This window comes from Podarcis muralis, chromosome 3, assembly GCF_964188315.1.
Source record: "Podarcis muralis chromosome 3, rPodMur119.hap1.1, whole genome shotgun sequence".
Taxonomy (NCBI): Eukaryota; Metazoa; Chordata; class Lepidosauria; order Squamata; family Lacertidae; genus Podarcis; species Podarcis muralis.
Genome location: NC_135657.1, coordinates 74,571,579 through 74,715,757, shown reverse-complemented (window position 1 = coordinate 74,715,757; position 144,179 = coordinate 74,571,579). Strand labels below are relative to the sequence as shown.

Here is a 144,179-nt window from a genome sequence, read left to right as displayed (position 1 = left end):
ATTAGGGGCTGGGGTGGGGGGCCCGGCGTTCAGTGAACTTCAGGGAAGAGCTGCAGGTTGCACAACTGTGGCTTATGTTCTGACAAATCCTGCGCCTCCAGTATATGTTTCCATCCCCTAATACTGAGGTAGCATCAATGGGACAGAAGCAGTATGAGGTGCCTGTAGCCGTATCTTCACCAATTCTTAGTTGTGAGCAGGAACAAATAAGAGAATGGAACATCCTTCCTGTAAAGAGAACATTTTGAAGGATAAAGCTCTGCATGATTAGGTCCCTTTTAGATGAAATATAGCCTATGTTCTATTTCATTGACTTGGGTACCTCTGACCTCTTGATCTTTTATGTCTCTATTTTTTTGGGAGTCTGTCAGACCACATGCCAATGTACAGACCAGAATTCCTCACCATTGTGATTGATTGTTTACAGCTGTTCCAGCATTTCAGACATGGCAGCTGCTTTTCAGATGTCTTCAGATTAGAAAGTTTTCAAAAGTGTTCATTTCAATGTGAACCTGGGTGCCGGCAGAAAAGGGGGGTGGGTTGATGAAAAAATATCATCTGAATTCAGGTCTAAAAGCGTTCCATTGATTCCAGCCTTCAGGGCAAACGAAAATGTTTGGCTTATTTCATAAGCTAATTAGGTGTGAGAGAACCTATTTGGCATTTGCTATTGACTGAGCCTAAGCAAAAAAGGGGAAAAAAGTGATCACGGGCAACGTGCTCAATAACGGATCAATAGGAAGCGTGTGATTGGATTAGCCACTTGATCAATGCATTGTGCTAATATATTAACAAGCAAATTACCAAGCAGCCCAAAGACCAGCCTGCTGACTATAATTGTATTATAAACTGTTGTAATTTAACGACCCTTGAAGTGCAAAGGGTTATTTATACAGTCAAAAGGCGGGGGGGGGGGGGGTGAGGTAAAATATTGTGCTCTGGTTACTGTATTCCCTATTTCAAAAAGTGAGAGTTTTCCTTAACTGAGTTCCCTTATTTAGCTGTGTGGGTGTGTGCATATAACTGTGATTAACAAAACAGAGTAATTTTATTTATGTGGCAATAGAACAAAAAGCTCTGTCTTATTATTCACAGTTGCATACATACTAGTGTATGCAACCTTACTGCCAGATGGTAGGCACAGTGCATTCATGAGGGGGGACAGTTTGTGTGAGCAAAAATATACTTCTGGTCCTCAGAAAGGTGAATTATAGGAAAATATGAAAGAAGAATTATGAATTAAGTAAAGGAAAGGCATGCAAATATTCTGCTTTTCTTCCAGCTCCGCTTACAGCCAATTGCCTGAGCAAATGGTCACAAAGTTATGTGAGATCCCCAATCCAGCTGCTGTGATTTTGTTTTGATAGCCCTTTTTAAAAGAACACCCTAAATTGTCACTGAGGGACATGAGAGACTGAGGGTGGAATGTAGTGCCCCTGACTCCCTCATCTCTGTTAATCAGCTGCTCACTGATATTCCAGCTTTATTTCCTTTTTTAAAAGGGATATTTCTGCAATGTCTTAGATTCTGGGTAGTGGACATGTACTCTTTTGGAGCAGGGCCAAATTCTTCTAAGGAGATTTCTTCAGAAGCAATAAATAAAGGAGACAGAAAGGAACCCACTCCGTCTCTGAGCTGAATAACCGCTGCAGTTTAATGTTGCATTCTGCGTAGGATCATTATCTATTCCTTTATAACCTATATAGAACTAAAAATCACAGCTCCTTATTCAGCTTAATTCCCTGCTGAGGGGGGAAAGGCATTAGGAAGACTAGCAAATATGTATTCTTTGGGAACCTATCATCCCAAGAATGTCAAGGAGATTTGAGAAAAATTGTAATGCCAAATGCAGACCCTTTCTTTCACATGATGCTCTGAACAAAGTTGCGGGGGAGAGAGAAAGGAAATTTATAGGGAAAGGATAACCCATTGCCATTTTCTTTTAAAGTTGCACTCTTCAATACAGTCAATATTTCAAAATGCAATGTGCATGAAGAAGTTTCCACAAATAAATCAGAGCTCTAAGAGATTAACCAAGTCAACTATTTAAATGGGTATGAAAATATGTAAGCCTTAGCAACTGGATTTCAGAAGTCTACCATGAAAATATATCTTCCAATTAGCATTGCACATACAGAAAGGTGGATTTACTTACTGGGTAGTGCAATGGCGTAAGCCAATAAAACAGCAATATAATGCAATGGTGGGTGCAATTTTAATTACCCACCACAGTGCATATGGTTTGATCTTATGACCAGCAAGGGGGGGGGGAATCACATATGCAGAGCAACTGTGAAAGAATGAAACAGTTCGGCCATTTTTGTTTTGTTTTAGGATCATCTCAAGGATAATTCTGCTCTTGGAATCTGACAATTAATGGATTTGTCAGGATTTGAATGTGGGTCCTTATACATGCAGAACCTGTGCTCTACCAGTGAGTTCTGTTTCCTCCCATGCTATGACCTGTCCTGAATGTACGTATACACATATACTAACTTACACTTCCTCACTTGCTTCAGACAGGAATCACATATGCTCAAGAAGTTTTGTGTATCCTTGTAGCTCATCTCTAGAAGCTTGGTGTGTCTAGGCATTCTGAATGGTAATTAGTAGATAGCTGTAAGACATGTCAAAAACTATTCATTTATCTGCATCACCAGAAATCACAAAGCAAGTTCTGTGCTGGGGTCAACAGAAAGTATTTTGGACAAAACTGGAGCCAGGTCCCAAAATCAAATTATACAATTGTACTGGATATGGTGGCCCTTTCAATATATATTCCACTGATAGGGTTTTCTGAGTTGTATTCAAATCAGGTACTCTGTACTGCAGCCAGGTGCAATTACAACACATTCACAGTATTGCTGAATGAGCCATGTCAGGGCCAATGCTGGACATGTCTTGTTCGCCACATTTTTGCTCCAAATTCTACCAAGGAAAGGCCCATTTTATGACAATTCAGATACAAACTTGCTTAAGGAACAGCCACAACTTAGTAAATAACAGAGAACAAGTGAAGCACAGTGGTACCTCGGGTTACATACGCTTCAGGTTACATACGCTTCAGGTTACAGACTCCGCTAACCAAGAAATATTACCTCGGGTATGTACCTTGTGTTACATACACTTCAGGTTGCAGACTCCACTAACCCAGAAATATTACCTCGGGTTAAGAACTTTGCTTCAGGATGAGAACAGAAATCGTGCTCAGGTGGCGCGGCGGCAGCAGGAGGCCCCATTAGCTAAAGTGGTGCTTCAGGTTAAGAACAGTTTCAGGTTAAGAACAGACCTCTGGACCGAATTAAGTTCTTAACCTGAGGTACCACTGTACATCTGATTGTATTTGATACAGCACTGGATATTTTGCACAACCCCATCCTCCCACCCCATCCTGCAAAACCTTTCATGAAACTGTACGGCAAATCGAGTTTTGTACTTCTTTGCAAAATAAACTTTTGTCCAGGCTAAATGCCACTGCCTTGTGTTTTTCAAAAGAGCGCTTTTTGCCAAACTACTTCTTACAGTAAGTATAAAAAACTTTGACTGATCTTCAAAATGTAGCCCCAAAATGAGAAAGAGGAATATGGACAGGGAGAGGTGCACTTTCACAGAGGGGAAATAGTGAGACAAACCAATAACTCTCCATTGCTGCTTTCAACTGAAAAACCAAAGGAAATCATACATTAAACAGGTTTATAACAGGATAAGCCTGTTATAAGAGACTGGCAAACTCCCACAATAGGGAAACATAGAGGAGTCTGTAATAGCTGTCACAAAACCTTATTTTTTTTAACATAAGAATAATAAATTACAGTCCAAAAGTGTCTTTTACATAGAGACCATGAATGCAGTCAAGACTTGATTTGTGCTTTACTGATGTTGTTCCCACAGCTGACGAGGCAAAGTGCTTCCCTCTTTTTGTTCTTATTTTAAAAAGAGAAAATATCCAGTTGTGTTGCCCTTTATTTATTTTAATGGTCATATAGATCCTGCTAAAGTGGCCAGAGATTCACATTATAGCGGGGTGGATATTCTTGACCAATCACCTTGCTTGCTGTGACACATGGGAACTGTAGTCCCAACAACATCTGAAGGATTACAGGTTAGCCACCCATGCCTTATACCTGGTGAATTGGGATTGAGGCAATGGTCACTTTTCTCACCTATGTTTTCTCCTTGCCTTAGGCCTGCCAAGTCCAGGGGGTTGCATAACTACTGCATATATTAATATTGCACGGCTTGAAGTGACTGGAAGCATAAGAACTGACTCCTTTTGGAAATGAAGCATTGTCCAGACCCATAAAAATAATATTCAGTGTTTTACGGGCAAACCTCTATAAAACAAAACAGAAACACCAAATGATACTTCCAAACAATGTCTTGTGCTGTCCAACACAGGTTCAGCATTTGTAAATAAAGGATAACTCCAAAAATCAAAACAGTGTCTCTCTCTCACACACATTCCAGCCTGCCCAAGGCTATACAGTCACCACCCTTTCCAGATGGTGAACTTGCAACTCAATACCTTTGTCACCTGATCTAAGGTTACAACTCTTACATGTTAGCTAGCAGAAAACAACAATTAGTTAATTATCAATTCAGCAAGAGCTCCACTTAGAAAGCTACTGTGTAAAAAAACACCCCATGTTAGCAATACACATTTAGACATTTTCCATTTTAAACCTTCATTAATACACATACATTTTTCATTTCTGTGTGAATTAAATCAATTATACTTAACAGGGTGGAGAGAGCATATGTGATGAGCAAACAACGTTTGTGGGTTTACAGGAAGCTTTGTGAAGAAATAATATTAGAAACACTGTAAAAAAGGGAACAAGGGAGTAAGTTTATTTAAAACAAAAGGCAATGTTAAATTTAGAATTGCGGATAGAAGATTTGATAACGGAAGATTTGCGGATGAGTTGAAGGAAGTCAAAATTTGTATTTGTGATAATATTGAAAATGTATGTTTAAATTTTATATTGGAAATTGAATAAAAATAATTTTAAAAAAAATATCAGGGTGGAGAGTGGGGAAGCTGAAAAGGACCTTAGGGGAAAGGGTGGGGAAAGCCCTCACTGTCTTCTTTCCCAACTCACCAATGAATTTAAGGGTATCAGCTGCAACTTGCCAACTCAACATGACTACATCCCATCTTTCTGTGGGTCATCCTAGTTTATCATTACAGAACCTTTGATGCTAAAGGTTGGATGCTAAAGAACTTATCCAGGGTCCCTCAGTGTGTTTTAGGGTGGAGTGAGAATTAAGACCCAGGTATATCCCAGGCAAATATTCTCCACTACATCACACTGGTGCTCACAGATTCCCCTACCTTACACTGCCCTGAACATAAATGGCTCTTATGTCAGCAGCCATATTTTAAAATGCATATATAGCTTACATTTTTATATGTTGGAAAATGTTAAATAGAGGACCTAAATATAAAAGATGAATGAAAAATGACAATGACCGGACAGTTAATGTGGCATTGCCAGCAGCACAAAAAAGTACAAGTTTCAACACAAAGTTCTAGGTTCATTGAACAGCTCACTCAACCTTACTGAACAAGGTTTCCTGCCCAAAGCCTTGGCTAAATTTTACTTGGCATCAAGAAAACAAATCATTTATATGGATGATATATAAAAGCTACCACTAGCAACCATAAATTTTGCAGTCAAATATACAAACTGGACAACCTTCCATGAAAATACTCATTAAAAGTTCTAGATTCTTTAAACACCAAAAATCATTCATCAGGTTATATATATATAAATAGTATGAAACAAGAATAAATGATAGATGGTAGTGATTAAGGAAATAAAATAACAGAATACAAAGGTGCCCTCAAAGCTGTAGGAGAAAAAACCCCTCTTTCAAGCATTAATTAAAGTTGGTAACAATGTAATGCTTTATTTCATTTACAGCATGATGAATAATATCACCACTACTTCAAAATAAAACTTTCATCCATATTCTTTTTAAAAACATTCCCACAGCTGTAATATTTCAAATTGAAGCTATGTGTAGTGTACACGTTTACCAAGATAAAGGAGTGCATATAATATTATGGGATGAAGCCACTTCAAAATTCAAGGTGTGCTATGTGAGACAAATAGTCTTGGGGAAATTTACAACACTTTCCTAAACAGAGATTGGCTGGAGCTAATTAGCTAAAAGGTCTGTCAGTGGAACAACTGTCAGAAGTAGTGGCCAAAGGGGCACATTTATTTCCTTTTTAATTTTCAATGTAATTGCCAACACTGTCACATGCAGCTCTTGAAAATGAATGCAAGTTGCTCTAAAATTGCCCAGATTAAGAAGAGAGAAACTAAATTACAATGCGTTCCATTTTTACCCTACTTATTTATTCTGGACAATTGCTTATACAGTTTAGAATCTGCTAGTCATTTCTCAAAGACGACAAGTTACACAAACATAGAAGCATATTCAACGGGAGATTTTCATGACTTGACTTTTCTGAAGTAATAAAGCAGCGGTTTCAAGGTGAATACATATGACCATTTGCCAAGTCTGCCTATAGCTGGAGAGGATGTCTCCTGTATTGCCCTGTCAAGTGGTGAGAAGAATTTCCTCACCCTTCTCCTTCCTACAGATTTTTGAGCAGATCCTGACATACAGTAAAATACGTCAATACAAAGAGCTAGTTTACAAATACAATGTGGTAGGCTACCAGCTGGCAAATGGTTCTCTTATTCCACTCCAGTCAAAGCCTATGTGGTGCCCTTCAGCAGTTGTTGGACTACAACTCCCATCAGCCTCAGAGTTAATGGTCAGGGATGGCGGGAGTTGTAGTCCACCAACATCTGGAGGATACCATGCTGTCTTCTACTGTGATTACCAGGTGTGTGTGTTTTTTTTATTGAGGATGGTCAATTGTTTGTAATGGATCTATTGATTTAGCTTCTGGCACTAAGAAAAGACAAATGATTGCTTCATGCTTTAAGGCAGATATACACCATGCAGAGGTTTTGCGTTTAGGTATAAGAAAAGCCGGTGGCCTTGTTTCCATTAGTCTATTTATTTCAGAAGTAATTAGTTGATATCTTGTAAATCCTGATAAATGGGTCATTCTGGTAGGTAATGAAAAACACTGGACAAAGATAATAGAAGCTGGGTTTGTCAGCATGAGGGATTTCACCGCAGGAGATCTTGCTGTGGCTTTCATTATTTCGACAGCCAATGGCTGTTGCTATAGAAACTATATTGTTAGCAAAAGAGAGATGATAAATAAAGATAAACTGAATAGAAGGAAAGGGAGAGCAGACATGTATGGCTGTCATAACATTTAATTGCTGATCAATGCCTGATGGTCATCACATGCTTTTCCTATTAATACTGCATGGATAACGGATCAGGGAAGCTAGAAATAAGAGGACTATACATTCATATAGTGTTATTTAAAGAACTGGCGTTTATACCAGTGATACAGTTAAATTCAGAAATTTGGAGGACTTGTATCTATTCCAATTTGAAAGCTCAGACAATGGCCGCTCCTCAGTGCTACCACATGGGGGACACTTGAAACTGCCTTGGCAGAGCAGCTGCTCCATCTGCTGATCTGTTGCATGCTTGCCAGCTCCCCACATGGATTAGCTCCCCACGTGCCATTTCCACACATGCGCTTCTGCCCCCAGAATGCTTGGTTGATGTTGCAGGACATGGTGGGGCTGAAACAGCTGATGTGGAGCCAGTATCAGATGGTATCCATGAAGTGACCCTATCTGAAAAATGCTCCGTTTATTTTTTTATTGCTTCGGTTTATAAAAACACAGTGGCCAAATGGCATGTGCAAGTGCTTATGCAGGTTCATTGGAGGCCCCCAGCCCTCCAGTTACAAACATCACACTGCCTTGGAGGCCAGGCTTGAATTTTAGGACTGGTTTACTGAGTAGCCTGATGCAATCAGAGGGAGAAAAGCTCAATAGCCCATCTTCATAGGTAGACATCCCAATGCAGCTGTTTAGATCCCAGCGGGCAGTAGCTTACCTTCTTTAGTAACATCTTAGTGAGGAGGCCATAATTCAACTGTCCTGCTAGACCAGGAGTCGAGAACCTTTCTCAGTCCAATGGTTACATTCCCTCGTGGATAAATTTCTATGGGCTGTGGCCTGAGGGTAATAGATGTGACCCAGGAAGAGTCAGATAATGGGCCAGATAATGCGGCTTGCAGAACCACATCTGAGGTTCCTCACCCCTGTGGTAGACTTTACCACACAGTTAAGGTTTATGCTATTAGGTGCTTGGGCACTTTAGGGAGTCCTTGTGATAAGCATGTTCTTTCATTTCTAGTTTCTTCTCTATCAGAATAGATGGGGTTCTATCCCCACTGTAGAAATGTATAGCAGCTCTGTGAAACACACAGTGCTTCTGTGGCGTGGTCAGTGGAAATGAAGGAGTTTTTCCCTGAAGGCCTACAGCCACTACACAGTACAAACTCCATTCACTTAGATGCGTGACAGTGAAATCATTCATATTATTTTATGAAACATTGCCACCCGTATTACTGTCAGCCATGGAATACAGTGTACTAATCAAAATGAGCCTCAGTGCAGTTATAACCTTAACACTGCATTGTGGCTGTGCATATACTTCTAGTGCATGCAACTTAAACACCAAGGCTGCACTTGCTTATGCAATTTTAAGTCTCACTGAAATTAGTGGCATTTAAGCAAGCATGCCTGATTGCATGACTGAAGTTTAGTGCTGCAAGCTGTGTGTTGTTTCACTGCACACAAGTCCCAGTGGAAACTGTACACATAACTCTGCATGTTTTTTGAAAAATCAGCTGGTAAACAGACCTGATTGGAGAGCGCTTGGCCCAGTCACTTTCCCATTCAGTCATTTAAAGCCTATACAACTAATTTTTCCACTACAACAATTCACAAAGTGGCAAACTTCAAAGTTAAACCCATCAGTTACCAAATAAAAAAATAAAAAATAAAGCTCCAATGGCATTGCAATAAAAACAGAAAGTACAGCAGGAACATCCTTCACAAAGCAAAAGCAAGGGGAAACGATTAACCTTCCCACCACTAATATAGTGGGTTAGTTCCAGATTTCCCATGAGCAGAGTTCAACTCATAGGAAGGTCCACCAGTGGGCATTACTAGTAGCAGATGACATGGTGAGTGGGGGCAGTGCCACTGTCATGTCACTGCTGTGTACTGAGAGGGAGGGACAAGGCACTGACAAGGCCAGCATGGTGCAAATGCAATGGTAGAACCAACCCACCACTCCTGCCAAGTTTGCACCATGCTGATCCGGCTGTTGCCCAGCCCCTCCCTCCCTACTTCACAGTAAGCAGCGGCAACATGACCAACCAGAGGTCACGAGCAACAGCACCCCAGCACATCATCTGCTACTGGATATGACCACTGACTTGTTTTTTTTAACACTGAATGCAATTTAGTATAAACCACTTTGCAAATATGCAATTTGCAAACTGAAATGCTTCCCACTATAGAATCTCCATTTTGACTATTGAGATGCAATAGATTGCTTCCAGGCAACATTTTTCTTCTTTTCCAAATGCTCCAAGTATGGTGTTCTGTTATTTGGGAGAAATAAGTACGGTGAGTTGCAGCAACAGGGGGCGGCATCAGGAGTGTGTATTGTTCCCCACTCCCTGAAAACCTCCTACCAACTGTAAGATGAGATGTCCAGATATTATGTTGTTGTTACATTTTACAAAATTAATTTATTGAAATGAAATGAATTATATTGAAAGAACACTCAAAACCAGACCAAATATTTTCTTCCATGGGATCTACTTCCATCAATTCGAGAACATGTGAGCAATTCGCCACCCATATAAGACATCTCAAATGAGATGTTTTGAAGCATTTTTTGCTGTTTCGAAGCATTCCAACTCAAACCAAGCATTCATCTAAGCGAAATTATTCTCTTTTATTGTTATTTTTTAAATGCATATGTAAATTGTAGAGCTAACTGATTAATATCAGCAACTGCTTTTTCCCTCTGAAAGTGTCTTTATCAAGAAGATTTATGTCTAGAATGACAGGTGGCTGGTTCCCCTCGCATTATTTTGAAGGTGTGTTGTTATTTTTTAATCATGAAAAAGACCCCTCTCCACTGGTTCAGAGCATTGTGATTTCCTTGGTTCTTTTTCTTCTGAGCTGTTCAATTAGTTGGAAATCTTTCTCTGATGGACTGAAGCAGCTTGAGTGAACGCCTGAGCGCACAGCCAATTAGGCTCATTTGAAGTTGCAGAATTGCCTTCTTTGGTGTTAAAACCCCATGTCAAACACTGGGTCTAAGATCATTTGTACTGCAAAATGAGATTGACAGAGCAGCTGCAACAGGGGGCATGCCTGCTGGACGACTTAATTGTGGAGACTGAAGGACCATCATGAACTGGCGTGTGGAGATTGTAGCGCCACTGCTGCATTACAAATGCTCTTTATTAACAGTGATCTGTAATCAATGAGCTCAGGCTTTTTGCCAGAGCTTCCAAATCATACAGGCAGCCCTCCTCTCAAGGAGTAGGAGGAGCCACAAGACTTGACTGCTGTACTGAACGCTGAAGCAGTTTACATGTGTCTAGAGCAGCCATCCTTTTGTTGAGACAGTGAATCACTAAGAGGAAGAAATGTTCATTGGATGCCCTTCATTCCACTTGAATATGCATTAGGTCAGGTGCTCACGTGCCAATGTACCTGCAGCTGTATGAACACTGGATTGAGTAAAATGTGCAGTTCAAGAAAAGTGAAGGTCTCTTCCATATATTTTGTATGCACAGCACAGATGGTGCTGTTGCTGTTGAATCCCAGGCTACAATTCAATGGGCTGCTATAGGAAAAACCCAAAGCTTGTGCTACCCCAGTCAGTTGCTATTTTTCCTCTTTGATTTTTTTTTAATAGCAAATCTGTTTTTCAAACTCCCCCATGTTGGCAATCAGAATAAGATCCACTATTTGACTATTGATTCAAAATCCTAAACATAGTTCTTTGGTTATATCTCTGCACGGCCATGAGAATTTTCAGCTGCAGTCCCGGAGACCACAAGCTAGAGAACTTTATAATTTAGCTGTAGTAAAGACGTTCAGGAAACAAACCTTATCAAGACTTAAATCAATTTTTAAGTAAATGAATTCTTACTCCGTGTATTCATCTCATGCATCTGAGAATTCCACTCTTCATTCACTACAACTAGTTTTGTTTACTGAGGCATTAACCAATAAAAGTGAGGCCCGCATTGATGCAATTCTCTAAACCAATAAAATACCAAGTCAATGCATATGTGATTGAAGTTAAATGGATCTGTGTTTGCTCATACTAATGCATATCAAAGGGAACTAATACTTCACCTACACAATAACATTTTTGATAACTAATTTTTTAAAACTGATATATATATAATAATGCTTTCCTCACCTTTCCTTGTTACCAAAAAGTGCAGCTTTTTACTGAAATTGAGATTTACTAGGAATTTGGATAAACCTAAGCTTGAGTCCAGATTTTTCTTTTAAATCTAGTACTCTTTCCTTCCTCCTTTCCTTATCAGAAAAATCTAATGCCTCATGTTCTAGGCCTTTAGTAAGGTATAGAAAAACCAACCTGATCAAAATCGTAGTTTGATGCAACTTTATGGGGAGGATGAGAAGGTGCATGAAACATATTCAACACTGAATTCAGGGCTGAATTGTTTGCCCCTAACAAAGTAGTCATGTGAATGTTTGGCCTTGAGGACAACTCATAACTCAAGTCTATATTTGTGTTGACAAGTGGCATTGGTAGCAGGCAGCAGGAATGTGGGCCGGGGTACAGTGTGGACAGGAAGAACAACAAAGTCCTGAGAGTTGAGATAGGATGCAAGAGGTAGGGCACCTAAGATCCAACCCACCATGAAGTATTTATTTTTTAAGTCATGTTGACAGGGGGTAAATTCCATAAAGAAATGAATGAATGAATGAATGAGCAAGCAAGCAAGCAGGAGATTAGATGCATATCCTGGAAGAAAGAAGCATGAAAGTATCAGGAAAAAAGAGAACAAAGTTATATAAGGGAAGAGAGGTCAATGAATGTTTCAGGAGAAACCTCAAAGAGAAAGGTCTGTGTGGTGAGATGAGAGTGGATAGGAAAAGCTGGGGGAATCTGGAGGTTAAAGGATTCTGGTCAGTAGTGCACTCAGTCATTTTAGACCAGGCACCCCCAAACTCGGCCCTCCAGATGTTTTGAGACTACAATTCCCATCGTCCCTGACCACTGGTCCTGTTAGCTAGGGATGATGGGAGTTGTAGTCCCAAAACATCTGGAGGGCCGAGTTTTGGGATGCCTATTTTGGACTGTGAGCCAAATAAGCTAACAGGGGTCTCTCCCTCTGCCGCCACCCCTTCACTTTCTTCATAATGTGATAAGCCTTTGTGGTTGTATCCTGTATTTTATGCTGTGACCAGCCCTGAGATCTTTGAGTGAAGGGCAGTATACAAATGTAATAATAATAATAAATTCCCTCCTTAATGTTCCAACAGACCAAAACAATGGGGAAAGTAGCAGGGAAGAGGGCTTGTAATTTCACATACTATATTGCTGTGAAGCAGCCAGCCAAATCATTGGTTATGAATCTCTGGCAACTAATAGAATTGGGAAGCTGTACAAAAGGCAGGATGCACATGCATGCTGAGCTGTTAGTTGTCTAATATATAACACTGGCACAAGAGGGACTCCACATGACAAGCGGATTTTTATATGTGCTATTAAAGTGTCATAAACAATTAATTCATTAGAATACTTATCCTATAAAATGCTTGTGATGTTTATTTCTGTTATGAATACTGTTCTTCAAACCCTCCATGTAGGCATTTGATTTAATGAAAGAAGACATGTAGAACATGCCTTTTAAACAGCAGAGGCACAAACAAGTTAAAAGAAAAATAATAATCCAGTTTTAGAATGAATGCTTATTAAAACCAGCATAAGCCAGTTGCAACCAACAATCGTTCATCTAACAGCCAAATATGTGAAGATGCAGCTGTCATCTCAGATACTTTATCAGAAGACAAGGGGGAAAGAAAAATATGTAAATTATCCGAGTATTATCATTTTTTATTAAATTTCTATACTGCCCTCCATCTGAGGATCACAGGGTGGTTTACAATATAAAAACACAAAAATACATACCGCAGTATCAAACAAAAGCAGTAACTCCCATCCCAACACAGTTTAAAAAGTCATAGATTGTTTAACTAGCCAAAGGCCTGGGAAAGAAAGAATGTTTTTGCCTGGTACCTAAAGCTATGTAGTGAAGGCACCAGGCAAGCCTCCCAAGGGAGAGCATTCCACAAGCAGGGAGCCACCACAGAAAAGGCCTGTGCATGTGTCACACATACATTCCATTAGGTTTGGTGAGATTACATGGTCATTCACACTGTTCCACCAAACACCCATGGCAGCGTATATACCATATATAGTACTGATTCACAGAGTAATGTAGGGAGAGAAGAGAATCTATGGCAGAATAATGCCCACATCTACCACACTGATGGATCCCTACAGCTAGAGTACAAGAGTTGCCCACCCTTGGTCTTAATAATTATTTTAGCCCCAAACTACAGGCCTGTCTCTAACCAGTGGTGCAGCTGGCACGCTGAATCAGGGTGCTCCCCGCTGCCAAGGGTGCCGTGGGGAGTCTGGAGTTGAGCGGAGTCATCCAGGAAGAGCCGAGAGAGCCTAGCAGCAGGCAGACATAGCTCTTTTGCAGATGGCTCCCTCTCTGCTTATTCAGCGGAGCAGGTGCTGAGGCGGCTGCCTGGCTCTGCCCCCTACGCGCCATTGGTGTAGGGCCAGCCCAGCAGCGTGCTACTCACGAGACTCTGTTGGCCGGCGTCAACAGTTGCCTTGGCTTCCCTCGGCTCGTGCAGTGATGCTTGGTTTTTTGCATGCCCGGCCTTGCAGCCTCCACTGCCCGCTGCCGTCTCAGGACTTGGGCTCCAGCTGCTGCTTAGGAGTTGTTGAGGCATGGCCAGCCTGCACGCGCCTCTACCTGCCTAGAGGCTGGGCGCTTCCCACTAGGCACACAGCTTGCCCTTGCCTCTGCCACCCTCCGCCGCCTTGGGCTCCTGCCCAGAGTCCAAGGCTGAGCAAGGGAGGCGTTGAGGTGGCCGGCCTGCACGCGCCTCAACCTGCCCAGATCCCTCAGGCATGCAGTCACATACTCAAGCTCGCCTGGGCAGCCCTGTTGCCACTGCGGAGCACTCCTTCGGCTCACCGGGTCTCACCTGGTGAATGGGGATTGGGCTACAGGGCACATAACAAACTTTCTGTGGGATGGCCGCCCCTGCAGCCCTTTCCAGTGACTGCCATAGAGAAGCCAGTTTATTTATTTCTTGGAGTATTTCTTAATCATAGTATCACAGAACTGGATGGTTGGAAGGGATCCCCAAGGGTCCTCTAGACCAACCCCCTCCAGTGCACAAGCTCTCTCACAAAACAAATTTGCTCCATCTTCCTTGGGAACAGCCCTTCAGATACAACAGAATAACAGAACCATTCACAGAGTTGGAAGGGAACCACCAGGGTCATCTAGTCCAACCCCCTGCAATGCAGGAATCTTTTGCCCAACAAGTTCAGCATTTTTTTCTCATTTTTTTTTTATAATATTTTTTTTATTGCTTTGTTTTCCAGGGTCAAAGTACATCGTCAATACATCGTCTATAACACAACAAAAGCTGTTTTACAAAAAGAAAGAAGAAATTAAACAAAAGTAAATTCATTTTTCCAGATCTTTTTTTTTCATCATCAACTGGACTTCCCCACATCCTCCATCCCTGCATTCTTTACAATAAAAATAAACAGCAAATTAATACCTTGTTTCATGTGTTTTTGTATTTTCATCTAATTATTTACTCTAAAAATTAAACTTTTCTCGGTCGTAACTTAGTTTCAATCATTTCCGAATCTCAATACTGAAGCATGTTTTTCTCAAAACTTAGCAAATTCTCAACATTCATATAACTTATAATGTTTTTGTAAATAGTCCTTGAATTTTTTCCAGTCCTCTTCCACTGCCTCTTATCCCAGGTCTCGGATTCTGCCAGTCATTTCAGCCAGTTCCATGTAGTCCATCAGTTGCGTGTGCCACTCTTCCAGTGTGGGTAGCTCCTGTGCCTTCCAGTATTTGGCTATAAGGATTCTTGCTGCTGTAGTTGCATATAGAAAAAAAGTTCTATCTTTCTTTGGCACTCTCTGGCCTACAATGCCCAGGAGGAAGGCCTCTGGTTTCTTATGAAAGGTATACTTAAATACCTTTTTCAACTCGTTATAAATCATTTCCCAAAAAGCCTTCACCCTCGGGCATGTCCACCAAAGGTGAAAGAATGTTCCTTCAGCCTCCTTACATTTCCAGCATTTATTGTCAGACAAATGATATATCTTTGCAAGTTTGACTGGGGTCATGTACCACCTGTACATCATTTTCATAATGTTTTCTTTTAAGGCACTACATGCCGTAAATTTCATACCGGTGGTCCATAACCTTTCCCAGTCTTCAAACATAATGTTGTACCCAATATCTTGTGCCCATTTTATCATGGCTGATTTAACTGTCTCGTCTTGAGTATTCCATTTAAGCAACAAGTTGTACATTCTTGAAAGCACTTTCGTCTTAGGTTCAAGTAGTTCTGACTCTAATTTTGATTTTTCCACCTGGAAACCAATTTTTTTGTCCTTTTTAAAGATCTCTAAAATTTGGGCATAATGAAACCAGTCTCGCACCTTTCCTTTCAATTTTTCAAAACTCTGCAACCTCCAAGTGTCACCCACTTTTTCTATTATTTCACAGTATTTTGCCCAGCCACCCCCCATATTAAGTATTTTTGTGGCCTTAGCCTCCATCGGTGACAGCCACCTCGGAGTCTTGTTTTCAAGTAAGTCCTTGTATTTAATCCAGACAGTAAACAAAGATTTCCTGACAATATGGTTTTTGAATAACTTATGAGACTTTACCTTGTCGTACCACAAATATGCATGCCACCCAAAAGCATTGTTAAACCCTTCCAGATCTAGGACATCAGTGTTTTCTAACAAAAACCAATCTTTCATCCAGCAGAAGGATGCAGCTTCATAGTACAACCTTAAGTCCGGCAGGGCAAATCCCCCTCTTTCCTTCGCATCTGTTAGTATTTTAAATTTTATTCGGGGCTTTTTGCCCTGCCAGACAAACTTCATAATGTCCCTCTGCCACTTTCCAAAACACTCCACCCTGTCCACGATCTGCAGGGCCTGAAACAGAAACAGCATTCTTGGCAATACATTCATCTTGACATTTTTTTCTCATTTTGGTGCCAGGTTAAGCTATGCCATTTTGCTTGGACAATTTAAGACCAGGAGTGACTTGTCAGATTTTGGCTGGCCCACATGCATCTGAGACTATATAAGTGTGTATATAGGTGCACTGTTAATAAATGAGCAACTAAAAAAAGTTTATGTTTCCTGTTTTCTTTTCCCAAGTAGAGATAATGTGTAAGCGGTTGTCAGCTCCCTAAGAAACAGGTCAACAACTCTGGGGAACCTTTCCTTAAAAAGGTCAACAACTCTGGGAAATGAGGGGGGGCACCGAAGGTATCTTTGCACCACAGCACCGGATATGCTTAAAACGGCCCTGCCAAACTACCTTCTAAGGTGCGCCATATCCAAGATGGCACAATACAGTTCACCTATCCATGGCAGCTCCTGCTAAAGTAGGTCAGTTCTGAGCCTGAACTGAAGAGTGTGAAATCTCTTCCACGTTGTTTCCGTGACACTTGCTCAGTTAGTACCCTTTCAAGTTTCATCACTAAAGCTGTAGCTTTTAAAACTGCCATGCTTGTGCCTGTCTCTTTTCCCCCTTTGTTTCACTAATGGCATTAATGGCAGACATTACTTATATTAACAATAATTTCTGTTGTTAGCATCCCTAAACCACTCAGTCTTAACCTTGTTTACCATTGTAGCAGCCCGTGTACTAAACTCACAAAGGTCTATTTTTGTAGACTGTACATAAATGTAATCATATTGAACGTTAACACAGGAAACTTATACTGAGTCAGATCATTGGTCCAGCTTGCTCAGTATTGTTTTACATTGACTGGCAGAAGCTTTCCAGAGTTTTAGACAGAGGCATCTCTAGCCCTTCCTGGAAGTGCCTGGGATTGAACCTTGAATCTTTTGCACACAAAGCAAGTGAGCAGGCTTCAGTGATTTCATTAATACTATGTTTTCCAGATTGTTTATCAATTACAATAATGTTGGAGGCATAAAGCATATCAGTAGTATTTTTAGCACTCTAGGCATCCTGGGAACATGTTCAACTTCTGTCTCACGAGAAATACTAACAGAGCTAACAGAAACACCTAGATTATATATTTCTAGCTCATTTCTATTACACTCAAGGATATTCAGAGTTCTTGGTCAGCTTCCAGCTGAATATTTATTCTCATCTTTCTGCAAGCTGCAATAGGTGATATAAAGTGCCCTGATGTATTTGGAAACATAGAAGAGATGGAATAGCTGAAATCTGAAGTAGCATGCCCTTAGGAATACTCGCCACCAGAAAAGAATAATTGGCAATGCGGAGGCAGAAAAGCCCAAGAAAAATGAAATTGCTTTCATAGTGGATTCACTTTCCTTTACAGCTCACAGATGAAAACAATTACTGTAGCAGTGCAGAAATATTCTTATGTTAAACAAGGTAGAGGGGCACTCTGCTGCTAAATATATATTAAAATAACAGGTACACTATTATTATTATTATTATTATTATTATTATTATTATTATTATTATTTCTCTTTAAGTTTACTGTTCTGAGCCAGACCAGTTCACAGTATCATTGGCCAGCAATCGTGTACAGTGGTACCTCAGGTTACATACGCTTCAGGTTACATACACTTTAGGTTACAGACTCCACTAACCCTGAAATATTACCTCGGGTTAAGAACTTTGCTTCAGGATGAGAACAGAAATCGTGTTCCGGCGACGCAGTGGCAGCGGGAGGCCCCATTAGCTAAAGTGGTGCTTCAGGTTAAGAACAGTTTCAGGTTAAGTACGGACCTCCGGAATGAATTAAGTACTTAACCCGAGGTACCACTGTACACGCAATGGGGTCCAGATCATGTATTTAATTGACCCAATCAGTTGAATGAGTTGTGGGATGTGAAACCCCAATACACATACAAGCACACCAAACTGCAACAGGAGATTCCATAATGAAGATATAATTCACTGGATGTGATTCAGCTAATGAGTCCCACCAGTAAAAGCCCTGTGCAAGGATTTCTGCTTACTCAACAGGGCTTCCCTCCTTCCCCTGCATGCCCCTGAAATGGGAGAATCCCTAGAACAATTCAAGGGGGAAGGAAAGGGAGAGTCATTCTTTCTGGCAAGTTCAAATGCTTGCCTTGCCTTTGCACAGCATTGAATTCCTCCCCTTATTTCTTTATGACAATATTCAAGGATGGCTCAAATGCTCTAGGTTCTACAGAATGCAGCATAACTTGGTTGCTTATAAAAGCTCAGAACTGTGCAGTACTTAATACGAGGCTATTTAGATTCAATGGATCAGAGTTTGTTGCACTTAGATTCACCGAAATCAATATTAAAAGGTAATCGTGTACAATTTTTAAGTCCCACTAATTTCAATGGGGATGAAATTCCAAAGAACTTACAGTACAATCCTATACATTTATACTCGGAAATAAGTCCCATTGAGTTCAATGGCATTTCGTCCTGCACAAGTATGTATAGGATTACTGCCTAAATCTGGATCCAATCCAGTGAGTTACAACATTTTTCAGTCCAATCCAATGTGTTAAAACCCATGTTCTATTAACTAATACGCAAACTATAGGGCATTCCATTCTGCAGACCAGAAATTCCTAGAGTAGTGAGCACTGGGGGAAGGAGAGAACAGCTATTCACCATAGCCATAAATTATAAGCAATGACTGGCAAATATCAATGAAACAATTTCCACAATGTTGCTGTCTGCCAGTCAGGCTCCACACTTGGATAAAGCTGTGATCTCTTAGCAATTATAGTGAATGATATGCGGATTGCCAGGCCGATAGGTTTCTAGCACTGGAACTTCCACTAGGGCTCTCTAATATTTTCATCATTACACAGATAAAACAGAAAAAGAGCTGTTGATTAAATTGCCAAGTGACACCTAAGTATACAAAAGTCGCTTTTCTTCTTAGACACATTGAAACAATTTTTCTATTTCAATTTTCCACATTGAAACAAAGAGGTAAATTGGGATTAGCAGGGAAAAAGCACTCAAGCCTTTCTGTCCAAGGCTAAAAAAGAGTAATTACCAAACTGAGTGAACACTGCTAAGTCATGATGAATTTAGTATATGCACTTAATGATGCCCTTTGGAAATTTAGCCATTCTGTTGATTTATGCGCACAGGTGCCCGATCAGCAAGCAGAACTTGCTGCATAGCCATAACTGTGCAATGCGAAACTCTGATGACATCTTAACACAGAGACATTTCAGTGGCCCAGCTCATTATGTATTTAGCGCTTTTTCCTCTCTCACCATATGTGAGTGGATATTTATATGTGTATACAGTTTAAAATATTATTTCTGTAATAGACAAGCATAATGCAAATTGAGTAAATTAACTGGGAGGAATTCAACATAGCATTAAGAAGATCACTGCATTAAGTGCAAGCAGTTCTGCTTGCCCGATGGAACAATATTTCCCTTCCTTCCCCCTTGATGTTCTGGGAGCTTTCCCACCCCCACCCCAATTTGCACATGATGTGTGCCGGGAAGGTGGGAGGCAGGGGTGCCAACTTGAATAAGATAATGAGGGGAGCAGGTAAGCTCTGTCCCGCAAAATCAATCACAAGATGCTGCCATGCACACCATTTGAATGGCAATATCCATCAACTGGGCGGGGGGGGGGGGGAAGAGACACTTCAAACATTTAAATGAGGGGCTGAAGGGACCTTGGTCCCTAGGAATTGGCTCCTATGAGGGGGGTAGCTCCATTATGCTAGTGTAACTCCTTGAGTGGATCAGTTAGCTGAATCCGGCCCATTGTGTACCATAAATTCTGTACTAATATCCTGATTCATAGATACTTACCCAGTCACCCTGCCCCACTTTGTAGCAGCATCCTGTGCTCCCAAAACTCAGTTACATTAGTCAAAATACAGTGTTATAAATATGTTATCGCACTCTGAAACCAGATGGCGCTGTAGAGCTGAAATCGCAACTCAATGATATTTTCAATTGTTAGCTTTACAACAGTTTTTTTGCAGAGTATTTTTTTTATAGCTGTATAGGATCTAGACCCAGTTGCTAACCAGTGGCCTATCAGAAACTCTCAGGCATGACCTGAAGGTAACAGCACTCTTCCCTCCTGTGTTTTCCCCACAACTGGTATTCAGGAGCATAGTGCTTCTGACTGTGGAGGCAGAACACAGTCCTCATAGTTAGTAACAACTGATACTCTCATGCTTCATGAATTTGTTGGTTCCTCTTTTATAGCCATTCAACTTGGGGGCCACCACTGCTTCCTATGGGAATGAATTCCATAGCTGTGTGAAGAAGTACTTTCCTTTGTCTGTCCCGAACCTTCCAACTTTCCATTTCACTGGATGTCCATGACTTCCAGTGATATGAGAGAGGGACAAAAAACTTTCTCTAGCCTCTTGCTAAATACCAGAAGCGGTTTTAGGGTGGCGCAGGCAGTTTGGTCACAAGGGATGCTCAAACAATGCTGTAGAATGGTGCTGAATTTTAGCACCGCACAAGACGCTGCTGACATTTGAGAGCTCAGAATCTGCCACTGCCCATACCATGAATAATTTCATACACTTCTATCATGCTGCCTCTTATTCACCTTTTTGTATAAACTATTCTGTAACACTGGTGCTCATTTACTCTTTTTACATATTGCATCTTCATTTCTGGGGTGGGATAAACTACCCCAGCCATATTTCAAACCTAAACACTGGAAGAAAGTTCAGATGTGCTTTCGAGGGCAAATGAAGAAAGAACAGTGACCCAAACACAATAGGGAAGGAAGAGAACAAGCGCCACATGTTCATCCTAGGAACATTTCTCAGTATAAGCCAGGGTGTAATTGGGTTGGTAGGGGGTAGTCCTCTTCTGCCCCCAAACTCCCAAGCGATGAGAAAAGCCTGCAACTCATGTTGGCGTCTTATTCCTGGATTTCCTCTCGAAATTTGAGAGATCATTGGTGCCAATTTTGGTGTGATACTGGAAGATCTGACAGCAGCTCCTTTTCCCTTGGAAAAATCCCTCAGTCAGCGTGAAGTCTACTTAGTACAATAAACAACACTGTGTGAACTATTTTTGCAGGTGAGTTGCCCTGCTGGCAGCCCACCCATAAATCAAGGACACTGGCTAATGGCAAGAGAAACAGCGAGAGCCAGAAAAGGGGAGGGGAATGAAGTGTTACATTGAGCCCCCGACTGCTGGAAGGTCATAGGCCTGTGGAGACTTGACTATGCATTAGAATTTATTAGCACAGTGTTTCCCTACTTAAGCCAGCAGGAGCATCAAAATCTAAGTATATCAGTTCTGAGAAGCTGAGGAACGTAATGTATAAAAGTACATAAAAGGGAAAAGGAAGCTTGGGAAAGCTAAGGGCCACGTGAGGACCATGATATAGTCTCCACTGTGTATATATTATAATGAGGACCTTAACTGTTCGTCTACATTATGTTTCCTAATTTAATGCAAAACCATTTAAACTCAAGGACACTGTTTTTCTATCACAACCCATCCTTTCATACACACATAACTCAATGTACTTCAAAAGCCTCAATTCATATATATTAGCTGTATGCACTGGCCACAAGTTCAGACTTGCATGTTGTTGCATGCCACACCAATCTCTGAGCATCCTTTTGGAAATGAGGAACAGTGCAGACTGTGGTGTCCGGATGATATAATGGTATATTTACATGTATATACAACCTGAACTTAGAATGCAGGGGGACACATTTCACTCTGAGAAGGTCTTGTTTCTCCCAAAGGTGCAGCTCTGGATTCAAAACAGACATTAGACATCGTGCTTTGACCCTCTCTCCAGCTTGCTGACTTTAGCAACCTGCAGCTTTTTTTCTCCAGGTCACAGCACAGCAAATTCAACTTTAAAACCCCTCTCTTTGGCTTTCCTAATGGTTCATTACCTTCTCTTTGTTCTCAAAATGGCCCATCTCCCAAGTGATTACCTTATCAAGAAACTGGCCAGGCTTATCTTGTAACATTTGCCTTGATTAAATTCTAACACCTTCTAACACCTTGTCATATTTATGGGGGTACAGCCTCTTCTCCCTGGATGACATATATTTCTATTGGCTTCCACAAGGGAAGGGGGCGGTGAGAAAACCAGTATAGATCCAGGTACAGTAAAAAAGCAAACACATATTTTAATATTTTCCCCAAATCCTAAAACCTAGATCTGTCCAGCAAAATGAAAGACCCCCACCACACCCCTTTCCCACTCAAGCTCAGGACATTTCCCTAAAAGAAATCTCACCTGAATTGTCCTATATGTCTAATAATTGGGGATGTACGCAGAGCTGATACATCCCCCTAAGAGATACAAGCACACACAAAGCTTCATCCTAAATAAAAACTCAGAGTATAGCATTTCCAAAGCAATTCAAACTCTCCAGAAATGTCACACTCCAACAGGAAAAGTCCTATTTGATTCCCATCATGAAATCCAGCCACCAAATGTTCTACACAGTAAACATAGTTCCAATTCATGTAACGGCAAACAAACCATTCCATTTTAATGACTTTTGATCCTATAATCCATGCTAGAGCTCAGAGGTGAGCTGACAATTTGTAGAGCTTTTCCACCCTAAACCTTGCCAGCATTTTTGCTGCCAAAGTGCACACTATTACAAGGCTGGGGATCCAAATTACTGAGGTAGAATGAAGCAAAGTGCATAAAACAAAAAGGGCCCAAAGATATTCATTAAAGTGTGCCACCTCTCCCAGCTTTCTATACTGACTAGCCTCATTTCTTAGGCTGCAGTGCTGCGAGCTCCAAAACCATCTCTTTGTTACGGCAGCACCCGGAATCAACAGATTTATACCAGCATGAAGATGGAATTGCATAATGGCTTGCAGTGGTGCTCTTTAGGTGCCAGGTTCACAGCTAAGCCGAAGAATGCAAGGCCACCCATTTGCAAAATCAGGCCCAACACACTTTGGCTCACCAGTGTGAGGGCTTCATCCCATATCATCCCAGCAAGATGTGTGTGTGTCTCAAAGCCAAGTGAGTAGGACCAATGGCGTAGTCTATGAAGTGTCAACAGGACATTTATTTAAATGGAACTTCCTTTCAAACACGAGTGTTTCAAATTCTGGCTATACAGCCTGATCGGTGTGGCAGTGTACCAGCCTGTCAGAATCCAGAACTGGGTGTCAGACTAATGTTGTCATGTCAATGTAATGCTAGAACACAGCTCATTGTGCCATCATCACTGATATTTGACCCACCCCGTGATCTTGGCACAACTTCCATTCATGCTGCTGCCTTTCCCTTTGTTTTTGACATGATGCACATAAGGATACCTAGTACTGTATTCTATTGTGAACAGGGATGAGCTAGAACCACAGATGGTCCATTTACTCAATGTGTTGTTCTTCATGAACCATTTTATGGGAGGGTTGCCTGGCAGATGATTTTGACTTCCCATGCCAGGGATCAGATGCCATGGTCAGTATTTGTGCTACTTCAGCTGTCAGGGCTTAAAAGGATTGAGCCGCCTGGTTTCATTCCTAAGCACACTTACTCAAAAATACGTTGAATCTGAATTAGTGGGACTTGCTTCCAAGTATGTCAGAGAATAAATTAGCTTAAATATTTTGACTTGATGGGTCATGGATTAGAGTGTACATCTGTTCGTTTCACCTCTAATGGTTCTCCTTTACTGGCTGACTTTTCTGCTGCCAACAGCAATGTAACATTTCAGTTTTTGTAATACAAAACAAAACAGGTTCTAATGTCAGTAAAATGCACCATGGAAAAGAACTGTGAAAATCTGTTTTCACACATGTGATTCAAACATTGATTAAATCCTTGATTATTAGCTGTGTTTATTTTTCTGACATTAAGTTGGCCAGGACTGTTTATTACGACACCAATGTGTGCTTTAAAGTAAAAGTCGGCATGGGCAACGTGTCTCCTGGCAAAAATAGTGAAAGACACACAGATAAAGCATGTGGTTAAAACAATGAAGGAATGCTCTTTTGAGGATCTATTGAGATCATGGTAGGGGACGCTCACATTTGGTTAAAGTATGTTCAGAAATGAAAACTTACAGAAATAAAGAATGAAACCAGCAATTGCTGTTGATCTATACTTCTTAATTCCCACCACAGATTTGAGGACATTATGTCTTTGTCACAGTACCAGAGACTCCAGAATCATATGACAGCCTGTCAAACAAATGTCACACTTGTTCCTAAGTTGGGGTACATGCCACTTACAGCATGGCACCCTCATAAAAACATACCTAACCTATTAAAAGCTGTCTGTGGGCATAGTCATGGACCTGCCCAGGCTTTTCTCAAACCACTGAAACATTGCTGTGTCTTTCTAACACCACTCAGCCAGCAGATCTAGTATATAGGGGTTGGGATTGCTCTGCCTGACCTCAGTACTGTAAAATAAGCGAACACGATCTAGAAGGGAAGAACAAGCTCACCTTTTGCAGATAGGAAACCTGGTACCACCAATTTTACATATTAAACTCTTCAGAAAGGCTAGGGCAGCTCTTCAGACGATTTTACAAATTGCTCCCACTTATTATGGTGTTTGTGTGTGTGGTGTGTGTGTGTTTTTTTTAAATCTTGACCTGTCATGCAATTGCTGGGTGAAAAGAATTTGCCATTTCCAATGGAAATACCAGGCATTGCATTATTGATGGTTGGAAGGCTGTTCCCAGCAGAGATTGCTTGACACAGTTCACAAGATCACTTGTCTGTTAAAATTATTCTTTCATGTACGGTGCTTGTAACTCATACTCTAGTCCTAAGAGGGCAAAGTTAAAAAGTCATACAAGGTGGCCCTGTGTAAACAGTTGTGTTTGCATATGTGACTCATTCAGATCCTTATATACACACATCTGTCTACAAGGTGTGGGCTTCCCTAGCCTGGACAGAACAAGCAGAAGATATCAAAAGAGCCAACAGCTGTATGAGTGGTGAAGGATTAACTTGGCTTTCTTTAAAAAATAATAATACTGTTTGCATTTGTTTTATTCTGGTTTAATTTTGTTTTCTTAAATCATTATCACTTCTCCACATGCCATGCAGTTTATAAAATAAAACGTATACAAGATCCTACCTGCATGCTCACAAATTATTAATTATTTAATTAAATTTATTTGTTGCCTTTTTTGCCATGGCAACAAAGTGACTAGAGCACCCTCTAAGGTAGCCTCCAAGGTATGTTGTACCTTAACAGAAATATTTTCTGAAGGTTTCCCCCCCTCTCCTGAGCATTATTGAACCACAGGCTGTGTGCGCACCATACATTTAAAGCACACGCCTTCCCCCAAAGAATCTTGGGAATTGTAGTTTACTCCTCAGAGATTCCCAGCAACCTCTTGTTAACTACAGTTCCCAGAATTCTGGGGTGGGGTGGGGAAGTAATGTGCTTTAAATGTGCTTTAAATGTACACAGCCTTAGAATCATAGAGTTGGATGGGGTCTTGTAAATCAAATGTCTCCCTTGATGTAGGATCAAGCCCAGCTTCTCCTTGCTGTCCTAATGTTTCAGTAGATATGCCTCTCAGCAAATGTTATGCTGATCAAGTAACCTATCTTGCACCTTTCCATGTGTTTCTGGGTGAGTAACCACCTTTTTAATTTTTGAAAGTACCCCTTCCCAGTTTATTGGATATATTGTTCAGCATTTTTTTAAGAGCTCAAATTTCTTTTTTTTTATAAGATATTTATTAGCGTTTTACAAAAAACATAGATTTACAGAATAAAGGCAATTCAAACAAAAATTAACAAATTAAAAAGAAAACATAGAAAGAAGAAGAAAAAAGATAACAAGAAAAATACAGAAATTACCAAAAATACATAGAAGAAAAAAAAGAATACAAAATACAAAAAATAGCTATTTTTTAAAAAAATAAATCCATTTTTCAATATCTTTAAGCTCATTTACTTGTTTCCTTGACCTCCTCACACCTCCCCTTTTTGTACTCCCATTTACAAAATCATTTCAGCAAATCCTTACCCTCTTTCATTTATCTTTACTCTATATCTTAGCCTATTATAACTATATATTTTCATCCATTATCAATCCATATTTGCATATTCTTATTAACCTTATTACCAATACCACTTATTTTCAATCCAACATCATTTTAACATTCATTAATTTTACAGTATTTCTGCAAATAGTCTTTAAATTTCTTCCAATCTTCTTCCACCAACTCTTCTCCCTGGTCTCGGATTCTGCCAGTCATTTCCGCCAATTCCATATAGTCCTTAAGAGCTCACATTTCAAAAAGTTCAAGAGCATCACAAGTCCTTGGCTATCCAGCGCAGTGTAGCACCAGCTTCTGCCCCAAACACACAGAGCTAAGGTTTCCTTCAACTCCATTCTAGGGAGAAAAGTATACATATGAACTAAACAGGGTGAGCAAGTACATAAGGAAAGCCCTGCTGGATCAGACCTGCCCATCAAGTCCAGCACAAGTGGTCAACCAAATGCCTATGGGAAACCCACAAGCAGGGCATAAGTTCAACAGTGACAACTGGTATTCAGGGGCACATTGTCTGTGTGGAGTTGGTACATAGCTGTCATGGCTAGTAGCCTTTGATGGCCTTCTCTGTGAATTTGTCTAATCCTTTTTTAATAAGAACGTAAGATGTGTTGCTACTATAGCTCCCTTGCTCAAAGGATGCATGTTTAGATGCACCCTTAGATTAAGAGATACTGGCTTCCCAATGAGCTTCATGCCTGAAATGGGGAACCCTTGCATTTAAAGCTAATACTCTGTTTTCGCTCCGCACTGGCTTGTGGTCAAAGTATTTAGGCTGAAGTCATTTTCGGATTCCACCTCTCCAACTTGACCAAAATACCAGATCTGATATGGCATGTTGCAGAAAGAAATTGCCCACGCAATCAAAAGCACTGTTCCCCAACCCACACACCCCCAAGGGAAAATAACGTTGATCAGGTTGCAGCAACAATGGGAGAATTGTCCTTAAGAAGGTAAATATTAATAAACAACCATATGAGCACTGGCAGATAAAAATTTAGATCCTGCAAAAATACACCCAGTTATCAGGAGGAACTCTTTTTGCCCATGTAGTTGGCAAATACAATGGAGATGATAATCAAGGTGGAAATGGCCCAGTTCTCTTCTCCTGTAGATAAGCAGTTTGGTTTCAACATCGCTGTTTAGCCATCAGCTGAGCAAGGCAAACAATGGCAAGACTGGAACACTTTCTGTTGGTTTGCCTTTGTTCGCACAGCTGTCACTGAGCTGAGCGAAGGCAAAGGCTGCAAATGACACAATTGCTTTGGAATGGGAAAGAGACACCGGACGGGGGGAACGTGAAACAGGAATAAACAGAACGGCAATAATTTGCAGTGAATTAAAGGCAACTTTGATGAGCCTGTCCTTTTACATTTGTGTTTCCTTGGCCCTTGTCTGCCAAGCCACACTCAGGACAAAATCAGGCCACTGACCAAAGAGGGGAGGAAAGTAAATGACACAGTCCCATCAGTCATGGGAAACACTGGAGCTGCTGGTATCATTAAGGGCTGTGTGTTGTGTGTTCTGAGTAAGCACACTGCATGATGAGGCCAAGTTACCTTGATATATCTCCCTCACAAGCTGAATGAAGGGCTACTTTCTCCTGTTGAAAAAAATGAGTTCCATATGGTAGTAACACACACACACACACACAGAGAGAGAGAGAGAGAGAGAGAGAGAGAGAGAGAGAGAGCGCAGTGGTTTAAAGTAATATCTACACCGCTCTGGAACAATAAATAAAGAAGTCCGTTGAACAGATGAGTTCGGCCAAAAAAGTTCCCAGGGAGTCATAAAACTTGAGGAAGGTGCTTCAAAAGACTCTCTGCCCCCATCTCAGGATATTTTTACAAACATATATTTGGATTTGCTGGGAAAATATCAGGCCTTTTGACGCGTTCCCATGTAACTAGATATGTTGTGTGGAAACAGCTCCTTCCAAACAAGAACAACAAGAACAAAATAGGTAGTGATATTGATGATATGCCACTGTGGTGCATAGTTGATTCCTTCCAGGAGATCAATTAGCTTTTCTTTCTGCTGAAACGGCGGCTTGGAGCCAGATAAGGCTCCCACAGAAGTCCCACTGAAATTATCATATTGTATGCTGCCTGGGAACCAGGCTTGCTGGATAGCATTGTTGTTGTCTATAAATTTCAGATCAATAAATCAAACTTCCTAAATAAAAGTGGTTTAAGGAGGAACAGGGGAGTTATGAATGAGTGCAGACAGAGCTGACATAATCAACGCACTACACGACTGGAGACAAAAAACAGTTTTTAAGAAAGTTGGAACTGGAATGACAGAGGTATCATGACCTGTACTGCACACACTCACCAGACATCCACTGTCACTTCTGGGGAGTTTTGCAGGTTCTTGAATTGCTACTGTAATCAGTAAGGCACATTTTCGAGAGATAGTTGCAGTATGTGTTGAACTTACCTGTTTTTGATGCTATCCATAACCAGGAAGAGAAAGGAAAAAAGAAGGCAGGCAGGCAAATATAGATGGAATGTATGTATATAGATGGAATATACATACATGGGATGTTATGTATGATATATATGTACCCTGTACCAGTGGATTGGTTTTAGCAGAAACGAAAAGGAAATAGATTGCAGCCTGCCATTGCCCTCTTCCTGATTCCAAACTAGACAAATGGGAGCTCTGGGGAACAGTTAAAGGCTACTGCTACTCTTGGCACTCCCCAGCTTGAATTTCAATTCAGTCTTGAAATATGGGAACAACCTGATATCAATAGCAGAGATATCAAGTCCTAGAAAAACCAAAACAAAATGACAAAGCAATCCCTAGGGGGCTATATTTTGCTTTTTAAACAAACTCCGGAGAATAACTCCATTTAAGCCACTGTATTCTTTCCAACTGAATTCTCCATTGTATGCGCACAACATTAAACTTTTAAAACTGAAGGTAATTAGAAGCCTGTGTTGTGTGGCAGATAATAGGTGCTGGTGTATTACTGTATTGTAGAATAAAACATTACTCAGCTGCATCATTTTAATTGACGCAGATAGATTGACAAGCCCTGTTTATACTTACAGCAGCTTCCCAATGAGTGGCACTCTAAGTGTGTGCCTTTTGCACCAGGCTCCAGTTGGTGGATCCCAGGGCTCTCCTAACACACAAAGTTGATCCCACAAGCCTGAAGTCTGCTTCCCTTTGCTCTAGGATGCCTATATGTGAAAGAGGAGGGAGGGAGACGAGGCTGGAAAAATTGAACTTTATTGCATAGTTTTTGAAAAGCCTTGTGTTTTCTCCACACGCTGTGATTGCACACTGCCAAGGCAGCCTGTACATGCTCACCAGCATTGTTTCTACTTTTCATTATTATTACATCTAACGTCCCAGAGCTGAGCCTTGCAATTGAAACAATTACCGCAGCTAAGCCCTGGTGAGCCTTGATTCAAATTAATCCCAGAATAAGCCAATGATTAATGCGGCAGAACTGCACCTTTTTGCTGCCTGCTGTGCCTGATGCTGCCTGGCTTAGAAATACACACACACATTGGCAGAGATTCAAAGCTCCATGGGGATCCTATGTGCGCACAGTGCTCCACGCATGCAATCTCTTCTTTAGCTCTCCCCACTCCCTTCAATGTCCCCTGTGTTCACAAGTGAGCCTCCAGGCAGCCTCACTTCATCAGTACTTCTTCTGTACTTTCATTTTCATTTTGCATTGAGCATTCTTTGAACTTGAACAGCAGAAACAAATCATATACTTCTTTTAAAAAGGGGTGGGAAAAAAGAGAATATATATATATATATATATATATATATATATATATATATATACCTTCGAAGTTTGTACAGAATATTTAAGCTTGAAATATACGGGGTCAGTCTAAATGTTAAGTACGGTTAGTCCCACTGATTTTGGCTTGAGCACATATTTCTCCTACTGAAATCAGTGGCATTTCTTAGTGTTTATATTGGCCACATCTTGACCATACTAATCTTAGCATGGCAATGTATAAGAAAGCACCCTAAAGACAGTGGTGTATATTCATACACTGATGCACAAATGAGGCACCAGACAGAGAGACACAAAGGCACAGCTGTAAAATAAGGCAACCTGAAGTTACCACCATACTGTGTGTAATCTCAGAAGGTCTGAGATAGCAATAATAGTTGTGGGTTATTCTGTTTTACCTGCTCTGGCCTTGGGAAGAAAAGAAGCTCGTACCTTGCATGCAATTTCACCTTTTTCCTCTTCCTGAACACCACACTTCCTGAAACAGGTGCCTTCTAGATTTTTTTAGAATACAGCTCCCATCAGCCCAAGTCAGAATTGCTGATGGTCACTGAGGATGGGAGTTGTAGTGTAAAACACCTGAAGGACACCAGGATGGGAAAGAGCCACTACACGCCACCCTTGTTTCTGCTATCTTTCTCTATCTTGCGCCAAAGATTATGGGAAGGGTGTCATAGCTTTGAGGCAGGGCTGTAGCTCAGCAGTAGAGCATCCACTTTGCAGGCCAAAGAGCCAAGGTTCAATCACGGGCATCTACGAATAAGGCTGGCAAACAATCTGATCTGAAACTCAGAAATACCACGGCCAGTCAGCGAGTACTATACGGAGTTTGATGGCACAGGCTCTGTGACAGACAGCTTCTAAACATGGGGGTTTCTTTGTCCTTACTTTAGCTTTTTCTAGTGTAAGTGCAAACACTGATCCTGTTCATTTTATCTAGAGAAGATTACAAAACACAGAGCCAAGAAATGCCTGCTATCTTGAGTAAAAATAAGGTTTGCAATCTGCAGTAAAAGAAACCACAGTTGGGCTGGGGGCTAGAATCCCATTAGATTCTGGAAAAGAAAACTTCATTCCTCATGCTTATTGTTTTCAGAATGACAAAGGATATGGATTGGCAAAGAGAGAGAGCTGTTTGAGGAGAAAGTGTCATAGCAGTGAGCAAGCAAAGCAAAGAGAAAGGACAATTGAATGGATGATAGCTATTCTTTACCGGGAGGGCCGAATGAATCCAGAGCAAACAAAACTATAGGTTAGTTGGGGTTGTTGGAACTGAAACTGCCTAATCAAAAAAGCAAACTAAACAGTGAACATTTGCATTTCAAAATAATATTAAGGTGGCAGGCATGGTGTGTATTTTAACTAACCCATTCAGAAAGAAAGGCTGCCAATGGCATACTTGAGAGTCCCACTAAATCAAAATTCTTTCAATGTTTGACAAAGAATGCATTTGAAAGTCTGAACACATTCTTTCCTAAGATGTTTGTTTTTCTCCTTTTTTCCACACTGTTTTCCTGTAGTGTCACACTCTGGGGCACTTTTCTGCTCAGACGACTGCCATTAATGACACCAAGATGGGGGGAAGACAGACAGAGAGAGAGAGAGAGAGAGAGCGCTCACATATATGCGGTGAGATCATTCACCTATTCAAACAGGCAGGATTCATGTGCCCATAACAGCTTAGAGCATTTGTAAGATGCTGTGAGGGGGGAAGCTTTACCAGCTGAATTTTGCCTGCTATGACAGGAAGGTGCCAGTCCTTCTAGACCAGGGGCGGGCCAGTTTCACTCCAGCGGAAATCCCTCCGTGGGCTGGATTGTGCATGTGTGTGAGCGTGCACACCTGTAATTTCAGGTGTCTGCGTTCTGCGCAGATGCAATTTCTGGTGCCATGGAAGCGAGTCTCTGTGCTGCATTGCGCCGATTTAGCGCAGCGCACGGGGACTCGCTGAGCGGGAAGCTCGGTTCAGGGGCAGCTTGTGGGCCGGTTAAACGACCCTCGTGGGCTGCTTGTGGCCCATGGGCCTTGGGTTCCCTACCCCTGTTCTAGACAGAAGTATTCTACTGGGACTGCAGACACACTTTACCTTTCAAAGCACATTTGTAAGAGATAAACTACAGTGCCCAGAATCTGAGTGTGCTTTAAAGGTATACGTTGTACACAGGGGACTTCCGGGTTGGCGCCAGCGCCGAATGGCGGACTCCCTCCGAGCTCCCACCGCGCCGGCGACGCGGGGACCCTCAGAAACCATGGGCGCGGATGCCCATGGACCTGGTGACTTGGCGGGCACCGTTTGCGCCCCCCGACCCGTGAAGGAGCTTTTTTAAAGGCTGCGGAGCGGGGATGGGGGGTGGCGTGGTGCTATGAGTCTTCCGCTTCCCCTGCCGAGCGAAGCCGCATGCCATTCGACGGAGAGCACTGACTTCTTCTTTTGGAAATTTGGACTAAAAATAACAACCCGTGAGTAATCTGGAAATCGGACCGAAAAGGGAAAATGTTTTTTTTTTTTGAATCGGTACGAGCGGGGGAGGTGCAAAAAGGAAGTCCGTCTCCCCCCTATTGTAGACAATTTAAAGCAAGGATTTGACAACTAAGGTCGAGAGAGGAGCTCACTCTTTTTTATTGATAAAAGCTATTAATTTCACGATGGGAAATTACAAGTAACTGTGCTGGAGGAGAAGAGTGGATGAGCTAAAGTGCACCCCCCCCGGGAACCGGGAGAGATCCGTGAGAGAGCCTGGTGAAGAGATATAGAGATTTTGACAGCTGTCAAAGTAGCTGTCAAAGTTGGAGAATAAAAAGAGAACTTTGTTATGAAGACTTTGCTGGTTAGATTTGTTATAATTTGGATATAAATTGCTGAAAATAAGGAATAACAAGTTAGCTTGACTTTTGGGTTTGATTTGGAAGGAAACTAAGTTACCATAATCCCCCTAGAGGGGCTTATGGACATTACAAGAATGACTGTAAGTGGAAAAATACTCATGGAATGGGACTGGACTATTTTATCTCCTGGGAAAGCTGCAAAAATGAAACATTATTTTGTCTACAAAGGTTTCTACACTAAAGGAGACAATAGATTTATCTATTGAAGAATGGAAGGGACTTGACGTAAGTTTTTGTTCCTGAACAAATAACACCTCTGTAGAGGAACCAGAAGTTTTTGAATTAGTATGTTTTTGCAGCGTAACAGGAAAAGAAATTTGAGGAAAAAGAACAAGGGATCCACGACGATTTGGAAGAGAATGAAGGAGGAGCCATATTATTGTAAAAGATCAAGGAAGGCCAAAAGCCTGTCAGGGAGGACACAAAGGGAAACAAGAATTGGACTAAGCTGGAAGTTAGAACATTTGAGACATTCAGACTTAAAAGGACTAAGAAACAGAATTTGAGTTTTACTCTTAAATATAGAGGTCTGGATGGAAGAAAAATGGACTTTCTTGAGATAGAACTTTTTTTAAGATTGGGTGTTTGAAGTTAAAGATTACCAAGAAAATTGGCAAAGTGGAGCTGAGAGAGATTTGGACATGGACGTGAGGCCTCCAGGCGGATAGCAGTTAGACTGATGGACATTGGGGATCGATACCGGGAAAGGGGGGAGGGAGATTTGGAATCCAAAGGGTGTAAAATTATATTTTGAATCTTTTTTTTTACTTCTTTTAATTTTTGTGTGTATTAAAAAGGGGAATTCGTGGAAGGGAATTGGGGCCGTCCTTAGGGAGAAAAAAAAAATTAAGGTTGAAAAAAGGTATTTTTAAGGGAAAGTGATTATATAAGATGAATTAAATTGAATATTGGGTTAAATATAATAAGTTTTAAATTTGGGGTAAAAACTTGTGGAACTAATCTAATGGAAATGGAATACAAGAGGGGGAGGGGTGGGGAAGTCCTGGAAAGATGTTAATGAAAATAAGGTTTTAAATGCTCTTTTTTTCCTTTTTTTCTTTTTTATTTCTTTATTTCTTTTTTATGTTTTGGATTTTTTGGAAACTTCAATAAATATGATTTTTTTAAAAAAAGGTATACGTTGTACACAGCCTGTCATTTGTAATTACCAATTAAACTTGCACCCTGCTGAAACATGGGCAGTCTACACTGGGAAGGAGGGATCTATATATGGATTCTGCTTCTACCTCAGGCCCCTCAGGAGAGGGACTGTATTTCTGTAACAAGAGTACATGCTTTGCATGCAGAAAGTCACGGGGTCAATCCTTGGGATATTTGAAAAGGGCTGAGAAGCATCAAAATTCTTAAAGGCTGCTGCGAGTCACTGTAGACAATGTTGAGCTTGATGCTGGGTCAACCCAAGTCATTTCATTGCCTGAGACAAGGCAGCAAATGGTGCTCCCATCCCCACCCCTCGGCCATAGTTATAGTGCAGAGTACTCAATGCTGGCCAAGTTATTTAGATACCTGAAACAGTCCCACAAAAAATTCTACTCCTCACCCTGGCAATAAAAATGCAATAGTAACAATCTGCTGCCCCTTCGTGGCACCCAAAATCAACCACCAGAGGCTGCCCAATAGTATGGCTGGCCCTGACTAGATGGACCAATGCTGTAAAGCAAATTCCTGTGTCTGCTCCCCCCCCACACACACACATAAAAAACAATGCTGTGGGATAGTGGACAAAATCCATATTGTAAGAGTACTTATCTTTTGCACATCATTTTTCACTAAGCAAAATACAACTGTGAGCCAGCAAGCAAGACTTTTATTTCCTAAAAGTCTACAAGCTGCTTACATTTAAGTACGTGGATTTAAATGTTTTGGCACCCTGAGTCATTGCCTGGAAGTTGAAACCAATCACATGTTCACATTCTGCACTGAGGTTGAGGCTATTAGCATTATTGACTACCGTTAGACTTAATTGGTTTAAATCTAAGTGGCTTCTGGATTGGGCACTAATGCAAATATTTTCCAGTCCTAAACACATTATTCACAATCCAAAAGTTTCATTATTGGCTATTGAAGATAAAAGACTCGTTCTGCAGCCAACAATAGGAACTCCCCAGTGCACAGATTGATCCACTTCCCTCTGAAAGCACTTGTAGTTGCTTACAGACATCCCTCCTCCCAACTTAAAACATCTACTCACCATCAACAATAAGCCACAGAGCAGAGATACAGACACAACTCCCTGCTCCCATCATGTCTACTCTGTCAAGTCTGTTGCAAAGTCTAATGTTTAGACTTAAGGACACCATAAGGATTATGGTGCCAATGAAATAGTTTTTAGATGCCTGTATCAATTCTCAGTTTTTTTGGTCTGGGCAGGATTTATTTATGCAGCTCTTCTTCAGTTTTAGTTTTTATATGTACATCTATATTCCAAATGGTTTTTATGGTATTGTTCATAATAATAAATAATAATACATTTTTATTTATACCCCGCCTTTCCCGGTTCAGAAAACCGGGCTCAGGGTGTCTAACAACAAATTTAAAACACTTAATTGTAATACAACATAGAAGCAGCAGAAAATACAGTATAAAAGCATGAATGACAATACAATTCAAAGTTCAAAAATCAATTTGGGAGAAATCCATCCAATAAAGATTAGAGAGTCACCAGGGCTAGCTGGCCGAATTAGTCCTACTTGGGCCAGTGAGGAGGCCAGGGGAGAATTAGCTGTGGGGTCTCAGAGTGGGTAATCTTCATAAAAGGGGAGGGGGAGGGAAGAGAAGGGAAATAAAAGATCAGGCTTTTCAAATTCAAATTAAAGGCCAGGCGGAATAGCCCTGTCTTACAGGCCCAGTGAAAGGAGGTTAAATTCTGTAGGGCCCTAGTCTAATGGGACAGAGCATTCCACCAGATTGGAGCCATCACTGAAAAGGCCCTGGCCCTGGTGGCTGATATTCTGACGTCCTTAGGGCCCAGGACCTCTAAACTATGGTTATTCATGGACCTTAAGGTCCTCTGTGGGGCATACCAAGAGAGGCAGTCCCGTAAATATGAGGGCCCTAAGCCACAAAGGGCTTTAAAGGTCAAAACCAGCACCTTGAACCTGACCCTATACTCCACCGGAGCCAGTGCAACTGGTAAAGCACTGGGTGAATATGCTTCCATGGCAGGGACCCCGTGAGGAGCCTCGCTGCAGCATTCTGCACCCGCTGGAGTTTGTGGGACAGTTTCAAGGGCAGCCCCGCGTAGAGAGAATTACAGTAGTCAAGCCTGGAGGTGACTGTCGCATGGATCACTGTGGCCAGGTCGGGGCGGGAAAGGTAAGGGACCAACTGCTTAAGCAACTTTAAGAAAAGTTTTTGTTTCTTAAAGGTGGCAGACAAATCCTTAAATACATACATACACAACTGTGAACATACATCTGGAACCCCATCACAATCTGACGCTACCATCCCCGATCAACATTCCCCAGAAACCAATGGCAGCATTGTGAACAGAGTTTGCAATGAAGTTTCAGGAGTGGTGTGAAAGTAGGGCTGGCCCACCTATGAGGCAAGGTGAATTGACTGCCTCAGGCAGCAGAATCCACAGGGATAGTGGATCCCGACATAGAACTTATTCCCCTCATGTCCCTGCTGCAGATTTTCACTAACCTCTTCTTCCCTGCAGGGAGAGAGCTGCCATTGCGTGGACAGGTGGAGTCCTCCAAACCCATGTGGAATAACAACTCAATACAACATGCTATGGGATTAAAATTGGCCTCAACTTTATTATGTTTCAGGTGTGGGTAGACCTTGGCTCAGGCATTGGGCATTTATCCCTCCCAGTCCCCCGCCAGGGATCTGGGGAACATCAGGGTTATCCAGTGTGTGTGGGGATGGGCTGGCTCTGGAGAACATATGTTCAAGCAGAGAGAGCCCACCCCCATTACGCTGCCATTGCAGGGGAGAGTAATGACAACCTCTAGTCATACGGCCAAAGCCTCCCCTCAAAACCCTTTTAACGGGGAACCCTGGTATCACCGCCGCAAAAAGGAGGGGGTGTGGGTCACCGCTACATGCCCACCCCCATTTAGGGAAGATAGACTAAAGGATTCCATGCAAGGCCTGATACCACCAAAGTTGCAATGTTTTGCTACGGGAAAGGCAAACCTGCCAATGCAGGAGAATTCCTTTCTGGCCCTTCAACAGTGACCTTGATGTAGCTGTGCCCGTGTACCTGTGGAGAAAAGGTTAACCTGCAAAAGAAGTCTTAACTGAGGGCGGGTAGGATGGGAGAAGCTCTGGAGCCAACTGGCGATTCCCAGGTAAGATCCTCCCCCTATTGTGTGGACAGGTGGTCCCTCCCCCTACCTGGCCTGATCACCTTGGCAACGCCTCCCCAGGTGGGATTGGGCAACAGGCTGAGGTAGGCAGAGATCTCCAGTTATCCCACCTGGGGATGGCGAAGCCAAGCCTGTGCTAATGGTGCCGCATAGGGTCCAGGGGACTGCACGTGACCATGCAAAGGGTGCTCCCCATTTAATGTGGGGAGCAGTCATTCTGTGGTTCACATGTGCCAAAATGTATTGAACTGGCCCTGCAAAGGCAGACAAAATTACAGGCATAGCTAGAGCCACTTCCTTGCACCCTCTTTCATATGTTAATTGTACAGGAAGCTTTCAAAGGTGGGAGGCCATGGCTCCCTTGACCACAGTGCTTCTAGCACATAGGCCTGTGTGTGTTTCTAATTTGTCACTGTGTTCAGTCTCAGATTCTTCTGCTTCTATATTCTAACTATGTAAGTTCTGCACAACTAGTTAGGGAATGGCACAAATCATTCTGGCCAACTGGGACTGAAATGCTTTCATTGAAATATTATTTTCAGTTAGTGATAATTAAAAACAAAGCACTGTTCCTTCCCCAGAACAGAGTTTTCTGTCTTTTTCACCTTTTCACCTCCTTTGAGATTCATTAATGTCCACCAGAGCTGTCTCCCCCTTTGTTCGGCTGTTCTTTACAGATTTGTTCAGCGTTTCTCTTCTTCCTATATTGCAGAATGAAAAGTAAGGTAAAGGTAAAGGTACCCCTGCCCATACGGGCCAGTCTTGCCAGACTCTAGGGTTGTGCGCTCATCTCACTCTATAGGCCGGGAGCCAGTGCTGTCCGCAGACACTTCCGGGTCACATGGCCAGCGTGACATCGCTGCTCTGGCAAGCCAGAGCTGCACACGGAACACCGTTTACCTTCCCGCTAGAAAGCGGTCCCTATTTATCTACTTGCACCCGAAGGTGCTTTCGAACTGCTAGGTTGGCAGGCGCTGGGACCGAACGACAGGAGCGCACCCCGCCGCAGGGATTCGAACCGCCGACCTTTCGATCGGCAAGTCCTAGGTGCTGAGGCTTTAACCCACAGCGCCACCTGCGTCCCCCTAGAATGAAAAGTATCTGTACACAAATATATAAAAACAAAACACCCACTTTGAAGCTGGCCTGAATTGATTGTCCAGCTCTTTAAATCTCCTAGTTAAAAAAAAAAAAAGGGGGGGGCTTATGCAGCTTATATATGCATTTTCCACTTCATACATTTTTTGTTGTGACAATTTAAGTTTAGATTGGTGATAGTGTTGGAACATTGTACAATATATAGCCAGACAGCGCTCATGTAGAATTTCAATGGAAGGTTTTATATAAGAGAATGGCATGCTGATTTAAGGTTTCATGTGAATATCTATGTACTGGTGTGCTACAACTGATTCTATATAATACATATTCACTGTTATACAACATTTCCATCAGTTCCAGATGTTTTTGTTTTACTTTCTAATTATTAATGCATATTTGAGTAGGATGCATTTTCTAGGAAAATATGATCATTAAAATAGGAGACATATATAGTAAATAAACAAAGGATTTGGCACTACACAGCCACTTGGTATTTTGGTTTGTTTGGTTTTCAGTCATCTCTGTGTATGACAGTTTCCCTTATTAGATTACCAGTGAATAAGTATATACAACGTATAGAAGTGGATTGCACTGATCTTCCATCTGATCTTTCATACACAGCCTAGCACTTATAGCTTGTACATACATAAACCCCACCCTACCCATGTGCTTAAAAGAATGTGGTGAATGTGATTAGAGTCATCCCCAAGATTGAGAGTCCTAAGCATGGGGGGCATTGGGAATGGGAGAAGCACATACAAAGATGTGGAGGATGGTCTATACCACAATTCTCTATATTTGGTGTATGCTCCATACCAGGGTTGGGAAATCTCCACCCCATGGGTCAATCTTGGCCTGCTAGAGGGTCCAAGCTGGCCTGCAATGTGGTTTTCCCCACATCACACACACCCAACTAAAGTTTGTTGTGTTTAGGAGGTTCACTGAAATCCATCAGACTAAAGTTCCAGTTACAGATGGGTAGCCGTGTTGGTCTGCCATAGTCAAAACAAAAAAAATTCCTTCCAGTAGCACCTTAAAGACCAGCTAAGTTAGTTCTTGGTATGAGCTTTCGTGTGCATGCACACTTCTGTATCTGAAGAAGTGTGCATGCACACGAAAGCTCATACCAAGAACTAACTTAGTTCGTCTTTAAGGTGCTACTGGAAGGAATTTTTTTTGTTTTGTCCATCAGACTAAAGTTTGTGGCTCTTAACATTTCCATTGATTTCCATTGATTTCTTCAGTGCAATCCATTTTTAGTTGGATATGAGCCATTATGCTCATGACACTCATTTACTTCCCATGGCAGCAAACCAACATCCCTGTGAGAATAAATCTGCTGGCCTGGTCCTCACAAATCTTCAGAACACTGGAAAGCAGCAGATGAACCATGGCCAATGAGATTTGGTATTCAACCAGCTTGTGTTCCAAATGCTGGAACCCAATATAGTGTTAACATGGTAAAGCTGAGTGTTCTTTAAAAGAATGAGCAAGAATATTTAAATGAGAGTTAAGGGTCATTTCACACACTACACTTTATGGGTACAAATAAAATATTTTACATGTTCTCATAAGAATGTAACTCATGCACACAAAGAACTGGGATCTGATGGAGTGGTTCAGAAAAGCTCGTGCCACAATAAATCTATTGGTTTTTAAGATGCCACATCCTCATGGAATTTTGGTGCAACAGACTTACATGGCTACTCTTCTAGGATAGGCTGTGGGCTCTCTATTGTATGTGCATGCATGAGTCCATATGTACATGCTGCTGAAGAGTGCGGGAATCGACTTTCAGCTAATTGGATTTTATGATTGTCTGGCCTTATCGAAAGCATCAAGTCATGTAGTTTTGTATAAACAAGTTTATATAAACAGAATATGTAAAATAAATTCAGAATATACATAGACTAGATCTCAAAGCCTTTTAAAATGATTGGTGAGCTGTGCACAGTCTTGCAAAATTCTCCACCCTATTTTTGGCCAGAGAAATTTCACCCACTGTTTTTCCCCTCAAGGGCTTCTAAATATTGTCTTAAGGTGTTTTCAGTTGTTGCCACTTTAAGACTGCAAGTGACAGCAGAAGCAAATGTGTTCACAATTCCTTGAAGCTGGAGATACCACCACCATGCAAGAAGAAACTAGCTAAAGATGGAACAGGCTAGGTTAGGATATGTCTCCCTGATGTACTAGAGTGGAGATGGGGAACCTGTGGCCTTCCACAGTGGGTTGGACTACACTTCTCATCCTCTCCAACCATTGGCAGACTAGTTGGGACTGATGGGAGTTGAAGTTCAACACCTCCCAGAGGACTACAGGTTCCCCATTTTCTCTCCTAAGGGTTTGGTGCTTTATATTTTAGACAGGTTACTACAGGAGAAAGCATTTGCTTTCCCAACAGCAATCATCTGCCACAACTCTGATGCTGAACTCTGTGTTGCGTTGTGGATTTGGGGGAGAATCCAACCAAAATTAAACACCTATAATTGCAATGATTTCAATGCGTCAAATTTTAATCATATGGTCAATGCCAACACACTGAAAGCCCCACCTAGCATGACCAACAAGGAATGAGGAAAGCTGCAGTCCATCTGCATCTGGAGGGCTACAGATTGCCCATCTCTGTCAAATCATAAAGAAGCAGTGGGCCTGGAAATGATGAAATCTAGAACAACAGATGGGAAAACTGCATGCAAGAAGTTGATGATAACAACATGATAAAACAGGAGAAGAGGCAGGCTGCTCATTTTATATTTTGCCTTTGGGGATGGCAGGATAGAATTTTAAACAAATATATAAATATTGGTTTTGCATGCAGTCCCGTTGGCTATCTTTCTTGGGTAAAGTTACTGCCATTTACTATACATTCTCCTACTAATATGTAACTCACACTATCTCATATCCCCATTTAAGTTGCTCTGATTTTGGCTTCATAAGAAATGGCCATTCCATCACAATTCCCAAGAATTCCATAACAGTAATTCCCTCAGTACTTGTCATGCTTGAATTTTTCCAATCTGTTTGTCACAGTATCACCTTATACTGCTCCACTGAGGCTCTTAATTGCTTACTATATTTAAAGAGGTTCTTGAGAATTTGCCCAGAGACAATGTACAAACATATTTCTGACTTTCACATTAAAGGAAAAAAATAGATAATATATGGATGTGTGTGCTGCTTTTAAAGAGTGGAAGTACTTTGAGTTTTTTAAAGCATTGCCAAAATGGCCAGTTGCCATAATTTAATATATTTTCCCCCTCTCCACTCTCCCAGCATAGAAAACTGACCTTTATTTTATTTTATTTCTTTGTTTTCCCATGACAGAATTCTGCCAATGATGCTTTTCAGGTTTCCGTTTTTGGGGTGGGGGTTGTCATCCAGCTTCCAGTTCAGGTAAATAGGACCATCTATGATTATTCTACTTAAGGGATGAATCCATTACAATCCTCGCACAAGGCATTTAGAAATTTAGGAGAAGATTTTCAAAGGAAGAAAATTCCATTTAAAAACTTTCTTCCTGTGCCAAGTTGAAATGAGTGTGGCCTTTTAAATATCTTTACCATTGAAAGGGTTTTCTTCAACTGCTCTGCACAGCAATATTTCACAAAACAGCAACCCTGTCCACCACCCAGTGAAGCTGAAACACTTGGCACAGAGCCAGTTTGGTCCTACTGATTTAATGAGACCAAAGCATTTCCAAGGCAAGAATATTTGGCTTTTACCAGCAGTGAGTAAACCTCTCCATGTGAGTAAACCTATATATGTTATTCATATATAACTATGTGTTGATATAAATACAGTCGTACCTTGGAAGTTGAAGGGAATCCGTTCTGGAAGTCCGTTCAACTTCCAAACCATTTGGAAACCAAAGCGCGGCTTCTGATTGGCCAATCGGAAGCCGCAGAAGCCCCATCGGATGTTCAGGTTCCAACACTCACTTCCAGGTTTGCAGTGTTCAGGAGCCAAAACATCTGAGTACCAAGGCATTCGGGATCCAAGCTACGACAGTACAGTGAATTTGGTTAATGTGGTAACCTGTTGCTTCATAATGGAAGGGTCAGCAAGGGTCAACAAGGAAGTATTAGCCCTAGCCATGCATTCAAAAGAAGGTGAATGGGTGCAAAGCATCCCCATGGATCTGGAGTCTGGCATTATTAGCTGAAGACAGTTAGAAGCCCCTTCAGATCTTGCCACACATGCAGGTAGGCTGAGGATGGTGCGGGTTCAACCAGGATCATATGGGAATATTGAGGCAAGGTGGTGCATGCTTACTTACCATTACCACCTCACGCATTTTACATCCACATGCATTCTTACAAATGCATGAAGAAAGTTGATGTGTTGCTGCTTAAAAAAGAGATATGTACATTCCATTGCTTATCTAAATTATTTTCAAAGCTGCAAAAGATGGCCTTAATGGCAGACATAGTTGAGCCACTCACGTAAAAAACACAACTTTAAATGATGGCGGCAAGGGGCATTGTATCACTCCTCATAAGCAATGTTAAATGTGCTATAAAATAGGTGCCTGATACTTGGGTGCCTACATTCAACACAACACTCAATGCCAAGGTAGAGGAATGAGTTGAGGAGAAAGTGCATTTCTCCAGCATCAAAAAATTTACGTTCCCAGTGGAAGCGGGGGGAATACAATTGGACTGATGGGGAAATGGATTACCTGTAGAACAGAAGTACTTCCTTGAGACTACATTATTCCTAGTAAACCAGCCAAAGTGGGGCGGTGGGAAGCACTCCTTGTCACTGTGGCCTAATCATTTTGGCTGCTTCTGTGAACAACAGCTGAGGGATGATGCTATGTGCATTCTTCTCTTTGAGACATTTTGCAAGTCAACTAAATGCTTCTCACAAGTCATTCATCCATTGCTATATAATGGTTAGAGTGTTGGTCTATGACTTTAGGAGACCAGATTTCAAATCCTTGCTCAGCCACGAAGCTTGTGACCTTGGGCCAGTCACTGTCTCTTAGCCCAACCTACCTCACAGTGTTATTGTGAAGATAAAATGAGGAAGAGGAGAACCAGTGCTATTTTTCTAGAAAAAGAGGTTCTGAAACGAATACCTCCCTTGTTCTCTTATAATGGCAATGGTGCCCACCTGAGAGGTGCCAGAACTGAGTTCTGGCTGAACAAAAGTCCTAGGAGGAACTAAGTATGCTACCTTCAGCACACTGGAGGAAAAGTGGAATATAAATGAAATAAATAAGTTAGAATTTGAAAAGTCTTAATATCCATGCATGAAACAGATCACATTGGCATTTTTGTCAGACCATAGATGGAAAAATAAGTCTCAGACAGGTTAGCAGGGAAAGTTTGCATTTGTGTGGTTTGTGTTTTTGTGTTTCTGAGCCCATTACTTTTGATTCTAGTGTTTTCACTTAACAAAGCTATGTACTGGGCTGTTAGTCAATACCTTGAGATAAGGGAGAAGACAGATCTACTTTCTCTCTCTTTTGTTAACTACTGTAAAGCTTCTGTAGTAGCCAAATATTGACGTTATCAGACAATTCTAAACTCCTCCAAGATAAGTAATCTGGCACCTGCAGAAATGTAGCATAGAGATCTCAGATTGTTTCAGAAATGTCAGCAGTATCACTATCTCAGATAGATAAATATCACATGAGAAACTCAAGGCTACAAGCTCAGAAAGATATCCATTTACAAAGACTAAGGGAAGAAAACACCAGGAAAAACCAGTTACCCAAAGTTTAAAAGATGCTGCTACTTCACAGCCACTGGGGAAATCAATTGAAAGCTTAAAAACAAAAGTGGGGAGGGGGAAAGCAGTTTGGTGTTCAGGGGGATTAAAAAAAATAGCTTGGGGAGAATTTTGGCCAGGTTTTTTTAAAGGCTCACTAAGCTGGTACTTCTGATTTAGGAATGATGACCTCTGTACAAATTTAAACAATGCATGTACAAAACATTAAACGCAAAAGCAACCAACAGCTTTCACCTGTAAATTCATTAATTTTAATTCATAATGAATGAAAAATAAGGATAGGACAGAAAGACCTATTCAGGTTTCAAGATTCTCCCTGAGATACAGGGGATATTATGTGGGCACCAACTGAGACATTATGTGGGCACCAACTGACGCATTGGCTGGCACACTGGCACCTGTGGGCGCTGTGTTGTTGACCTTTGCCCTGTGATCTGTGGAGAAAGCTCTTATCTGCTTCCCATGATTAGGGGAAGTTTGCTTAGAATAGGGTCTCTTCTCTGGTGGCATTCCATTTGCTAAACTACAGTGGTACCTCTGGTTACGAACTTAATTCGTTCTGGGACTCTAGCTCCCATCATCCCTGACCACTGGTCCTGTTAGGTAGGGATGATGGGAGTTGTAGTCCAAAAACAACTGGAGGGCCAAGTTTGGTCATCACTGGGTTAAACTGAAAGGGAAAACTCTGGGCCACTCAGGGAACGTATCTATTGGAAGAAGTCAAAGTTGTGACCCCATATGTTTCTGCTCAGAGAACATTCTCCAATGCTATGAAAGATATGTGGCTAGGGTGTGTAATGTGTACACAGGTGGCAACCAGCAGCAATGCAGGGTCTTGTCAGAGCAAATGTGTAATCACAAAGCAGCAGCACACTCTCTTGGACCCACACCTTCAGAAATAAAGTACAAAACCCTGTGTGGCTAGTTGAGTTGTGTTGGGGTTTTTTAAAAGAAAATGAGCACAAAGTGGGCAGAGTTAAAATAATTGCATAAATTAAGGATGTGAATCTGTTTCAATATTTTATTGTATTTCAGTCATTGTCACCATTTCCCAGTGTGGTGTAGTGGTTAAGAGCAGTGGACTCGTAATCTGGTGAACCGGGTTCGTGTCTCCACTCCTCCACATGCAGCTGCTGGGTGACCTTGGGCCAGTCACACTTCTTTGAAGTCTCTTAGCCCCACTCACCTCACAGAGTGTTTGTTGTGGGGGAGGAAGGGAAAGGAGAATGTTAGCCGCTTTGAGACTCCTTCGGGTAGTGATAAAGCGGGATATCAAATCCAATATATATGCAGGGTAGTGAAAATTTAACCTTGAGTTTAGGTTTACAGGCTCACACAGGTTGGCTAACATGTGTCCCTCCAGATGTTGCCAGACTACAACTCCCATTGTCCCCAACTATTGGCCATGCTAACTAATGGGACTTGGAGTCAAAACAGCACCTGGAGGGATGCCAATTAGCCAGACCTGGTCTAACAGCTCCGTAGATGTTTACTTGGAAATATGTCTTACTGAAAGTTCAATAAGCTTCAAGCTCTCTAATATGTGAGCTTACAACTTGACCTGCATAGTGTGCCTCTATGAACGTTTACTCAAAGGTAAACAATGCAAAGTTCAGTCTGACATTCTCCCAATAAAATGTGCATATGGTTTCAGCCTTCTAGCATGATTTTATGCTTCTTTGTTCAGAAGTAAAGTACAACCGACTGCAGTGGGACTTACTCCCAAGAATGCATTCAGCAGATTTTGCCTTAAAACCTTATTGGCATACCTTAATGGAGACAAATAGGATGGAAGTGCTATTTGGGGGGTTAAGTAACAGGAAGGGGGTTGTAAGTAAAATAAATCACTCTCATACCTTTCTTCAGTCATCACTGATATACTACAGTTAGTAAAACTGCCTCGCTGAGCTCATACCACAAAGTGATTGTGAGGCTCATCAACTGGGTTTTTACAGCCTTGTAGCTGCTACACTCAGCACAGCTGTTGGCCTTATGCCTCCTTATGAGGAGCAAGCACATTCTTTGCTATGTGAGTGCTCATTGGATGAGTTTGGGTTAACTAAAATAATACCCCACACTTGCAGGTCTGCCTGCCCATGTTCTCTTCCAGAACTGTTTTGCTAGTCAGAATCAGAAGCATGAGGGGTGGGGGAGAGAAGTTTTTTAATAACCTTGAGTTTGTTGCAAAAAGAACTTCCAGTGGTGAGAAGATTCCAAAAATGTTCCTCATTTGAATGATAAATGAGAAAAGTACAAGAACTCTGCCTTCAGGGCCTTTGAGACATCAGCTGCAATCAGACCCAAACAAGTGTTCCTCACACGTGTTTGCATGATGACAGTCCCTAGAGCTAAACAAGAAGCTGCCATGAGGTCTGTGCTGCTATCTGATCATCATTTGTGCTGCAGCCTTTGGCCACTACTGCAGCACTCAGAATCACATGCCCCATACGACGGGCATGCAGGCAAATGAGGTTAACAGCAATTTCAGAAATAAATTGGAATAGTAAGTGACTTGGTTAAGAATGATGGGAGTTGCATTCTCCAGCAACATCTGGAGAGCACCATATTGGCTGCCCCTGGATCAGACCCTACGTCAGAGATGGGTGACACGTGACTCTACAGAGGTTTCTAGAATACAACTCTCGTCATCTCTGATCCTTGGCCATACTGCCTGGAGCTGATGGGAGTTGGAGTCCAACAACATCTGGAGGACCACCACAGCTTCCCCTCCCATACCTTAAACATCTGCAGTACTTGAAGCATTGGCGTCATTAATCTCATAAATATTTCTGAAGTAGAAAGAGCTTAGCAAATGACTGTATCAGTAAAAGACTGTGAGTACCTCACAGGAACAATATGGGCTACTGGAGGTGATATGGTCCCTACATCTAGTTGTGGGAGGGAAGCCCCTGAATGGGATAAGACCAAAGAGACAAAAGAAAGACATTTGGAAAGTATTAAACAGTTGGGTGGGAGAGATTTTAAAATAAGTTGCTTGCCAAACACTACATGTTTGGCTTCTTCTTCTTTTTTTACAAAAAAAACATGGTTGTCATAGAGGTTAATGTTATGATGTTTTCAATTAGTTTAAAAGCTTTTTTAATGGCCCATTTTCATTATAATTGTTTAGCTATTTTGTAACTTCTATTTGGAATAACTTTAAATGCATTAGATAATTTTTTAAAAATACTCTATGTTCTTTTTAGGCAGTCAAAATGGGGTGTATGGAGTTTTTACAGGGACTTGAGTTTAAGTTTGTTTTACTATTTATAACTTTTTAAATCTTAAAAATATGACTTGAAAGAAACACAAGGCCTCTTAGCACTTAGAAAAATTTGGTCTATTGATTTTGAGTCAGAGTTCTATATCTTCAATGTATATGATAATAGAATGATTCCCCCCCCCCCTGAAGTCTAATTTGAGCTTTGATCTTCCTGGAGAGTATTCTTTATTTAGTTGTAAGTAGGCCAATCCAGAACTTCTTATAATGGTGTCACATCATCAAGCTCCAGGGGGACTTTTCACACAGATGTACATTGAAGCCACAATCTAACACAGACCTTCTGCCATCTTGTAGCAGAAGCCAATTCTTTTCCTAGGTAGGTGTCGCAGGGGGCATAGAAAGCACTAGATTTCCCATTCTGGGCAGAGACTGAGAAAAAGATACTCTTTCCGATGCCACTTCCTGCCACAAAAGAAGCTTCCACAGTTCCTGCCCTACCAATATGGAAGCTCCAATGCCTTGCAGATTGGGGTGTGCCATGGGCAGCTCAAGGAAGGTTTAGACTCAAAGGAAATCCTAGTCGTCTGACAAGCCCCAAATGAAGGAGAAAATATAACAGACAGAGCTTTCATGCTCATGTCACATCATCTTAAACATTATGATTTTCAGTGGAAACAGCTCACATGGTCAGCTGTGAGTTAACAAATATCAAACTGTGACAGGTTATGGATGTGCAAGTGTAAATCAGCTCTCCATACTGATACAGAAAATCTCTTTGAGATGTCCGTTCAGCCCTTCTTGGTTAGGCGGCTTTGCAGGCAGGCCCTGGGCCTCCCTTGTGACCACTGACCCAATGCTCCCAAACTTGCTTCTGGATCAAAATGCAACTCCCAGCTGGGTTGTGCACTTCTCCATATTTTGTGGTGAAGTTTGGGTGAACTAAACGTGCACACAAAAATAGGCATTTTCTGCAACAGCAACAACAAAATCCTACAAAAGGTTTAATTTACATAAAATGTTTGTACAAAATGCATACAATTCAAATGCATTGTTTCCCAAATTATCTGCACTAAATGGGGTGACTGAGCACCAGAGAAACTGAAACAGGATGAAAATAAGCTACTCAGACAATCCCTAATTAAACACAAGGAAACTACAATGTGCCTCCTTCGCAACACAAGCATATTTGATGACCAAGCATTAATGTGGAGAGAAGGGAAATTACATTTCAAAGTAAAATGTTATAAGGTCCAAAAAGTTTACCAGTGTGAAGCCCAAGCCAAAGCTTTTAAAATAGTTCATAATTTGACAGAATTCCAAAATTTGAAATATTTTGAAGTCAACATTTTACCTCAACATTAACATCTAATATTTTGAAATAAACATTTGGGGTTGTATCCAACACTACGAAAATGTAAGGAGTTTAACGTGATCAAATGTTGGTGCACAGATTTATAGTGCTAGCTTTGGGTGTCTGGTTGGCTGGCAGAGAAGAACTGGGGGAAACAACATTCAATTTGTAATATAGCCGAATGTTGATCTGAACTAATTCATATTGTGAAGCAACTACGTAATTATGAATTGTGATAATATCTCTAGTTCAAAAGCATTTCTTTTGATGGCAAGTAATAACAAAAATATGCAGCAGGATTAGTCTTGTTTTCTTCTAGAGCCTTCTTCTTCTTCTTCTTCTTCTTCTTCTTCTTCTTCTTCTTCTTCTTCTTCTTCTTCTTCTTCTTCTTCTTCTTCTTAACCTCAGAAAAAGCCCTGCGGCCTGGCCTGTTTTATGCTGTACTAACATTTAATTGGTCTTTGAAAGAAGGAAAAGTGATGTGTCTATCAGTATTGGTTCACAGGAACAAGTTAACAAAAGAAGGATGTAAAAAAAGGGTAATGAATTAGAGAAGTTGCTTCTGTATAAATCTCAGTGAAAATAAAGGCAATCTCATAGGCATAAACACCAGAGGACATCAGTGGTATTAATTAAAATATGTTTAAGAATTCCATTTTCCAAAGTAAATGGCATATATCAATACCATAGTGAATCAGGAAGGAAGACACACATACACATCTGTGTGTGTGTGCGTATACACACACACACACAAAAGCATTTCCTATCACAGGCCATGATTCTTGTTAAATTCTGATTTTCATTCACAGAATATAAAATCAGATCATAGCGCAAAAGGTTCCCAAAGAGATGGGGAGGGGAAGGAGAGAGGAGAGAGGAAAAAAGAGAGAAAGCCCATTACTGAGAGAACCCATGTGTCATTAATTCAGTTATAAATTATTAGCTGAAAGCAGCCTCTCAGCATTTGTATTTGATGAACAAAAATTGATTTCTTCAAGGGCATTTCAATCCTTTTGATGTTACCATCTTTTAGTCCACCATGAATCTGAATCCTTAACAAAATGATTATAGCATTATAGTAATCCTAAGGGCCAATACTAACGGATTTGGAAGAGCAACAGAGATCAATAGTTTGTAAAAAGAATGTCTTTTTGAGTTGACAGAGCTGCCTAGCCTGATAGTGAACCAGGAAAAATAAGGGGGGTGGGTTAAAGTACACAAGCAATCAGGCAGTCGGAGCTAAGATGAGCCATTTCTCCAAAGTGCTGAAGACACCATGGAGCTTGGAATATTTCCACAGGATTTAAGCAAAACTAAGGGCAACCCAAAGATATTTTGCTAACATCAGCCCCCCACCCTGGAAAAAAATCTTTTCAGAAATATGTTGGGACATCTTTCAAAGCTTTATGGGTTATTCTGGAGGTTGACAGGGTGCTCCAGCAAGGTCAACATTTGCGTTTTGGCATAGAGTCTGGGATTATTTGAACTGGGATTTAAGGTAACATGATTGTCTTCCCTTTTAGCTGCTTTGAAATGCGTTATCTGGGCCTTATTCCAACACAGAGATGAAAGCCCAGTTCTTTCATCAACTGGATCATATGTGTGCTATATTTACAGTAGATAGAAGAAACAGCCATTCTTACACCATCACAATTCTAGTAGTCAGAAGGAACGGTTAGACATAGTAAGATGTGGGTGACTACTTGAATTCCAAGTAAAAGGCAGCCAAGAAAGCGAATGCCTCCTCAACAGCTCAAGGATTAGCATAAAATTATGCTGTGGAGGACAAAAACAACTGCAATGCAACAGTGGAGCATTGTTAAAGAGCTATTCCAGGATTAGAGCACAGAAAGAGCACTTCCCCACCCCCACAAATGTAAACAGAAATATGTGGGCTCCTGCAAATTTCCGTGATAGTTTACCATTTCTTTGGTGCCTAAGCAACATATTAACTTGGTCATATGCCGGTAAAAATTCAGAAAGCTGCATACACCACATCTGGAGAGCATCCGATGGCAAATGGTGAATGGCTAAGTAATCTCTTTCTACCGCAAGACGTGAAGTGGTAATTTATAGTTTGTAACCAGGGCTGTGAACCAGCCATTAATTCTAATATGAAGCCTTCTAAAAAAATTATACCTGAAATAAATATACAACTCTGAATAATCACACTTCTCCACTGAGAAACATATCCAGTAAGGGGGAAAACACACACACACTTATGTAGCCATAAACATCTTTAAAAGGTTTTAAAGATCTGTATGATCCTCTGTAAAAGGCCAGGGCAAAAAGCACATCGTGCACTTTTTAACCTGTTGCAGATGATTTTCTTTATGGGCCATAGCTTTCTTAGCTTGGCTTATGTTTTCACATCTGAAAGAAGGGCACAAATTAAATGCACATTAAAGACACAATTTCTGAACATTGTGTTGGAACAGACTTAACCCATTTATTTTGAGGCTGTGCATGATAACACGGGATCCTGAAGCTTAACCTTTATCTCAAGCTATTTAAAATGTTTTGCAGCACCTCTTGTCCAAATGAATAAAAAAGAGGATAAGCAGGGACTGGCTTAAATAATAGGTGCTTTTAAACAGGCAGAGAAATTGATCACCCTACAAATGGTAGCCACCTGTACCAGTAAACTAATGGAAAGAGCAAGTATCACTTGGAGGGAGATGACTGGGAAACTGATGCCAAGATAAAAACACAAATGGGAGGCATTTGTAAACGTGCCTTTTGTTGCGTGTGTAGGTCCCCAGGCCACCCCTCAAATAACTTCACACATAACACGTAATTTTAGTTTTGGTTTTTGGGCACTATTTTGGCCACAACTTTATTAAAATACAAAATCAGTGAGTGGTTGTTTAGACATTGGTTATGACTATCTGTCCCCCCGCCTGGGACAGAACTGACATCCCGAGGTCCGATCGGTAGCCAGTAGAAGAGAAAGTCAAACTGGGGGGTCACTTGAGCTAAGCGTCGGACCCACGCCGCTCACCCCAGCAGCTCCCCGAAAGCTTGCCTGCCCGGTCCTATAACAAGGATTCCCATAACAGGGATTGGGCGGCCCTGGTCCCATAACAGGGATTGGACGAAATCGTGGCAAGCCCCAGGATTCCTTTAACGGAATTCCCTTCATCGCAATAGGAGGGGCAAGCCCAGCCTGACCCCTCCACCACCAGCATATTATAACCAATGCCTAACCGCAACCTTACAAGTTGTGACGAATTGCTGAGTAGTAGGCAAAAACCAAATGGCACAGCCAATCACCAAATGGCAAAATTCCTACTAGGCCCCCGCTCCAAAGCAGACGACCCCATGACAGGCAAAGCAAGGTCAACCGGAAAGAGGGCGGGCGGGCGGGTGATCCGATGCACTCTGCAAAGAGAAAGAGAAACCAGAGTGCACCAATATTTAAAGACTATGGTCCCACCCACCCAATTTGCAACATACAATTTGCCCCAGCAACCCGGTTACCCAATCATGATGCCAGGCAACAACTATTAACCTGCCTGGCAACAAGAGGCCTGGCCTGGTGGCCCACACCGCAACACGTGCTCTCATTTATTGGAGAACACGCTTTGCGTGTGTAGGTCCCCAGGCCACCCCTCAAATAACTTCACACATAACACGTAATTTTAGTTTTGGTTTTTGGGCACTATTTTGGCCACAACTTTATTAAAATACAAAATCAGTGAGTGGTTGTTTAGACATTGGTTATGACTATCTGTCCCCCCGCCTGGGACAGAACTGACATCCCGAGGTCCGATCGGTAGCCAGTAGAAGAGAAAGTCAAACTGGGGGGTCACTTGAGCTAAGCGTCGGACCCACGCCGCTCACCCCAGCAGCTCCCCGAAAGCTTGCCTGCCCGGTCCTATAACAAGGATTCCCATAACAGGGATTGGGCGGCCCTGGTCCCATAACAGGGATTGGACGAAATCGTGGCAAGCCCCAGGATTCCTTTAACGGAATTCCCTTCATCGCAATAGGAGGGGCAAGCCCAGCCTGACCCCTCCACCACCAGCATATTATAACCAATGCCTAACCGCCACACGAGCTCTAACGCTCGCCGCCAACCACTCACAAACCCAACAATGAACCCAATTTAGTAGCCACCACATCCAGCCAAACATCATTCCCCAAATTGGAGAGGTGCACTCCATCTGCCCAGTAAAGGGCCTCAGCCTTAAAATTAATGTCTGGGTGTGAAATCACCAAACCACCCAGCTCCAATACCTTCCCGCAAACAGCAGAGTTAATGCGCTTCCTGGCCCTTACAGCGGCCTCCGGGCGGGAAACACCGCGCCAGGTTTGCCTCTGCAACAGGTGAGACCAAATTATTCTCACTGAAGGTAATAAGGCTGCCAATGCCTCCAAATCCCTTTTTGGATTGAGGTACGCAAAGCAAGGCAATCAATAGTTGCCACATCATTTTCCCCCAGCTGCACCACTATGGCCATGGGGTGGGGAGGTCCGAGAGCAGCTGGCGACCAATCAGCGGCATAAACTCTCCCCATGACATTCCGCGTCTGGAAAACCATGACACTTGCATGTGCTGTGGGAGGCCGAGACACGCTCCCCTTGCAGACTGCCTCGCTCTGCTGCCAGCCCACTGAACGATGCTGTGTCCCACTATACAGATGCGGACCAGCGTGGGATCTACAAGGGTTGAAACAAACAAGCATTAGTACCAAACTCAGCATTTCTTTCGCACATAACCCTTGAAAGCATCCGATTTCCATGTCCCAAATCCTTGATCCTGGCGGCTGAGAAGCCCCAATGGGCCGCCATAGTCGCTGCACCTATGCGAAAGGAATGAGGGGCGAAACCAGAGGCCAAGATCCCACAAGCAGAGACGGCCTTACGCATGACTTTTGTGAACTAGTGTCGCACCATTTTCATGCATGAGTAGGGGGCCGTCCCCAGGAGGTCTCAAGGCCAAGTACTTCCTTACATCCTTGACCAGGCACGGGCCCACCACCCCAGTCACTGGGAGGCGGACAACCTCCCCCCGACCCAGCTGGTCAGTTTTGGAGTTGCGCACTACAAGTCTCAACTCCAAAACACATATATCCTGAAGGAGCAACCCATGAGAACCAGCAACTTCTAGGATCGAGCCAGCCCCGCAGGGGAACGAAAAGCCAAATATTTCTGGCATCCAATAACAGGGCAAGGGCCCACCTTACCTGTGACTGGAAGCCTGATGATGGCAACCCTGCTCACTAGGTCTGACTTAAAGCTCCAGACACTTATGACAAGCTACAAAGCAGATAAGGAAAAAACCTGAGGCAATAAGCCTCCAAACTCTCAGCCCGGTGCTGGCTCCAACACAATTTCCCCAACCCTCAGTACACCAAAATTACAATGGAATACTGAAAGAAGTCTCGTCTAGATCTGGAACCAGGAGACAAGCCTTAACTTGTTGCGGATACTGCATAGGTCAAGATTGACCGGCTTCCTGCCTGCAGTCCTGTGAAGGCTGGAGTCTTTTCCAACCTTCCGAGACCCTGCGCACGACACACTTTTAGAAGGGTCTCTGAAAAATTAAAGCTTTACTCTAGCAGACATTGCAGCGGACTGAATTCTGGTAGATTTAACAGTGCGTCCGATCTGCAGCAGGTAGGCCAATTACTGCAGGTCCTGCTCAGAGAATGGAGGCAAGTTCCTCTGAATAGCAGAGGACTGCCAGCTAAGCGCTAAGAAATCAGTCCAGGCCTTCTCATAAGACCTGAAAGCAGAAGGGGAAATGTAAGCTACTACTCCTCTTAATTATCAATTGTTGCCAAAGCGCCACGGGAGCCCCAGAAAATCTGGCTATAGCCTGGCGTCCGGAGCCTAGGATCTGAGCTCTCCAACTGAAAACGGGATAGAGTGACAGCAAAAACATTAGATGATCCCGTAATAGAGCGAGCAGAAATGCAATATTAAACCTTAAGCAGTGCAGCTGGAAGACACATAAAAGGGGGCGGAGACTCTGCCAAAGCATGAGGACCATTTTGCCAGGACCCTCACACTGCCTGGTTATCAGACCAAGACAGACCCGACGGTCCCTGTACTCCTCAGTCCAGATGTGCGCTGACACTACAATGGGGAGAACTCAAGAAAAGTTAGGTCACATGTGATAGCCTTGCCCTGCCAGGCTCAAGGCCACTGTAAAGGATGATGAAGGGACCCCGGGCCATGAGACCACCTGGCCGAGCAGGAATGGAAGGGGCAGCCTGGAACAACCACACTGCATGCCAATTTTTAACTGACTTAGCAATGATAGAATCTGACAAAGCAATATTTGCTATCAGAGGAAGTATTACAAGAATAATGTCCTTCACGGCAAACAGCTTTTCCACAGGCAAGCAGGGGTATGAGCAACGATATCCAGCTAGCCCCCGAATGCGTTAAAAGGGGCAGTAGGAGCCACTGTCCTATCCACTGCCAACGGAACACCCAGCTCCTCAGGGAATATAAGGGGCGTGCAGTAAGCCTAAGCAGGGGCTGGTGTCACATGAACCAGCCAGTGAGATAATCCAAATAATGGTACCCCCAGTTAAACGAGTCTTGACTCGCAATGTCCAATCCATAAAGACACTAAAGGACTCGAGTGCTGCACAGCCTATAGCGCAACCCATTGGCATCGCCTTATCAATGTAAGGACCATCCAATTAAAGCCCAACTACTTATAATCTTGAGGGTGAACCGGCAGCAGCCTAACAGCCAATTCAACATCGCATAATGCCAACCAGGCCCTCATCCAATTAGTTGGTAAGCTCAACTGCCTGATCCAAAGATGCATATTTCACGGAACAATTCCAGAGAGTCATTCACTGAGGTGCCTATGGGATGCGATAAATATGGATTATATGGGGCATCCTTAGGGACAATCCCCAAAGGGGATAAATGAAAATCAGGAATAGAAGGAGAATCAAGGAGATCCCACCAAACGTCCCAATGAAAGCTGCTTCCTAACCTTCTTATTTGCTACCGCAGGTAGCTCTCTGACTGGCTTTAAAGTTGCTGTATTCTGAGCCACTGGTTGAAAAGCCAGAGGAATCCCAAACCTTGGGAAAATGACCCATCTAGATAACCTTTTTGCCAGGCTTCCAAGGAAGATATTTTTATGGAAATATGGGCAAGAGGTATAGAGTTATAGCTTGCTAGCCCCCAGCCCCCACTTGGGCAGAATGCCCTGCCTTGAGTTGCCACCATGATGTGTAAATTTACAGGGCCAACGCTGGCCAGAAACCCTAAAAAGTCCCAACAAAGCTGCTGACGGGCCATCTTCCTGCATACCAGCTTAAGGTTCTATTGCTCAGGGAATTTTCATTTGAAATGTGGAGCTGCGCAAGTGGTCCACATGTCCCTGTCCCTGCGATCTTAGCAAGCTGAGGGGATGATGGCAGCCCTGCATCTAACATACCCATAGTGAATAGCAACTTAAAGAATAGTGGGGTGGAAGGGACCCTGAGGATCATGTAGTCCACTCTCCCACAATATCATCATCATCTATTTGTACCCCGCCCATCTGGCTGGACATCCCCAGCCACTCTGGGCAGCTTCCAACAAAAGATTAAATACAGAAATGCAGCAAACATTAAAGGCTTCCCTAAACAGGGCTGCATTAGATGTCTTCTAAAAGTCTGGTAGTAGACATCTGATGGGAGAGCGTACCACAGGGCGGGTGCAACTACCGAGAAGGTACTACACATGGTGCCCTGTAACTTGGCCTCTCACAGTGAGGGAACCACCAGAAGGCCCTCGGCGCTGGACCTCAGTGTCCGGGCAGAGTGATGAGGGAGCATGCAGCTGTCCCATATAGGGACCAATCCAGCAACCTAGGGATTACCGGCACCATACACTGACCAGCTGAGCTATCCAGGATGATCCCTAAAGACCCAGGATTGACGTACCTGCAAGGAGGTGTCAGCATCATCCCTGCTCCCCTTTTCCCTGCTCCTGGATCGCCACCTCTGAAGATGCTTCCTTCTGGAAGAAGGCATCTAGGGCACCATCAAGTCAACCTCTGCAGGAGAGGCAAGCTCTGGAGGCATCTGCAAAGGCCCTGTCATAATCTGCAAAAGACTAAATGTGAGGAACTGGTGAAACCAATGCTTTGTGCATCACATGGGGAAGCTATTCAGGCCGGAAACCCTGCCAGTGTCCATCAAATTCTAGGGCCAAGCGGGCCAAACCCTAAGATCACCTGCTAGGCCAGACATAAATGTTTCCAATGAGATAACAAACTCGAGGCAGCCCACTGCCTGACCAGGTACCCCTGTTGCACTTTAGAGGGAAGCACGCCCTCCAGAAACCCAAAGTTCTTTTTGGGAGCAATGTCACAAGTGGGCCAAACTACCCAGCAACAGAATAGTCCAAACGGAGCAGTTTGTTTTGTTTTGATAACAATGGCTAAATGGGGGATATGAACCCTGACTCCCAGGTCCTAGACCTACACTCTGGCCACTAAGCCACAGTGGCTCACCTCTAAAATGGCAGTTGCCACTATCAGGGCAAAACAAACTAGAAGAAAATAAACTTGTTCAGAAACAGCATAATAAAGAGCATACACAGAGTGCTCACTGGAGGCACAGAGAGCCTCTGGCTCCACTCTGTCTGCCTAAGATATACATTAGCAACAAGTGAGCCTGCAAACAAACAGATAAATTCTTATAGAGAAAATGAGTCACATGTCACATAGACTTTAACAATTTACTGTACTGCTAACTGTAGCAGGCTAAGGCTTGAAAGATATGTGCAGGCCGAGCAGGCCGTGAAGGCCTCCCTGCTTCAACTCTCTGCCTTTTATAGTCTCATTGCGATATTAAAGGAACTCAATATAGTGCGCCCGCCCAAGGCTAGATTAAAACTCGGCCAAGAGCACTGCATGCACCCAAAATAAAGCCAACCTTTGGGGATACTATAAACGAAAGTGATACCAGCTAAGCTGGGAACAGCCCTGACTAGCACCAAAATTAAACAGGCAAAAATGGGGAAAACCTCTTTGCAAAAGAAAGCCCCTAATGGGGGCTCCCTCCCTATTGGGAAAGGCAACCACAGATACAGGGAGAATCTTCCCACAGGGCAGGGTAAGGGGTGGGGTGAGAAATCAAACAGGAAAAAAGGGAAATTAGATTAATTAAGGGACTAGAGAGGATTAAAAAGAAGGGGGAAAATAAAATAGAGAGGATTAAAAAGAAGGGGAGAAATAAAGAAATGTAACCAGACATGAGAAGATTGCTCCTGATCCGATGCACTCTGCAAAGAGAAACCAGAGTGCACCAATATTTAAAGACTATGGTCCCACCCACCCAATTTGCAACATACAATTTGCCCCAGCAACCCGGTTACCCAATCATGATGCCAGGCAACAACTATTAACCTGCCTGGCAACAAGAGGCCTGGCCTGGTGGCCCACACCGCAACACGTGCTCTCATTTATTGGAGAACACGCTTTGTCTAATCAATAAGTGCCACTTATAACTACAAATGATGACTGAGAAGTAAAACTGTATAATCCACCCCATGCCCATAGAGTTATTGGGTAACTTCCCAGAAACAAAATACAGTGGTACCTCAGGTTAAGAACTTAATTTGTTCTGGAGGTCCGTTCTTAACCTGAAACTGTTCTTAACCTGAGGTACCACTTTAGCTAATGGGGCCTCCCACTGCTGCCGCCATGCAATTTCTGTTCTCATCCTGAAGCAAAGTTCTTAACCCGAGGTACTATTTCTGGGTTAGCAGAGTCTGTAACCTGAAGTGTCTGTAACTCGAGGTACCACTGTAAAAAATTTCCTCCAGTAGCACCTTAGAGACCAACTAAGTTTGTTATTGGTATGAGCTTTCATGTGCATGAACACTTCTTCAGATAGGAGGAAGAAGTGTGCATGCACATGAAAGCTCATACCAATAACAAACTTAGTTGGTCTCTAAGGTGCTACTGGAAGGAATTTTTTTTTATTTTGCTTTGACTACGGCAGACCAACACGGCTACCTACCTGTTCCCAGAAACAAGCTGAATAGATCCTATAACAATCTACTTTCCTTTCACAGTGCTGTTATATTAACTGCCTAGTGAGCAATGTTATAAGTAATGCCCTGTTTATAGCAACCAACATCCCAGTGTGGCATCTGAATATAGACTGCATTTTTAATCAAGGTCTATATTGACTTATATTTTGATCAGGTTCAAAAAGTCTAAAAAGGGCTTGAATTCATAAAAGTTTCATGCCAGGCAGACCAGCTGCTTAAGAAAACACTGGCAATGTTTTCCTCCTAGACAAGGGGCCCCCTTGATTTATAGCAGGAAAATAACTTTCAAAGTCGTAAAAGCTGAAATTACAGGCTGAAGACCAAGGTTACACAGACCCTACATAATTAAAAGTGGTAGGTAAACAGTAAAATAAAACCATGTGCCTTAAACTTGAGCCACAGGACAAAAGGTCAAGAGCACATGGAAGAGAAAACAACTAGCTGGAGTATGAACAGGGGAAGAGGCTTTTTATTTCCTATTTTATTTTGAGGCTGTAAACTGTTCCTTCCTTTTACTTTGAGGAGATTTATCCTTCTAAAAAGCTATATATGTTATGTATGAAATATGCTGGCTTAAATGTAATTATGCAAAGGATTTAAGAAATGCTAAATTCTTATTTCATATAGTTGTAAGAGTTGTATTTAAGTCAGCCCCCCTGCCAGAAATGAGACGCCATCCGAGCAGTTCTGATATATATGGTTGTCAGACATTTGTTTAAAAACCTTCATATGAAGTAGATCTTTCAATGTTGATGTGAAACTCAAGATCCTTGACATATGTTTAAGATAAAAATTTAAGATTAACCATTTGTTTTAGAAGGCAGTAGGGCAAGGAGGGCAGGAGGTGAGCTGGTAATTAAGATTCCTTGTTGAGACACATGTAAAGATATATTAATACTTGTTTGTCAATTATAAATGGAAGGAAATATAGCTCTTTGTCTCCCATAAAAGGCAATAGGAAATGAGTGTATTTTTGTGATTGGTCATACCAATCAGCCAATAGGAATTTCAACCAGGCTGATGGGACAGAGACAGCCCAAGGAGGAGCAAAGGGGGCTGGATTAAGGGAATATAAGTGCTGGCCATAATGGCAGGAGGGCAGGCCAGAGCTTGGTAATCATATACCACTGTGCCTCACATTTATTTGTCTGACAAATAAATTATTATTTTAATTTCTCTGTTGCTGCGTTGAATATTTCATTCCAGCTAAGCGTTAACCACAAGCAGGGTGCTACATTTTATGGTGCCTGCGACTCGGATCAGTGGTCTGCTGGAACGCAGCCCCTTCGCCTTACTGGACGGGGTACAAGACAGAGGATCACTCACTGCCTACCCAGCGCGCAATGGAAAATTTTTTTCCAGGGGAACGCAGCAGTCTCGTCTGTCTGATACCCTGCCCACCGACGGCGACGGACCGGGGGGGAAACGGAACCAGCTAAGGGTAAGTGCACTAAAGGGTTTTGGCCCTCCAATTAATTGGGAGGAAGAGAAGTCCTGATCAAACTTCTGCGTCTCAGTAAAGGGGAACTGAGTACGCTAGGTGGCTGGGTACATCAGATGGTGATCTGGTGTAGGGCAAAAGGGAAGATTGGGAGGTAGAGTGTGGTTGAAGTATCTAGCGCATTGCATGTGTGAGAAAGTACAATGTGTAGCTGACCTAAGTGTGGAGTGAGTACTACTTCGTTTCCCAGTAAGGTGTGTGTGTGAGTGACTGAGTGGATACTTCACAGGGCCATACAATGGGAGTTGGGGGTTCAAAGGGGGGAAATACACCTCTTGAATGTATGTGAAATAATTTTAAGAAAGCCTTCTCAGGGGCATATGGAGTCAAAAGGACGCCAGAGCGCTTGAGAACGTTATGTGAACTAGAATGGCCAAAACAAAATACTGAATGGCCATCTCAAGGAACCTTTGATATAAATTTAGTAAGCAAACTTTGGTCTAACATCACCAAAGAAACTGGAGGGTGCCCAGAACAATTTTCATATATAGATTCTTGGCTGAGCACATTAAATAAAAATCCTCCATGGATAAGGGAATGCAAAGTCCAACGATGTAAATTATTGGCTGTAAAAGCCAAAGCTAGGAAAGGAATCTTGCCAAATAAATTCAAACCCTCCACCAGTTGTAACCCCAAGGCAAGAAAGTGGAACGAATAATGGGGGTAGAGACACAGAACTTGACTCCTTGATAGATTATGATAAATATCTTCAGGAGGCATTGGAGTCCTATAATGAAGCCCAAGCAGAAGTGGTTATTCCATCTGTGAGTCCCAGTAGAACTCCATCTACAGTCTCTTTTAGTGGAACAACTGATTGCCTACCCCAAACCCCTGTACATCCAAGTCCTAGAGAATTATTACAGAAGTTACAGGGAGACCTTAATCGGTCAGCAAGCAATACAGCTAGGCGTATAGAGCTGCCAAAAGAACGCCTTGGGACAGATACCATCCCCTATGATTTGAGGCCCCTAGAGCAAAGCGAAGAGAAAGGTCACGTAGTAGCCCCTCTTAGAAGAGTATTTGATGCACTTGAGGAGCCTGTGCTGGTTAATGGGCAACCCGGACCAAGGCCACCTCGAACTTCGATCCTCCAGTACATTCCATTCACGACTACAGTCTGATGAATTGGAAAACGCCCCATCTTTCGCAGAAAAACCTCAGGCTATGATGGACTTGGTGACTTCAATAGTAATACTCTCTTCACCACTGAGGAAAGGAGAGACATAATTGAAAAGGCACAGATATATTTGCGTGAGCAGGCCAGAGTGGGAAATATTTATAATATTGACCGTCATCTCCAAGACAACTTTCCCTTGGAAGATCCTAATTGGGATCCAAACAATGCAATTCACCTGGCCAGACTTACCACCTACCGCCAGACGCTTGTGCAAGGTATCTGCAGGGCATGCCAGAAGCCCACTAATATGTCTAAAGTTTCAGGAGGGTAGATGTGTTACCCATAACACTGTTTCGTGTTCGGTGCGCACCCACAAAAAGACTTAAGTTGTCACCTTTTGAGCTCCTGTATGGGAGGCCGCCCTCCTTTGTTCAGGATATTCCAACTGACCTCAAACAAATAGGAGACCATGTGACACAGGGACAAGTGCAATCTCTCTCCCGTGTTTTTGTCTCTCTCCCGTGTTTGTTTGTTTTTTTATCTTAACAGGTGGGCCCTCAAGCACACGCCGTGCAGCATTGCTGAGCAGATTCATCAGCTCCAGGCTGGCATAGCATATGGGTGAAAGAGTGGAAACGTGATCCACTTGCACCTAAGTGGCGTGGACCTTACACCGTCTTGCTCTCTACTCCAACAGCGGTGAAGGTAGCTGAGGTGACCCCCTGGATTCATCACTCCCGTTTGAAGAAGTCCGAAGGCAGTTGGACGTGCAAAGGTGACCCCTCTAATCCTTTAAAACTGACTCTCTCCAAAAACCCCTGTATCTAGCCCTACGGGGAACGGGCTAGGTCACGGGCAACATTAGACGACCGGCCTGCTGCAGCCACAACTTGGAAGCTGGCTGACCTGCGCACGCCTGAAGCTTGAGGAGCGTCTGAACCAGCGACTGTGAGCGGGAAGATTCTCTTATACAATTGATTGACTGCCCCCTTGTGGAACAATTATCAGAGATATTACACATTGGGGATCCTCGGGATATATGTTTTGGTCTTGGTGGTTCCCCATTTCTGTCACTGGGGGAATTATATTGGGACTAATAGTTTTATGCTATCACAATAAGGTAATCTTTTGTGGAAGGAATGCATATGCTAGACATCAACATGATTTTATTATTAATCCTGATCCCTTGGGAAGGGGAAGGGTCCTTGAATCTGACCAAATTTGTTAAATATGGATTCAGCCATGACCACAATATGTGGGTAGGCTTAGCTGCGATGGTAGGCAATGTGGCAAATAGGACCAATTGCCTTGTTTGCTCTCTTGGGCCAGATGATTCAGAGGGAGGTATGCCCTTATTACCGATACCATTAGATGCCATTGGTATGGTAAGCGAAATGCCACACCAAAGAGAAATACAGAATTTCCCCGGATGGAACTCAACTAAACCATTACGAGTTATACCTGTACAAGGGGAATTCTGTGTACATAAATCATCAGATGCAGCTGATTCTACTATGATAGGCTCTTCTCATTGTCACTATACTTGGGATTATATTAAGAATAGTCATACCTGGGCACACGGTACTACCTATCGAACTCGGAATACCTTGCCCTGTGCACCTCCTTTTATTCATGCATGGAAAATGGTGTGGAACATAACTGTGACAGAAAAAGGAAATCTAACATACTGCACTGTGAACTCTATACCCCTTTTGATATTTCGCCTTATACACTCCACATACCAAAAACCTCAGACCCGATGGTTGTGGTGGATATGTGGAGAATGGGCATACAAGAAACTCCCTTCCAAATGGAGTGGGACTTGTTTCCTGGGATGGGTATTACCACCAATGTGGATATGCCCACTAGTTCAGCTAAGCGAACACGAAGGAATGCTGATATTTCTCGTATAGCAGGAGGAAGTACCCAAAGTTGGAGCGGTACTGATGATTGGCCGCCAGAGCGCATTATAGCCTATTATGATCCTGCCTCCTGGAATCCTGGTGAGCTCATACAAGGGGCACGGGATCCTATTTATAATCTAAACAGAATAATTCAATTACAAGCAGTAGTGGAACTTGTAACCAATGCAACGGCCCAGAGTTTGAGACTTATTGCACAACAGTTGGATGAAAGTAGAGCCCCATTTTGCAGCTGAAAATGGGAATGGATTATGTACTTGCCAAGCAGGGAGGTCTATGTGGAGTCTTGAACTTGACAGGGAATGCCTGTTGCTTTAACATTTCTGATAATGGTGAGGCAATCCGTGTGTTGGCCACAAGGAAGGATGGGATATGGGATGGCTCACCAATTGGTTACCTAATGTCACAGGACTCAAAGGGATACTATTGTCTTGCTTGTTTTTCTTGACGGTAGTAATAATGGTTTTATGTATGGTGCCATGTATCATTTCATGTTTTAGATCAAGCTATCAAGGACGCTTGGTAAGCAAGGTCCTTGAGCTTGAAAGGGGGGAATGTGGCATCTGAATATAGACTGCATTTTTAATCAAGGTCTATATTGACTTATATTTTGATCAGGTTCAAAAAGTCTAAAAAGGGCTTGAATTCATAAAAGTTTCATGCCAGGCAGACCAGCTGCTTAAGAAAACACTGGCAATGTTTTCCTCCTAGACAAGGGGCCCCCTTGATTTATAGCAGGAAAATAACTTTCAAAGTCGTAAAAGCTGAAATTACAGGCTGAAGACCAAGGTTACACAGACCCTACATAATTAAAAGTGGTAGGTAAACAGTAAAATAAAACCATGTGTCTTAAACTTGAGCCACAGGACAAAAGGTCAAGAGCACATGGAAGAGAAAACAACTAGCTGGAGTATGAACAGGGGAAGAGGCTTTTTATTTCCTATTTTATTTTGAGGCTGTAAACTGTTCCTTCCTTTTACTTTGAGGAGATTTATCCTTCTAAAAAGCTATATATGTTATGTATGAAATATGCTGGCTTAAATGTAATTATGCAAAGGATTTAAGAAATGCTAAATTCTTATTTCATATAGTTGTAAGAGTTGTATTTAAGTCAGCCCCCCTGCCAGAAATGAGACGCCATCCGAGCAGTTCTGATATATATGGTTGTCAGACATTTGTTTAGAAACCTTCATATGAAGTAGATCTTTCAATGTTGATGTGAAACTCAAGATCCTTGACATATGTTTAAGATAAAAATTTAAGATTAACCATTTGTTTTAGAAGGCAGTAGGGCAAGGAGGGCAGGAGGTGAGCTGGTAATTAAGATTCCTTGTTGAGACACATGTAAAGATATATTAATACTTGTTTGTCAATTATAAATGGAAGGAAATATAGCTCTTTGTCTCCCATAAAAGGCAATAGGAAATGAGTGTATTTTTGTGATTGGTCATACCAATCAGCCAATAGGAATTTCAACCAGGCTGATGGGACAGAGACAGCCCAAGGAGGAGCAAAGGGGGCTGGATTAAGGGAATATAAGTGCTGGCCATAATGGCAGGAGGGCAGGCCAGAGCTTGGTAATCATATACCACTGTGCCTCACATTTATTTGTCTGACAAATAAATTATTATTTTAATTTCTCTGTTGCTGCGTTGAATATTTCATTCCAGCTAAGCGTTAACCACAAGCAGGGTGCTACACCAGCTGAGCAGAGTAAAACTCAGCTTTACTAACTACAGTTCAGAGCTAGTGCCAGAAATCAGCTTCAACAAAAGTACTAGAACTGCACTGAAAGGGCTGGCTTACCCTGTGATCACACCAGAGATTGGTGAGTTCCGTCTGAAAAAAGCCCTGCATTTATTGCTCATGAAACAACGCCTGGCACAATGTGTCACTCATGTAAAAAGGTAAAGGACCCCTGACAGTTAAGTCCAGTTGTGAACAACTCTGGGGTTGTGGCGCTGATCTCGCTTTACTGGCGGAGGGAGCCGATGTTTGTCCGCAGACAGTTTTTCCAGGTCATGTGGCTAGCATGAGTAAGCCACTTCTGGTGAAACCAGAGCAGCAGCACCTTCCCGCCGGGGTGCACTCTGATGTGCTTTCAAACTACTAGGTTGGCAGGAGCTGGGACCGAGCAATGGGAGCTCACCCTGTCGTGGGGATTCGAACTGCCGACCTTCCGATTGGCAAGCCCTAGGCTCAGTGGTTTACACCACAGCACCACCCATGTCCCTGTCACTCATGTAATACTCATTAAATATGTTCAGGTGCAGACTGTTCTGGGCAGAATGACCCAGAATGACCTTGCCTTACAGATCATACAACCTCGGAGGCATGTTACTGAGAGACAAACTAGATGTTTTGAAAAACATGGAGTGCTGCCATTGATCTGTGTCAATACTTTGAACTCTGTTTCCTTGCAACATCTATTACTAATAAACTTTATGTGACATGGGGCTGTTCACCCATACTTCACACAATTGCTTGGTAGAGAGTGGAGTGCGTAGAGACACAGAGAATGACATCACATTGCTTTTGCTAGATGTCACAAGGAAAAAGGAGCATGGATTGGCAGAAACTCCATGCCTGATATGTTCAGTTTCAGTTTCAGTTTCTGTTAATTGGTTCTCGTGGGAAACTTGCAGATTCTGGCTTCTCACAATTAACTCAAGCTGGTGTCAATTTACTCTTGGCAGAAAGCCCAGGTCTGCTTGACCTAGAAACTACTCACTCTGATTGGTTAACGACCAGCACTCTGCTCTGTTATCAAGGGATTGCTAGCTCAGTTTGAGGTGAGGTGTTGTTAGGAGTAGAAGTGCTGTGTATGGTTTTGAGAGAGAGAAAGAGAGGGTTTATTTTTACTTTTACTTGTATGCAGAAACTCTGCTGTTTTATTTTTTCCTTTTAATAAATCCTGTAAATAGTTATTCTGAGTCTAGCTGACTTGTCATTACTGCCGCAACTAGCTTCTTCGCTGTGCAGGAAAACTCTGCTACGTTTGGGCTAAAGCCAATAGGGCTATGCCTGACACTCCAAAGTTCCATGAGGTTATGGGCATTGTGCTGCCAGCCTGAGTTGCGGTGGTGTCAGCATCAACGGCGTTGGTTCCAGTAGTTCCAGAAGTTGTTGTTCTTGCTGGTGCAGCAGATGGACTCTGGCTGGTTCCTGACCGTGGTGAGCTGGTGACGCAGCGGACACAAGGACAACAGCTGCAGCGTGTGAGTGCTGGGTGCTGTGGTTCCTGTTTTCTCTCTCGGTGGTCGTGAGTAGCTGGTTCCGGGTTCCAGGGACATCGCTCTCAAGATGACCTCACAACCAGTTCAGATGGCTTTTGAGCGTCTGAATGACTCCAATTACTTGCTGTGGTCGGAACGCATGCAGGCAGTGCTGCAGAGGGATCGTCTCTGGCAAGTGGTGAGTAAGTTTCCTGCGAAGCCTGATGATGAAGACCTCGATAACGACCAAAGAGCAAGGGCCACAATTGTCTTGGGGCTGGAAGATTCCCAGTTGCCGTATGTGAGGGGAATCAAGACAGCTAGAGGTGTGTGGCAAGCACTTAAAGAACTCCATGTGCGTGAGACAGCGGTTTCCAAGCTGTTCATTCGCAAGGCATTGTACAAGGCAATGTTACAGCCTGGGGTTACAATGCAGGAACACCTACACAGTTTACAGTTAAAGTTTGTTGCGCTACAGGAAAGAGACTGTGCGTTAGACCAGCAGGAGAAGGTGGCTATTATTTTGAGTTCTCTCCCGGAAAGCTGGGATAATTTAGTTTTGTCTCTAGAAGGCATACAGGAGCGTGATTTATCAGTCAGTTACGTTACTGGGCGTTTGATTGAAGAATGGCAGAAGAGGCAAGAAAGGTCGTTGGCTGCAGAGGCTTCTACAGGCGGGCGGTTTGGAAGGAGTTCTCAGGCCGTGCCAGAGGTGAAGCAAAAGCAGCGTACCGGTGAGGAGTCAGCGTTTGCTGTTAGGCGTTGTTTCCGATGTGGGTCTTCAGCGCATCTAAAACGACAATGTCCGGAGTTGGTCAAGTCTCAGTTGCCGGTGCAGGAGCAGAGACGAGATCAGCAGCAGCAGCAGCGTAAAAAGAAATTCTTCAAACGAAAACAGTCGGCTCAGCTGGTGACCGGCGAGGTCAAGAGTGCTGATGAGAAACAAGCTGGCTGGGTGGTCGATTCAGGAGCATCTCGCCACATCGTGAATTCAGATGAATTGTTTGTTTCCAAGAACTCAGCACAGCGCAGCAAGGTGGCTCTAGCAGACGGAAGTACTTCCGAAGTGATTTCGGGGGGTGCAGTTTTTGTTCCTTGTCTTCGTGAATGCCTGCAAAATGTACTTTGTGTGCCGTCATTAAGGAGCAATCTGATGTCTGTAGATTGTTTGCTAAAAGCTGGGTTTAAAGTGCATTTTGAAGGAGACAGTTGCATTATTAAGAAGGCTGGTGAGATTTTAGGCACTGCTAAGTCAGAGGGAGGCTTGTTTTGGCTTAAAGCAGGATCTCAAGTTGCAGCAGTAGTCAGTAAATCTCAGCCTGCAGTGAATAACAAAGCTATACATGACAACTGTGTGCACTTATTGCATAGGAAAATGGGGCATGCTTGCTGGAAAAGTGTACTAAAAATGTCTGAATTGGCTGATGGGGGTAATTTAAAGAGTTGTAACAAGTACCTTGATTGTAATGTGTGTAAAAAGGTCAAAACCCACAGAGTCTCTTACCCCAGAAGTGACAGAGTTAGTGAGTCACCGCTACAGCTGGTTCACATGGACGTAATTGGTCCATTTGCTGTAAGCAGGGGTGGATCGCGCTTTTCACTAACAATTGTGGATGACGCCACACGTTATTCTTGGGTTTTTCCCATGAAGAATAAGGGTGACGTGTTCACTAAGTTTAAAGGCTGGGTGGCATCTGTGGAAAGATTTCTGTCCATTAAACTCAAAAGGATTCAGACGGACAGAGGTGGCGAATTTATGTCAAATGCCTTTAGAGATTGGTTACAGAAGCGTGGCATTGGGCATAGAAAAACGAACGTTTTTCCCCCAGAGGAGAATGGCGTTGCAGAGCAAAAAAACAGATCTTTGCAAGATATGATGTTTGCCATGCTTGATGATGCTGATTTGCCCATGTCTTATTGGGGGGAGAGCATGCTCACCGCATGTTATCTCCAAAATAGGCTCTTTCATCGAACAATAGGTACAACCCCGTACTTTAAATTGTTTCAGAAAAAACCCAAAATTGACCATTTGCATGTGTTTGGATCAAAAGCCTGGGTATTAATTCCGAAACAAATGAGAAAGAAGGGAGATCCTAAGACCAAACAGTTAGTGTTTGTGGGTTACCAGGAGCTGGGAAAAGGCTTCCGCTTTGCTGAAGGGACAAATGGCATTGTGATCTCCAGGAATGCCAGTTTTTGTGAACATAGTGGTTGGGAGAGACTACATGCCAATACTGAGGTTTGGTTTGAACCTTCCCAGGAGCTTCATGACTCTGAAAGTAGACACAGAGAATCAGAGTCTGAGGGGGAGGAAAGTTCAGATAAGAGCTCTCAAGAAAGTGGAGTTAGCCAAAGACCAGTTGCTAAGCAACAAAAGAGAGGTCGTAGTTCTGAGGAGGAAAGTGGGTCAGAAGAAAAATTTTCTCCCAGAAGATCTAAAAGACAAAACAAAGGAGTGCCTCCGTTGCGTTTTTCTCCAGATACTGCAAATGTGTTTAGTGTAAGTGCAGAACCCAAGAGTTTTCAGGAGGTGTTAAAGTTACCAAAAGAGGAGGCAGAGCGCTGGAAACAGGCAATGGAGGAAGAGATGTCCTCTCTGAATGAGCACAAGGTTTTTACACCAGTAGCAGCGCCTGAGGGGGCAAAGATTGTAGGCTGCAGGTGGGTGTACAAACTTAAACCTCTGGTGACAGGAGAGTACAAATACAAAGCTCGTTTAGTGGCTCAAGGATATTCTCAGAGGCCTGGAAAAGATTATGACGAGACTTAGGCCCGGTTAGGACATATCTAGGGTTGGAAGTGTGCTGGGCCCAAGATGGCAGCTGCTTAATTAGTCAGCAGAACAAAGTTAAACAATTACTGACTACATACAGGATGCAGGATTGCAAAGGGGCAGTGGTGCCTATGGATCCAGGTTTCATAAAAACACTTCATATAGATGAGAGTCCTGAATTTGAACATCCTGATGTATATCATTCTGTAATTGGAAGTTTATTGTATATAGCACAGTGGTCCAGACCTGATATCAGCTATGCAGTAGGCATATTAAGTAGATTGGTCTCAAAACCCACACTAAATGCCTGGAAAGGGGTAAAACAAGTTCTGAGATATCTCAAACAGACAATTGGCTATATGTTACAATTAAATTCTTCAGAGGATGAAATGTTGAGTTGCTACTGTGATAGTGACTGGGGAAATTTGCCGGATAGAAAATCTGTCACAGGACTAGTCATAATGGTCGGTGGAGCTTTAATCAGCTGGCGGTCACGCAAGCAAGACGTTGTAAGTGTGTCATCAACGGAATCAGAGTACGCCGCATTGAGTGAATTGTGCAACGAGGTGATTTATTTCAAGCATTTGTTAGCAGATTTAAACGTAAATTGTGGAGAACCAGTACAAGTTTACATTGATAATCAAGCTTGTATAACATTAAGTAAAACAGAGGGTTTCAAATCGCGTTCCAAACATATCTCTGTAAAATACCAAAATGTACGTTGCTGTGTACAAGACAATGTAATCACCTGTACTTATGTATCAAGTGAAGAAAATGTAGCAGATGTGTTAACTAAACCATTGGCAAAGGTAAAGAACAAGCGAATGTGCAAGGGTTTAGGTTTGCTGGAAAAATGATCTTCTACATAGGTGTATTTGGTGTTAATTGTTCAGCAGAATCTGTGAGGGGGTGTTCAGTTTCAGTTTCAGTTTCTGTTAATTGGTTCTCGTGGGAAACTTGCAGATTCTGGCTTCTCACAATTAACTCAAGCTGGTGTCAATTTACTCTTGGCAGAAAGCCCAGGTCTGCTTGACCTAGAAACTACTCACTCTGATTGGTTAACGACCAGCACTCTGCTCTGTTATCAAGGGATTGCTAGCTCAGTTTGAGGTGAGGTGTTGTTAGGAGTAGAAGTGCTGTGTATGGTTTTGAGAGAGAGAAAGAGAGGGTTTATTTTTACTTTTACTTGTATGCAGAAACTCTGCTGTTTTATTTTTTCCTTTTAATAAATCCTGTAAATAGTTATTCTGAGTCTAGCTGACTTGTCATTACTGCCGCAACTAGCTTCTTCGCTGTGCAGGAAAACTCTGCTACGTTTGGGCTAAAGCCAATAGGGCTATGCCTGACACTCCAAAGTTCCATGATGATAGACTATCTAGCTTTGCCATCATGCTCTAGATCAAAACATATTAATGGTTTTTCTCTGAGCTAAACAGTCCCAAATGCTATTTTTCCTTACTTGGAAAGTCATCAGACTTACTTATCATTTTAATTCTCCATTTCTGCATCTTTGCCAGCTCAGCAACATCCTTTTTGAGATAGGGCATCCATAACTATACTCAGTATTCTAAATATGATTGCCCAGGCATTATAAACCTCACAGTTTTATTTTCAGTTCCTTTTCTAATACCCCTTAGCATGGAATTAGTCTTTTGTACAGATGCCGCATACCAAATTGTTATTTTTATTGAGCTATCCACCATGGACCCAGCAATTTCTTTCCTGGTTAGTCACTACCAGTTTACACTCAAGAAAATACATTTGCTTAGTGATGTGGTGGTGGTGTTTTGCTGCACTATCCATTGTTATGCAGTTAATTACACTGAACCTGATATATAACTTAGTGTTTAATAATTATATATAAATCAATGAAGGATTCAAATGTATCCTGGGAGATAAGGTATAGTAATCTTGTATGGTCTTATAAATTTAGGAATATATATGAAGAAGCAAAATGGATATTCATATTGGTTGATATATTCTCTATTTGCTTTATTGTTGTTTTTTTAAAAAAACTGAGCAATATGTCTATTATTTATTATTATTATTTTAAAATGTCTGTTTCATTGGGATGCAGTGTAGTAAACCTATTTCTCAGGACCTTGTGTTTACATATTTTCACATTTGTTTTTAGATCCAGAGATAAAGAGACTTATTATATGTGAAACGTAGTGCATATTACAGCACATCCTGAAAGCTAATACAAGTTCCTTCCCAGAGGACAACAGCTTAACAGCAGAAGCATGAATCTTTGATCTTGGATATCCAAAACTTCCTTCTGTTCTTACTGGGGGAATCAGAAGTCATTATCACATTCACAAGTTTTCGTTTCGAAGAAGGGAGATTTATTATCCTAATTATGTGGTTATGGAACGAAGAACATTTATTGCCCAATTCAAAAAAATCAGTGCTACAAAACTACAAAGCACTAGCTTGGCTGTAAACATGTTGACTTTCAACAATGCATAGTCGATTCATTAGCAAGTTCTACAAAACCAAGAAATATCAGTAATATTGATGTCGCCCCGTTGGAGATCTATGGAACCCACAGAAGAGGAAAGCATCTGCACAGCTGCTGATGGGTTGTACGGTTCTGAGTTTGAGGGGGCAATGTTGTAAGTCATCCTGGTAATGGTTTTTTTTTCAAAAGCCCACCAAACCGGTTTGACAACCCATGTCACACCCAGATTGCCTATTCTTCTCCCTCTCTCACATGACCCTCCTCACATCAGAGGCATCCAGGCCAAAGGACCATCTAATCCGGCACCCGGTTTTCACACAGTGGCCAAGCCTGCAGCAGGAGCCATGTGAAATAGCCCTCTTCCCATTTCTGATACAGATGCAGTCTGCATCCAACAGTGGAGGCAGAACATCGACATCGTGGCTAGGAGCCCATAATAGCCTTCTCCTTCATGAATGTATCTAATCCTTTTCAAAGCCACCCAAGATGGTGGCCATCACTACCTCTTAAGGGAGCAAATGCCATCACTTAACTAGAGTTAATTCTCTTTCTAACTCATTTTTAATTTTGGGCATGAAACATTCTGAGAATGTAAACATTTAAAAATTACCCTGCTAATGCAAATTCAAATAAGAGCCATTGTTATCCTACAGCACAGTGCAGTGTTAATTTTCTTGGTGTGTTGTGGATTTTTAAAGGGAAATGCAGTTGCAGGGTATTAAGATGGTTGTAGCAGCTACGTTTGGGGAGAGGGATTCATTGCTGTCCTACCCATAGAAGAAAATAGGATACTTGGAGCAGGGGTTGTTGTTACTGTACACACACAATATCCTCACATTGCCCAGTGCACTATAAGGAGGCCTTCCTGTTATAATGACACAAAGGATTTTGCTACGTAACTTATATAAGATTTATAGATTCATAAAGAAAAATTAATTGTAAGTTAATTTCAGGGTCGGCTTTTGTTGGTTGGTTGTTTGCTTGCTTGTTTTGTAAAGCACATTGAACCAATGCCATTGTACATAAGTGGTTGTGTAAGAATGAAAAATTTACAGAAGTACCAGTTTTCAGAATTGCCTATCCAGTGCTTTTTCAGGAATGTAACAACACACCACTAAAATCTGAGAAGGCTAAGGAAGAGTACAATTATTCCAAGCTGCATGATCCATCAAGGACCATGCACACTGTCATTGAAGAATATAAGCCAACATAACTCAATTGACTTCATTGAGAACAAATTGTCTTTAAAACTTTTCAACGTAGCTGGCTCTGGATTGAGCTTTTTCAATATCCCCTGACATTTAAATCAAATCTTGACTATTTTCCTTTCCACACAGGAAGTATCCCTAATTATCTTATGAAAATCCTCTGATACATATCCAGTAAATTAACTACTGGAGATTGGAAGCTGTTCTATACTAGCTGGTATTTCCTGTGCTTTCTGGAAATGATGCAAGGAGAGTCTTTCTTGTGGTATTTTGATATTTGTTTTCCTAGCCAATCATAGGAAGTGGAAGTTAAAAATTTGATCCATTCTATACCTCAAAAGAGAAATCGGCTCAATTGGGGGGGGGGACAGTTATTAATTACATTCCCTTTCTTCCCACCACCCAAAAATAAAATATCTAATATTGTTTCCATATATGTATTGCATCTGCTAGAATGGAAGTAGTATTTGTTCTCTAATTCAATCCTGTGAAGTGTTATACACAGAATATTTTTAAAGCACATTCAATGCACGTACTCCTTCCTAACCCTACCCCAAAAAGAATCAGGGGAACTGTAGTATACCCTTTACAGAGCTACAATTCCCAGCACACTGAACAAACTAAAGTGCTTTAAGCCTGGATATGGTGCATACACAGGTAACAAAACAACAACCATTCTGAGGAACAGTCATCAAGCCACAGTAGCACCCTGAGTTCCTGGGTTGTGTAACATAAGAGTGAGCATATCTCATCAGTTCAGAAGCACAAATCAAAGATGCCAGATGCAGGCTGCAATCCTACATCCACTTACCTGAGAGTAAGTCCTTTTTAAGTAACTGGAACAGGTTGCCATATAAAGAACTGAACATACAATAAAGACTGCTTCCTGCTATGGAATAGCCACACTTTGTTCGCAGGGCAGCTACACAAAACATCTCATGTTTTCCCTCTTCATTTCCCCCCCTTTCCCCCAGAGCACAGAGCATCTGAAGTTTTAAAAACTCACTTGAATAGTTGCTCATTGTCTTCAGCTGCAGACTAGTGGATGGCAGCTACTTTTTCTTTTTTACTAAAACACAGGCCAGATCCATTTGGAATTATAGAACTCTTGAGTCCAGAGATTTGTTTTTAATACCTGAACTGAACTGAGCTGTGGTCACAGTCCTTACACACACATGTCCCATGCCAACTTTCTTCAGATAAATTTGAGAGGAGTGAGTCATTTTGTTGCTGCCATTGTTAAGCAATTGAGAGTCAGAAATCCTCCTTGATCTAGTGCATGACTTCCACAATTGCTGAACAAACTGCATTTGTTGAAGTGTTTATGTCTTCCTATTCTAAAGGACCAGGCTGTAAAAAAAAGTATGCTTTTGAAAAAGACGTATGAAAATAAAATCATCTAAAATGGCTCCAATCCTGCAGAGACTCCTGCTGGTGGAGGGGGTAGGGAAATTTCTTTCCTGCTGCAGCTGCCTCCCCTGACAAATTCTGATCTGAAGGATTCAGATACCCTCCAAAAGAGTGTGGGAGGTGGTGCTGGGGGACAGGTAGAATCTGCCTGTGGGAATCTCTGCACAATTGCAGCCAATAAAAACATAATATACTAACCACTTTCTTCACTTAGTGATGGAAAGAACCATTTTTAAACAGAGAGCTGCGTAGAGTCAGCTCAGGCTAGGAGGAAGTCATGTTTTCATTTTCAGCATCTAAAGATGGATGCCTCAAACCTTTCTAATTCCTTCCTTCTCACTCTCTCCTTTTTCAGCAATCCATCTAGCTTTCCTCAGATCTGGCAATGACAAAGTTAAAATTAGCAAGGATAATTTGATCCATTAGAAGCATATGTGGCTTGATTTACAATTGCTGTGGTTTAGTGCGTCCTTGTGGGTGTTGCTGTCAAAGGCTTCATCACTTGCATCAGTGGGATTCTTTGGAGGCAACACCAAAGCAGTTCAAGAAACAGATCCATGTAAGAGCAGGTTCTGAAGTTGCTGGAACTACGAGGAAGTGAACGTCAGCACACTTTCCCAGCAGATAACTGAACCTTCGCTTCAACGTGCACACACAGGGTTGCCCTGTGGCTGCAGAGGCCCAAGAAAGGTCAATCTACCCCCATCACCGCCTAGAGGAGATAACATCCCCCCTGATGGGAAGTGCCATTTTTCTGCCATTCAGCAGGAAGGGAAGAGCACCAAGGGAAATAGCATTTGTTTGTTTCCTTTTGTCTTTTTCAGTGTAAAATGTTAACTATTTGTATAAAGCACGCAGAGGCTTTGGAACGGAGCAGATACAAATAAAACATGAGCGATCTGCCTGCCTACTTGTTTTTGTATGGGCTTTGACATGTTCAACAAGTTCAACTTTAGTTTTTTCTGTTTTTTCTATTTTATATAAATCTTTAAAAAACCTTAATAAATATCTTATATATAAAAAAAACAAGTTCAACTTTATTCTAACAGTGATGCTTTAACCACAATGCACAAATGCACAATAATGCTCCAACAACTGAAGATAACTGTTAGAAAAGTTAAGTCATTCCATCTGTGCAAGGAGACAGGTCTTGGGGGAATCTTTGCCATCATTTTGATGAGTGAAGCTTTGTTTCCCCCTGAGTGAAGAATCAGGGGTTCTTTACTTGCAATCCCTACATTGCAGGCGCTTAGACTTAGGGATCCTTCCCAACTCCCAACTTTGATTTCAGGAGTGGGGAACCTTTTTAGCCTGAGGGCTACCCTTCTAGGCAACTTCCCAGGGGCCACATGCCAGTGGTAGGATGGACCACAGGCAAAAGTGGGAGGAGCAATGGATCTACATACCCTTCTCCCCACCATCCAGACAACATAATTAGAGTTCAAGGAAACATCCCAGCTAGGTAAGAGGATGCAAAGCACAGTCAGTGAGGAGTGTGGCCCAGGGTGGCTGAGAAGGGGACATGTTGTGGGGAGAGTCCTGTGGGCCAGAGGGAGAGAGACCTAGAGGGCCCCCCAGGTTTGAGATTTCCCATCCCCTCCATATTTCTAGCTAGGGTTGCCATATTTCAAAAAGTGAAAATCCGAACACAAAAGCCTTTTTAAGGAAGATTGGATTGCCATACGTCCAGATTTTCCCAGATGTTTTTGACGATTTCTGCCCAGACACCTCTTCCGACTGCAGTATTCTGGGTATGTCCACAAAATTCCAGATGTATGGCAACCCTATTTTTAGCAGCTGTCAATCAAAGTGGGAAGAAAGGGAACTGTGCTTTTGGTACCTAGACCATACATTTCAGACACATCCAACACACATTTAAAGCACACTACTTTCCCCAATGAATCCTGGAAACTGTAGTTTCCCCTTCCCAAAGAGCTATATTTCTCAGCACCCTTAACAAACTACAGTTCCAAGGATTCTTTGGGGAGAGTCAGGTGAATTGGGTGTGCTTGAAATGTGGTGGAGATCTGCCCTAGTTGCATACCACCCTCAATATGATTGCCAGTTCTTGCCATAAAAGGCCCAGGATTTGTGCCTGAGAAATACTTGCAAAACTAGCCCTAGACCTCTGGGGGTATATATGCTGCATCTCCTCTTTCTGTGTGCATTCAGGCTAGAGTTTCCCTATGTTTTCTTGTGTGCACAACAGCTGTTTAGGATACTAAGCTCTACAAGGGCTGGCAGCAGACGTCAGCATTGTTGGACATCTGCCAGGGCTCACACTCCTGCTTGCTGCCTCTACAGGTTCACCCAGAGTCAGCCTGCCTATGAGGCATAGTGAGGTGGCCTCCTCAGGCAGCACCCCTTGAGGGGTGGCACCTCTAATCGGCCACAACTTTGCCACCCATCTCCCCAGCTTCTAGGGCAGATAAGGACCAGCAGTAAAGATCTGTGGAATGCCTTCCCTCCTGCTGAGGTGTTCCATCACCCAGCTTTGCTGCCAGGCCGGAGGGGAGATCCAGAATGACCTCGCCACCTCCACCCCCCAGCGGTGTGGCCAGGTGAAGTCCTTACGAAGTTTCCCACCACACTATAGGGGTGGCAGCAGGGCATTTTGCCTCAGGTGCTGAAATACGGGCCACCCCTTGACAGTTCACCTGTCCCCTCTAAGGAAGTGAGCAGTAAGAAGAGCAAGGAGGAGAAACAGCAGCCTCCTTTCACTTTCACTCCTCTCCTTCAAGGCAACCATGTCATTTAGGCCCAAAGAGAGATGGCGAGCCGATATTCCTGTGCTGCAGGGGGTTCGATTAAGTTACCCTCATGGTCCCTTCCAACTCTACAATTCTAAGATTCTAAGTAAATGGATAGTGGTGGTAGCAGTGAGGAGGGAGGTGGGTCCAGTCAAGGAGGAGTCCTTAAGGGCCTTGACCTGTGGAGCATCTGACTCATCCTCTCAGGACAAAGTGTCTGGCATCAGCTTTGGGCTATTTGTGGCAGCTGTGCAATTGCAGTTGACTGGGAGGTCTTGCACAACCAGCCCACCTCCCCTAAAGATCTGACTTTTTGTGAGAAGAAAAGTGATGGGGGAAATGTGGGGCAGCACTTGTTTTGACAAAACATCATCTGGCCTCCCCACAAACAAAGCTCATTCATTAGCCAATGCCATCTAATCTCTGCAAACAAATCAGGATGAATGCTCAATAGACATGTCACCTGGAAGTGCCCTGAGTTCTGCCTGTAGCTAGAGACCCCTAAGATGGGTTTAAATTTTTCGTTTGACTTCTGTTAATAAGATGAGAGGAGGATTTATGAGTATTTGACAGTGGTGGTGTAGTTCAGATCCCAATTAAGAGGGTGGGGAAACTTATTTTAATGGATAAAGTTTCATCTCAGGGTTTGTCAGGCCCGAAAGGAACATCTCAGCCTCTTAGGTTCAATTCATCATCAGTTTTAAAGCTTTTTGTACAGCCTTCCTTTTCCCATCAAAATTACTGAGCTGGATGCTGGTAACTTCTCATTTCCTCTAGTGTACGGAGAACTCTGTAATTTATAGTATTGCACAGATGCTAAAGTATATGGATCACCATCCTGTTACACATAACTTATGCTGTCAGTGGAAAATAAAAAGATAAGTGCAATCCATATTGCAAAAGCACCACAGCATGATAAATTTGCAGCCTTTTTCTAGGTTATGCATCATTTTGTGGAATTTATATCGCTGTTGCAATAATGTCTGGTGTACGCCATGAATAACTTTGTGCTAATTACATTTGGATTCTGAAGCTGGGACTGTTTATGAAGACAATATTATGGCACCCTTGATTGTGGCACTAAAATAGATACCTTAAGTGCAGAGTCTGGTGAATGATAGCAAAAAAAACCTTAAAAACTAAAAGCTAAACAAGCCTCAGAGTAAAAAGAAAGCCATCACAACAAAATACGTTCATTAAACTTTCTCACCTGCTTTCCCAAGCAGCACATTCTGGAACTGGTGACAAGAAAGTTAAACAATCATAATCACAATAGAGGTAAAAAGTCATGTAAAAACGAAACTGTTGTAAACACAAGTGCAAGCATAGTAAAATGAAATTGCAGATTAACACCAGCGATGTCCTGTGCCGATACTGAGTTGGTGGAGAACACAATCTTGTGGGGCAGCAATCTGAGCAGCAAGTAAGACCCATTGAACACAGTATGGCTGAATAAACATGCAGAGGATCACACCATCTTTTAATTTGAAGAGCTTTTTGCATTTATTTCCTTTAAACAGCAGCCATTTGTGCCAAGTTGCTCAAAAATTCTCCTGAGCAGCAAAACCTAACTGCAACTGAATGGAAACCATGTGTCTGTATCTAAAAGGCTCAGTATTTTATTTGAAAAATATTCATAAATTATATTTTAAAAATTATTGATTGTGTGGCTTGGGGATATTTTATTTTCATGCTAATTGCACTCCTTTAAATGTGCATTTTATATTTGACTTCCTTTAGAAATGTTTTCTTTTGAAACGTTAAGATAATTTTTTTATTAACTTTGCCGTGTTAAATGTGCATTCTGTATTTGATCACCTTAGTAATGTTTTGTTTTGAAATCTTTAAGATAATATTTAGTTTCCTGTTAATTACGCTGCTTTGAATGTGTATTTGGCTTTCTTCTGTAATGTTTCACTCTGGGTTGCTTCATCTGATGTTTTAATGTAGGTTGTAAACTTTATCTTAAAAATACAAAGTGGTATAGAAATGAAATGAATGAATGATGATGATGATGATGATGATGATGATTTAGTCATTTTAATGGCCAGGGCATCCCCCATCAAATTCTGGGGATTTTAGTTTTGTGAAAAGACCAGAGAGTTGTAAGGCCAAGACTACCCTAGTCCTACTCAGAGTAGGCCCGTTGGAGTTAATGGGCATGGTTAGGTTAGGTTCATTCATTTCAGTTGGGCTACTCTGCGTAGTATTTAGCGGATTACAACCCATTATCTTGTTTACCCTTAAGCGCATAAAAACAGATGTTAGCAGCTAAGCATTTGTCAGAACCATAAAGAGTTGGTTATCTTGCTACTGCACTGCTCAGGTAATGCCAAAGTGGGTACAAATTTGCTTGTGTTGTCAATCTAGGCTCAACACTTTTGATTTACTACCATCTTTGTAAATATTTGAGCTGTGGTTGGAGAATGCACAAAGCATTGCTTTGACTCTGGTTAAACCAATACAGCACAATTATTCCCTTGACATCAGTGATACATCTGAGTAAACATACTTAAAATTATACAGTTAGCCTTAGGGGCCAGAAATTTTGCAGATATGTATCTGGAACCTAGAGTGGTGGACAAGCAACTAGTATTTATTTAATAGCTTTAAATATTACTGTGAAATGATCTCAGGGTGGGTCACACCATTGAGAAACTAAATGCAATTGAGCAATAAATGCCAATAAATTTTACTACACTACACACTGATCCCTCCAGCTGTCACACCCATCATGCTAGCCAACATTATAATTGCAAAAGACTGGGTGAAAGAGAAATGCTCCCAGCTGGCACCAAAACTAACTAGAGCTAGTACTCAGCTACAGTTACCTGGACTTTATGCAGTGATGGTGCAACCAGGGGGCCGTCTCAACTGATCTCAGATTGTTAGTAGGGTAAGGAGATACCAGTAAACTCCTTCAGGTTGCTGAGTTCTATACTGGGTCTTAAATAGGTCCCATCTGCACTGTACTTTTAAAGCAACATGATACCCAAAGAATCCTGGGAACTATCGTTTGTTAAGAGCACTGAGGTGCTAAGAGTTGTTAGCAGACACTCCAAGTGTCCCTGTTTTCCAAGGACAGTCCTGGATTTACAGAAGCTGTCCCAGTTTCTGATTTGACACCCAGAATGTCCGGCTTTTCCTCATAACGTCCCTATTTTCATTAGAGAAATGCTGGTGGGTATGGAGTTATATGACCCCCGAGCAATTTGAAGGCAGCCCTGTATAAGGAAGGTTTTTTTAAATGTTTAATGTTTTATTATGTTTTTATATATGGACAACCCAGTCAGGTGGGAGGGGTTTAAATAGTAAAATTATTATTATGAAATGGGACGTCCCTATTTTCCTTGGAGAAATGTTGGAGGGTATGTGTTAGGAGACTCTATTTCCCTCGCAGAGCTACAACTTTCAGAGTGACTCAAGAGTCAATCCCTGATCCCAGGGAATGGTGGGAACTGTAGCTTTGTCAGTAGAAAATGGAATTGCCTAACAACTCCCAGCACCCTTAACCAGCTACAGTTCTCATGATTCTTGGGGGGGGGGGGCTCATGACCATTTAAAATGATATGATACTGCTTTATATGTGGGGCCTAGGTTTCAGAGAAGCTGCTACCTCTTGGAACAAGTGCTTATAGGCACAGTTTTATATTCTTAATATAAAGTACCCATACTAGAGAAACAAGTCACACCAAACTCAGTGCTGACTACTGATGTATGTAACTTGGGTCATGATCCCACTACACATCCATTTTTAGTGTTTTAGGGCAAAGGTTACAGCATTCCTAGCATAATAATGTTCAGAACCAACCTTTTCTCTCTATTTGTAGGAGAATCTGCCTGCGCAGAGAGCTGTTGTCCAACCTCTATGACAACCTTTTCTCCTTCCCTACCCCGTGTGGCTGTGCTGAGCGTTGATTGGCTGGCCCTTGTGCTTTGAAGATTTAATGGTAAATAAGGAATTTTAATTTCATTTAAACATAAACAAGTCATCCACATCAATAACAAAAACAGAAATTTGTCTGTCCGGAGGTTTCAGGAAATTAATTGCTTTTAGCAACCAAAATTCCTTCCTTCCCCACCCACCATTCATTTCCCTGACTCTGGCATGTTACAAATTGTAATTTTTCACTAAATGCTTCATCTGTAGGAAGGCTACTGGGTGTTCTCTTTAAAACACAAGCCCTCTCTCATGTATTGCCTATCATTAAATGAACTAGCAACAATCACAGCACATCTTACCAATGTGGTAGTCTAAGATTTAATTCCAAAACAAAGTGCTGCATTATGCAAGTTTTGGGGGGTGTCCAATAAAAATAGATATTGGTGCCTGGCAGCAACCAAACATCTTGTGATAGATCATGATGCCTTTGAAAACATCTTCCATGACCAAATGGGTACAAGACTTTTCCCTTCATCTTGTACTTTACGCTTTTCTTAAGAATATTGATGCCATTATGTTGGTACACAGCTTCTTTCCTTTTAGATGAGGGCCACAGACACATTTCTTTCAGCCATAAGGAGAATTCTTGGGTGGAATGATACAAATGCATGCCTTTCCTCGACAGCTAGAGGTCATGCAGCTTAATGGATGACAGAGCCTGAGCTGTAAACTAGGAAGTCCTGTGTATGAATCTCTCCTCGTTATGAGATACTTAATAGCATTACTGTGCAATCCTGTACATATATCCGGAGAAGTACATCCCATTGAGTTTAATGAAGCTATGGAATTTCAGCCTTATGCAACTCACTTGCATCTAGCTACTGTAACTGGAATCTGGAAGGATAATAACAATACTACCTTACAGGGGTTTTATAAGGATTTGTACACACTGAACGCCATATAAATGCTAAGAGTTTTTAATAAGTTACACCAGTTAATTTTGCAAAGCCAGCTGCATGGTCTGAATATGGTCAGCTTGCAGTTGTGCTCAGGGACTCTTTCCAAAAACAGTTTATTTTGAATTTTCTAGCCCTCAATGAATCATTTGCCCTTTCATTCAAAAATTTACCCCCAGTGTCATTTCAGAAGCAACCTTAATGCAATAACTGCACTTTATCTGCAGTTATATCACAGGCTTTTGATTCTTACTTGAAACAGTTCAGCTGAATAACAGAGGAGGGATTTGAACAAGTGCTTATTTATTTTCTTTTAACTCCCACCCCCTTTAGATGGTTGTTGGATGTTTCCACATCTGCTTGTCTTTTTGGTTGCTGTCTGTGTTTTGAAGAAACATCCAATATTTTTTCAATGATCTCATTACATTTTGTATGTTTCAAAGGAAGGTTGTTGTTGTTGTTTTACTTTACTTTTTTATATTTTGTGAACAGCTTTGAGGTTTTTTAACCATCAAGCGCTGTGTAAATTTTAATAAAGAAATAAGCCTTTTCTTAGAGAACCACCCTTTTAAAATACAAAAGTCAATTAATGCCTATGCTACAGGCAATTACAACTCTACAGTACACATATTTAGTGCATTCACACTTTACCTTTTAAAATGTATACTTTAGAGGGAGACATCCAGCATAATGCAGCCAGATGTCCCTTTGCATAACAGGGCTTCTCCTTCCTCTTCTCCCACCTGCAATTCCAAAATCTGCTCTGGGGGTGGGATTTGGGGACTCTCTGGAGCATTTGCAGATTTGGGGCTAATGGAAGGATAAGAAAAACTGAAGGTCTCATTGTGCAAATGGACACATGTTGCACAATTAGACGGACATCACTGGATCTTGCACATTATATCTTAGGTGCTCGCCTAAAAATGGAATCAGTATGGTGACCCTAAATGATACTGAGTGCATCAGATCTCTCACACTCTGTTTGTACAGCTTCCAAAGTAAGTGGTATTTGCCTATTTCCAAATGAACCTTGAAGACACTATATGTTTAAAAAAAAAAATTAAGGAGATTTGGAAGCAGGAAGACACACTAAAGAAAGCTACCGGAAATCCTCAGAAGAAGCTGAGAATGGTTTCCTGATGGGGCAACTGCATTTTGCCAAGATACATTTTTAAGTTAACTTTGGAGTAAGCTCAAGTCAAGCTGCCATATGGAATTACTCCGTGCCGCAAAGCTGGCCCAGGAACAAATATTATTTAAAATATATATTCTGTATGAATTCCTCCAACGGTGATATGTTTGCATTACTCCCACATGCTATCAGTTTCCAACAGTAAACATCATTCATATTCATTCATAATGGAGAATCATGAAATAACGAAGTTGTACTTGTGCTTGGTTATTTTGACAACACTACAAAGCAGAACCATATTAAGTTATTTGCCTCAAAGCCTGCTGGCACCTGCAGTTTAACATATTTACTACCATACTTTGGAAGATTGATCACAGGAAGCCAAGCTATCCCCTTTTTAAAAAATCAGAATCAGCTGTTTTTCTTCAAGCAGCCTGTCTGATCATCGCCTTCAGGATAACCGAGATGTTTCTTTTGTGCATTTATACATTTGGAGTCCTAGTAGCCTTAGGCATCCCCAGTTGCCACTAAGATAACAACCCTCCTTTCAACTTTATCAGTAATAAACAAGATAGGAAACAAACTGTGACTCTCACCCTTGCTTGCCAGGCGTGGGCTGCCACCATAGTTGTGGTGGCAGCTCAAAGTAGACTCTCTTATCAGTAGAGACTTCTTTGGCGTGGGCTCTCAGTTAGATAACAATGGTATTGCTTCAGAAATATTTTCCCCAACAGCCTCAGGTCTAATTTAAAATCTGTGTGAACTGGGTTGTCTTAAGTTCTCATGCAGCATAATCATAACTGTGGCCTGGGCAGATATCATATTGTAAACTAATACTGGGCACACAGTTACCTAGTTTAGATATGACAGAAGGTGAGTGAGATGCTGCACAGGTAAGTATCGTTTGCCTTTGTGCAAAGGATAAGGGTTTAACTGCAAAAAGAATCAAGAAACCAGACAGAGACTACATATTGGTAGCTGTATTTTTTAAAGAAAAATTTCTTCACATAATAAATACATCTTATACACATTGACTTCAAATTTACTTCAGAAATCTATTTACAATATAAATAATTATAAATGGAAACAATTTTCAAGATATTGGTGACATAGCTAAGTTGGGTTTCCTACGTTACATTCCAAAGGAGAACTTCAAATTACAGATGTTATGCTACAATGTCACTAGAACATGAACATTGCAAGTCGTGGTGTTTGTGATGTTGGCAACTTTGCACTTTTGCCATACTAGCGAGTAATTCTTTCGGCCTTCATGATCCTAAACACATTTTCTTCAGTTTTACAATTTGCTCTGAAGTGCTCCGCAGAGCTTCCCCATTCACTTCAATGGAGGACGCCTACATTCCTTTACATGCATAGAGCAGCCCATTCCATTGAGCTATCGGAAATGCCTGTGAGCGCAAAAGGAGCTCAGTATGTGCCTTAGAGTGCTGGATCAGACACATTATCATATGGGATAAAAGACCTTTTGATTTTGGTGGAACTCCAAGTAAATATGCTTATGGTAATCATCTTATTCACTGAACCTGAGCATGCTTATTTGGAATTGATTTGTTTTAGAATAAATGGGACCTGCTTTTAAGTCAGTGGGTAGAATCCGGCTGGTCCTCCTGTTGCTGTTGCTCCAACAGAAGGCATCCACTACTGGAATAGGAGGAGGGGAGGGGTTTTTGCTGATGTCCCCTCCACCCTGCAGTCCCCACAGAAATCTGTTTACCATTAGCAGACCCCTCCCTGATGAATTCAAAGCCCATGCCCTTGCGCCAGTGGAATACCACCCAATTGGTTTAGAAACAGGGTATTTGCATGTCCGTGAAAAAACAAAGCAAAATGCATTGTTATCTTAGAAGTGCTCTTGGATACAGTTGTGTTTGACCTTTAAAAAAATTCCTTTAAGGAAAAATAAGACCATATCAATACTTAACAGAAAATAGTTGTGCATATTAATTTCTCTTTTCTTCTTAAAGTAAAACACTGTTCTTTAATAATAAGCCTATGTAATTGCTTGGTTTTAAGAACACTTTTTCCATTTGAAAAGTAAGCAACATGCATTAAAAATAAATAAGAGTTTGTTTTTATAAATAGCTTAAATGACTACAATAATAATTGAGCATATTTGTTTTCGCTGTTAAAAAGAGAGGTTAGTAGCAGTGACTAGAACTGGACACTTCGATTTTTCAGCCCAATCGTGGCCAAGCTGGGTGCAATTAAGGGTGTGATTTCAGTGGCTTAAGTGCACCTAACGTAGCTAGGACAAGACACTTTGGCTTGGACTGTAACATGTTCCATTCACAGAACAGGACTCTCCTGCCTTCTCCTTCCCTCTGAAGCCCTCACACCCTCAACACACATACAAACAAACAAAAAAATGGGTTCAGAATAGAAGAGCACATGGCAAGGCAACTGCAGCAGAAAGGGTGGCTACCAAAACTGCGTTAGCAAAGGCATCTAATGCTCATTCTGCCACCTTCTGAATTCCAAGACTTTGTCTTTAATGCCAGCTTTACTGTTTCCTACCATGAAGAGTGCCACAACTCATAAATGAGCCATCTTTCATCAGCAGGTATATTCTTCCCATCTGAAGCCGAGATTAAACCACAAGACTTTTCTGTCTTTGAAGTGAGCATCAGTTGTCCTTAGCTTGTCCTACGGTAGTCTCCATGATAAATACACGATATTGTTTTATTATTCAAAATAAAAATGCATTGCAGTGCCTATTCTGCAAAAACAGCAAAAGCTTCTGAATTTCTCTATCAAAATATTTAATTTTCTGTTGAGGCACATTCTGGAGGTAACAGTCAACCCTAAATAAAAGAACAGCCTCAGATAGATGGCAGTTTATGCTATTTTGATGGGAATGAGTAGCCTTGCTGTTTTACTTGCATTGTTTCTAGATTCTTGGAAAGATCAGAGGAAAGCGATGTGATGAAATAAGAAAACTTTTAAATGCATAAACAAATAAAGTAATATAATTCCTATCAGAATCACCCAGGCCAGAGCTAAACCCAGTCTGTGGTTTTCCTGGGAGCAGTTCATTCTACAGAAGGCAACTGCACAAAAACTATACAGCAAACATGAAAGTTAGGGGAAACTGACTGCATATAAGCTCAAAATCAACAGAAAGGCTGGATTTTGGATTTCGTGCTTTAATTTTAAGTGCATTTTAGCTCTGGGGATAGATTCCAGGTTTTGGCAGATACATGAAAGAATGTTCAAACTGTGATGAAAAACACTTGAGTTTCAGTGAAAAGAAAGCAAGTGTCCAATTAGCAAAAAAAAGCAAATAACCATTTAGTTGTTGTTTTAAAACAAAAACAAAACCAAAAAATCAAGCACCCCCAGGAAGTCTTCCAGATGAGGAAGAACATCACGTCAACATGCATTTTGCAGTATTTGTTAAGCACTCCAAAATCGTAGCGCACGTTTCAACTGATTTGGAGCATTGAATCTTAAACCAAATACCCACCTTTTGGGTGTATTAATGCACCATTTCGCAATATTAATTGGGGGTGGGGGCATTAAAGCTCTGAAAATAAGACCAATTTCATTTATGCATAAGACAGCCTATTCCTTCAATCCTCTCTTATCCTTTTTGTAAAATATGCTGTACAACAGCATGTAATTTTTATTTAAAATTTGATAGAACACATAACCATTTAAAATTAACAGGTGGCCGTTGTCATAACCAGGCAGAGGCATTGCAGAAGCACTTCATTGTGAAGAGATCTAGCTGAGGCTCAAGCATATGGACTTTCTAGCTTAAACAGCTGCACCAAATGGATTACCTTTCAGGTCTTAAACAGACTCTAGAGTGTGCTATCGGACTCTGACAACTCTTGTTGGGATCCATAGAATCTCAGCTTTCTTTTTTTCTTTTTATACAGCACACTACTACCATAACCCTAAATGAATCTACACTGAAAGAGGGGAGTGGGTAGAAGGTAGATTTAGACTGAAGCATCATACTCTTCAGACATTTGGACAGAATGTGCAGACACTGTAAAACCTTCCACCCAGAGCATACACATGGATGCATCATGTAAGATCTAACCCAGCACAACCATGTTTGCCAGTGGCACTTCTTCAGAGTGATTTATGTAAGCAGTATGTGGGTGGGGGGAATGGGCTGCCAGACTCATACTGTGATCATCAAAGGCTGTATTCAGTAACATGGTTGTATCACATTAGGCATCACTTCTTCCACATGGCTGGAAGGGATACATAAAATCATAGAGTTGTAGAGTTGAAAGGGACCTTGAGAGTCATCTAGTCCAATCCCTTGCAATGCAGGAATCTCAACTACATTATGTGGAGCGTTTTAGGGGCTCTGGAGTCTGGGCTAGGCACCTGTCACAGGGATTTCAAAGCTAGTCAGAAGCATAGAGGATACTGCATGATGCAGAATATCATAAACACAGTCCAGTCCAAAGCATCATTACTGCAGTGCCGTTGTGAGTGGATTTCACACTTTCGGCTATGAGGAAAGGCTTAGAAACATCAGGGCATAGTATGCTAAAGACCCAGCATACTTCCAGACTATCACAATTTTTGAGTGGGATTCAAATACATCCTGGAAAATTCATCTTGCAAAACACGCTCCCCCCCCCCCCCAAAGATCAGACCTTTTCTAATAAGGAAAGTGATAGGGGCATGCAGTGGAAAGTGAGGGATAACACTTTCTTGATGCAGTGCCGTCCTACCACCCTACACACAAAGCAAGATAAATGCTCATTAAATAGCCAACATGGACTAATCTCTCTGGAAGATACCTCAGAAACGAGGTGGCAGTAATTCGCAAAGCTTCCCGATGTCACGGCAAAGTTGTGGTTGATAATTTTAAACGTTAGGAATAATCGAATCAATACGAGGTCTCATTGATTAGTCCACTTGCTTGACCAACTCTGCATGTGACAGAGGAGGCATTATACTGTGTTGATACTTGTACGATAGCAAAACATTTTCACGGCAACCATTGGGGCCTCTGCATAAGCCCCAATCATTCCCAAAGAGCTCTTATGGGACCACTGAAAGTTGCACTTCACTGGCCTGTTTCTTATCATCCCTGCCAGCTTTGATGCATTTTCAGAATTTTCTGAAACTGGGCAAGCCAACCATTCTCCACAGTTTTGCTGAATTTCCCCTCCTTTCTCCCCACCTCCGAGTTCTGTTTCTGTTTTTCTGACACACCTGTGTTTCTGACCCTCAGCCTCTCTAACATCACCTCTGTTGGACTTTTCCACAATCCCTTCTATTTTTTTAGCACAGGTAGGATGAGCCTTTGGCCCTTCAGATGTAGCTGAACTACAGCTCCCATCAGCTCCAGGAAGTCTGGCCAACGGCTAGTGATTATGGGAGTTGCAGTTCAGCACCATTTTGGAGGGCCAAATGTTCCCCACATCTATTTTAGCAAATCAGGAAGTTCTCTCTCCAGACACAACTCAGTCATTCTTAGACCGAGGACAGGGCATGCCAAGCTGTGGGAAATGAATTATGTTTGAATGCTCTTCCTTTTCATGCTTAACTTCCACTATGCTCTATCTTCTACTATACTCCTTACCGGAATGTAACCATTTCCCACAAAGTGATCTCAATCTGATAGTCTCCTCTCCTGTATAACTATGCAGTTTCCAGAAGATTGAAGGGACCCATGCGCAGCAGCACTCAACGTCCTGACATTGCACAGGGGCCCCTTCTGAACATTGAGGGACCCCTGCCACTTCAAAAAAATGATTGGGGGCCCCACGGTGCCCCAGGAGTCAATGGCCTTGGCAGTTACATCTCTTCTGCTACTCCAAACCAGGATAAGAATGGCTCTTCGCCCTTCTGTCTCTCCCTTGTCACATGACCTCAGCAAGCGGTTCTCTTCCTGTCTGTGTTTGTTGTCCAGCAAGTCAGCTTCCAGGTCAAATACCCATATAATAGCCAATACCCTATCAAAGAACCACACCGGCCCTATAACTTTTATCTAGCCATTCTTTGCAGTCACTGGAGAAGCAGGACCAGTATAAATATGAAACTGCACAGATAGCTTTGCTTTAAAATGGAGGGGGGCTGCATTTCACTTTCTTTTTCATGGAAAGAGTGCATAGCATTTTTTGTCTTCTGAGGGTGTGGCAGGTAGCCAGAGGCTTAGAAATTCAGTCACTCTCTCTACATCCTCATACATTTCCACACAATGAAAAATCTGCCCCCTTGATGTACCCCAGAAGCTCCCAGAATAGATCTCCTCCACCACAATGTAGCATCAGCTTTGTGATTCAACTGACTGCTGTAACCTTAACTGGGACCAGTGCATTTTCAACAGTAACTTAGATAAAGCAACACTTCCCCAGTACCTTACAAGTATTCTCTCTAGTGCATTGTAGTTTTATCAAATGCTAGTAACAGCAAGGGTATCAAAACACGTGTGCCTGCTGTTACTACTGCAAAGATATTTTCCTAGCACAAACTTTTTTAAAAAAGAAGAGAAATGAAAAGGGGGTTGGGAAACACCCATCAGCTCCCATTGGTTATTATAACAGATGTCCCCTTATGTCCCTGTGCTGGATCTTGCTGCATCCGTAGGTGAGACGTCACATCAAAGTGTGACCCATTGCAACCCAAAGAATAGTTCCTGATGGTTTCGCTGTCGTAAAGGTGCTCCAGAGCATATCCTGTTAGCGTGTATGCATGCTTATCAAAGTACTGCCGATGGGAATTGTAATAGTTTGGGGATTCTGCTGAGTTATCCCCTGGAGTTTGATGAGGTGACACTTCTGACTGAAGGCAGTCCTTAGCCAGTATCAAACTGGATTTAGAAATCCGGTCAGAATTGGGGCTGCTTATTCTAGACAGTGCCGTGGGGCTGTTGTCATAGTCATTGTCATGGGGGCTCATCATCTTCCCATCTTGTTGCTGTGTATGTTCGCAGGGAGATGTGTTGGTGACACTAGGGACCCTGCAGGCATCTCCTCTAAGCTGTTGTTGCTGCTGGTGGTGGTAGCTTGCAAAGCAAACAGAGTGCTTTTTCCCTGCTCCGTTAATGGAAACCAGCTGATCGGGAGTCGACTTCCGCAACTGCAGCCTGTTTTCTTCTTCTTTAATCATTTGCTGAGTCGCTCTTATGAGAGTCTCAATTTTGCTGGGCTCGTGTGGGCTGCCCTGATACTGCTCAGAGTGGTATCGGTCACCTGATTCACTAGCAGAACCAGGGTCTGGGGAACTGACAACGCTTTCTTCATCCCAGTGCCCTCTTCCTAGAAAGTGGGGTAAAACAAAGGAGAGAAGCAAATCAGCAACGGGCTGTACACAGTCAGAGAACAGCAGAACATTCAGACCTTATGCACGCCCAGTGGGAATATAACTCTTATAATAACTACAAGTCTTCTGCAACCATGAAATGGTGAAATTAAGCCTCCCCACCACCTGTTTCTCTGACCTTGTTACCAGTTCACAACACTGAAGTATCAGCAGAAGGGCACAACTGACAGAACTCCCCTGTCACGGTCCAAGTCAGCCTTTGCCAGCCTAGATCTTCTTAGGCTCTAGCAACCTTCAGTCCCAGACAGTATGACCAGTGGTCAGGGATTGTGGAATTTGTAGTTCAAAACATCGCACCAAGTTGGGGAATTCTGGCTTAGACTCTAGGGCAGTGGTGGGGAACCTGCAACTAATGGGTCACTCTAGGCCCACCAAATCAGCTGTCCAATTTGTCCCACAAAGTGATTTTTGGCTGGCCATGCCCACCTGTTACACACGCCTGTCACACACCTGAAATCAGGTGTGGAACAGGTAAAGCCACAGCTGCCAAAGAACAACAAAAAATGCACAGTTTAGAGTGGACTCCTCATCATTCTTTTGTTATAGGTTTCTTGGTAGTGGCACCCTCCCTGTGGAGCACCCTCCCTTCAGATGTCAATGAAATAAAGAATTAGACAACTTTTAGAAGACATCTGAAGGCAGCCCTGTATTGGAAGGCTTTTTTATTATTATAATTGGCTTGCATTCAGCACTATTTAAATTTTGCACCAAATACAAGTCCCATTGCTTTCTGCAAAGTTCAGATCCACCTGATGCCATATTATGGTATTAAATGATTGACAGGGGGTGTCCCCACTTGTCACATATGGCCAATGAGTGTAAAACTTCATTTTTAATAGAAAAAATATTCCCTAATTTTAAAGATGCTTGACACTTCAATCATGGTCACACTTTTGGAAGTCCTACTGTGCAAGCAGAATTAACTTACAAGTAGCCATAAAATTTGTTGATGTTAAATGTGTTCTGTTGTATTTCAATCATTTTTTTATTAATTGTATTTTATAATGTTGTTTTAAATGTTGCAAGCCACCTTGAATCCCAACTTGGGGGAAATGTGGGCCATAAATACATTACAATAATTATAATGCAGAATAATAACAATTGACTGGCTGAAATGGTCCTTTTAAAAATCTGTGTCTGTCTGTCTGTCTGTCTGTCTGTCCCTCTCTCTCTCTCTCTCTCTCTCTCTCTCTCTCACACACACACACACACACACACACACACACACACACACACCAGTGCCCTGAATATTGATGGGTAAAATCAATTTTTCCAAATATAATGTATTTTGTTTGTCATTCTCACTAATATCTAGTTTCCAAGAGTCTTCTTTTTTTGTGAGATTATGAGGGGGAGCAGTGAGTTTGTTTGGGCTCTGGGTGAGAGCCAGGAGGCTGAGAGGGAGGTGTATTAGACGGAGAAGATGTTGATTTTGGTCTGTATTTATTCACAATTTGCATTAATGTATTATTTGTTTATGGAACTGTATTTTTGCAACATTTGATTGTTGTTTAAGTTGCCTGTTGCTGCTACTTTAGTTTTCTACACACGATTTAGAATTTTTATATATTAAGTGGTACAGAAATTAATTATTTTTACACACACTTTCCCTTAATATATGCATTTTTGTAACCACTGGTTGGTTGGAGAAATGCATTGCAAAATTTGGATAAGTGTGAATTTTGAAGGATGGCTGTGTTTTGGTGCTCACGCAGTTTTGGAATGTCTGAATTGGATAGATTCACCTTTAAATGTGACGCAAATTGAAATTCTCCCCCATCCCTACTTCCAGGTAAGGTGCTAGTCAACAAACAGACCACAGATATCTCCTAACTCCATTGTTAGGTCCATAAATGGTCAACTTGAGACCATTCGAGGCAGGCCTTTCAAACCCTGGCTCAATGTTGCTACCACAACCTGCCTTCCAGTACATTTACCACTTACCGTGAATTCGGTGTATGGAAGTTATATGAGGCATGCTGTTTTCATAGGCTTCTCTGCTCTCAGGAGAAGATTTGGTTAAGGGAAGGCCAGATCGGGAACCCCACCACGCTTCCCTCCCAGACTGTGGCGTGCCAAGGAAGTATCGGCCAGCCTCACACCTGCTGCCTTCACAGGCCTGAGTGTGGAAGTGTCTGTCATCAGCCAACCTGGAATGGTCAAGTGCAAAACCATAGCAGAGAGCACTGCGGTCTGAGTATTGTCTATAGGCACAGGAGACATCGTGATGCTGAGAGTTTGGCCTTTCAATGGGATCCATCAATTGTGGAGAGGCAGTGTCGGTCAGTGGGCTGCCACCCCACTGGCTTTCATGGTCTGATTCAGATCTTTCTGTATGAAATCCAGAATACTGCAATACAAAGAAAAAGGGGAAAGAAGACATTAACGGTGGGATACGGTCTAAGAAGCAATTTGATTTACTGAAAACTCGGAACCCAATTCACAAAACAGAGGAGTTAGAACTGAAGAAGGACTAAGACAAGTTGCATCCATAACTAGGCTGTGAATCAGAATGCCTACTTTCTCACTGCTACATAGCACTACAAAGCTTTCTGCATTGAAACTAGCGCTATTTTTCAAGAAAAAGAGGTGCCAGAACTCATCAGGAACACCTCCCTTGCTCTCTTATAATACCAATGACACCCACTTGAGAAGTGCGGGAACTAAGTTCCTGTGAGTTCCAGCTGGAAAAAAAACCCTGATTGAAATCATAAATGTAAAAGCTATAGAAGTCAAATGGGACTGTTTTTGTCTATTCAGCCACAATCCCAATGGCCAAAATCCTTTTAAGACTCCATGAAGTGGCATCAGACCCACTGCCACCTCTAGCCCTCTCCATTTAATCCCATGTTATGCAAGAGCTTTTCACAATAGTGCTCTGTTGTGTCTAGTGATACTGCTGTAACAGCAACACCCACTCACTCTGCTTTATGGGCTTACTGTGCCAATATGATGTTTCACTTAAACTCCACAAGCTAAGAAGTTTCCTTCTTAGTTTGATCTCCACCCTTAATACTTATTTGCTGGCTCTCAGGTTTAAAAGTGACAAATGAAGACACCATTTCCCAAGTGCTTATAGAGGCCAGAAAACTATGTTTGGGCAGTCATTTCCCCTTCCTCACCTGCAAACACTTGTTTCTAAGTTCATTGCTTCCCCAGAATCCACAGCCATGTACTTAAAAGACTCTTAAGCAGAAGATTTTTTAGGAATCACTGGTATGATGATCACAGTGCAATTCTATGTAAGTTTACTGAAACACAAGTTCAACTTAGTTCAACAGTAGTATTCATGGCACTTCTAGACTGTCACTATTTTCTGGTGGAATTCAATCACATATTCAGGTTGTGAAGTTACAGTTTTTTTGGTTTTTTGTTTGTTTTTAACATTTGCTTCTGGTGTACAAGTATCTCAGGTAAATAATGCTGAGGTCTTCCATAACAAACCCACTTCCCAAAATATAATACTTTTTGCAATAAGGAGAGCGACGGGAAAATGCACCGGAAAGTGTGAGATAACAATTGCTTTGATGCACCTTAATTTCACCTCTCCACAAACAAATAAGAAGAAGGTGGAGGTATATTTGGGGGCAGGAAACCAAATTAAGTTCTCATGAAGAAGAAATGAAATTAAAAGAGAGGGGGAGAAATATGAGGCCAAAATAGAAGCATGCTCTTGACCAATTCCAACCATATTTGGAAGTGGTTTCTTCTCATTTTCCTCCTGTCAACTCTTCTACAGCTGTTAACATGACTTGTCTAGTCAAATTACAAGATAAAACTTGGGACAAACACTAAGAGCTTATTTGGCCTGGAGTCGCTCCTGAAATCAGTCACCACTTTCCAGAACTAAAAGGACTACTGGCAGTAAAGGAGCACCAGAGAGTTCATATGATCTATTTCTGACCATCTCCAGTCAGCCCAGTTCTTCCTGTTGTACTGATAGCTTCCAGCGGGAGGGACTGGCAGTTCCTGGAACAAGAGTTGACATCCAGTGTGCTTATCCAGTGTGCCAGCAGAATGACAAGAGATGGGGGAGTGAGCATTGACCAAGGATGGCATTACTAGAGGCATCCAGAGTGCTTCATATTAGGGACAGCTTGCATTGTGTTTTTGCCCTGTTGCTTAAGCACACAAAAGTTGCAATAATAGTACTGTTTAAGTATAATGCAAGCTATACTTCACCAGCCTCGATCTCATGTTTAAATAAGTGTGCTTTACCCACATTTATTTTGGGGGAAAGCCATGGGGTACAATCTGGAATATGCTCTGATCTGAATCAGAAACTCCTTGCCCATTTTCTACTGGAAGTCACCGCCTACCTGACTGCTGTTTACACCAAAGGCGCTCAGCATAGGAGCCAATATCTGCCCCCCAAAAAAGTTGATGGGCATTGCCATTCAAATGGCATGTGTGATTGATTATGCAGGGTGGGGCTTACCCAATATTTCATTCAAGTTGGCACCCTGGTGCTCAGACTTCTAAGCACACCCTCCAGATGTGTTTTTTTATTGTGCATTCATGATTATTTGCGCTCGTGAAGCTACTGAGGCAGTCACACATGATTTTGCTTTCAATATAGTTTGCAAGTGCAAAAGTTCTCTGGTGGCCTCACTTGTGCATACCCCCAAAACCTCATGATAAACCTCATAGCTTATTATACCCACAAATGTTCTGCTCTGTCTTTGTCCTGCATTTGTTATGCTATAGCAGCTCCTCCCTTGGGAGAAAAGCAATGACAAACCTAGACAGCATCTTAAAAAGCAGAGACATCACCTTGCCAACAAAGGTCCGTATAGTTAAAGCTATGGTTTTCCCAGTAGCGATGTATGGAAGTGAGAGCTGGACCATAAAGAAGGCTGATCGCCGAAGGATTGATGCTTTTGAATTATGGTGCTGGAGGAGACTCTTGAGAGTCCCATGGACTGCAAGAAGATCAAACCTATCCATTCTGAAGGAAATCAGCCCTGAGTGCTCACTGGAAGGACAGATCCTGAAGCTGAGGCTCCAATACTTTGGCCACCTCATGAGAAGAGAAGACTCCCTGGAAAAGACCCTGATGTTGGGAAAGATGGAGGGCACAAGGAGAAGGGGACGACAGAGAATGAGATGGTTGGACAGTGTTCTCGAAGCTACAAACATGAGTCTGACCAAACTGCGGGAGACAGTGGAAGACAGGAGTGCCTGGCGTGCTCTGGTCCATGGGGTCACGAAGAGTCGGACACGACTAAACAACAACAGCAGTTCCTCCAGCAGCAATCATTAGATTCTTTTTTAAAGCCCAGGAGCTCCCAATCATAGCTGGTTTGAAACTCTCCTTGCATGTTCCAGCCCCCTGATTTGGAGGTTTTGCCTCAGATATGTGATATTTGATGGTATTTGGAATCATAGAATGGTAAAGTTGGAAGGGATCCCCTAGGGTCATCTGGTCCAACCCCCTGAGATGCAGAAATCTCAACTAAAGCATTCAAGACAGACGGCCATCCAACTGCTGCTTAAAAACCTACAATGAAGGAAAGTACACCATCTCGGAGGTAGTCTAGTCTATTCCACTGTCGAACAGCTCTTACTGTCAGAAAGTTCTTCCTGATGTTCAGTCCAAATCTCCTTTCTTGTAACTTGAACCCATTGGTTCAAGTCCTACCCTCCAGACCATTTATCACAAAGCAGGGCAGGGGTATGCTCAAAAATACTCAACCTGGCTAAAAATCATTGAAGGTCATCACTATCCAGGTCATGGGCATAACTGGGGGGGGGGGGTAGATCCACAAATATTATTGAAAAGCTTTGAAAGTACTCAGTTATCAGAGGTTCTGCCCCCTCTCCAGCAGAATCCTACCCCCCACAATGTCCAGTTTATAGGGTATTTTTACCCTTATTTTTTCAGTAAAGTTCAACAACTTTGGCTACCCTCCCCCACCAATCCTGGCTATGCCCATGGCCCAGGAATGTAATTGAATTACCAGTGTTATTTTATATTTCGTTTGTTTCTCTGTTTATTTTTTATTGGTGTTTTAAAATAAATATTATAGACTGTATTCCGTAAGCTGCCTAGAGATCTTTTGTTCTAGTAAGCAGTATATAAATCTTGTATAATAATGATGTCAATCCCTGGCATTAAGAAAGGTTCTGTAACTGAGCGCCCTGGCTCAGATTAAGTTATGCATTATAGCATATATATATATATATCTATCAGGTTCTTTATATATCACCCTGGCAAGGTGGCTACAAAAAATCCCCATGCAGTGAAAGGGCAGATCATGTGAGTCGGCTCTAAGTGGTTTCTGGACAGCAGCCAAAAGGAGGTAAAGTCTTTCATGGTCTCTCTTTTTACCTAAGCTTTATATAAATACAGAAACAAAATAGGAAAATCAATACATTTTACGAGAGTCTAGCTCCCCAACTCCCTCCTTTTCTTGTTGAAAGAGCTGCAAAGCTTACATTTTCAGGCTTTTACAACGCAAGCTGCTTCAGGGGAACAGATCGGCTTACCAGTTACAAAGCTGTAAAACACTTAGGTTAAGAAGAGAGGCTGAGAAAACTGAGAATGCACGTGGTAGATTTCAGGGGAACTTAAGCATGCATCAGTATGCGCGGGTTGTAACTTTATTAAGCTGCTAAGCGCTAGCACATTCTTGCCGACTGGCTTGGGGCAACAGCACACAAACCCTTCCCATCCGACCTTGATAGGTCTCAGTGCCAGTCTGGCCAAGGACAACAGAACCAGGCTTCACACCCAAAGTCAAATGTGTGTTACAACCTATGTGACTCTTATTTCAATTCCTGGGCAACACAACTGCTCTTACAAAGGAGGAGGGAGAGAAAAGCCTTCTCAATAAAGTCTCCTTTGCTATAAAAGGTTTCTGCAGTACTGGGCATTTGCAACTTTCTTAATTTGTGCCTGAAACTTGAGGGGGAATCACAGATGCAGTCTGTACTGTTCAGAGAACATATGAATGCTTTTAAATCACTTTTATCTTGCTTTTTACTAATGTAACTCTGAAATCTTATGTATGTTCATTTTGCATTCACTGTTGTAGGCAGAACAGATGGCAAAAGGCTTAGATTAAAGTAACAGCACAACTATTAAACTAACCTCTGCTGCTAGTGAGTCAATGCCAGTTTGGGGGTTACTTTTAGCAATAGAAAATGGAGAGATTCTCCCTTGTGTTTTTCAGAGTTGGAAAAGATTTGTATGGGTCTATTGGTATGAAGTCTGGTGGGCTGAATGTGTTGAGTGGTATCTTATGACAACTTTGCCTTAGTGGATACTGGATTATCACTAATCTGACCCCCTCACACACCACCCAAGTACTGCAGCTACCCTGCCATGTCATATTTTATTCCTTTCTACTCTTTGTTCCCCAGACTTTGGAAGCGTATTTTGGAGAGTGGTGGTGGTGGGATTGGCAAAAACAAAACAAACAAACAAACAAAAAACAGATATCCTAATTTATGTAAGAAGCCCTTTCTGCAAAGCCACCTTTGGATCCAACCCATTATTTATACAGTCCTTTTTAATCAACAAAACAAAAGTTTCTAAATGAAAATAACAGGCTGCAGTATGAGATGGTTAGCTTTTGGAGGAGATATCAATATTCATCACATGAAAGCTTAACAGAATTTCATTGACACTCATCAGCCAAGGCTATTACAGTAAATAAGTTTGGAGTTAAACAGCTGCAAATAACATTCCAATCAGTGGCTTAAACACAATTCTCCAACAGCGTGAAAAAATAAATTGCAGAAGAACCCCTGAAAGGTCATGCCAGATGCTGACCAAGTGTTTCCATTATAGAAAGAGTACTTTTCATTATACGGTCATTATAAGGAAAGATTACATTCAGATGATCATTATCAATAATACCTCTTGTCAATTTCTGCTGTACTGTGAATAGGTGTGTGTCAATCTGTACTTATTCTGTTGTTTATTACTGTAGATCATAGCATAGGTAAGAAAATTGACATAGCTCTAATATGACATGATGAACTCTGGGGACCTTTGTACAAGTTTGATCTCAAAACATGCCCTGAGGGCATTCAGGAAACACCCTGAGTTCCTCACACTTTGCATAAAGGTCAGCACATGTACATTTAGTTGCCAATACATACAGTCTATTCTAAGGTTACCAGATTTTTTTCAATGAATCCAGGGACACTTTTCAACTTCAATGGATTTTGTATGGGGACTGATGTATAAATCCAGGGACTGTCCCCGGGAAATGGGGACATCTGGTAACCTTTATTCACCACCTGATAATTTGATAATTTGAAGACAGTGAGCAGACAAAAGATAATCAGTTCAGTCACACCCCACCAGGATGATTTCCTTTCAAACACTTAATCTGCAATATGGACCAGGTGAAGCTGGGCAGGAACTCTGGGGGAAAGGCAGTAGAACTATTGGAAATTGTAGAAATTGCTCATCTGAAGGCCTTCCTCTCTTTTCTCTTGGAACACCTTGACCAAAATGGTATGAATCCCCCAGGTTTCAAAAAGTCAGCTGGCTCTCCTAGCTCCAGCAAGGACCTTCAATCAGTGTTCACAAGGAAGGAACACACACACTCTTAAGGACAGGTATGCTATTCCTCCTCTGCATTTCTTAATTTACAATTAGTGTGAGTCCTGCTGGCAAAATTGTCATGCTCACTTCTGGAGGCTTTTGAGAATAGGTGGGGTTTCTTCCATTCTTTAGATCAAGGTTATGTAGGTATGGTAGGATTTGCTGCCTGCTTAAATTGAAATTTTACTGTCTGAAACAGCATTGATGTATTCTATTACTTTTATTTCATATAATAAACCAAGCACATCTCCCTCCCCAACTCTACTCTCTGCACCAACACTGAGACAGCCGCCTTACTCAGCTTAATGGAAGAGCTAGCCCTGCCCACTGACCTTCATAATACTCTCTGCTCACTACCTGCTCGCACCTCATATGTTCAGTTTTTCCTCATCATTTAATCTACTAGAGTTCAAAACCATGCAGGCAGCCTCCATTAAGTAGAGAAGCTCTCTTCTGCAGGAGAGCTGCAAGGATGTGATGAAATTACCTCCATATGTCCTAATCACTAACACGGACACACCCCACACACATTTGTTTATTTATTTTAAATATTAAAATATTATATGGTTTTAAATATTATATGGTTTACAAAGTAAGATTAGCAGACAGAGACACCAAGAAAAATATTTTCAGTTGTGGCCCCAGAGTTAGATAATTTATTTCCCACATGAACATAGAATATATGTTGCAGGGGAAGCTGCCTTGCTCCATATCAGACCTATTGATCCAGTTAGCTTGATATGTCTACACTCAACTGGCAATGGATCTCCAGAGCTTCAGATGGGGTCTCTCCAAGACATGGGAGCATAGGAAACTCCCTTATATGGAGTTAGACCTTCTTTAAAACATATGAAGCACAACCATAATAATGAAAAAATCATGTTATTCATACCTGTGGATATGGAGATGTCCTAGATTTTGACTTTGTGCTCGGCAGACGTGACTTGCTTCCTTTTCTGTTGTCAGTGATTGTTGGTGTTGAGTTTGCATATGGGAATGATGGCTTTGTTGCTGAAACTTGATCCAATGAGAGCTGTAGTCCTTTATATTCTGTATCCCTGGATAAAAGGAATAAGGTGAAATTAATACCATCCAAGACAACTTGGGCTTAACTTGTATAGCTTTCATTTTATGCAGTGTCTTGGTCCCTTTTGTAAGAAATCATCCCATAAAATATACAGACCTGTAGCAAATGTGTGTCTCTTTCCAGACTACAGAAGAAAGGTGGAAAGGGGAGGCAGCGGCTCAGGAATAAATAAAAGAGAGAATAGCAAAGATACACATCAAACAGTCTTCCCTGGACAAGAGAATGCTCTACATGAGCAGTGGAGACTGTCCATTCATACAGAGCATTCTTCAAATGTAGTGATGAGCATAGTTAAATTTCATGCCCAGTGCTCCATATGTCAATAAGGAGTCACTGAATGCAGGTGGCACAACAAAGAGCATCAAGCATTAATGAAGGCAATAAATATATACAATTGAAACCATCCATTGGAAGGAAAGGTTTATAACAGTACACAGTCACAAAATGGTCTAAGACGACAATCACTAAGAATATATCCAAATTTCTGAGGCTTTTCAAGGGACAAACAAGAGGATTCATTTATTATAATCTACACATGAGACCTGAGGGGGAAATCCCTTAAACTACTAGATGTGTTGAAGTTTGCTCCAAATTTTGCTCTAGAGTTAGTCAAGGAAATCCACCTGAAGTGTTTGTGGTACAGGCCTTTGTATATATTAAAATGACAGCAGTGTGGGTCTCAATATAGACAATCCACATTTGATGGATAACTCATTAGTTTAGAGTTAATTCATTACATAACTTTAAATAAGCCAAGAACAGTGGCTCATTAAATGGAATTGGGCAAAACCAGACCTCCTGTATAAAAGTGACAGGTCTAGTCTATATTATACCACATGTAAAAATATTTATAACTGGGAATACACGGAGCACTATAAACTAATGTGGTGGTTTGAAAAGTTGGCTTGTCTAGAGATTGACAGATGAGGTACAATCAATCTGAATATACAAATGCTTCTGGTCATTTGTCAGGTTTCTGCCTTGTGTCCGTTGGTGTTTATTTCAATGGAATGGGTGTCGAGACATAATGGAAGTTTTGTACAATGGCCTGGCTTACATTCATAACCTACATTAAGAACATAGGACAAGCCCTGGTGGATCAGACCAAAATCCAGGATCCTGCTTTCCCACAGTAGTCAACCAGATGCTTAAAGGAAGTCCAAAAGCAGGACACAAGGCCAACAGGCCTCTTTCTCAGAGACTAATCAAAGGCATGGTGCCTCTGATTCTGGAGGTGGTAGTAGCCATTGAAAGTCTTATCCTCCATTAATTTGTCTAATCCCCTTCTAAAGGGGGTGGGAACCAACCATCACCACTTCTTACAGCAGCAAATTCTATAGCCTCCCTGTAGCTTCACATGCAGCAGAATTAATGAGTTGCGTTTGGAAGTGGTAGAATGGACTCAACTACTTCAGGAGGGGCAAAGCCTTTCTGAATGCCACTTTTCTGCTGCACAGCAGTCTGGCAAATGTTACACCTGGAAAAAGAGGCTCTTGTTCTGCCAACTCCAGTTCCTTCACCCTGGAGCCACCCAGTTAGAGAAATTGAACTGTGGGCTCTAGGAGGAATAAATCACTGTGCTGAAGAAATAGGTTGATCTCAGGAGAGAAGCTGAGTTATTGTACTAATCACTGCAGAACACGCCCCCCCCCCCCCCGCTGCCTTTTTGTGTATTTTACTGCCTTTCCATAAACACAGACACTGCAGGCTGGAGACTGAATTTACACCAAAAAGCAAAAAAGAACGTTTAACTTGCTGTCTCTGCCCAATCAGCTAGCAAAAACCCTGGCAGGAAATGACAATAACAAACGCCAATACTGTCATGACAAATTGAAAATTTAAACACATAAAGGCCAAGTAAAAAGGTAAAGGGACCCCTGACCATTAGGTCCAGTCATGACTGACTCTGGGGTTGTGGCACTCATCTCGCTTTAAAGGCCAATTATAAAGCTACATATACATGGGAAGAGGCATAAGCAATGTGAAAACAAACATAGAAAGAGATGCTCTTTTTCGAAAGCGAGAGGGTAGATAGGTGGGATGCTGCAAGGTGCAGTGATTTCAGCCTTAGCTCCTTCAGAAGAGAGATTTGCAAGTCCAACTGATGTTCCATAGAACTGTAGAGTTGGAAGGGACCCTGAGGCTCATCTAGCCCACCCCTCTGCAATCCAGGATTATGCAGCTGTCCCATACGGGGATGAAACTTGCAGCCTTGGCATTATCAGCACCATGCTGTAACCAACTGTAACCAAGCAAATCAGAAGTAGAAGATACTTAATTAGACCATTTCTATACCACATGATATCCAAGAATAATGTGGTGTGCAGAAAATGAAAAACAACAGTAGTTACAAATACATTATGGAAACCCATTAATATAAATTATTCAAAAATATAGACCAATATCAATTCCTTCTCCTTCTGACACATCTCCCTGCTCAAGAGCCTCCTGGCTCTCAACTAGGGTCCAAACAATTTCACAGATCTCTCCCCCCCCCCATCTCCCAATAAAGAAGATTCCTGGAAGCAGCTTACATTACCCTACTCTCTCAATCTAGGCTCCTTGTATGGGCAGGCACCAAGGCACATGGAGCATACCAAAGGACACTTCAGACAGTTCACAAAGGCATTTAAATGTTAGCCAACTTTTTGTACCACAAAACCCCTCTACATTACCCTGAATTGGCACCCAAGTTATAAAGAGGGAAACTTGATTCAATGTTTCAGATGAAACAATAGCCTTTTAACTTGGTGTAATCCTGCCAAGGGTGCCAGCTTTTGGGGGCTTAGGCACTGTGCTGCCCCTTTTTTTTTAAGGGACCAGGCTTCCTCAATCTTCAGAAGGCCCCCATGCGACATCACACACGGGCCCCCTCAATCCTTCGGAGAAGGTGGTGCCCCTGAATCCTGCAATATTAACACTGGGCAAGCTAGCGTATTGGTTTTTTTTTATATATAGCATAATTTCCCATTACTTTAAATTCAAAGGTGCTTTTTAGCAGCATGTCTGCAGAGAATACACTGAAAGCCTATTAGATGAGAGATAAAACAGCCAATTTCAACACGTCCCATCTTTCCTTTAAGAATGCATCTTCCCAAAGCCAACCTTTGCATTTCTACTTTAATATCCAAGCATTTATGCATAAACAGTATCTCTTATTTGTATTAATAGCACAGAAATGTAAATCCTCACACACCAGTAGGAGAGCATCCCCCATTACATACAAAGTTAATAGGGACCCCCGGCTGTTTCCCAGACTAGACATTTTCACCTCAATCTTCAAGGCAATCTTTTTTACATGTTGGGAGGGGGGACCATTAATACGAGTGCTGTTGGATTGAGCATCACAAGATCCAAGTTCAATTTCTCATTCTGTTACGATAAGAATCTCAAATGATCTAGGGCTAGTCATTCTGTATGAGATTTTTGGAAGCACTTGACCTGGAGCTAACCTGGACTCCCATCACAGCTGATAGTTAAACCTTCCAGTGGAGATTTCACCATTGGCCTTGATGCAAAGAGAATCAAGAGATAGTATTGTTACAACGTGCTCTTTATTTCATGGAGGATGTGAGCTGGTTTGGAAGCTTCAGCTAAGAAGCAGCATAGAAACCTACTGCGTTAATATTTCTGTAAATGGAACTTTATTGGAGCTAATGAAAACATGAGGATTTAGGTCAGTTCACAGTCCCATTGACTCCAACTGGGTTAATGCCACAGAAACTCAAATATGTCTCAGGAGGCTGCTGCTGGATCTTTTGGTTTCATGGCCCAATCTATAACCAACCTAAGACTTCAGTGTAAAGTAACCAGCTCTGTTTGCTTCATAATTACGTTAAACTTAAATACTGCTGTATTAGGCAGATTGGACACTGAAATGCCAGTTTCAGACCCCATACCTGGAGATGCCATGCATGGAACCTGGGACTTCCTGCATGTGCTACAGCTCTTCCCATTTAAAAGTCTTCCTAAGTGAAAATGGAAAATAAGTTGCAGTTCCTTGACATTGAGACATAACTGAGAAGTGGCTGGGAAGCGCATGGTTTGCGTGCAAGGAACAGCAGAACCCAGTGAATAGTAAGAATAATTCCCAGTGAATCTGTAGGTTCCATTCCTGGAAGGTTTTTGAGACAGAACTGAATGAACATCTATTAGTTCTTGTATACTTCAAGATCTTGGGCAGACAACCCCAGAGGTTCATTACAGCTTATGATGATGAGTAACCAGCAAAAGACCCATAACAGCAATATGACCATCCAAAGACAGACAGACATCATTAAACAGTTATATTTATTGGTATGAATTCAAAATCTTCTCTCTTTTTAATCTAAATATTTTACATCTTATATATTTGATCCTTGATTAAACCTCTTGTAAGTTGCTAATCATTAATGGGGTTTTTATTGTTACTGTGCAAACAGTTCATTCATGCTGGTGACCTATCAAATTTCACAGACATGGTCTTTAATTGGATTTATTCATTTCTAATCTGCTTAAGCCCTGGGTGCTGTAATGCTTGACTAAATATACATTCGGCACCCTTATTTAAACTGGTAAAATAAATGTGAGATTTGGACTTTGAATATATAAATGCAATTGTTATTGTGTACCTAACAGTAGCAGAGGTGGAGGGAGGAATCGTAGAAGGAATTTGAGGGGTCAGCATCTGGTGTGCTCCTAGTGAGAAAGTTAGGGATGAGGGATATAAAATTGCAAAACCTATAATTCAAGAAAACAGACTCTTCCTCAAGATCATAAATGGGCAGTCCAATGTACTTCATCTATGGTGCCAAAGCAAGATAATCTGATGCCAATGAAGCCTATTGTACACCCCATACATACACTGAAAGCACACATTGTCCAAAAAAATGAAGAAAAGAATTGTGGGAACTGTAGTTTATCCCCACACACAGCTACAATTTCCAGCATCCTTTAAAAAACTACAGTTCCCAGGATTCTTGGGGAGGGTATGCTTTGAATACATGGTGTGTATGCAGCCTAAGATTCCTAATATCAGCAAAGGCACTTTCCTGTTGAATCAGTAACCCTTGCACTGGCAGTTATTTTAAGGAGAACCTCAGGCCTCTCTATGTAACCCTCAGGGTGCTCCCCAGACCTCCCCCCTCAAGCGACGCATATCTCCAGTCCTCCTCTGGACCCTCCTCAAGTCTTTTTGCCTGACTCCAATGTGTCCTTGAAATGTGATCAAGTGTCTTGCTTGCCTGAAGGAAGAAGAAGAGATTGTGGATGTGTAGAAAAACCAACCAGCTTTTGTATGGCTGAAATGTAACCTATCGTACAGAGGTCATAGCCATTGACCTGCCCACACTTGCCTCTCAACTTGCAGAATTTTGCCTCTAGATCCCTAGAATTATAGAAATGTTTATTTTGTACCCACCTATTGACCCTGTGTAGCCCATAACAGTCCAAGGAGGTTTTAAGCACTTGGAAACAACAACAAAATATACAGTGAAATCTTTCCAGCGTCCTGAAAGGTTTGTTTTGTCTGTCATTACTTGAAAAGCCAAATAAGTTTATCTTTAGATTACACATAATACCTTCAGTTATTCATTTTAAATGAACAGTTCCCAGGGTTCCATTACATTCTATCATCAGAAAACAAACTGGGAGAAGAGCATTATTACCATATTTTCCCCTAAAGGTGAAAGCATATGATATCCCCGACAGGTAACATATTTTTAAATGTCAGCTCCTTGTCTTCTGACTCTGTCATATTCAGTTATTGGTAAGTCATTGTACAGTCCAATCCGCCTTTTCCTCCCCAGTGACACCATTGAGCAATTGTCATTCTATCCAGCTGCAGCAGGGCAGGAGAAGGAAATCAGGACCACTCCATCAGCTCTTAACAAGATAGCAGCTCCATAAGGCTCCTTCCTCCATCAACTGACAGTCTGCAGCAGAGGGAGATGTGGGAAGCTGGACCAAAAGCCAAGAGACTAGAATCTGCTGGCTTCTCCTCTCCTTGCACTGTTTCAATTCCAGCTGACCCTTGGAAGAACTTTGTAAGAATGAATGGCAGGAGAAATCCAGCCAGATGAGTGGGGTATTAAATAATAGAATTATTGTTGTTGTTATATTCCTGGGTTTGCTTTTTCTTCCTATTCTCTCCCAATCTACTTTCCTATTGTGTCCTGTCCTTTAGATTGCAAGCCCAAGGGTGGGATTGTAATCTTTTTAATGTGTGATTTTAGTGTATTTTTGGTTTCTGTGGAAAGCCGCCCAGAGTGGCTGGGGAAACCCAGCCAGATGGGCGGGGTACAAATAATAAATTATTATTATTATTATTATTATTATTATTATTATTATTATTATTATTAAATCTGTTTAGGAAGTTTCTTTAAGAGTGGGGTAAAAGTACTCTAAATAAATAAATGCTTTGGGGAAACATTGGGTTTCCTTCCCAGACTGCAACCATGTGAATCAGGTTCCCATTATCCCTGACCACTGGTCCTGCTAGCTAGGGATGGTGGGAGTTGTAGTCCAACACAGCCAGAGACCCAAGTTTGGGAAACACTGTCCCTGGGCATTTGCAAGTTCATGACGTTTTACAGTAGAACCAAAGGTCACTTGCTTATTACTCCTTTTCCTGGCCATGCCCCCCCTCTTCAAAACAGAGCAAAGCAATTCTGTCAAAGCAAAGGAGAGAGAAGAGAATCAATGCAAAAATCTACTTAATTGGCAGTAACGAGAAACAAGCCAGCCCACTGGCCCACCAGATGTGCCAGGTAAACCGCTATAACCAGCAACTGTGATCACTCCATCAGCAGCCACAGGATGTGGCTTTTTAATCACCGCAGTGACAACATTATTAGCAACAAAAGAAGCACCTGAACTTTCTCAATTAGCAAGCCTGTGGGCTGGGGATACACAATCCAAATCAAGCAATCTAAAATAATTACCACACCTAGATTCTCTAAGTATTCAGAATTAGCAAGGCAGACTGGAACCAATACCTAAGGCAGCACAAGGAAGGAAAATAGTGGGGAGAGGGTGTAAAAAGGAGTGGGCAAAACATTCACTGTCCCACAATTTTTTACAGAAATGTTATTATTCAGATTCCCTATGGTCAAAGCATGTTGTTGAGACAAAAAGAAGTGCTGAGCTCAGGGTGCACCTTGGGGCATAGGCTGACCAGAGGGAAAATGGAGGAAAAGTGCTCCCCCCACACACAGTCAGTTCCCTGCTCCCCATTGGTAGACCCCTATGGTCACTTGAAGGAAAGGTGCTTTTCACAGCCTCTCCCTCCCCTATAAATATACTTCCCCTCTTCTGTGCCCCCATCAAATACTGTTCCCCTCATCTGGATCCATATCTATTGATTCTGCTGCAATGCCACCAACTTCCTTAAATTTAATACAATGGTACCGAAAGGGCTGCTTTTATCGGATTTCTATGCTAGCTTTACCAGCTTTTCTCTCTGTCTCTCTGACTACACCCTCACCACACATCTAAAGCACATGGCTTCCCCCAAGAATCTTAAGTTCATTAAGGGTGCTGGGAATTGTAGCTCTGTGAAGCGCAAATTATTGTTCCCCAGATTCTTTGGGGGAAAGCAGTGTGCTTTCAATATATGGTCTCTCTCACTCTCTTCACTGAAAGCACATGACTTGGGTTGGCCTAATATAGGTATTCTTGCTCTAATATGGACCTTGGCTACTTTTACCTTTTTGTAGCATAAAAACATCACACAAGTGAGCCAAATCACATAGTACTTTCTATGACACCTTGCATAAAAGCAACCCTAGACATGTCTGTTCAGAAGTGAGTCCCATTGAGAGCAATGGGACTTTATTGACAGGTAAGCCAGTACAGCCAGAAATAAATTACAGATGGTGGGAGAGAATCTCCCCTTAACTACCCTTTAACAACTCTACTCCTGAAAACAGAAAGCAACTAAGTCTGCACTCTTGTATGAGTGTTTATCTATTGAACACAGTGGGATGTACTTATGAGTTAATATACCTAGGGATTGCTCTGTGCACTGCATTAAGAGGTAACAAATTCACATGGGAGTCACCTTGAGTATGCTGTCTAATACCATCCATGTAGACCTCTACCTCTGGCAGTGCCTAAATATTAACAATGATGGGATAAAGAGTGAGGGCAAAAGTCAACACTTTCATTACTCTTCCTCCCCCTTTCCCCCCTATATTTTATTAGTTTGCTAACTGAACCCCTTCTGGTCACCCCACCTAGTTCCATGCAAGTCTCCATCCCTTTGAACAAGAAAGAAATCATGGGGCTTTGATAGAGACTCTGGATAAAATTAAGAACTTCAAACTCCCAGGTTTCCCCCCCCCCCCTTTTGGGGAGCAAAAGAAAAACAGATGTCCTGTTTGTTAAGTATAAATAACTCCGTACGTTGAAACCTTTCTTTTACGCTGCATTAAACTTTATTTAATGCAGGGTGCCCCCTTCAACTGTAAAAAGGCGGAGAAGGAGCAAACTCAAGGGGTGACAAAGCCCTAAATCTTGTTCTTTCCCCTCTAGGGAAACAGAAGAAGACAGGAGGGAAAAGCTTTCAGGCAGATGAAAGAACTTTGTGGATTCCTACCAAGCTTGTGGAGAAGGATGGGCCTTGTCAACTCAAGCCCTGGGCCAAAGAGAGTTTTCTTGGCAGGACTGAAATATTTGCCTTTTTTTATGACCCCCACTTAAAGCACTTCCATGACAGGCAAAATAAAAAGAAGAGCACCTTTGATGCAATCCATCAAGCACTTATTTTTCTCCAACAGCCCTTCTCCAAGACTCATGGGACTGGCGCCTTAGCAGAACTTTGGTGTGCAATGCCCCAATGTTCATGTGAGTTGACACAGGCACTCTGCTGGGGAGTAACAAGAAACCTCGTGGGATTTAGTACTTACGTGAGCACGTAATTGACGCTGACGATGCAATGAGGCCGTGAAGATCGGCTGTTGTGGACAATGGTGGCGTAGCTCTGCACCCAGACCCAGCCACCTTGCTTGGCCAAGAAGCGATAGTATTTTGTGGTAACTTGACCTTTCACTAGCACTGAAAAAGAAATAGAAGGGCTGATTTATTTAATGAGCAGTTACTCCATTTCTGTTTTACCTTCAAAGAGGAACTCTAACAAATCTCTACAAGGGCTCCATTTTCTTTATTATATTTCAGTGATTTAACTTGTGCCCTGCTTTTTAGAAAGCTCTGGGCAACCGGGTGGTCTCTTATCCAGAACTACTTCCCTTTCGCTTCAACAAAGTTGAATAGCGTTGAGTGGGACCAATTAGAAGTGAACTCGGAGAGATGTTGTCGGTGTTTCTCAGCAAAGAAATAGAATGTGGTTTTACCAGTCCTCTATATTCGTGTTGATGTACATTAAGGTCATTGGGCACATTATGTCTTTTCAAGAGTGGCACCTCTCCAGACCACCACATCGACTTACACTGTGGTCCTCCATAAGTTGTTGGACTCAACCTCCCATCAGCCCCAGCCAGCGTGGCCAAGGATGGTGGGAGTTGTGGTCCTCCACCTATTTTGAAAGAAGCCGCACTTCCCATTACAATTCTGACCAAAGTGGTGGCAGATGGTAGAAACGTAATGCTCTACTGTAAGGGCATGGCAACTCAAAAGCACAATCAATCATTAACAGCAAAAGTCAGTCTACTTCACAGCCAGGGTGTCAATCAAATTTAAAATGAGTCTCTGGCATGTGATTATTATGTTACAGGAGTTCACAAGTGTCAGCAGTTAGATTAAAAGGCATTCTTATGGTCTCTAGTGAAAATGCCTTTTCCTGGCAGTCATGAGAGAGACTAAAGGCTTTGTAGTGTCTACACTACTAAAGAGTTCAGCTGTCATGACCTCCTTCTCTGTCAAACATCAACATAGCAATTCTGAAAGCAGACTGAGCTACAGTTCTATACACACTTACCTGGGAGTAAGACCCACTGAACTTAATGGGAATTACTTCTGAGCAGCCATAAAAGATTGTACTGTAAAGCTGCCTAACTATGAATTACCAAACTTTAACTAACAAATTTGACACTGTCTTTGTAATGCAGATATTGAGAGCTCACCCTTGTCCCAAATTTGGTTAAATATATTAGAATTTAGACTGAACACTCAAAATCTGAGACTCAGAATTAACAAAATATTTTGCAAGCCTGCCTTTACCATGTTTACTTAAATGTCTCATTGTTTTCAGCGGCGCTTTCAAGTCAGTGCATGTAGAATGGCAGCAATTAAAAGTGCAACACACATTTAAAGCTATAGACTTATAGATTTAATTAGGATGGGTCCCAAAAGCTGTGGACCATAACCAAAACAACCTGGATTAATTGGATTTAAGACTTTTATGTTGCGTTCATATGGCCAGAGGTAATAGAATAAATCAGACCTCCTCAGAGAGGATGATCCCCTATCAGATCTTTGATCCCCTAACACTGCAGTGCAGGGCAGCTCAGGGACATGCCACGGGAAGATCTAGAAGGTTCTAACGCCGTACCAGCCACACCCCTGCCACCCCACCTACAACAAGCCCAAGATAAATTTATGTCCACTGAACTGTCATAAACCAATCCCCTTTCATCACCTCTCCCAAACTGGGAGTTGTGTGTGTCTAGAAAAGGGCATAGGATTGCACCATTAAACTGCATTCTGTACCCACTTACCTGGGAGAAAACCTCACTGAACTCAGTTGGATTCCCTTCTTTGTGGAAACGTGTAGGATTGTGCAGTTAAAGTGACACAAAACCCCAGTCCTTCCTGTGCAGTGTCTCCAACTTAAGAACAATTTTGCAATCACTTCTATTTAGTCTGAAGTCTGCAGTAGCAGGTAGGGCTAACCCTTTGTGTGTTTTGGAAAGACACTACCCACCTTTAACAGTACCCACTTTCCCCAGCAGGAAGATGTAGTTACAGAATACCTTTCACCAGCTGAATTTCTGTCTCTATCACCATTGTGGTATGTATTACAGTTACAAGCACAGAGCTAGGAAAGAGCAAACCAAGCAGCAAGCCGGTTTAAGCAGTGATGAGGATCTGCTCTGGAAAAGTGCATTCCAAGCCACTAACATCAGATGATTCTTTGAAGCCCTGCCCTAAATTAAAATGAACCTTATAGGATCCACACCCTTGTAAATATAATTAGAATCAGGGACCAACACACCAAAAGAGAGAACCCAAAATTAAAGGTTGGCAAGGAGGTAGTATGGATTTCCCATCAAAATCACTTGACAAAAATTTTAAAAATTGTAATTGATTTGAAGACTAAACCCAAAGTGTTCTTCTGTTAAGAAGTTGCATTCCCACTCATACCAGGCTTGAGAGGCGATTTCTCACAGCCCTTTCTCAAACCATGTCATTTATTCAAGCCAAATCTATTCCATCACCCACCATTAACACATCATAAAGCAGTTCAGCAGAAGGCATGAGGGAAGTGCATATCCTTTGTTGCTTTCTAAAAATAAACCTAGAGGGGTGGAGTTGGGTCTCTTATTGCCTTAATAGGCCTGAGATTATTTTGGAGTTAAAGAATGACATAGGAAAACTCATCTACACATCCCACCCCCTCCTACACAAAAGTCAAGTTGATTATCCATGAAGCACATCTATTCCTTTAGCTTGCAGTATAATCGAGCACTTTCTTTTTTGCCATAGTGGTGGGGTGACCAACGCAAAAGAGGACCAGGGCCCCTGTGCCTTACCATCACAGTGCAGGAGAGGGGCTTTCAACAGGTATGGTTTGCAAGGCGGAATCCCCAATTTCTGCAAGACGATGACAAGGTGCAGGAACCCTGGTCCTCTTGGACTCAGCTGGAATCTCAACCCCTAATCCCAAACACATCATCCCTTCAGACTATGAAAGAAAAGATACCTTTTTGTCAAGTGGAGTACAAACTGCCCCTCGTGTGCTTAAGGCAGGCATAGGCAAACTCGGCCCTCCAGATGTTTTGGAACTACAATTCCCATCATCCCTGACCACTGGTCCTGTTAGCTGGGGGTGATGGGAGTTGTAGTCCCAAACCATCTGGAGGGCTGAGTTTGCCTATGCCTGGCTTATGGTTAAAGGGTGGCGGTGGAGACAAATTTGCTTTGTGTTGGAGACTTTTCCTCCCTGGGGTCTTATTTCAATTGAATGGTGCTTTGGGGAAATGTTTCAATTGTGCTGCCTACTCTTTCTCTTTCTTTCTCCCGGCTCCCAGCAGCTACCGCAATCCTATGCATGCTTGTCCCCATGAACGCAGCACGACTTCCATCAAGCTTGATTGGGATCGCACGCAGCTACGTGGGAAATACCCAAGTAAGACAGCCCACCAGCCAGCCCACTTTGACTTGGGAGTAAGGCCCAGGGAACTCAGCGCGACCTGCCTAGGCGAGGGGCTTCAAGCGTGCTAAGAGGAGAGGCTCCTTACGCAGGTGATGAGCGCAGCGCAAATGGAAAGTGTCGCAGCCGTGGACGTGGTGGTAAAGCGTCTTCTCGATCAGGTCCTGAGGCTCGTAACCGGTCAGCTCGGCTACCCTGCCAGGAAAGAGAGAGACACAGAGAAAGAGAGAGAGAAAGCCGGTCGGTTGCTTTGATTTGGCACGTCGGTGCTGTTAGGGCGAGGGGAGAGGAAGCCCCGACGCCGACCTACCGGGAATCGAGGAAAATGAGCTTCATATCCAGGCTGGCCCGGAACATGAACATATTGCTGTGCAGCTTGATCTCCGTCACGGCGCTGGGGGGCAGGGAATGGCCGACCGCCACCAGGCCGACGTTTTGGTAGCAGCCGTCGAAGGGAGACATGTCCAGGCTGTACTGGCGGATCTTCAGGTAGCCGCTGCAGTGAATGACCTGTTGGGGAGACACAGAGATCCGCTCAAGTCGAGAGGGCTGTTCGGGTTGCCCTTCGTGGTCAGCGATCTGCGAATCAGCTCGCGCGCAAACAGAAAACTCTCCGGGACGGAGACTGTCAAACAGTAAACCCGCGAAAGAGGGAGTGTGGGAGCCCCACTCGACACCACGGATGTGCCTCAATGTAGTAAACGCGCAGAGGATCGCGCAGCTGGTCTCCCCTCCCCTCCTTTTCGGTCCCTGTTAATCGTCTGGTTGGGACTACAGCGCCAAGGGTTGATTTTGCGCGCCTGAAGGGGCCACGGCGGCCAGGCAGGACTTTGTTTATCAGTTTACAACCGATGCTTCTCAGGGAAATAAGCTTGCACGCTCTCTTGTGTCTATTTGCAGGCCGCTTTTCCGGGTCCCCATTCAACTGGTCGTAAGGAGCGTGCCAGCCTCCTAACGATCTTTTCTTTCTTCTTCAGGATCAACGCGCTACTCCCCCTCAGTCATCCGAATGAAACCAGGTGACGTTCACCTGCCACTCATCTTCCACTGTGATCAAGTGGAGTGCCTGCATCCTCCAACCAAGCCTCAATTACGAGGCTTATTATCTACACCTATTGACTCTCAGCAGAACGTGAGAACAGTGTAAACTTAAATGTATTGCGTTTGAGGTCTGTGCAGAACGATTCCCCCCCCCCCCTTTAATTGCCTCTGGCGAGAGGTCAATATGCATAGGATTGGGGTGCGCGCTTTCACGTGTTTCCGAGGAAGTGAATTTGTTCACTGGGGCTCACTCCCAGATAAACGTGGATAGGATTAAAGCCTTGGGCTGCAGTCCTATGCCCACTTACCTGGGTGAAAGTTCCACCAAACTCAGTAGGACTTAGTTCTGAGTAGACAGACGCACTGTTGACTCTCTCACCCAACTTGGTCGCGTGGTTTATTTGCGATGACAAAATCTATTACTACATCTCTCTGCGTGTGCCCGATATAGATCGGCTGGCAAAACACTTGGAATTACTGGAGAGTCAGTAGGACGGAGTCTCAGGGCGATTGCTTGGCAGCCTCCCTTTGAATTACGTGGGCTACCTTGCAGCCGGAGGGGCAGTTAGTTCTCAAGCCTCTCAAGAAAGGCGTCCTCGACAGAATTAGGCACAGTCCTGAAGCAAGTAAAAAATCGGAAAACAGGCCTTCCCTCCTTCGGAAACTACGCAGTTATTCACACAACTAAATTCCCCGCAGTCGAATATTATGCACGTGATTTAGTGCTCAACAGACTTGCTCCAAACTAAGTTAGCCCCGAAATCAAAGGAGTTTTCTTCCAGAAAACACAAGGCTCTTGGAAAACACTGCAATAACGCGATCCTAACCATGCCTACTCAGAAGTAAATCCAATTGAATTCAGTGGGGGGTTACTCTCAGGAGTGAATATTGCAGCTCAACAAGGTAAGCTGCTGCGTTATGACAGGCAGGCACTCTGAGGTCTCTTAAAGCGCCTCCCTAGGCATATCTCCTCGGGGGAAAGTTCACTGGGATTTGTTCCTAGAAAGCCGTGCATACGATCGCAGACTTCAGCAACCCAACTCAAAAAAAGTGTGCAGGAGAGCAGGGAGCAAGTGCCACCACTGATGTCACCGGAGGGGCGGTGGCGTCATCTCCTAGGATGCTATTGGCCAACCCTCTGCCTGTAAAATAAGCTTTATTCAGAGAGAAACCCATCCACTAAACAGAAGACGAGAGAGGTGACATCAGCATATGGGGCTAAAGGGTAAACTGGCACATTTTTTGTTGGAAAATTCCAAAGCCCCTTTTTTGTGGTCAACCAAAACGTCAAGCCATCGTGAGCATGCGGCGGAGTCCTTCTGAACTCTTCCTGAGGCTGAATTTTTAAAAGCTGGCATGGTAACTGAAGCCATATGTCCTCATTGGTCAACTGGGCATAGCTATGGGGAGTTATCATGAAGAGCGCCTGCACTTCAGAAGGTATCACTTCACCACTGAAAGTATGTAAGATAAAATGTAAAGGACCCCTGCACAGTTAAGTCCAGTCAAAGGTGACTATGGGTTGTGGCACTCATCTTGCTTTCAGGCCGAGGGAGCTGACGTTTGTCCACAGTCAACTTTCTGGGTCATGTAGCCAGCATGACTAAACCGCTTCTGGTGATGGAAGTCAGAGCACACTGAAACACCATTTACCTTCCTGTTGCAGTGGTACCTATTTATCTACTTGCACAGGCGTGCTTTCGAACTGCTAGGTTGGCAGGAGCTGGGGTAGAGCAACAGGAGCTCACCCCATTGCCTGGATTCGAACTGCCAATCTTCCTATCAGCAAGCCCAAGAGGCTCAGTGGTTTAGACCTGAAGCAAGCCAACAACCAGATCCTAAATATGTTTACTCTGAAATGTCTTCCACTGACAGCACTAGCCTGGACTTTGGCAACTTAGTTGGGAGTAAGTGCCATTGACCACACTGGAGCTTAAAAAGGTAAAGGGACCCCTGACCAGTGACCGACTCTGGAGTTGCAGCGCTCATCTCACTTTATTGGCCGAGGGAGCCAGCATACAGCTTCCAGGTCATGTGGCCAGCATGACTAAGACACTTCTGGCAAACCAGAGCAGCGCACAGAAACGCCATTTACCTTCCCTCTGGAGCGGTACCTATTTATCTACTTGCACTTTGATGTGCTTTCGAGGGAGCCGATGTTTGTCCGCAGACAGTTTTTCCAGGTCATGTGGCTAGCATGACTAAGCCACTTCTGGCGAAACCAGAGCAGCAGCACCTTCCCGCCGGGGTGCACTTTGATGTGCTTTCAAGCTACTAGGTTGGCAGGAGCCAGGACCGAACAATGGGAGCTCACCCCGTCGCGGGGATTCGAACCGCCAACCTTCTGATCGGCAAGTCCTAGGCTCTGTAGTTTAACCCACAGCACCACCCCCTTCCCTTTACGGCCTCCCAAAATCTCCAGGCCCAGAACACTTACAGTGAGAGCCTATGTGTGTTTACTTGGAAGTAAATCCCAACCCTTGACCTCCAGGGGAGTAAGCTGCTCAGCATAACCACATAAGAAGAGCCTGCTGGATCAGGCCGGTGACCCATCTGGTCCAGCATCCAGTTCTCACTGTGGCCCCCTAGGTCCCTGTGGGAAACTTGCAAGCAGGGCCCGCGCACAAGAGCTCTCTCCCCTTCTGCCGTTTCCAGCCTTATTTTCTCTATGCAGAGGATTTGCACAGCCTTTAAGTCTTACCGAAAGCAATTACTGGGATTTTGAGGGTCTTACTCCCAAATATGCAGAGGATTGCTGGCTCACGGAATAATCCTATGCCTGTTTACCCAGAGGTGAGTCCCGCTGCGTGGGGCTTTCTCCCAAACAAGTACGCAAGGAACCTCAGCCTTCACTGGGATCAAGTCCCCGGGAAACGGGTGGGATTGGCTGCCAAGTAAATGCGCTTCAAATCGAGGTGGAAACATGCAATGCTACACAGCTCCAACTGGTCCCGATTACTGTAATCCTATCAGTGAAGGTTTCAAAGCACCCTTGTCTTTGTAAAGTCCAGGCGCAAACAGTTCTTCGCTCTGCCGCTAGTTGGCGCTCGTGAGCCCACCTACCTTGTAGCCTCCGCAAGTCAGCCCGGCGTTCCTCTTGGCCAAGACGCATTTCATCCTTAGGAAGAAGGAGCGCTCGATCTCGTACTCTAGTAAACAAGAGGGCACAATGCGCATGTCAGGGAAGAGGCTGCTCTCTGCCGCCGGCCACTGCCTTCCTTCCCACCCGCTGCTTTACTCAGTGAACTTTACCCTGAACGAAATGGGAATGGTACGGCTGATGGGCGGTGAGGACGGCGGTCATCTCGTCGTGGTCGGCTGGGTGGATGTACTCGTAAATGCTGTTGCCTGTCAGCTCAACCTGCAAGAGGGAGTCATCGGGGGCAGGGGAAAGAAAACAATAGAATTGTAGAGTTGGAAGGGACCCAATGGGTCATTTAGTGTTCAACCCCCGGCTATATCTTTCTTTCCATCGATGAGGACGCAACGTGTCCCCATTCTATGCCCCGGGTGATCTCAGCCACCTTCAGCCCCTTAAGCCACTCGACGGAATTGAGCCTCTTCTCTCTTCGGGTTCTGGTCTGGAATCTGAAGCACCCACGAAGGACATCAATTCACACCATGAAAAGGAACAAGGCTCCTTCAAATTAGATGGACAGTTCAGGTTCAGTTGCAAAATGGCATCTGCACCAAGCAATTGGATACCTTAAACCAATAATGGGGTGGTCCTGTCCAGACGTTGTTGGACTCCAGTTCCCATCAGCCCCAACCAGCATGGCCATTGGACAGGGATGATGGGAGCTGGAGTTCAGCAACTCTTGGGTGGCCACAGATTCCACATCCAGCCTTGGACCTAAGGCTGAGCACACCCCCACTGAAGGAAAACTTATTTCTGAGTAAACATGCACAAGACTGGCAGCAGGTAAGAGGCATGGTTGCCAATCTTCAATAGGTTTGCTGTGCCTTTAAATGTGACTAGAAATTCAACAGGTGAAGCTTTGCCTGAGCTGTAAAGGGAAATATTGTTAATTGAATGTATATCCCACTCTTTCTCTTGAAGGAGCCCAGGATGCAAGATGGGTCAACGCTTCACCTCCTTGTCATCACAGAATTCATCTTGCACAGGAGCTCGGCCAATCTTCTGGACAGAGATTTCTGGAATTGTACTATGGGCGTGCCAGCATAGCATTAGCATAGCATGGGGGGCCACAAGAGCAGTTGACCCAGGCACAAAATTGTTAAGGATGTAAAATTTCAACACCCAGTGCTGCCTCAGTATAGTTGCATGCTTCTTCTGCTAGGCTCCACTGGCAACGGCTTCTCCATGTGAACCAGGAAGTGACTTCTCCAGACTGAACAACTCTTCTAATCTCTGTGGCTGCAAACTCCTGGACACTGTTAAACAGTTGAATGTGCATGCGTACTCCATCCATTTCCCTCCCACCCACCCCTCCTCATGGCCCTGGGTGCTGGCAACCCACACTATGCCACTGAGTGCCAGCATGCCCCAGGTCTATTCAATTAAAACACTATGTGAGTGTTTAATGGAATGGACTTCCAGCACAACGGAAATGTCTGCTAAGCTCCAGTCCTGTTCATGTTCCTCTGCAGCAAAGTGCCACTGAACCCAGTGAGGCTTCCCAAAAAGTACATCACCCTGAGATCTGTGGATGAAGGGTGGTATACAAATTTAATTAATAAGTACATTTAGGATCAGGCTGTTAGGATTGCACTGAAGTCATCGTCAATGGAACTTGAAAGCACCACCCTGTGCATGTTGACTCAGAAGTACATCTTACTGAGTTTGAAAGGATGTGCTTAAAAAACACTCCTCCAAATGAATGGGACTGACTAGTAAATGGGTATAGGATTTGCACTGGCAAACAGGCTTGGCTTCACCTGCCTTGCTTGCCAGAAGCAGTGGAGGTGAAGTGTTCAGGTCTTGCACGTGAGGTTCCTGGCCTTGAATGCTGCTCATCAAACTGGCTCCCCCTCCCTCTTTGCCTGGATCCTGTGCATGCCTGCACATTCATAGCATACCTGCGACAAACCCAAATGAACAGAGGCGGTTTCGGAGATGTACATGATCTTGCCGTCCGGAGCTACCACAAATATGAAACCGTCCAAAGTCTGCAAGGAAAGGGGCAGAAAAGAGCTGTGTGTCAAGTCTGGTTTATGGTCCTCGCCAACCCTTCTTTGCTCTCTCCTCCAGGCCTTAACAAGTGAGGAGTGAGGAGCAGCCTCGACTTTCAGGCTGCAATCCTTATACACACTTACCTGGGAGTAAGTACCACTGAACTCAGTGGGGCTTACCTGTGAATAGAAATGTATAGGATTGCACTGTCAGAGACAAAAATGGTTTGATAATGAGTGTGAAATACAAAAGACAGGCCTTCATTCAATTGCCATCACAGTTAAAAATCTGATCCTAAATGCACAATCATCTTTGTCCCCAGGGAATCCTTTTCCTGTATTTAGGCTGATGGGATTTGCATGGGGAGAAAGTGGACAAGGAGAAGAACCAAATTTCCTAGACTGTCTTTCTGACCCAACTATGTAGACTGTATACCTTCCTTCTGATGTGATACTCTCAGAGTTGCTGACCTCACTTCCCTCTTCCTCCTTCTTCTTGGTCCCACCTTGGGAGGAGGAGACACCTTTAGTTTCTCTCTCTCTCTCTCTCTCTCTCCCCTAAAGGGGGCTCTCATCTCCAAGCTCTCTTTCAGAGAATCTCCCATTAACCAACAGTTCACAGGACTCTTTGGGGAATATATAGCAGTAGATATCTGACTTCAGCTTGTAGTGTAGATATAAACTCACTCCCTTTTTCAGAACCCTCAGGGGAATTGAAACTATCCCACTGATTTTAAATGGAGTCAGAATCAGTACCGGTGCTTATCTCAGTCGTGCATTGATTCAAACGTTGCTGACGTTGCCCTTACCTGTATTACTATTCTGGACGACATGGTTTTGAATTATATAAAAACACATAATGATCATTAACAGCCTTCCAGTATCTCCGGAGATCATATGAGACAGATTATTTGCCTTGCCCCTTTTAACCACGATTGTCTTCTCGGAAAGTGTCCAGAATCCCAGGCGGAAGGGCCTTTTCTGTCACCTGCTCCCTGGCACTATTAAACTGGCAACGACAGGGGCCGAAATATGACCCCACCCTCCAGCAAATCCTGAAACAGAGTTGCCATAGGCCCAGTACTGAAGTCAACGCGACGTTTCCCCTTATCTATCAGGGAGAGAAAGGACATTTTACATGGCTGGGGCCCAACAGATCTGCAGGTCGCTCCCCAGGGGACCGTTTCGATCGCCTGCAAACCTTGAGTCTGGTTCAGGAACTCGTAGGAAAGAGCATCAAGCCCGTGTTGGTCTTCTATCACGAGCCTTCTATAGCCTTCCTTCCCAGTCTGCCGCTATCTCGATTGGGTTGCCCGGGCTCTCCCTACAAAACCTTAAGGAGCTGCATTCCGGACTAGTACCTGCAAAAGGTGAGATCCCAGCTCGCGCCCAACGTTGTCCAGAGGGCTGGTTCGACTCGCGTGTCCCCAGGCTTCTCCAAGTCCTGTGGAGACATCGCCGCGTTATTCGAGATCTTCGGATGAAGGGCGGTATACAAATTTATTAAATAATAGTAATAATAAAAGAGAGGCAGGGCAGCAGGGTCCTAATGCCTGATCTGGCAATGAGCGGTATATATTAATTAAACAAGAATAATTATTCTGTGGTTTCTACCTGACAGTACAAGGGGAGATGGGGAGGGGTCACGAATAATGAAACTATAAAGATCTTTCCCCCCCCCTCTACTTTCCAGCTCAGTTGCGCTTCCATTGACTGGACTTCAGACGTTCCAACCTGAAACCACTTCCTTGAACGATAATTCGATTGAAATAAATGCGGGTTTATGTTTTTCTGGATTAAATATAACAACCTCTGCTCTGACTCGTGGCCTGGAATGCTTTTGCTTCTCGAATCATTGAAATCCTACCAACTGGCTCTCTGGAAAAAATTCTTCCCATATTCACACATCCGTTTCACACACAACGAACCAATTTCTGGTACCCAGAAACTAGTTTTTCTGCCAGAAATGTGGGGAACAACTAAACCCATTCCCTTTGGAGGGCCCTGGAAAGAGAGAAATGCCGTGGAAACGAACATAACGCGGGTGCTCAGCTTAGCCACAACTATTCTGTTCAATGTTTAAAAAACATCAAACTGGGTGTGAGCAAGCAGCCAGCTCCTGTAAACACACAAACCGTCGTGTGGCCATTCAGCTCTCCGAATAAAATAAAAGAATAAAAGCAAAAGCGGTTATTATAGCTAATAACTTCGTCGCGTCCTTTTTGCAGATTTCAAATGGAGAAAATTTTATTTGGGAGGCGAAGGGCTGCTCCCCAGCCACGAAGAAAGCCTTGAAATTTCCCCTCCTCTTCTCTGGGCTTTAGTCGTGTCTCTGGAAGGAACGTTATTCGGAGGGAAAGTCATAGGATCCACTTACAAATCCCAATTAAAACCGTGGGGCTGCATGACGTCTGAGAGCGTCTCCTGGTGAATTAATTCCACCACCTCCACCCCACTTTTCCTCCCCCCCCCCCCATGGTCTCTTCCAGTCCCCCTGTGTCGGGAACTGTTCCCTCTAGTGGGATGGAGACTGGCCTCCGCCTCAAGTGGCGGTAGAACCAGGCAGATGATCCGAAAAGCTTAAACGTCGCCTGCGTGTAGAAAAGGACATGAATGTGTGTGTGTGGAATCGCGATTTTTTTCTTTGTCTGCAAAGCCCTTGTTCCTGGCATTCCTCCTTATCTCCCCTCCCTCCACCTTGTTGTCTTTTTCTGACAATACTTCTGAAACGGCTACAGCTCCCGGTTTAAATTGAAACCATTGGATTGGACCCGCGGTGCCAAGCACAGTTTATGCCAAACCAACTAGTGGTCACAATCATCAAGCAGAACCTGTGCGCTGTGGATCCGGGGTGCTTTGCTAAACTAAGACACACCTGAGCTCGAAGTGCCAGTAGAATTACTGAGAGGATGCGGGTATCAAAGGGGGGAGGGAAGGGGTCCAAGGGCGTGGTGGCTCAGCTGGGTCGTGGATCGCCTACAACCCCGGACACGCCTCCTCTGTTGCTCATTCAGATTCTCTCGCGCCTGGATTCCAACGCACGTTTCCTTGCAAGTGCCCTCGATGCCGCCTCATCCCATTACACCCCCTAAGTGGGCTTAGGATGGAAAGCAAGCGGCCCAAGAGCCGCCTCTTGTTGTTGATGCAGCTAAATCCCGCTAACGATCGCGCCCGCGCTACGCAAACACCGGGCCTTCTTCGCGCAAGCCTTCGCCCTTCCCCTTTCTTCGCCTCCCCCCTCCGGCCCACTCTTCTGCCAGAGAGCCTCCCACGCGTTTCCAGGGACTCGCTCGCGTTCACAAGCACGTGAAAACTCCTGAAAGCGACCGAGCCTGAGGAAAAGCGAGGGCAGAAGCTGAGCTAGCTAACAATTGTGGCAGGCGCTCATGTAAGATGGCAATTTATACGTGCAGTGCTTTAGCAGTGGTGCTGTAAAACACTGGAGAGGATCCGCTCCGGACTCAGACCTGTCTACAACTCGGTTAAACCAAAGAGCGCTTGAATCTAAGCCGATTGGCTGCACATTCTGAGCAATTCCTCTGTGAAGATTACTCCCAGGTAGACGTGCACAGCACAACCCTATCCACGTTGACTCCCGAGTCAGTCCCACTGTATCCAAATGGGACTCAATTCCCAGGAAAGTGTGCGTTGGATTTACGCCTTAGATCTATAATTTACACGCCCGTGATTTACACATGCACATATACACACGTCAGCGGACCATACATCCAGATGTTCAAGGTCAGCGGGGTAAGCCGCCTAAAATCCTGAGCCGTGAAAATCAAGTCGTTTGGCCTTTATAGGTTCTTTTTGCTCTCTCTCTCTCTCTCACACACACACACACACACGGTCCCCCAACTGGGAGCCGTCAGCTCTAGGCATGTTTACTCAAAAGCAAGCCCAATCGAATTCAATGGAATTGACTCCCAAGTAAGTGGGATACAGCCGAAGTCCCTAGCGCCCAGCGATTATTCAAAGCTAAGCCCGAGGGCAATCGAAGTCGTATTTCACTTTGCCAAAAAGACCGATGACGGTGCCAACGAAGGGGAAAGCGGACCTGGAGCAACCCTGTTCAGATTTTCCCAGAATCCACTCGGCCTCCTCGCCGGCCTAGCCTTGGACTCGCCAAATGGAACAGGACAGGCGAGTCCTCGCAGGAGTTCACCTGTAGCATATATAAGACTGCCTCTTCTATTCTAATAGCAACCATGACATGAGACTTCTAGCCATAGGAGCCAGATCCTAGGAACTTAGGTCCCTTCGCCCCCCCCCCAATAAAATATTTGAGGGGGCAGGCTCCCCCCGCAAGTTGATGGGCAGTGCCATTCACATAGTGTGCGTGTGCCGCGTCTTGTGATTATGTGGGGCGGGGCTTACCTCCCCCTCCCCCTAATATTTTATTCAGGTTGGCACCTCTGCTTTTAGCATAGGTCTTCCCAGCTCTATATGGTCCATAAGGACCGGCATTGACTGCCTAAATCTTGACAGCAGTATTTCCAGCGGTTCCTTTTGGAACCGTTCTGTTATAGTATTGTGATGGTTTTATTTGGTTTTAACATTGTGTTTTCTCTTGCTGTACCCAGCCCTGGGACCTTCAGGTGACGGGCAGGTAAGAAATGGTACCGATAAATAAAACAAAACACCTGAAGCTTCCAGAGAGGGAACCCGGAATCTTCATCAGACTTTCCGGCGGAAGTCCGGGGCCCCACAGAGCGAGATGAGCAGGAGGATTCCCAAAACTGAGCCGGGTTGGCTCACCGCATTTGATATAAGCAAAGCTGGATCCATTATGAAGTAAATCTTTAGGGGGGGCATTAATTCCAGAGTCTAAAACGACCTAACTGAACTTTCTGCGTGCTAGTTGCGTCCTCCGATTCCTCTAACAGTGAATGCGCACAGGGGCATCGGACCCTCTGCGCAGGTCTTCTTGAATTCCGTAACAAGGTACGTGTCCAGCTCTTCTCTCTCCCGACTTCATGTCTTTTGGGACACGCCTAATGGCTGGGGATCTCGCGCAGGTGGCCCAGGTGCGCAAGAAGGCAAGACGACTGAACCTTTCGTAGTGGCTCAGAAGCGGAAAGGCTAGCAGATGCGTGATTTACCAAGCCCTCCGCTCTTGTCTTCTGCACATCTTTTAAATGTCTAGGAGCCGGGTGCTACACACACACACGCCCGCTTTGCCAACACCAAATATTGGGAGGATGAGATCCCAGCGGATTTCAGAAAACACTGCTTCCTAAATCCCACCTGGTCGCCTATACGTGGGAATCAGACTTGGGGGAGTGGGGGCGACGACGGAAGTGGCTGTCAGGGAAGGCTCCAAGCTGATCCTTGCTCGGAAGTAAAGTTCAGCATGGCTCAAGGAAGCTTCCTGAATCCCGGGGCGCCTAGAATGACTGGATTGATGCGCATTTGGAAATGCCTGTTCTTGGATTCAGTGGCGCTCCCTCCAGAAGGTTTCAGCCTGAAGTCCAAATCCGTGCGTGTTTGCTGCCTTTAGAAGGGAGTCCCCTGTGGCTCAAGTCCCCTGTGTGCCTAAGTTGTTGGTTGGTTAAAAAAAAAAAAAGGCTCTTGCGTCGAGGTTTGACTTTCAATGATGGAGCCTCGAGAGTTTATGCGCTCCCTCAGCGCCACGATTAAGCGAAAGGGCGTGGCTACCCAGCTAAATTCAGATAGACGTAGCTGCCGGCTTAAATGAGTATTGATTGGATCCTCTGTTGTTTTTTAAAGCAACAACAACAACCAACTCCTGTAGTTGTTGTTTTTTCCCTCTTCTTCGGGAAACTGAAAGTACTGTACCGAAGCCTGACGGGCCGAGGGAAGCGGGAAGGTCTCAGACATTCACGGGTTCCTTTCGTTTCGATGTGTTTATTAGCGGAATTAAGAAGAAAGACGTAAAGACTTTTTTTTGGGGGGGGAGCTGTCTGGATGTGCAGATCTACAGAAACGTATTAAGGAGGTCTGGATTTAAACAAGCAACGAGAGTAACGCTGTCTGTGGACATACACACAGACACACCTGTCGACTCACGAGACCCTCCCTGGGCGATCCAGACCTTCCCATTCCAGTCTCTGCGCTTTTCCCAGTTGCTGATTAATCTGAATGCAGAAGCGGGGGGGGGGGGAGAGGGGGGCCTCCTATTTCTCTTAGGCTACTAAAAGTGGAGCAGCAGATCCTGCCCCGGCGGGTTAATGAATAGCCTGCCTGCATTACAGGTTAACTTTTGAGCAGAATCCGCAATTCTATTCTCTCCCGCCTCCCCGCCCTGCTCTGCAGCTCTTTTGCTCCTGTTCCGGGTGAACTCCTCCCTCCAGCCGAGCCAAGTTAATATTTTCTAAACAAGCGCTTTGCTCGCCCTTCCGAGCACTTCTCTTCCAAACTGAGCCACGTGAGATTTGGGGGGGGGGCAGGGAGCGAGAGCCTTCTACTGGCCAGATGTCTCCATCCTTTCCCATGAATGACTGGCCGCCATCTGACCATTCTCCAATCCTTTGGTCTCTGGGATTCCTTAAAACCCCGCCGCGGTGGTGGGTGGGCGACTTTCAGCTTTTTCAATCCACAAGCCAGGGGAGGCGGAGGGCGTCGAGGCTGCTGTCTTAGCCGCTTATTGAGAGAAGAAGCCCCACTGAGCTCAAGGAGACTTAGTTGCCAGTGTATTGTAGGTCACTTTGAGTTACCTTGGTAAAGAGGTGACCAACAAATTTAATTGACGGGTGGTGATAGACTTGCACTGCGACTCAAGCTGAGTAACACTGACATCTCAAACTGACTGATCTCCCCTAGTTGCTCCGGTCTAAAACGCCCCATTGATTCAAGAGCACTTAGCGCTACAGGAACATGGGGATCCTACGAGCGTCTACTCAGAACTGAATCCCGCAGAATCAAAGGAGACAGAGGCCAAGGAGAGAGTGGATAGGCTTGCCCCCTAAATGCGTTTGGATCGCAATCTTGTGGCTGGACATGTTCACCCGGAAGTTGCAGCGCAATCCTAATCGCGACTACTCAGAAGCAAGCCCTTGTCAGTTTAGTTTCCCCCCTACCCTGCACCCCTCTCTTCCTCTGAAATGAACAACATTTTAACCCACGGATCCTAAAATACTTATCGTAATGACAGTTCCTTTGGAGTCAAGCTTGGACTTAATTCGAAACGTTTCAACTAAGTCTTCCGCTTGCATTTATTGCGCGTTAAGACACGATGAGTTAAAAGGGGGTACTGGAAAACTGCAGCTTCAGATACATTATAGTTCGGTATCTTTTATTTTTAAAGTATCGCCCCGCCCCCCCGATTTTAACGTTGAGTAAAGTTGCTTGGGGTGCACTTGACCTACCGCAGCCAATCCCTACCCCTTCAAATACTGTAGTCTGATTGCATTTTCTTCTTTTTAAAAAGTGAGAAACCCAGATCCTCTCCCCCTCTCTCTTTGCCTTTGGGATTAGGTTGGTCAGGAGATGTAAAGGTTTCTTCTTGCAATTTGGAGAGCCTCGCTGAAGCAGAGGAAGAAGAAGAAGGAGCGAGAATTGGAAGAGATGAAGAAGGAGCTTGGAATCTGAAGGGGGGATTTTCCCGGCTAAAGTGGTGGAAGATAAAAAGGGAAAACATAATCTATTTTGGAAGATTTCCAAGCTACGCTACATTAACCTTCCTAGGTAAAAAAAAAAAAAAAAAAAAAAAAAAAAAAAAGGTGGGGGGAATCTCCGTTCCGCGCTTCGCCAAGCCTGGTTTATCATATTTACATAAGTAGCCTTAAGAAGTGGGTGGGATGTATCTATTATGGCTCTAACGAGCTCACATTTCGCTTGAAAAGCCGGGCGAAGTTCCGCTGCTGCTTTCCTCGCGATTCTGTTTGAAGGCAGACTCCTCTCCCCCCCTCCCCCTGCTCGCCTGCATCTTTCCCATCATCCCACCCCCGGATTACCTTCACGGCCTGCCTACCGAGGCTTTGTGATTTCTGGAAATGAGATTTCGATTTCTAAAACAAGAAACCAATTAGTAACCAAATGAGGCGGAGGAGATCCACACCAATTGACCTAATCCCACCGGCACCGTTGACTAGGCAGGCGGGAGGACGGCGAACAGCCACCCCTCCTGCCCCCTCCAGAGGCGACCAGGCAGCTGCCGGCATTGCTTGCCGGACGACGAGCATCGATCGCGCTTGGGGGAGAGCCGCGCGGAGTGGGGCAGGAGGATGGCGTTTTTTGAGCCACTTCTTCTCTGGCCCGAGGGTCGTCTTCTGATCTCTGAACCCTCGAGACGGAATTTCGATCCGGATTAAGAATGCCTCTGAGCTGCCATCCTAGACGCTCTCCACTTCGAGTGGCACAATCTTGCACAAAAATGTGGGCTACTAGAGAGGGCTTGCGTGGAGATGCGTCGCCATCCGGCCTTCTTTTTCCCCCCGTTTGGTCCAGGTGAAGCTAACTGACAGAAACCGATTCGATAAAGCACACACCATTGTGCTGGTCTGTGCAACGCAAACTAAGAAAGTCTCTCTCTTTTTTTCTCATTCCCTTCCCTCTCTCCTCTTCCCAAGTCGCTCACCGGCGCGCGGCCATTAACATTCAGAACTCGGGTTTCTTGCAACCTGCCTACTGCTCGGGCTGTTGCACTGAAGGCAGAGAAACCACATTTGGAAGCAGCCTCTGCCGAGAATAAAAAGACAAGAGGAAATCTTTTCAAAGTAGACAAGGTGCGGGCTGCAGGCAAGGGATGCAGAACTAAAAAAAAGGCCTCTGGAGAATGGATCTCTTCTAGTCCGACTGGTTTCTCTCCTTGCCCCCGCCCCCGCAACCCACCCGATCCAAGATTCCTCACTCGGATTCGTGTACTTACAGTATGACAGTGGAAGACCAAACACAGTTCTAGGGAAAGCCAGCCCCAGCCGAGGGAGAGAAGAGAGGACATCTCTAATCAAGGCCAAGTGTTTGGGCTCGCCTCTCCTCACTCACCCAGCGGGATTCCACTAGTTACAAATAAATAATGGGAAAGAGTTAATTTAACAGGAACTTAAACCTGTTTTGTTTTTTTTAAAACACCCATATAATATTATTGTTATTTTTTTCCAATGTCTGTATCATTTTGGTTTTAGCAAACAAAAATAACCACATGTCTATTATTAAAGTCACAAACTGAATATAAAAGGCTTCCCTATATTATTACATTTACTTCTATTATAATGAATCACTCCCAGAAAACATTTTCTCCTGTGTTTGCAACTTCAAGAATGCAGTTCCATGCAGCAGGTAAATCTATGAGGAAACAGCTACAATAGTGATAGTAACATTAAAAGCTGGGAAAACACCTTTGCAGGTATAGGGGAAGCTGTAGACCATTGCTGTACTGCTACTAAAAATTACTAAAAATCTGCCACAACATTAGTGTCCTTGTAGTAGCGGCATTGCCCATGTTTCTCACTGCAGTATTTTCCAGTAATAATATGATAGCATTTATTTTTATTATTTTATTATGAAATGGTTTGTGTTGCCTACTACAACCTGCCCCACAGCAGGAGGGATATAAGAAGCAAAACAAGTTTTTAGTCTTATTCATACCAGAGGAATTCTTCTTAGGATCTGGGAGAATCTTACTTGCCCCACTCCAAGCCAACATATATTGTCTGTGTGCAATGCTAACATTAACAAATATTGTGATCTGGATTTTATCTGCCTCTGTTCCACAGTTTCCCACCTATCCTGAAGGATTCTGATCTGGATTTCAGGAATCAACCACAAAATCTGCTTTCCTTTTGTAGTCATCCAGAACAGATTGTTCTATTTGCTAGGCACCCAGTGCCCTAAAAAGCCTAACAAAGGCCACCTACCCAGTCAGCAGCTGTGGTGAAATTTGAATTGGCTCATCATTTCACCGCCAACTCCACACTTCTTATTCCAAGGCAATTCGTCGCAAAGTAGACAAAATGGGTCTTGTTCCCAGGTAAGTCGGACTGCAGTCGGAAACTCAGAAATTAGCTCTACAGATTTCAGTTGAGGGCTACTCCCAAGTAATAACATATAAAAAGCTGCAGCTTAAAACCCCACCCATAAACCTGTTAAGCCCAGCTACTGCAGGAAGTATTGAGATGCAACACAGCTTGCCTATAGGTTGTTGGCTTTGCATGGGAAAGAGTAGAGAAGATAGAAGAATCTGCAAGCATCCTAGACCGTCCTTCGACCTGTGCTGGCTGACATTCCTTCAGCTGCTCGACGGAAACCTTTAGCGCTGCTGACCTAATTTCCTGCTCCTTCATCCTCAGCTTGGGAGAGGAGACATCTTTGTAGGCCTCTCCCGCTGAGAACAAAGAGCAAGCATGGCTCTTTGTGCATCGCCACCTCAGATTGGCGCGATGAACGTTCCCATCAAACTTCCTTTACTAAATGTAGCTTTATTACTTTCCCAATTCGGCGTCTGTCTGAGCCCGCATCTCAAGGTAAAGGGCGCTTCTCCAAACGGGACTTGGTGTTCAATTCAGCTTTTGCTAGTGCATTCAAAACTCCAAATGCCAGATTAAAGAACTGGTTTAGACGGGGTCCTTAACCCACTGGTTGGAAGGGGAAGCAAGTATCATTGGACCCAGTACTTCGGAAAGGTGGGTTAGTGGCTCCATTCAGAAATATTGGGAAAGGGGACAGGGAGAAGCTCCACTCTGTCCTGCACTTCACCCTCCCAGGTGGGTCATTCGAAAAAGAGGTGGTGGTTGGACGCATGTTAAGCGCATTCGGAAACCTGGAGCGAAGGGTTTGAGCGAAGGGTTTTGATCACTCCATCTGCGAGAAAGTCCTAAGGGCCTCAGGGAGACTAGCTCCCTCGTAAGCATACAGTAGCACCGATAGGCTGCGATCCTATGCATGCTTTTCTGGAAGAAAGGCCCATTGCACGCAGGGGGAGGGCGCCTTATATATCTGAGTAAACATGTCAAGGATTGCTCTGAACGTTATTTTTTCAGGACCCCAACCCCCAAAAAATATTCTGATTTGCAAATGTGATTTTCTATTTTGGGTAGTTTCTATATCCAGTGGCCTTTTAAAGGGTTAATGAAGGAACAGGCTAATATCTAACATGTCTAGTACTGTAGTGTTTTTGTTTGTATTCAAAGCGCGTCCCGTACACATTCTTACAACAACACCTCAAGGCAGGCCAGTACCACAGTCCCCATATATTTCAGCCGAGGGCCTAAGAGCTGCGTGTCCCCAAGAATTCACAGTACACTACCTGTGTGTCAACGCTCTGCATTATACCTAGCCAGAATCCAACCTTTATTTATTATTAGACCGCGGGGAATAACCTCATTTCCCTTCGTACCACCCGACTGTGCAGTGATCTTTCCACCCATCTTTCTTATCTAGAGTAGTTCGCTGCCCTTGGAAATTGCAGCGTTGGCTTCCTGCAAACCTTCATTTCCTGCACCTTTCTAGATCACGCATAATTTCGTCCCACAGCCCTGAGAAAAAATGTTGTTACCATTGCTACAGTGCAGGGCTCTTTACATACCGATAAGCAAAATAATAATTAATAATAATAATAATAATAATAATAATAATAATAATAATAATAATGGACAGGTCCCTGCCTCCACGGAGTTTACAATCTGAAATAAACAATGAGGAACGCAAGACCGGAAAGGCAGGCCTTGGGTTGAGATGAGCAGAATCCTGCCGCCGCGTTTATTTAGTATGAAGCAGGTTCGGTGGGAAGCAGGGATGAGGCCCTGGGTTTCGGAGCCACAGTTAGGAACTTCGGTTTGTTAATTCAAGGACAAATTATCCGACAAACATATTCTTTGCTGTCATCAAACTAATTAAGGCAGAATGCATGGAACTTGCTTTGGTAGATCTACTGCACCTTTGGACTTATTTCACTCTTGGGCCGAGTTTGCACTAAGGGCTGTGCCCAAGTCTAGGATCTGGGAGTCCTGGGTTCAAATCCTCAGTGGGCTACGAAGCTCACGAGGTGATCTTGAACCAGTCACTGCCTCTCCGCCTGACCTACCCCACCCACAGCGTTGTTGTGAGGATAAAATGAAGAGGGGAGAATTATTTGCACCGCCGTTAGCTCCATGGAGGAAAAGATGGAATATAAATGCAACAAACAAAGCCATAAATAAATAACGCACAATAATAAAACTACCCTAAAATTAAGTGCCAATGGGAATGGTTCTCCCTGACACAATCTCTATCTATATACAGGTGTTTTATTTAGAGCAGGTGTGGGGAATATTTGGCCCACTAGGGTGTTGATGAACTACAACTCCCATTAGCCCCAACAAGCCCGGCCAATGCCCAGAGGTGATGGGAGTTCTAGTTCAGCCACATCTGGAGGAGGAAAAAAGGCTCGTCACGCCTGGTTTAGAGAGACGGGGGAGCATTCCATCAGGTGAGCGGCCTGAAGTGGTACAGCTACTTCATGAGATGCAACCAGCACCCAACGTTATACGTATATCAGAATGAGTTTCGCTCAGCAAACACGCTGCAGCACGATCTGCTCTTGAATGTGGACACAGTTCAGCCCTGGACCAAAGGAAGTGGCTGCAGTAGACATCTCGATACCTTCTCAGGTAGTCAGCCCGCCGTGGGTTTTTCCTAATCTACAGAAGAAAAGCTTGTCACGTTCTTTCTAGCCGAAGAGGCGCGGGCTGACTACCTGAGTGGGTTGCGGATCGCGCTGCTGTGGTCACTCTATCCTTCCAATTCTCCAGCAACAGTCATATACTTGAGAGCCACTCTCCGTGTCTGCCCTGGTCCCTCAAAAGCTGGACTGAAGCAACCACCTGTCTTGGCCCACTCCGACCTCTAGTCTAGCCAAGGCCTCCTAAGAGCGCCTCTTCTCTGCTTTACCGCTGAGCCACGGCCCTTGTGCTACAAACCAGGCTCGCAGGAGACGGGGGGAAGGCGCGTGCAGCCCATCTTGACCTAAACCCAAGTATTGCTTCTTAATTGGATTGTTGTTGAGGAGAAAGGAGTTACGGAAGTGTTTTTCCCCCTCTCTCCTCTCCCCCGTCTCCCTCCCTCCCTTCTACTGAGTGCTTAAATAAAAATGCTTAAATAATGCCATCTTTCCAGATGGCCTGATCTGCTTTTACTCTCGACGGCAACAGGAGATTCACGGCTGGCATGCGCGGCACTTTCAGGTTGCCAAGGAGCTTCCAAATCCATCGATCCGGGTTCACGAGAGACAGAAAGCAGGAACAAGCCCGCGCGGGACTACTCGGAAGTTAAATCCCACTGAGTTTGTCCCAAGCTAATGCAACTTCAGTCAGAACTGCAGCCTAAAGCTAAAAGTCCCATGAACCACACTGGATTTCTCCAAGGAGCAGTCAGGCAGTCTTACAGACATTTGGCCGACTGTATCGCTTTCAATCCCAGTCTCTGGGAAGGGTTTCCCCCCTCGCTTGTTCTCTGAGGTCAGCGCTCTCGGGTTGACTGTTGAGATTCCTTACAGGAGTGTGTCCCTCGTTTGGAGACAGCTCACCAAACGAAAACCTGGTCCAAATCCAGGATGGGGGTTGTTTTTATCTCGATCATGCCCACCTCGCCCACCAAGTCTGCCCTGAAACACACAAGTTTGCGTTTAGACTGTGCAGTCCTATGCATGCCTGCTCAGAACTTTGAGTTCAGTTCCGTGAGACTTACACCCAGCTAAATTCGCGTCTAAGACTGTTGATATAGATCAGATAAGACTTCCTATGGAGCCAAGGTACCGCCAAGGTCCCACGTGAGGCGGAGGTCTTCTGAGAATGCATTCTGCGCATCTTGGAAGTTTACTGATTGACTCTTTTGCTTATTAATGCTCACATTAAAAATAACAATACATATTAATCTGTCTCTCCTCCGCTCTGGACTCAGAGGAGAGCAGCGAGGACAACTGTGGCGCATCTGCTTATTCAGACTCGGCTCAGTCTCCCTGAAGGCTCCAGACGAGGAAGGTCTGAGTGGAGTTTGCCACATCCCAGGCTTGGCAGAGGCATGCGCAGTCTTTGACCCAACCCATTTCCCTCACCACGTGGCGGCCCTTCAGCCTCTCGGTTTGTCGAGGAGACCCTGGTCATCAGGCGGCCATTTCAGCCTGCAGCTTAGAAAATGAGCACCTTTTAACCCCCCTCAGCAGACACTTCACCACTTTCTCGCTTATTTTACGGCTTCGAGGATTAATACTAATTCTACCCAGCGATATTATCCAGTGTCCTCTCCCCTCCCCGCAAAGAAGGCAGGAAAGCGAAGCGCTTGACTTCGAACTGGCTTGAACTGAAACACACAAATTCGAGTATTCGAATCCTAGGGGCTGGAGCAACCTCGACAAAATCAGGCATGCCTCCGACACCACCGGCCGGATTATTGGGGAAACTGGGATTATTGAGAAATGCCGCAGTCCTATACACATTTACCCGGGCCGAGAGGAAGCCTCATTGGGATTTACTGCTGAGTAGACGTGCATAGGACTGGGCTGTAAATGACACAGTTAGAGGAAAGGGGACTTGGACTGTCAGTCCTTTTAAGCGATCGTTCCAATTTCCTCGTTTCCGTGTATTTATTTAGGATGGTGTGTATGTGTGAGGGGTGTGTGTGCTCTGATTACTGAGAACAAAAACCAAAGCTCCACACCGAGGAGACTGACTTTTCATTTCAACAGACCCGGGTTCTGCTATATTTAGGCATCCAGTTCACGATATTTGTTAACTAACTTTACGCTGGATCGGCTCAGATTCGGCCTTACAGAACCATCAGTTGCTCGCGACCTCTACAAAATTTACGACCCTGCCCATTAAAAAGCACAAATCAGCTCTGTTTTACGTGCATATAAAAATGTACGCAGAAACAAAGTGCTGCTTGTCTTTCATAATAAGTGGAATCCGGTGCTTTAATATGCTGTGATTTAAATAATATCAATAAACGGTATATCTGTAAAATGTTTTATCCACACAAACCCCACTGCCATAAGTTTTTAAAAAAGAAAATCGTTAGGAAGCAGAACAGATATGGATTCATTCAGCCTTGGCAAACAGAATCGTATTTTACCAGGAAAATAGACAACCCGATTAAGGATGAATCATATGCTCACTTACCTGGGGGGAAAGTCCCATTAAACTCTATAGTATTGCTCTGTTAATCAGACCCATAAAACGATTCCGTTTTCCATGCTAACCATAACAACAGAGGAGGGGGGAAATTAACATTTCGTCCTGAAATCCTTGGGGAAGGGGGGTGAGGATGAATTATCTCACCATCTACTAACCTCACGACTGATGAAAATATCTGCAAACAGCTTATTAATTAATACCATTATTACCACCACCACCACCACCATCATTATTTTATTCTGGCGATCGAGGCGGCTTTCCGCGAAGAAATTACGGTTTTTGCCAATCAGCCTGACCTCTGCTTTTCTCAGCCATAAATCTGCTTTTGGAGCAGTTATGCCGGGGCTTTCGTTCTGCACTTCACATTTCAAGTCCACATCAAAACTGGAATCAAACAAAGGGAGGCAGCTTAAAGGCTTTTAAATGAGAAAAACGTCTGTAAGAAAATAAACACTGAAACCCAATGCTCAATCATTTCCCTCAGCAGCAAGAAAAACAGCATTAAATCACCGATCCACGTGGGAAAGGGGCTTGTTGTTTTTTCTTCCTTTTCTCCCCTTTGTTGTTTTTGTTTTAAATACCGCCTCCCAACTAAAACAAGGCAATGGATTTCAATACTGAAACGCTAAACGCATTTATTTATTTAACAAAATAGTAGCTGCAAAATTATGGAGTGTAGAGCTGCCGAGCTGCATTGCTAAGCGATTTTGAGTAACCCTACGCGGAGCGGCAAGAAGTTGCCGGTGCCTGTTCAAAACGCATGTCCCATTCAGTTTAATGGGGCTTACTGCTTGGTAAGTGGATATAGGATTGCAGCCTGATCGCAGCGTCCAGAATCCAACTAGTGATGGAGTGACAGTACATCTAAATATATATATGTTTTCAGAATCCTCGCTTTTCCTTATTTTTACTATCAAAAAATGATGTCAAGCGCCTGTTTAATCCGCCAGCCCGCCCACCCCAAAGGAGATGGGATGATTTCGGTAGGGTGTGTGTGTGTGTGTGTGTGTGTGTGTGTGTGTGTGTGTGTGTGTGTTTCTGGTCACGTAGTGCATAACGTACACACAGATACACCCACGCACGCACAGTGCGCGCGCGCGCGCGCGCACACACACACACACACACCACATATATAGCTCAAACAATCGGAAAAATAGGAGAACACTGGGTGAGTTGAAATCAATGAACATTTTCATAATTATCATCGACGTGAGATCCGCGCGGAAATCCCCTCCACGCGTTGCTGCTGTTTTAACTTGCACTTTTACTTTTGAAACACCGCAAAATAAGTGCAGCAAGGAAGTTAGCAAGCCCTTTTTCGATGTAAGGCCTGCGGGAAGGATTGCCTAGCTCACTCTTGCTGTCGTTAACCTTACAGCTCTTTTTGAAAACGATTGTTCTAGACAAGAAATGAATACTTGGAGGCAAAAACTCTGGACTTTTGGACCGCTATTCTCCTTCCTAGTGGTCCAATTCTTGTAGCCCTTTTCAAAGAACGGTGCAATCCAGCTCCGTCCAGTCCACACCCGCCCATTCCGCACACCTAAACAGCTTTCTTTCCTATCTGAAGAAGTGTGCATGCACACGAAAACTCATACCAATAACTAACTCAGTTGGTCTCTAAGGTGCTATTGGAAGGAATTTTTTTATTTTTTTATTTTATTTTGTTCCCATGTACTTAAGTTCTCTCCTCTTGAAAGACAGGTGGAGGGGGGAAATGAATCAAACGCTTCACAGTTTCAGTTGCAATTTTTAATCAAGACTCCTACTGGATCATAAAAAAATAAATTACGAAATAAGCGAGAGAAATATCAAGCGCTCACACACAAAAATACCGACAACCAACGAACCTTTCCATCGCAACCAACCGGCGGGCGAAAACCCGCACTTTGTGTTTCAAGGTTAGCTCTAATATTCGTTCCCCAGACCTCTCGGCGTTGCGTGGACCCTCCTCGGCCCTTCTGTCTACCTGCCCCTCGGACTCACCAGTCAAAAGAGCCGTTTTATGTACTTGGGCAGCTATTGCATGCTTTCCGCAAACCAATGTAACTGGGTCTATAGTTAATATCCTATTTAAATTACCCAAACTTCACTGAGGGACAGCCCCCATGGCTTCAGTGGGACTTGATTCTGAAGACACCTCCTTGCCCCGTCTTTAAAGCAACGAAAGCCACTCCTTGGTTTGGACACCGGATTAAAACGTTTCTAGAAATCTATCCGCTGTGGTTTGTAAACCCTTCCCTATCTGGAGGACCTCGGGCCGTTCGATCGGGCCGCACAGGTGTAAAGCAACAGCTACGTAATAACTGGTGGCCCTCAAGCATCTGAATGCAAACGCTGCTTAGGAAATATTTTAGTCAGAGAGACGAAAAGACGCGTGGCATGCTCCTAAATCGCTGAGCTGTGTTTCTCTCCTTAAAATATTTTACCAAACTTTAGTAATGTTTGGGGAAACAACAACCGCAACAACAACTCTCTACAAAAGATGGGGCATGAAAGCAAGACAGTTGGTCTTTTGCTGCATTTCATTCTGCGAATAATGCAACCCTTGCAGCAGGGTTCCTCTAAAAATGGTTCTGTCGTTCAGCTACTTGGCCTGATTTGGCTCAGCCAAGAGTCCTTCGATCCCTAACAGACGGTCCCCGAACTGGGCGCTGACGTAGAAAGCCTAGCAAGGCTCCGCCATGGCGTCATTCTCTCATTTGGCTCCGTCACTCGCTCCGTCACTGCTTGTTTCTGGGGAGGAAGTTAGCCGGCTTCTCACCTTTAAATGTGCATTTGTCCTTGGAGGAGAGGAGGGGGTGAGAAGAGGAGGAGGGATGCCCCCCTCTCCCATTTATTTGTAAAAGGATCAAGGCCAGAGCTCGTCCATAAACACAGGAAGGCGAAACGGAGTCCTGAATTTGACCTTTGCCCTCCAAACCGGCGTGAATACGAATTCACTTAAGATCTCTGGGGACTCGGAAGGAGAGAGATGCGGTAGGTTTCACGAGGTCTGGCATTTCCTTTCATTGCCTTAACGCAACATCTGGAGAGCTCAGGAAAAGGCAGAAGGTTCGTCCATTCCCCCCCCCCCCCCAAAAAAAAAGAATTGGTGCAAAAATAAATAAATCACCTACTACTGTCTGCGATTGCGTGTCATGGCGCGTCCATTCTCACAACGCGCCCAGACCCGGATTCTAAGCAGATCCCACCCTATTCCGCTGAGCATTTCAGGCCCTGTGAAAAATTCGGAAGAGAGGCGATGAATTTGCCTGTCTTCAAGAACCAGCCAAGAAAAACAAGTCAAAATCCAGAAACCAGCGGTAGCCCCGCTTTTAAGTGAACCTGCTGGCCTTTGGTGTGCTAAGGCTTCGATCCCAAGGTACTTGAGGAAGAGGGAGAGGGAGAGGGAGAAAGAGCGCCCTTAGACCTGGGGAAACTACGTTGTTCAGCCGGGCTAAGTCTGCCAGGCGGCTTTAGGTCAGAGGACCAGTACAGTTGATGGGTAGCTGATGGTGCCACGTGTACTTCAGAGGAAAGAGATGGCTTGATAATACGGGGGAAGGGGGCGGTGAGCCCGTGGCCCTCCAACGGCTGCTAGACTCCAGCTCCCATCAGCCCAATGTCCAACAGCCAGAGGTGATGGGAGTTGTCATCTAGGATCTGAAGGGCCGCCGACTCCCCCATCCCTGCCTTGCCATAGTAACAATAATGGTTTGGACACCGCTGGTTTGTTTCTGCGTCTGCTTCTAGCGCTCGCTTTCCTCACCCCACTGCTGTTCTCCTTCCTTGCCTTCCTTCAAGTGGCAATCCTGAACATGCTCAGTCCGGACCACACACAGACAGATCCTGGGACTCCTTCCACATGGATACAACCATCGATGGGGCTTCATCTAGGCGACTAGGCTCAGGCCTGTAGGCCCCGATCCCTACCAACGTGCTTGGAAGAAGTAAGGAAGACCTTCAGCCCAGTCCGCAGCCCAATTAGCTCTTGCAGGCTAATTCTCTCTGCTCCCCTTTCCCAAAATTAAGATATGCAGTGATCTTAACCAAAACGCAAGCCATCACATAAGACGCCTTCCCCATAACCCTTCCCTACCTTAGCCCAAGCATATAAAGAGGACGGTTGAGGTGGGGGTGGGGAGAAAGAGAGAGAGAGAGAAAGAAAGAGGGAGAGAGGAGCGGGTGCGTGCTCAGGAAGAAGTTAAATTCCCCTTGCCTGAGGTGGGATTTATTTCCTAATCGCTGGATTTAGGCTTGCTGTCTAGTGACTGCAATGGGCTTGGAAGCTCCTGGGTGTCGCGCGGTGCCCAGCACGTTTAAGATCGACCTTAATAATTAAAAATAAATAAATAAATAATGTGGGGGGAGCCCACTTCGGGCAAGCACCGGAGCCAAAATCCAGGACCCTTAGCCATCCGTAGCTGGAGCTGAACACCTTTCAGTAAGGTTTTTATTGAGATTTCCCCATACAATGCAAGAAGATCACAGCTACCTAAGATAGAAAACAAGAAAAAGAAGCAAAAGAGAAAGAGGCAACAGAGAGAAAGGGAGTCCGAGCCCCAAGAACTTCTCTCGCTGCCTCCGAGTGTGGCAGACGCTGGGGCCATTATCCCAGCAGCGGATCTGGCTCGCTTTGCCCTTGACCACCTCAATTCCCTGGCGGCTTTCGCTCTCTCTCCTCTCCCCCCACCCCTTTCCTTTCTCTTTCCAGACATTCGCCGGCTTACAAGCCAGGGGGGAGCTGGGACAGAGGATCAGCCCTTCTTTGCCTCCTCTGATTGCTCGCAGCCGACAAGCAACACCATATGCTTCTTCTGATCGCACAAGCCCGCGAGGGAGGCGCCGGTAATTGCGCAGAGCTGCTGCAAAGCACGCTCCGGAGGAAGCCCGCCGGGACCGAGGAAGCGGGCAAATCGTGGCTAATCATCTTTGGAGGAACCCCAAGGGCCCCCCACGGGCCCAATACTTCCACAAGTTCCGCGTGGACAGTCGAAAGGAGCCGCCTTTTCGAAAGGGGGAAATTAGGAAGGGGGGCGGTGAGGATAAAAGGTCTCCAAAAACTGTGCGCCGGAATGAAAAGGTGACTTCATCGCCTTTGCATCCTCTCCCCCTTTACCCCAAGAGTGATTAGCACCCTTCTCCTAAACACGGACATTTAGGAGCAGCGGCACAGTGTACAACACACACACACACACAGCTTGGATTGCTTTCCCAAACACAGAGCACTATCCAACGAAATGGAGCGCGCTTTAATCCCATCGACCGCGGCATAAAGGAATGCGGCACGTGTTGTGTACGCTGGTGAAGTTACCGGGCTCTGGCTGGATCATGCCCAACTTGAAATCAAGGGAACTTCTTTGCAAACTAACGAAGATATGTATATGTAGAATGCGAATCTGGAGATGCCTTGGTATTTGCAGGACGGTAAAGGGAAAATAACAATCACCATCCCATCCCAAATTGCCTTGGTTTCATCAAATGCCTGTATAAATAACAGCAAGTTACATGTTGCAAAGTATGGGTGCGATCCAGCCAAAGTTAATTGTATTTAAATCCCTCTGGTTTCTTTTGCTGCTCTCTGAGCATGTGTTTAGCTCCCCCGCTTTCGAAATCTGCGGAAGCTAAAAAGAATGAAACTTGGATCCCGTTTTACGAAAACAGCCCGATGCACATATTAATAAGTTGAACTGCACGTTGCAAAATATGCAGAACGCACAGCTGGGTCACAAGCCAGTTATTTTGAAGTCCCCTCAATTTCAAAGGAACGTTTTCTGAGCAAATATGATTATAGGCTTTCTGGGAAATAAATTCCACTTCAACTTATTTCCAAGTAAATTCGGTCGGGGCTGACTTTCTGTAAAAAACAAACACCTTGCGCTTGTGTTCTTCTCGATTTCATAACTGAAATATCCTGTGAATGCGATCGCCTCACTTCCCCAATAAAACTGCATATGCTCTTAAGGCTATAGCTATCCTAATGATTTGTTTTCGTTAACTCCGCCGGGAGAAGTTCCGTCCCCCCATTTCCCTATATCCCCTGGTTCCTGTTTATCTTTACAAAACATTGGTATCATCCTTAGTGAAGTTTTCTAACCCCTTGCCTGATTTAAAAATAGCCACTGATCTTATAACGCCAAATATATATTTTAGATTAATCGGGATCATATTCATATCCCGATTCCATGTAGACGGGAAAGGGAGTCTCATTTGGTGACAGCAGAAAACACGAGGGGCCCTTAATCCAAAAAAGAGTTTGGAGCGACGCAAGGAAGTCCCACGATTCTCTTCCGAGTTCAGTCCCAATATATTTGGGATCCGGGTTTCACAGGAGAAAAGCCCTTGGCTTACTGACGTTTTTAAAGTACACAGGATCCTAGTAACAGTCTGATCTTTAAAAAACAAAAAAGCAAGCCGAACATTCAGCTAGGCAAAGGGAATTTCCTCTTAAAAGCCATTGCCAGAGGGGATCGAGGCCGATGTTCCTGGCTTTTCTTTGGATTTCCCCCCCCTGTTTGAAGTTTGTCATACCTTATTATTAAGGGATCCTGTTCTGTCCACCCCCCTTTTTAAAAATAATAATAATAATAATCACACTACTCCAAAAAAAACAACAACAACCCCACTCCAGCTATTTCCCCAGAACGTGCAGTTATCGCGGCCTTGCTTCTTACGAAGAACTTTTAACACCAGGAAAGACTGTTTTTGTTTTTCGCTGACTACACCGACGGCCTTGATTCATGCCTTCTCAAAAACCTGGGCCCTCGACATCAGTTCCAGATGTGCCACGTTCATGCATATTCAAAAGAGGCATTTAAATTCGCCGGCTCCTTCCTCCGCCCCCGCACCTTTCCCCACCGCGACGCGACGCATCTGTCCGCGGCTGCCTCCCTTTTTTTGCTCGGCACAGAAGCCCAGGGGCTGCGCGCTGTCCATGCAAATATTTAGCCTCGTATTAATTCATTTCCCCCACCTTCTCCTCCCTCCTGCCCAATTTATCTATAATAAATATGAGAGAATTGCCCTTTTGAGCAACGCACGTGGCTTCGCCGGGAGGGAGACGCGGGGCGGAGAGAGAAAATGCATTGTTTGTTTTACTGGAACAAGCAGCTGAGCTCTGAGCCTCGACGTGTTGACAAAGGTGCCGGCGGTTCCCAGCCAAACACATCCTATGTACCAAAGGGGAAAGTGTTTATGGGCAGGGAGGGAGAGAAGGGGAGCGAGAGAAGAGAAAGATTTATTTTTGAAAGAGAGTGGGGAACCACTCCAGAGAGCCGTCTGGTGCGAAAACTACACAGGCCAGAGGAACAGGGCCACGAGGCGACTCCCCCTCGACGGCTCCCCTAGTCCGCTCTTAAACTACTGGACCAGATGAGAGGAGGAAGAGGCCAGCTCGGAAGGCCTCCTGGGCTATCAAGGACCTCCCCCCCCCCGCGCGCTGATTAGGAAATAGGGGTGGGTAGCTGAATCCCGCGACAGTGGGCACCTACCTTCGGGGAAAACCACCCGCATCTTCAGGTAGCTGGTGGTGAGCCTGATGATGGAGGCTTTATCCAGCTGCGAGGTGATGGCGGAAGGTAAAGGCAGCAGTTTGGCCAGTTCGTAAAACTCGCTGTTTTCTTTCTCCCGCCTAGTCCGGGCCGCATTTTTGGACTTCTCTTTCATGGTGGTTTCTTCCCCTTTCTTTCTGACAGTGTAAGCTCCACAGATGCATCCAAAAAAATAAACAAAAGTGTGCGTGCCGGCGCCTCGGTCAGTTCCAGCAAAGCATCGTGAAATTGTTTGTTGCTTTGTTTTGAAATCACAAAGTCATTTTAAAATGCGGGGGCGCGAATGCTTAAGCTTCAGGGTGCGGGATGGTGATAGGTGCAAGAGCATCAATTATTATTATTATTATTATTATTATTATTATTATTATTATTATTAAGGAGCTGATTATCAATGGGCTGTAAAAGTTGCGAATCCAGCTCTGGGAATCCAAAAGCGGCTGGCAGAGAGAAGAGCGGCAAGATGGCTTCAGAGCTCAGCAATCCAGTCAGGGGGTCCTTGATTCTTTCTTCCTGTCGTGGCTGAAAATGTAATTCCGGGCAAAAGAGACATGGTAGCGTCTCTTCAAACGTTTGAGAATCTCCAGGCCTCTCTAGCTCTTCCTCTCCCTTTGCGGGGAAAAAAGTGGCCGGGAATCTGCAGACTCAGGGACCGCTCCTTCAGGCTACTGTGAAGACAACAACGGCAGGGAGGTGAGACGGGGAGGTCGAAGGGTTTAATTCTCAAGGGAAAACATCGCACCTTGGAAGCATTCTGCGGTGTGTAAGTAAGTAAAGCCTTTCCCCGGAGGGAATGAGGCTGACATCCACCTGGGCATCCTTCCCTGGCAGTGAGTCCCCCTGAACTCAGCGGAGGCTTGCTTTTGGAGTCAGGCACCTGTAGGATTGCAATCTTGCGCAATCCTGCGCACACTTCCTTGGGTGTGGTGTAAGCCCCGTCGAGCCCAGCGGGACTAGCTTCCGAGGACTGCAACTGGGGCCAGTGAGTGTCGCTTTCAGCATTGGGAATGGGAGGAGGAGAAGGGATCAGATGGCCTCCCTTGGAAGCGGCACTGTTTCAAGTGGTGCCCATTCCTCCGAATAATCGAAACCAGGGGGGACGCTTCGGCTCTGCGTAACTCCATTAAACAATACATCACAGGTGCAGTCTTTAACCAAGTAAAAACAAAAAGTAATCACCACCACCACCATTATTATTTAGGGCCCAGTCCCATGCAGATGTTCTTATCACACTCTGCTGATATCAGTGTTTCTCAGATTCCGTTCATTTTAACAGGATCCGCGCAGATTTCCCCAAATAATTTGCGCCCCTTGTTGCTGATATTATTAATTATTACTATGGTGGCATTCTCCCATTTCCTCCTAGCAACCAGTTCTTAAGAGGAAAATACAATCAATGATGCAGCCAGAAAGAATTGTAGAGTTGGAAGGGACACCGACACCGAGGGTCATCTAGTCCAACCCCCTGCAATGCAAACGGTGCTTCCGATCCAGAAACGAGTTAGGCCGGATTCCTTCGCTTAGCGTAGTGTCCGGTCTTGTTTGAAACCCATTTGAACCAGTTCGGCTATTAAATCCGGCACTCTGGCTTAAACACTTTGAGGATGGCGGCATCCGTGGATAATGAAATCAGCTAGTCCCTCCTCTCCCTCCCTCCCTCTATTTGGATCTCAATATGGACGGGGGGGGATGGTAGGATCAAACAGAGACCTCTGTCGCTCTGCCCTTGGAGAACCCTCCGCAGCTGATCCCCTTCGGGTCCCTTGCAAACGCTCCTTCCAAAATCATTCTCTTGCACTGCTACGCAGAGCTCCCTCGAAGGGAGTTCTCCCACCCGCTTCCCCCAGAACAGACTTTCGCAGCAAGGGAGAGCATCAGCTAACCTTTATCTGAGCGCCACATGGGGGGGGGGGGGAGTCCGGATGATGTTTGGCCAAGTCCGAAGGGATCGCACCTCCCCACTCCCCAAAACAGCCTCGGGTGCCCTCGCCACCCCCTCCGCCCTCTCGCGTGCCCTTCGGCCACTTACCTTCTGTCCCCGCGCCCAAGGTGACAATCTCGGCGCTTGAATGAAACTCAGGAAGATCCTCCCAAGGTGGAGAAGAAGTTAGCTTCCCCTGCCGCGGGCGATGGAGTTTTCCTCCGTCCCATCTCGCTTCGGTTTCTCCCAGCTTCGCCCTGGGCTCTAATCTGGGATGAAGAGGGGCTATTAATGAAGATCCCTTAATTTCCGGCTGAGAAATGCCTAATAAACTTCTGGATAGCCAAAAGGGCTTTTTAGCACAACTTCATTTCTCAGTCCTGCTTTCTTCTAGCCCGGCCTTAATGCCACTCACAGAGCTAGCTCGCTTCCTATTGGAACGGGGCTCCGAAAGGCCGTCCTCTCACTGGCTGGGCGGCGCAGTGACGTCACCGCATGTCGGACACACCCCTTTTTACCCTTGCGCGCGCCGCGTCCGGTTTCTGACCTCCGCGCTCCGAAGGAGGGGACGCGCCAAGAAGCGGCTGGATCGCTCCGCTCCGGGATCCCAGGGAGATGAGAAGGAAAGCACCCCGACGGCAGCTCTTCGACAGTCCTGGGGAAAGAGCACCCCGCTCCTATTTCTGCTCGCGCCAGGCTCATGTTAAACCACTTTGCTTCTTGCAACTGGAGAAAAAGGAAGGTTTTGGGAGTCATGGTCCCCGCTGGACCGGCGCTCTTCCAGAGAGGCAGATCCCTTGTGCCTGTGAACTTGGAGGCATCGAACGCAAATAACGCCCGTGGGAAACTCAAGGAAGAGTGAAAACGTTCAATGGCCTCAGAGTCAGACCCTAAACTTATTGGCCGGCGTTTAAAAATAAACCGTATCCACTTCTGTTGTCAACGGGGTTTCCTTCCGAGTGATCAGTTTGAGGATTGCTGACCCAAATTCGAGCACATTATTTGGAAATAAATTTTCACGAATTTCTATAGGACCAATTTATTGTCAGAGTTTAGGACAGAGGTTTACTAGCCTCCTCTAGAAATAGATAACAGAGCAGAGTAGTAATTGTTTAATAACAGAGCAGAGTAGTAATTGTTTAGGATCTGTACAACCCACGCC

General features: G+C 43.6%; 1 protein-coding gene across 1 annotated transcript; it reads right to left on the bottom strand.

Annotated features, from left to right (window-relative positions):
- Window positions 1–84,019: 84,019 nt before the first annotated feature.
- On the bottom strand, window positions 84,020–143,416 carry SIM1 (SIM bHLH transcription factor 1). The gene is made up of 12 exons (XM_028723047.2): window positions 143,126–143,416; window positions 141,040–141,764; window positions 119,861–119,943; window positions 118,407–118,496; window positions 116,619–116,727; window positions 116,430–116,515; window positions 112,636–112,835; window positions 112,414–112,520; window positions 108,904–109,051; window positions 99,824–99,989; window positions 92,316–92,721; window positions 84,020–90,307 (listed from the first exon to the last, which is right to left on the bottom strand). Exons 2-12 carry the CDS (start codon window positions 141,212–141,214, stop codon window positions 89,568–89,570), a joined length of 2,310 nt encoding a protein of 769 aa, XP_028578880.2. The 5' UTR covers window positions 141,215–141,764; window positions 143,126–143,416; the 3' UTR covers window positions 84,020–89,567.
- Window positions 143,417–144,179: the final 763 nt, after the last annotated feature.

Excerpts from the sequence above, each read along its gene's own strand:
- SIM1 (XM_028723047.2), bottom strand. The coding sequence starts at position 141,214 with ATGAAAGAGAAGTCCAAAAATGCGGCCCGGACTAGGCGGGAGAAAGAA. Across the intron at positions 116,728-118,406 it reads TTCATTTGGGTTTGTCGCAG|GTTGAGCTGACAGGCAACAG; the intron begins GTATGCTATGAA and ends TCCCTCTTGCAG. Across the intron at positions 92,722-99,823 it reads GGACATCTCCATATCCACAG|TATTCTGGATTTCATACAGA; the intron begins GTATGAATAACA and ends TTTGTATTGCAG.